Source organism: Tachyglossus aculeatus, chromosome 15 (assembly GCF_015852505.1).
Source record: "Tachyglossus aculeatus isolate mTacAcu1 chromosome 15, mTacAcu1.pri, whole genome shotgun sequence".
NCBI lineage: Eukaryota > Metazoa > Chordata > Mammalia > Monotremata > Tachyglossidae > Tachyglossus > Tachyglossus aculeatus.
In genome coordinates, this window is record NC_052080.1 from 26,422,296 (window position 1) to 26,563,537 (window position 141,242).

The following is a 141,242-nucleotide window of genomic DNA, read 5'->3' on the forward strand; positions in this document are numbered from 1 at the left end:
AGCTGAGGGCCTGCCGGACTTCGGAAGGGAAGGGGGAGAATCGGCCCCGGGCCCTCTCCCCGTGGGTGGGGGTGCTCCCGATTTCCGAAAGTTGGGTGCCCGGGTGTTTTCGTACCGGTCTCTAACCAACCCGCGATGTTGGGGGTTTTCTTCTCGTCGGCGAAGGTGCTGGCCGACGGATTCCTCATGATCGGGATCGACGGCTCGGAAGCGGCGGACGGGTCGGACTGGTTTTGTTACCACGCCACCTCCCCATCCATTTTCCCCGTTGGTTTCTGTGAAATTAACATGATCGAGCTAACGCCACCCAGAGGTAACACCGCCTTGGCCCGAGGCTTTCCGTTTTGTCGTCGCGTCTTTCCGTGTGTAATTAATGCCAGACCGCTCGGGATGGTATCCTTTAGACGTTTAAAGGGGCCGCTGTAATGATACAAAAATGCTGTTACGGACGAGTGTCTGTGGAAAAGCTGTACGGTAACCAACCATTTTTACGACTGAGTGAGGAATGCTAGCAGCCGTAGAGAGGGCGCGTTCGTGTGCCGGTGTGCGTGCCCCGAAAAGAGAGCATTTCCTCACCGTCGCCGCTTCCGAGGAAGCCTCTGCTTTCGTATGGCTTTTAAGGAGCCCGGCGCCAACTCTGTCACTGTGCAGCCTGTCCGTTTTTCCCCCGAACACGTGTCAGGTGAAAGCCAGGGGAACTCTGGGCGAAGATTTCCTGGCTGGCCGACTTTCCAAGGAGGAATGAAAGCGAGAGTTGATGAGCTAGGCCTGGGGTCTTGGAAGCAGAGTTCGGGCGGGCCTGGGGCGGTGAAGCGGCACTAGGGGGGACTCCCAGCCCCTGGGCGGACCCACGTAGAGCGGCGGAGGCCGGTTGGTCCTCGAGGCCTCCGGTTCCAGGACCCCGAGTAACAGGAGAGGGTCCCCCGTGGGTGCCGGGCCTCATCTAGAACCAGGGCTTAGATCGGGCTCTCCCCCGGGCCTCTGGTCAGCAGAGTAAGGGCCAGCGACGAGACATCCCCGGGACGGCTTGGGTGGCGGGAAAAGCTCTCACACCCGGGATCAAGATTGGGGGACGTGGTTTGTGGCCACCGCTCGCTTCACTCCGCCCCGAGGAGCTTTGGATCTGCAGCCCGGCCCGATGTCTCTCTTGCAGGTTATACGAAACTCCCTTTCAAATGGTTTGACTATCTCAGGGAAACCGGCTCCATTGCAGCACCAGTAAAGCTGTTCAACAAGGTAAAGGCAACAAACGGAGGAGGGGGTGAAGCGCTCGTGCAGCAGTAAACCCCCAGCAAGCGCAGACCCCTCTAGGCTGTAAACTCGTTGTGGGCTGGGAACGTGCCCGTATTCTCCCAAACGTGAATAAATCAGATTAATTGGTCCGTCGTTAGGGGAGGTCTCGTGCCCGACGTGTTTTGCGCTCAGATCGGTGATCCTTTTAGACTGGGAGCCCACTGTTGGGTAGGGACTGTCTCTATATGTTGCCAATTTGTATTTCCCAAGCGCTTAGTACAGTGCTCTGCACACAGTAAGCGCTCAATAAATACGATTGATGATGATGATAAGATCTTGTCACCCAGTTCTCTGAGTAGCGTATATGCGATGCATATAATTGAAAGATGGCAGGTTGGCAGGTTCCCTCTCCACAATCCAGCCGGAAAGCTTGTCTCGCTCTGTTATCCAAAAATTCAGCTCTGTTCCCCAAATACTTGCGAACCGTTTCTTAGATGTCACGCCCTCCCTTTCCGGGGGTTTAAACCGGGCGCCCGGGTCGGCCGAATTCCCACTCCCTGGGTTTCCCGCGGGGCGCCCCGGACCGTCCCTTCTTTCCCTTCCCCTCTCCTCCCACTTCAATCGCCGCAGCCCCTCACCCCCGCGGCCGGGTTTTCTCTCCTCCGGCCAGGACGTTCCGAACCACGGATTCCGCGTGGGAATGAAACTGGAGGCCGTGGACCTCATGGAGCCCCGCCTGGTGTGCGTGGCCACGGTGACACGCATCATCCACCGCCTGTTGAGGATCCATTTCGACGGCTGGGAAGACGAGTACGACCAGTGGGTGGACTGCGAGTCCCCCGACCTCTACCCCGTGGGCTGGTGCCAACTGACTGGCTACCAACTGCAGCCCCCGGCACCCCAGAGTAAGTGACTTTCCTCCGTCCGGCCTGCTGGCCGTCGATGGCCGGACGGTTGGCCGGGTCCTCTCTCACGCCTCTCTCTAATGGCACCTGGAAGGGCCAAGTTATCCGTGCCGGTGGAATTCAAGGCTGTACGCCAGCTGACGTCTTCCCACATTTCCGCTCTCCCCCGTGTTATCCCAACGTGCACCCCCCTTCCACCCGGCCCACCAAATCCGCCGGACGGCGTCTCACCCCCACTTCCCCATATCATCCTCACGACACCTCACCGTGGACAGAGTCCCCATGTGGGATCACTCATTTTGGGGGTTTTGTATTCCCGGTTGTATCTCAGGATTTTGTTTGGGTTTTTTTCCCTCTTATCTACAGTGTATCACTCGTTAAGCTCCTTGAGAGCGGGGATCGTGCCTACTGACGCTCTTGTAATAATAATAATAACGTTGGCATTTGTTGAGCGCTCACTATGTGCCAAGCACTGTTCTAAGCGCTGGGGTAGATACAAGGTCATTAGGTTGTCCCATGTGGGGCTCACAGTCTTCATCCCCACTTTATAGATGAGGGAACTGAGGCCCAGGCAAGTGAAGTGACTTGCCCAAGGTCACACAGCTGACAAGTGGCGGAGCCGGAACTTGAACCCACGACCTCTGACGCCAAAGCCCGGGCTCTTTCCACTGAGCCGCTTAGTACGATGCTGTCTTCATCAGTATTAGTTCTTGAACACTTATTGTGGGTGGAGCCCCGTATTAAGCTTTCAGGGAAGTACAGTAGGATTAGTAGACATGATCCTCTGCCCTCAAGGAGCTTACAGTCAATCAAGGGAGGAAGAGAGAGAGACAGACTAAAATAATTTATAATAATGATGATAATGGCATTTATTAAGCGCTTACTATGTGCAAAGTACTGTTCTAAGCGCTGGGGAGGTTACAAGGTGATCAGGTTGTCCCACGGGGGGCTCACGGTCTTCATCCCCATTTTACAGATGAGGGAACTGAGGCCCAGAGAAGTGAAGTGACTTGCCCAAAGTCACACAGCTGACAATTGTTAGAGTCGGGATATGAGCCCATGACCTCTGACTCCAAAGCCCAGGCTCTTTTCCACTGAGCCGCACTGCTCCTCTAACTGTTTATAACTTAAAACTGTTTTACACACACGTGCAGTGTTTGAGTAACAAGATCATCTGTGTCAGCCAGTCTTCCATTAGACGGAACCCCTCAGAGGCAGGGTTGCCTTGCCTTTAAACATCTATTTCCTTCATTCATCCATTCGATCGTATTTATTGAGCGCTTACTGTGTGCAGAGCACTGTGCTAAGCGCTTGGGAAGTACAAGTTGGGTCCAAGCACCTCTGATGATTACGATAATGATGGTATTGAGCACAGCCCTAAAACCAAAAGCTTATTTTTCTGGATTCCACCGCCTTCTAAGCCTGAGCGATTTGGTGTCCTAGCTACGGTTCATGTCCATCTTGCCGGCCCTCCCTCGTCTGTTGGAACACCCTCCGAGGCAGCTCGCGGTCCCTCGTTAGCGCGGAGGTCACGGACGCCCCGCTCGTCTACCAGCATCCAGCAGCGAGAATGAAGGTGGCGGTTGGTGGTAATGGCTGTGGCGTTAATTAAGCCGCTTTCCCTTTTGCGTTTCAGCCACGAGAGAGAGCCAGTCGGGGTCGTCGAAGCAGAAGAAGAAAGCCAAGTCCCACCAGTACAAAGGACACAAGAAAAGTGGGTCCCCGAACGGTATCTGTGCGCTTTTGTCCCCGGCCTGTGCCCGGTTGAGAGCAGAAAGGAATGTCTCTGGCTGGCATTGACTTCCAGGGCATAGATCATCCTTTGGATGGGCACCGGGGTGGGTACGGTGGGCCACCCTTTCTTTTCCCGCAGAAATGTTGCGGGACAGTCGGGAGCCGGCTCCTTCCTTGGGCAGTGCACAATTCGTGGTAAAGGACAGAGGGGTTGCTTTGATATTGCCAGGAATCTGTGAAACGCCCTGAGGAAATGTCATAGTAACGGGACCCTTCGGAGCTCAGTAGCTTCCTGCCTTTGGACCAAAAAATAATAATAATAATTCCCCTTTTAAAATGATTCTCCTATTATTTTTAAGAAATCAGAAAGCAGATTGATTATTGGTGTGGGAAGAAGGGGAAACCATGGCATAATGGAGAACTGGGATAAATTTCTAGGCAGAATCCTGACGGGCAGGATTTCTATGGTATTGGGGGTTTCCCCCACGATGGTGTGGGTCACCTCTGTGGGTTCTGTCTGCACAGAGCCGGTGGCAGAACGGCGGAGGCAGCCCGTGGCAGACTTTCTCTTTTTCTTTCTCTTTCTTTCCGTCCCTTTTTTTGTTTCCTTCCCCTCCCTTCCCCCAGGCAACCAAACTGGTACCTTCGACGTCCCTAGGTAACCAGACTCAGGTGTCGTGCCCCATTTCTGATCCTTAAACTAAGCCATCTACCAATGACCTTTCCATCCCTTCCGTATCAGCACAGAATGCCCACCCGCAGCTGCCCGGCCACCAACATTTTTCTGTGAGGGTCCAAGCTGGCCCTGGCCGAGCCCCTTGTGGGCCAGGGACCCAGAGGAGCCGGAGACGAGCCTAGTTGTCTCTGCTTAAAAATGCTCCGTGGAGCCCGGCGTGCGGCGGGGGTTAGACCTCTGAAAGCCTGTCTGACTCACCCATTCCCCAGGGTCGGGTGGTGCCAATAGGACCAGATGCCACGAGGAAAATGGCCCTTCATCTTCCCATGCTGAGGGAATCTGAATTTCCCCGATTCTGGGCCTGGCGATTTGCCAAGGGGGCTAGGGCCGAACCGGAGGGGAAGAACCTCATAACCGCCTTTCCGCACCCCAGTTGCCCCCATTGGGATCGGGGCAGGGACTGAGAGAGCGAAAAGTTGGGCTCCGGCCTCACTGCCGCCTAGTCGGGTCCCCGGCGCCGCTCTGCACGGCCCCTGTACATCCCGGACTTGGGGCCTGTCTCCGGTACGTGGGGGCGAATAGATCGGGTTAAGCGCGAAGAGAGGCCGCCGCGGGCTGTGTGTGTGAGGGGCTGCTGCGGTCTAAGTCGGTGTGAGAAGCCGCCACCGCCTCCGTTTACGAGAGAGGCCCCCGCGGAAGTGGAGAGCCGGCTGTCTGGCCGTTTAAGTGATGTCGGAGACCGGTTCCCATCTTAAAATCGACACGTTCCGCGCGTGCACAAGGGAGCCCAGGCAGAATTGCGTTCCTGTTGTCATCTTGCTCTCGCCCAGCGCGAGGTATTGCCAACCTAATAATGACGACGGTCGTTGTGTTCGCTAAGCACTTGCCGTGTGCCAAGCACCGTACTAAGCGCTGGGGTAGAGACAGTACTCAGGTCACACACGGCCCCTGTCTCACACTGGGGCTCACGGCCTGAGAGAGAAAACAGGTCTTTTATCCCCATTTTTCAGATGAGGAGGCTGAGGCCCAGAAAAGTGAAGCGATTTTCCCTGGGTCACACAGCAGGCAAACGGCAGAGCTGTGATGAAAACCCAAGTTCTCCGACCGCCAGGCCCAAGCTCTATCTGTGCTGCGTCCCTAGCCATTACCCTGATATTAGTGATAACGTTTATTAAGCGCTTACTGTGTGCAAAGCACTGTTGTAAGCACTGGGGAGGTTACAAGGTGATCAGGTTGTCCCACATGGGGCTCACAGTCTTAATCCCCATTTTACAGTTGAGGTAACTGAGGCACAGAGAAGCAAAGTGACTTGCCCAGAGTCGCCGAGCTGGGATTCGAACCCAGGACCTCTGACTCCAAAGCCCATGCTGTTTCCACTGAGCCACGCTGCTTCTCTGATATTTTGACGGGACTGTTTTTCTTCTTCCGCCGATGAGGTCCAAGCTAAAGTGGGCTTGCTGGGAACACCGTAGCGTACGCGCGTTCTCCTGCAAGTGGCCTTTCGAAGCAGGATCAGGGGTGGGTCGGCGCGATGGGGTCGATCATTCCCCGAGCAGCAAAGGATGCTTTCATCATCATCATCATCATCATCAATCGTATTTATTGAGCGCTGACTATGTGCAGAGCACTGTACTAAGCGCTTGGGAAGTACAAATTGGCAACATATAGAGACAGTCCCTACCCAACAGTGGGCTCACAGTCTAAAAGGGGGAGACAGAGAACAAAACCAAACATACTAACAAAATAAAATAAATGGAATAGATATGTACAAGTAAAATAAATAGAGTAATAAATATGTACAAACATATTTTGTACATATTTCCGTTTCGCCCAATACGGTTCCAGATTAGGAGAGTGAGCGTTGACTCTGCATTTGCTCCACGAACTTTGTCCGTGCTTCTGGAACTGCAGGTTCGGAAGTGAGCACTGCGGCAGGAGTTTGGGAGCGCGTTTCTTCTCGTGAGGATGGCCTTCATGGGGAAGAGGCAGGAGGGATGAGAGGAGCGTGGTTTTTGTATGACGGTTAAGAAACCAGTGTGGTCTTCCTGGTCCGCTGTTTGGTCCCCGAGTCATTTTCAACCAGATAACAGTGGGCAGTAGTCGCCTTACAGGCAGCCTGTGAGTGTCTGTGAGGGAGAGAGAGATGCCAGGCAGAACCAGGGTCTTGTGGCCTGGATTTTTGGGGTCCCAGATGACAAGCATTGGGTCATTCAGTCAATCGTATTTATTGAGCGCTTACTGTGTGCAGAGCACTGTACTAAGCTCTTGGCCACATAGAGACGGTCCCTACCCAACAGTGGGCTCACAGTCTAGAAGGGGGAGACAGAGAACAAAACCAAACATATTAACAAAATAAAATAAATAGAACAGATATGTAAGAGCGTTCGAGGAGAGCCGTGTGAGGAGGGGCGGCTGCTTGGTGCCTCACTGCCCTCCCTCGGAGTCCCCAGAGCTGTCGGGGGAGGGATGGGGGCCGAGGGGAGGAAAGGCCTGAGGTGAGCCAGCCGGCTGCTACGTGCTCTTCTGAAGCGCTTAGGACAGTGCTCTGCACACAGTAAGCGCTCAGTAAATACGATTGATGATGAAGCTCTGCCCCAGGCAGAGAAGGACGGGTTGGCTTGTGGCTGGAGCCCGGAACGTCCTCCGTCCTCTTGAAAGTTCAGTCTTGCGGTGGGCCGTCCGGTACAGAAATCCCCTCCCCGGGGGGTGTCGGCTTGCCCGGCTGGGGGACAAAGCCAGAGGAGCAGGTGGGCGTCAAGCCAGTTGAATCCCAGGCCCGGACGGGCCTCCCGAGCAGAGCAGCTCCCTGCGGATACGTGGCACCCTGCTCCGAGAGGTGGGAATTGTGCCAGCGTCGGAGGTCATGGCGACGCTGTCTGCCGAGCGCCCCCCGGGGTGGGTGGCGCTGGTCTAAGCGGTTGGACGAGCCCACCGATGCCGAACCCGTTACCGGCCCCCGAGGTCTTCCCACCTCCCGGCGCTAGCCAAGAGTTCAGTCCCGGCCTCGAAACGGGTAACTCGGGCCCCGTCGGCCCAGCCCTTCCTAAAGGGCTCCTTCCGGACCCTCCCCTGGGGGAGCCCATCCCAAAGCCGTGCTGCGGCCGGCCGGGCCGGACCAAAGCCTTCCGGGAACGCTTTCGCCGCTCCGCTTGCCTCTCCCCGCGCCTGCCTTCAAGTCAGCCGTCGGATCGCGGCCCGTGTTGCAGCTCCGAGGGCGGCCGTCGGGTCATCCTCTTAGGTCCCCTCTCCTCCTCTCTCGTGCTGCCCATCGCCTTGATTCTGCGCCCGACGAGGGGAACGTGTCGGTCCTCCGACCCGCCTACGGGAGTTGCCCGTTGGTCGCTTTTCGGGCCTACCTTTGAAACTTGCCTTTATAGTTGTGGGGGGGGAGGGTTCATCATCATCAATCGTATTTATTGAGCGCTTAATGTGTGCAGAGCACTGTACTAAGCGCTTGGGAAGTACAAGTTGGCATCGCATAGAGACAGTCCCTACCCAACAGTGGGCTCACAGTCTTTAAGACTGTGTTGTTTGGTTGTCTTAAAACTCTTTCTGAATCTGGAAGCTATCTGTGCAGTTTTACAGGCCCCCGCCGCCGCCACCGGGCCTGCTGTGGGTGGGGCCCAGGGGTATCGGCCTCGGCAGTCCCTGGAGGGCAGGCTAGGCCCTGTGCCCATTCCCAGCCTCGCCCCAGCAGGGCTTCCCTGCAGGGACCAAATCTCTGCCGTCGCCCCGTGGGTTTTGTGGTTTAATAAAGAGGTCCCCGGGGGTAGCGGAAAGCAGGCCAAAATCAGTGGAAGACGGCCGCTCTCCCGCCCCGCTGAGATCTTTTCCGGCTTCAGAACGGCAGGCCGGGCGACCCGAGGGTCCGCCGCCCGAGGCTAGGCTCGGAGATGGTCCGGCCTGGCCGCAAAAGGCCGCGGCCTCGAGCCCCGCCGCTCTCTGGTCAGCTCGGGTCCGCCTTGGCTGGGAAGCGGCCGATGCGGTGGGGACACCGTTCCCCGGAGGGTGGCGAGACCTAATGGCTCCGTGTGTCTCTCTCTGTGTCCGTGTGTCCCGTCTCTCCGTGTCTCTCCCGACCAGTGACTCCGCTGCAGCTGAAGGAGGAGCTGCTGGACGGGGAGGAGTACGGCTTCCTCCAGGGAGCATCCGACCAAGAGAGCGGCGGCTCCGCCAGCCACTACATCAAGCAAGAGCCCTGAGGCGCGGCTCACCTCCCGAGCCATTCGGGGCCGACCCATCTCCGAGGCCGCCCCCAGAAGAGATTTCAGTTCAGATTTCCTTCCTTTTGTTTCTTTTTTTTTTAATTTGAGGTGGGTAGGGAAACTATTTTAGCCGGGGTGGGGCTGGGGGGGTGGGGGGCGCGGGCGGGAGGGAACGGCGAAGGGAGGGGGACGTTTTCGATTTCTAAACGATGGACCTTTTTGTGTTGTATTTGAAGCTTTTGGAAGAATTTTGTAATATTTTCCACACTCGGGTTTACCGTGCGTTGTCAAGCGGAACTGAAATTCTAACTTTTTGGTAAGACTAGCATTTTAAGTAGCAGGAGCGCAGGAAACCGTCGAAGGAGGTTGTTCCGAACGGACGGTCGCTCAGAGCGAACCTTTCCGGTACGAGTCGAGGCGGGACGGGAGAGCCGGGGAGCTCTGGCCGGGCGCGTCTCCCGCTTCCCCGGGCGGCGGCGGAGGGCGGGCCGGACGGCCCGGGGGGCGAGGGGTCGCGGCCGGCCGGGGCCGGGCTGCGCTCCTTTTTATTAGGAAATGACGGACGCCCCCCCGAACGCTAAACTGGAGAAGTCGGCCGGGGGTTGAGGCCGAGCGGCTCCGCGGGATGCTCCGCGGGATGCTCCCGGTCGCCTGCCCGCGAAGGAGGCCGCCAGGCCCCGGTCCTCCGCTCGTCCCCATCTCTTCTCCCCCCGCCCCGGTAGCCACTGGCACAGCTGCCCACCCCTTCCGCCCCCCCATAACGCACCCTATCCCCACAGTCGGAGCTTCAGGATCAGGACAGGACCGTATCTTCACACCTGTACCGGCCCAGGCGCCTGCAGGCCCGGCCCTCTTGAACGTCCCGGGGCTCCCCGGCATGCGGGGTTTTCCCCGTCCTCCCGTTGGCCGGGACCGTGAAATCCGAGTATTGTTTTAGGACTCGATCGGCTGGAGAAATCGGTCCACCTGGCGGGCCCGAGCCAAGTAAACTTCAGGGTCCGTGAGTTTGGCTTTAACCGTTTTAGATTCGCTTCCCGCCTTTTAGAGAGAAATCGGTAAAAACCGGGCCCCCCCACCCCAAAAAAAAAGAGAGACGTTGATTTCATTATAGCTGAAAGCAATCTTAATAAAAATGTGAAAGGTCCCGCGGACCGTGGTAACGCTCCCCAGTTTTACGATCGGAATGGTTTGGAGGGGGCGGTGGGGAGAGGCGTGTTCCGTGCGTTTGGCTCGCTTCCCAGTGGAGACCGGAGAGCGGAGGGCTTAAGCTTTGACCAGGATGGTTCATTAACTCAATTCTCAGGAATTAACCGCATTATGTTCTGCAAGCGCTTCTGGGCCCCGGCCCGTCCCCCCCGCAGGGCGACCGCCCCGTGGACGGGACCGGCGGCCGGGCTAACCAGAGGCAGCGGGAGGCATCCGAAGCCACAGCCCGTGGGCCCGCCGGGCTGCGACCTCTCTCCTTCCTTCCTTCCCTCCCTCCCTCCCGTCACCGCCCCCGCCGCGGGCCTCCGACTGCTTGAACCGCAGCGTGCACCGACGGTCCAAAACCAGCAATTTCCTTTCCTGAGAGACCGCGCTCGTCCTGGGGGTCCGCGGCATTGGTAGCGCACACGGGTTTGCCTCATTCTATGCAAGAGGGGACGACGGCGCCCGACTCGCCGCGGCCCACCCGGGCGTCCGGCGCGGGGCACGTGGCCGCCGCGGGCCGGGATGCGTCTCGGAATGGAAACCTTGGGCCTCAAACCCCGAGGGCGGGGTGAGGCGCCCCGAGCCGGGGCCGCGGACGTCCGACCGCCCCGTCCGTGCCCGATCCGTCGATGAGGCCGTCGTCACCGGGACCGACCGAACTGGCCACCGCCGAGCGCGGACGGGCCCGCGGGCGGCCGGCTTGGTGGGGGACACCGGGCCCGCCGAGTTTCTGTCTTGGAGGCGACCCAAATAATACTGATGCGTCCAGACCGCCCCGTCCGCCCTCTTGGTTGGAAATGTCCCGCTGTCCCCTCTCCTCTTCCTCCTCCCGCCCCTCCCCGGCTTTCCTTTTCTCATTTCCTCCCCACCGGAGCGTCGGACAAGACCCCTCCGCCTGCCCCCGTGGCGGCCCCGCTCTCCCTCCCTCGGTCGACGGATACTAACACGGGTTTCGGTGTTCGTTTTTGGTTTTGGAGGGGTTTTTTTAACGATTACTTTCGCGTGATGTGAACCCCCCCCCCCCCCCACCCGGCCCCCATCAATATTTGTATTATGGTGCTATATATTTGGTAACGATCCTTTAGTATCGGGAAGGGATTTGGAAAGAAGAAAAAAAAAACAAACTGTGATTCAACTGGGGTTTCTTCCTTTTGATTTTCAGATTTTAAATAAAGCCACAGTCCTTTATACGAAATAAAAAAAGCTCCTCGTCCCCCCGGGGCGGATCCCCGGGGGCTAGAGGTCAAGGTAATTGCCTAGGGTTTTTACATCATTTCTGTATGTATTTGATAGAGAAATCAATATCTGTATAAATTTAACCTTATTTTCTTGGCAACACGTGTGGTCAGAGGAAGTGTATTTCGACTTTCTCCGGTGTACATAACTGAAGTTTAAAAAAAAAAAAGCTTTTGGAGAAATTACCGTTCCTTTCCTTTTTACCAAAATTGCAGACCTTCAGCATGGATGTGAAAAGCATTAAAAATATAACTTTGTGTACAAGATGAAAATAATTCACTAAATCTACCTTTTTTTACACAAAATAAAATATGGAAATGTTTCACGAATGAGACTTCTTGAATGTCGGAAGAGAGAGGGAAAACGCCCCTGCCTTTCCTAGCTGTCGCTTGCCTGAATGAATGAACAAAACACCATTATTATAATTCTCTGTGCCTCAGTTCCCTGATCTGTAAAATGGGGCAACTTGATTACCTTGTGTCTACGAATGAATGAATGAACGAACGAACACCATTATTATCATTCTCTGGGCCTCAGTTCCCTGATCTGTAAAATGGGGATTAAGACTGTGGGACAACCTGATCACCTTGTAACCTCCCCAGCGCTTAGAACAGCTCTTTGCACCTTCAAGCATTCGTATTTATTGAGCACTTACTGTGTGCAGAGCACTGTACTAAGCGCTTAAGAAGTGCTCAATAAATGCCATTATTATTGTGGCAGAAGCCCGGGGTTCGGTTAGATAGCGGATTTACACGCGCACTTCACCGGGTCTCCGGGCAACGACTGGTTTCTTGGCCGATAGAGAAAAGGGGTAGCCCACGGGGGTTGTGGCATAATAATAATAGTAATAATAATAATAATAATAATGGCATTTATTCATTCATTCAATCATATTTATTCAATCATATTTCCCCCTTTTAGACTGTGAGCCCACTGTTGGGTAGAGACCGTCTCTATATGTTGCCAACTTGTACTTCCCAAGCGCTTAGTCCAGTGCTCTGCACACAGTAAGAGCTCAATAAATACGACTGATGATGATGATGATATTTACTGAGTGCACACAGTAAGCGCTCAATAAATACGACTGATGATGATGATGATATTTATTGAGTGCTTACTGTGTGCAAAGCACTGTACTAAGCGCCGGGGAGGTTACAAGGTGATCAGGTTGTCCCAATGAGGGGGCTCACAGTCTTAATCCCCATTTTGCCGAGGCGGTAACTGAGGCCCAGAGAAGTGAGGTGACTTGCCCAAAGTCACACAGCTAACAGTCGGTGGAGCCGGGATTTGAACCCGTGACCTCTGACTCCAAAGCCCGGGCTCTTTCCGCTGAGCCACGATGTGTCTTTGCCTCCTCCCCGCTCGCGTCAGAAGAGATCTGCCCCTGGAATCTGATTTCTCCCTTCTTAGCTAAAGCTAGATATGTATATATGTTTGTACGTATTTATTACTCTATTTATTGATTTATTTTACTTGTACATATTCTATTAATTTTATTCTGTTATTATGTTTTGTTTTGTTCTCTGTCTCCCCCTTCTAGACTGCGAGCCCGCCGTCGGGTAGGGACCGTCTCTCTATATTGCCAACTTGGACTTCCCAAGCGCTTAGTACAGTGCTCTGCACACAGTAAGCACTCAATCAATACAACTGAATGAAGCTAGAGCCAAGGCACAGCTAGCGCACTTTGGTGTCCGGGTTCTCCATCTACACACACTCCCTCGTAGAACTCATTTGTTCCCCCGGCTCTAATCTCTGTGGATTATATACCTGTCAATCAATCAATCAATCGTATTTATTGAGCGCTTACTGTGTGCAGAGCACTGTATTAAGCGCTTGGGAAGTACAAGCTGGCAACATATAGAGACAGTCCCTACCCAACAGTGGGCTCACAGTCTAGAAGAATTTACCTGTCCGTAAATTATATTAACATCTGTTTCCTCCTCTAGACTCCAAGTCCGTGGTGGGCCGGGAACCGATCCACCGAGCGCTTACCACAGTGCTCTGCACACAGTAAACGCTCAGTAAATACGATTGAATGAAGCTAGACTACACACGCCCCCTCGTAGAACTCATTTGTTCCCCCAGCTCTAATCTCTGTGGATTATATACCTGTCCGTAAATTATATTAACGTCTGTTTCCTCCTCTAGACTCCAAGTCCGTGGTGGGCCGGGAACCGATCCACCAAGCGCTTAGCACAGTGCTCTGCACACAGTAAGCGCTCAATAAATACGATTGAATGAAGCTCGACTACACACGCTCCCTCGTAGAACTCATTCATTCCCCCGGCTCTAACCTCTGTGGATTATATACCTGTCAATCAATCAATCAATCAGTCGTATTTATTGAGCGCCTACTGTGTGCAGAGCACTGTACTAAGCGCTTGGGAAGTACAAGCTGGCAACATATAGAGACAGTCCCTACCCAACAGTGGGCTCACAGTCTAGAAGAATTTGCCTGTCCGTAAATTATATTAACGTCTTTTTCCTCCTCTCGACTCTAAGTCCATTGCGGGCCGGGAACCGATCCACCAAGCGCTTAGCACAGTGCTCTGCACACAGTAAGCGCTCAATAAATACGATTGAATGAAGCTAGACTACACACGCCCCCTCGTAGAACTCATTTGTTCCCCCGGCTCTAATCTCTGTGGATTATATACCTGTCAATCAATCAATCAATCGTATTTATTGAGCGCTTACTGTGTGCAGAGCACTGTACTAAGCGCTTGGGAAGTACAAGCTGGCAACATATAGAGACGGTCCCTACCCAACAGTGGGCTCACAGTCTAGAAGAATTTACCTGTCCGTACATTATATTAACGTCTGTTTCCTCCTCTAGACTCCAAGTCCGTGGTGGGCCGGGAACCGATCCACCGAGCGCTTAGCACAGTGCTCTGCACACAGTAAGCGCTCGATAAATACGATTGAATGAAGCTCGACTACAAACGCCCCCTCGATTTGTTCCCCCGGCTCTAATCTCTGTGGATTATATACCTGTCCGTAAATTATATTAACGTCTGTTTCCTCCTCTAGACTCCAAGTCCGTGGTGGGCCGGGAACCTGTCCACCGAGCGCTTAGCACAGTGCTCTGCACACAGTAAGCGCTCGATAAATACGATTGAATGAAGCTCGACTACACACGCTCCCTCGTAGAACTCATTTGTTCCCCCGGCTCTAATCTCTGTGGATTATATACCTGTCCGTAAATTATATTAAAGTCTGTTTCCTCCTCTGGACTCTAAGTCCGTGGCGGGCCGGGAACCGATCCACCAAGCCCCTTCCTTCCTCTCCCCCTCGTCCCCCTCTCCATCCCCCCCATCTTCCCTCCTTCCCTTCCCCACAGCACCTGTATATATGGATATATGTTTGTACATATTTATTACTCTATTTATTTTCCTTGTACATATCTATTCTATTTATTTTATTTTGTTAGGATGTTTGGTTTTGTTCTCTGTCTCCCCCTTTTAGACTGTGAGCCCACTGTTGGGTAGGGACTGTCTCTATATGTTGCCAATTTGTACTTCCCAAGCGCTTAGTACAGTGCTCTGCACACAGTCAGCGCTCAATAAATACGATTGATGATGATGATGATGATGAAGCGCTTAGCACAGTGCTCGGCACACAGTAAGCGCTCAAATACTATCGATTGGTGATTTCCAAACCTACATTCCCAGCCCTGCTCTTCCTCCTCCACGGTCTCCTATTGCCTCCTGCCTTCAGGGCATCTCTATTCAGAACAGTGCTTTGGACAGAGTAAGCGCTTAATAAATGCCATTATTTTTATTATTATTTGGGTGTCTATCCACCTCTGCGTCCAACAGAAGCTCCTTACCCTGGGCTCTCAAGCCCTCAGCTCTCCCTCCGTTCCTTCATTCATTCATTCAGTGGTATTTATTGAGCGATTACTGGGTGCAGAGCCACTTTAACGTTACTCGTTAATAATAATAATAGCGTTTATTAAGCGCTTACTATGTGCAAAGCACTGTTCTAAGCGCTGAGGTTACAAGGTGATAAAGTTGTCCCACGGGGGGCTCACAGTCTTCATCCCCATTTTCCAGATGGGGTCACTGAGGCCCAGTGGAGTGACTTGCCCAAAGTCACACAGCTGATAAGTGGCGGAGCCGGGATTTGAACCCATGATCTCGACTCCAAAGCCCGGGCTCTTTCCACTGAGCCACGCTCCTTCTCAATCAATCAATCAATCAATCGTATTTATTGAGTGCTTACTGTGTGCAGAGCACTGTACTAAACGCTTGGGAAGTCCAAGTTGGCAACATATAGAGACGGTCCCTACCCAACAGTGGGCTCACAGTCTAGAAGGTGGGCTCTCATTAAGCGCTCACTACGTGCCGGGCGCTGTTCTAAGCGATGGCACGGCTCCAAGGTGATCGGGTTGGACACAGTCCCTGGTCCACGGGGGGCTCACGGTCTTAATCCCCATTTTGCAGATGAGGTAACTGAGGCGCGGAGAAGCCAAGTGACTCGCCTAGGGTCACAGAGCAGACTAAGCGCCGGGACGAGAACCCACGTCCCCCCCGACTCCCGGCCCAGGCTCTATCCACCCTGGCCGCAAGTAACCTCCACTCTTTTTACACTCCCTGAGAGGAATTCATTCATTGAATTGAATGAATGAACGTCACTCCACTCCTACCTTGTATCTACCTCGTGAGCCTGTTGTTGGGCAGGGGTTGTCTCTATATGTTGCCGAATTGTACTTTCCAAGCGCTTAGTACAGTGCTCTGCACATAAGCGCCCAATAAATCTGATTGAATTGAATGAATGCAAGTCACTCCACTCCTACCTTGTATCTACCTCGTGAGCCCGTTGTTGGGTAGGGGTTGTCTCTATCTGTTGCCGAATTGTACTTTCCAAGCGCTTAGTACAGTGCTCTGCACATAAGCGCCCAATAAATCTGATTGAATTGAATGAATGCAAGTCACCCCACTCCTACCTTGTATCTACCTCGTGAGCCCGTTGTTGGGTAGGGGTTGTCTCTATCTGTTGCCGAATTGTACTTTCCAAGCGCTTAGTACAGTGCCCTGCACATAAGCGCCCAATAAATCTGATTGAAAGAATGCAAGTCACTTCACTCCTACCTTGTATCTACCTCGTGAGCCGGTTGTTGGGCAGGGGTTGTCTCTATCTGTTGCCGAATTGTACTTTCCAAGCGCTTAGTACAGTGCCCTGCACATAAGCGCCCAATAAATCTGATTGAATGAATGCAAGTCACTTCACTCCTACCTTGTATCTACCTCGTGAGCCCGTTGTTGGGTAGGGGTTGTCTCTATCTGTTGCCAAATTGTACTTCCCAAGCGCTTAGTACAGTGCCCTGCACATAAGCGCCCAATAAATCTGATTGAATTGAATGAATGCAAGTCACTCCACTCTTACCTTGTATCTACCTCGTGAGCCCGTTGTTGGGTAGGGGTTGTCTCTATCTGTTGCCGAATTGTACTTTCCAAGCGTTTAGTACAGTGCTCTGCACATAAGCGCCCAATAAATCTGATTGAATTGAATGAATGAAAGTCACTCCACTCCTACCTTGTATGTACCTTGTGAGCCCGTTGTTGGGTAGGGGTTGTCTCTATTTGTTGCCGAATTGTACTTTCCAAGCGCTTAGTACAGTGCCCTGCACATAAGCGCCCAGTAAATCTGATTGAATTGAATGAATGCAAGTCACTTCACTCCTACCTTGTATCTACCTCGTGAGCCCGTTGTTGGGTAGGGGTTGTCTCTATTTGTTGCCGAATTGTACTTTCCAAGCGCTAAGTACAGTGCTCTGCACACAGTAAGCGCTCAATAAATACTACTGAACAAACGAACGCAGGCCACGTTTTCCACCCGGCCGCAAATAACCACTCTTTTTACACTCCCTGAGAGGAATTTTTTGAGGGTAAATCCCGCGCAGGCCAAATTTTCCACCCGGCCACAAATAACCACTCTTTTTACACTCCCTGAGAGGAATTCTTTGAGGGTAGAGAACGGGTCTGCTGCTTCGGATGTATTTTCCCGAGTGTTTAGCACGGTGCATGGCCCTCGGTAAATCCCGCGCAGGCCAGGTTTTCCACCCGACCACAAGTAACCACTCTTTTTACACTCCCTGAGAGGAATTCTTCGAGGGTAAATCCCGCGCAGGCCAAGTTTTCCACCCAGCCACAAATAACCACTCTTTTTACACTCCCTGAGAGGAATTCTTTGAGGGTAGAGAACAGGTCTTCTGCTTCCGATGTATTTTACCAAGTGTTTAGCACGGTGCTTTGCCCTCAGTAAATCCTGCGCAAGCCAAGTTTTCCACCCGGCCGCAAGTAACCACTCTTTTTACACTCCCTGAGAGGAATTCTTCGAGGGTGAATCCCGCGCAGGCCAAGTTTTCCACCCGGCCGCAAATAACCACTCTTTTTACACTCCCTGAGAGGAATTCTTTGAGGGTAGAGAACGGGTCTGCTGCTTCGGATGTATTTTACCAAGTGTTTAGCACGGTGCGTGGCCCTCGGTAAATCCCACGCAGGCCAGATTTTCCACCCGACCACAAGTAACCACTCTTTTTACACTCCCTGAGAGGAATTCTTCGAGGGTGAATCCCGCGCAGGCCAAGTTTTCCACCCTGCCGCAAATAACCACTCTTTTTACACTCCCTGAGAGGAATTCTTTGAGGGTAGAGAACGGGTCTGCTGCTTTGGATGTATTTTACCAAGTGTTTAGCACGGTGCGTTGCCCTCAGTAAATCCCATGCAGGCCAAGTTTAACACCCGGCCGCAAGTAACCACTTGCATATTTATTACTCTATTTATTCATTTATTTATTTATTTATTTTACTTGTACATTTCTATCCTATTTATTTTATTTTGTTGGTATGTTTGGTTCTGTTCTCCGTCTCCCCCTTGTAGACTGTGAGCCCACTGTTGGGTAGGGACTGTCTCTGTGTGTTGCCAATTTGTACTTCCCAAGCGCTTAGTACAGTGCTCTGCACATAGTAAGCACTCAATAAATACGATTGATTGATTGATTGATTGATTGATTTTTACACTCCCGAAGAGGAATTCTTTGAGGGTAAATCCCGCGCAGGCCAAGTTTTCCACCCGGCCGCAAGTAACCACTCTTTTTACACTCCCTGAGAGGAATTCTTTGAGGGTAGAGAACGGGTCTGCTGCTTCGGATGTATTTTACCAAGTGTTTAGAACGGCGCGTTGCCCTCAGTAAATCCCGTGCAGGCCAGGTTTTCAATCAGTCAATCAATCAATCAATCGTATTTATTGAGCGCTTACTGTGTGCTGAGCACTGTACTAAGCGCTTGGGAAGTACAAGTTGGCAACATATAGAGACAGTCCTTACCCAACAGTGGGCTCACGGTCTAAAAGGTGAAGCGGGCGGGAGGGGGACGGGGGATGCTCGCTCCTTCGCCTCCAGACGCACCTGCCAACCTGCATGAAGATGTCGCCGCGGATGGTGCCCGGCTTGGAATCGGCGGGGTTCGTCTCCCCCAGCATCACTCTGCCCGTCTTCACCACGTTCAGCCCTTCCCACACCCGCAGGAGGGAGAGAGACGACGACCCGGGTTCAGGTGGTCCGACCCCGCGACCCCACTCACCATGGCCACCACCGGCCCCGAGTTCACGTACTTCACCAGGCCAGGGAAGAAGGGCCGGTCCTCAAGGTGGCCATAGTGTCGCTTCAGGTGCTCCTCGGAGGCCTGCACGGAGGAGGAGGGGGAGGCTCGATCTCGCCGGAGCGGCCCCGACCAAAGTTACCACCTCTTCCCCCGCCGTTTCCCCAAGCAGACGTGGGCGCCGTGGGGGCCCGGGCAGGTCCAGAGGCGGTGAGGGCCACCGAGGTCGAATTAGATGAGTCGACCGCTCGAGAAGCCGCGTGGCTCAGTGGAAAGAGCTCGGGCTTTGGAGTCAGGAGTCACGGGTTCAAATTCCGACGCCGCCCATTGTCAGCTGGGCGACTTCGGGCAAGTCGCTTACCTTCCCCGTGCCTCAGTTCCCTCATCTGTAAACCAGGGATGAAGACTGCGAGCCCCACATGGGACAACCTGATCACCTCCCCGGCGCTTAGAACAGTGCTGGGCACATGGTAAGCGCTTAACAAATGCCATTATTATTATGATTGAGTGTCGGTTTGGGGGCAAAGTCGGGCTGGGCCTGCTCTCGGTGGGCGCAGGCGGCTGGGAGGAGGGTGTAGATGTGGGCACCTTGGGTGTCCGGGCTACCGGGCAAGTCCAGAGGTGGGGAGGGCGACCAGCCGGGGAGGACCGAGGCAGGGGGGTGGAAGCAAAGGGGTCGAGTTAGATGAGGGATTAGTTGATTAGTTAAAGAAGCAGCATGGCTCAGTGGAAAGAGCCCGGGCTTTGGAGTCAGAGGTCATGGGTTCAAATCCCCACTCCGCCCACTGTCAGGCGTGGGATTTGGGGCGAGTCACTTCACTGGGCCTCAGTGACCTCATCTGTAAAATGGGGATGGACTGTGAGCCCCACGTGGGACAACCCGATCACTTCGTATCCCCCCAGCGCCTATAACGGTGCTTTGCACATGGTAAGTGCTTAGCAAATACCATCATCATTATGATTATTAGAACAGTGCTTTGCACATGGTAAGCGCTTAACAAATACCATCATTATTATTATTAGAACAGTGCTTTGCACATGGTAAGCGCTTAACAAATACCATCATTATTATTATTATTAGAACAGTGCTTTGCACATGGTAAGCACTTAACAAATACCATCATTGTTATTATTATTAGAACAGTGCTTTGCACATGGTAAGCACTTAACAAATACCATCATTATTATTATTAGAACAGTGCTTTGCACATGGTAAGCACTTAACAAATACCATCATTATTATTATTATTAGAACAGTGCTTTGCACATGGTAAGTGCTTAACAAATACCATCATTATTATTATTAGAACAGTGCTTTGCACTTAAATACCATCATTATTATTATTATTATTATTATTATTATTATTATTAGAACAGTGCTTTGCACATGGTAAGCACTTAACAAATACCATCATTATTATTATTATTATTATTAGAACAGTGCTTTGCACATGGTAAGTGCTTAATACGATCATTATTATTATTATTATTAGAACAGTGCTTTACACATGGTAAGTGGTAAGTATACATATATACAGGATATATACATACATATATATGTGTGTGTATATACATATGTAACCCTATGTATACATATGTATATGTATACATACATACATGTATATATATGCATGTGTATATATACATATGTATATGCATATGTAACCCTATAACATATGTATGTATACATATGTATATTTATATGTATGTATATATGTATATATCCTGCATATATGTATATATGTATGTTTGTACATATTTATTACTCTATTTTACTTGTACATATCTATTCTATTTATTTTATTTTGTTAGTATGTTTGGTTTTTTTCTCTGTCTCCCCCTTTTAGACTGTGAGCCCACTGTTGGGTAGGGACTGTCTCTATATTTTGCCAACTTGTACTTCCCAAGCGCTTAGTACCGTGCTCTGCACACAGTAAGCGCTCAATAAAGACGACTGAATGAATGAATGCCCACAGTAATCTCTCAATAAATACGATTGTATGTATTTATTTTCCTTTGTTAGTATGTTTTGTTTTGTTGTCTGTCTCTCCCTTCTAGCCTGTGAGCCCGCCGTTGGGTAGGGGCCGTCTCTAGATGTTGCCAACTTGTACTTCCCAAGTGCTTAGTACAGTGCTCTGCACACAGTAAACGCTCAAGAAAGACGATTGAATTTATTTATTTTGTTAATATGTTTTGTTATCTGTCTCCCCCTTCTAGCCCGTGAGCCTGCCATTGGGTAGAGATCGCCTCTATATGTTGCCAACATCGACTTCCCAAGCGCTTAGTACAGTGCTCTGCACACAGTAAGCGTTCAAGAAAGACGATTGAATTTATTTATTTGGTTAATATGTTTTGTTGTGTTGTCTGTCTCCCCCTTCTACACCGTGAGCCCGCTGTTGGGTAGGGACCGTCTCTCTATGTTGCCAACTTGGGCTTCCCAAGCGCTTAGTACAGTGCTCTGCACACAGTAAGCGCTCAATGAAGATGACTGAATGAATGAATAAAGACGATTGAATGAATGAATGCCCTGGAGGAGGGGGCCTGGGATGGGGGGGGCCCTTACCGTGGGTGGGCTCTGGGGTCCAGTGTGAGCGCGGCCAAGGGCTGGGAGTGGTCTGAGCGCCCCCAGGCCCAAAAGGGAGAGGGGTTTCCGCAAGGGGACCCCCTCCTCATTCATTCACTCACTCATTCACTCATTTATTCAATTTACTGAGAGCTTACCGGGTGCACAGCACTGTACTAAGCGCTTGGAAACTCCAGTTTGGGCCACACAGAGAGAGAGAGAGAGTCCCTAGCCAACGATGGAGGAGATGGAGGGACAGTGAGAGGTAATAATAATAATAAGGATGGTATTTGTTAAGCGCTTACTATATGCCAAGCACTGTTCATTCATTCATTCAATCGTATTTATTGAGCGCTTACTGTGTGCACAGGACTGGACTAAGCGCTTGGAAACTCCAGTTTGGGCCACACACAGAGAGAGTCCCTAGCCAACGATGGAGGAGATGGAGGGACAGTGAGGGGTAATAATAATAATAAGGATGGTATTTGTTAAGCGCTTACTATGTGCCAAGCACTGTTCACTCATTCATTCAATCGTATTTATTGAGCGCTTACGGTGTGCACAGGACTGGACTAAGCGCTTGGAAACTCCAGTTGGGCCACACAGAGAGAGACAGTCCCTAGCCAACGATGGAGGGACAGTGAGGGGTAATAATAATAATAATAAGGATGGTATTTGTTAAGCACGGTGCTTTGCACATTGTAAGCGCTTAATCAATGCCATCATTATTATTATTATGTGCCAAGCACTGTTCATTTCATTCAGTCATATTTATTGAGCGCATACTGTGTGCAGAGCACTGGACTAAGCGCTCGGAAACTCCAGTTTGGGCCACACAGAGAGAGACAGTCCATAGCCAACGATGGAGGAGATGGAGGGACAGTGAAGGGTAATAATAATAATAAGGATGGTATTTGTTAAACGCTTAGTATGTGCTAAGCACTGTTCATTCATTCATTCAATTGTATTTATTGAGCACTTACTGTGTGCAGAGCACTGGACTAAGCGCTCGGAAACTCCAGTTGGGCCACACAGAGAGAGACAGTCCCTAGCCAACGACGGAGGAGATGGAGGGACAACGAAGGGTAATAATAGTAATAATAAGGATGGCATTTGTTAAGCGCAGTGCTTTACACATTGTAAGCGCTTAATCAATGCCATCGTTATTATTATTATGTGCCAAGCTCTGTTCATTTCATTCAGTCGTATTTATTGAGCGCTTACTGTGTGCAGAGCACTGGACTAAGCACTTGGAAACTCCAGTTGGGCCACACAGAGAGAGACAGTCCCTAGCCAACGATGGAGGAGATGGAGGGACAGTGAGGGGTAATAATAATAATAAGGATGGTATTTGTTAAGCGCTTACTATGTGCCAAGCACTGTTCATTCATTCATTCAATCGTATTTATTGAGCGCTTACTGTGTGCACAGGACTGGACTAAGTGCTTGGAAACTCCAGTTGGGCCACACAGAGAGAGACAGTCCCTAGCCAACGATGGAGGGACAGTGAGGGGTAATAATAATAATAATAAGGATGGTATTTGTTAAGCACGGTGCTTTGCACATTGTAAGCGCTTAATCAATGCCATCATTATTATTATTATGTGCCAAGCACTGTTCATTTCATTCAGTCATATTTATTGAGTGCTTACTGTATGCCGAGCACTGGACTAAGCGCTTGGAAACTCCAGTTTGGGCCACACAGAGAGAGACAGTCCCTAGCCAACGATGGAGGAGGTGGAGGGACAGTGAGGGGTAATAATAATAATAAGGATGGTATTTGTTAAACGCTTAGTATTTGCTAAGCACTGTTCATTCATTCATTCAATCGTATTTATTGAGCGCTTACTGTGTGCACAGCACTGGACTAAGCGCTTGGAAACTCCTGTTGGGCCACAAAGAGAGAGACAGTCCCTAGCCAACGATGGAGGGACAGTGAGGGGTAATAATAATAATAGGGATGGTATTTGTTAAGCACAGTGCTTTGCACATTGTAAGCACTTAATCAATGCCATCACTATTATTATTTTGTGCCAAGCCCTGTTCATTTCATTCAGTCGTATTTTTTGAGCGCTTACTGTGTGCAGAGCACTGGACTAAGCGCTTGGAAACTCCAGTTTGGGCCACACAGAGAGAGACAGTCCCTAGACAACGGTGGAGGAGATGGAGGGACAGTGAAGGGTGATAATAAGGTTGGTATTTGTTAAGCGCTTACTATGTGCCAAGCACTGTTCATGCATTTCATTGTATTTATTGAGCGCTTACTGTATGCAGAGCACTGGACTAAGCGCTCGGAAACTCCAGTTTGGGCCACACAGAGAGAGACAGTCCCTAGCCAACGATGGAGGAGATGGAGAGACAGTGAAAGGTGATAATGAGGTTGGTATTTGTTAAGTGCAGTGCTTTGCACATTGTAAGCGCTTAATCAATGCCATCATTATTATTATTATGTGCCAAGCACTGTTCATTTCATTCAGTCGTATTTATTGAGCGCTTACTGTGTGCAGAGCACTGGACTAAGCGCTCGGAAACTCCAGTTGGGCCACACAGAGAGAGACAGTCCCTAGCAAACGATGGAAGGACAGTGAGGGGTAATAATAATAAGGATGGTATTTGTTAAGCGCAGTGCTTTGCACATTGTAAGCGCTTAATCAATGCCATCAAGCACTTACTATGTGCCAAGCCCTGTTCTAAGTGCTGGAAGTGCTGGGGTAGATACAAGGTAATAATAATAATGGCATTTATTAAGCGCTTACTATGTGCAAAGCACTTTTCTAAGCTCTGGGGAGGTTACAGAGTGATCAGGTTGTCCCACGGGGGGCTCACAGTCTTAATCCCCATTCTACAGATGAGGGAACTGAGGCTCGGCGAAGTGGCTTGCCCAAGGTCACACAGCAGACATGTGGTGCAGGGATCCAGGACTTAGAACAGTGCTTTGCACATAGTAAGCACTTAATAAATGCCATTATTATTATTATTATTATCATCAGGTTGTCCCACGTGGGGCTCACAGTCTTAATCTCCATTTTCCAGATGAGGGAACTGAGGCTCGGAGAAGTGGCTTGCCCAAGGTCACACAGCAGATGTGGTGGAGCAGGGATCCAGCACTTAGAACAGTGCTTTGCACATAGTAAGCGCTTAATAAATGTCATTATTATTATTATTATCAGGTTGTCCCACGTGGGGCTCATAGTCTTAATCCCCATTTTCCAGATGAGGGAATTGAGGCCCGGAGAAGTGACTTGCCTAAGGTCACACAGCAGACGTGGCGGAGCAGGGACCCAGCGCTTAGAACACTGCTTTGCACATAGTAAGCGCTTAATAAATCGATCAATTGATTAATAAATGCTATTATTATTATTATTATCAGGTTTTCCCACGTGGGGCTCACAGTCTCAATCCCCATTTTCCAGATGAGGGAACTGAGGCTCGGAGAAGTGACTTGCCTAAGGTCACACAGCAGACGTGGTGGAGCAGGGACCCAGTGCTTAGAACAGTGCTTTGTACATGGTAAGGGCTTAATAAATGCCATTGTTATTATTATTATTATTAGAACCCGGGCTCTTCCCGCCGAGCCACGCTGCTTCCCAAGTAGCTTGTACTTCCCAGGCGCTTAATACAGTGCTGTGCACACAGTAAGCGCTCAGTAAAGACGATTGAATGAATGAGAGGAGCCAAGTGTGCGGGCTGGGTTGTACACACAAGCTTCTGTCCCCATGTTATTGTGTTTGTCTGCCCTTCCAGCTCCAATAATAATAATAATAATAATAATAATAATAGTACTAATGACATTTTGTTTTGTTGTCTGTCTCCTTCTAGACTGTGAGCCCGCTGTTGGTTGGGGACCGTCTCTATATGTTGCCAACTTGGACTTCCCAAGCGCTTAGTACAGTGCTCTGCACACAGTAAGCGCTCGATAAATACGATTGATTGATTGATTAAGCGCTTACTACGTGCAAAGCACTGTTCTAAGCGCTGGAGAGGTTACAAGGTGATCACGGGGCGTGGGGGGGGGTGCTCAGTCTTCATCCCCATTTTACAGATGAGGGAACTGAGGCCCAGAGAAGTTGTGACTTGATGATGGTGATGATGATGATGATGGCATTTGTTAAGCGCTTACTATGTGCAAAGCACTGTTCTAAGCGCTGGAGAGGTTACAAGGTGACTACGAGGGGGGCTCAGTCTTCATCCCCATTTTACAGATGAGGGAACTGAGGCCCAGAGAAGTTGTGTCTTGATGATGATGATGGCATTTGTTAAGTGCTTACTATGTGCAAAGCACTGTTCTAAGCGCTGGAGAGGTTACAAGGTGATCACGGGGCCGGGGGGGGGGCTCAGTCTTCATCCCCATTTTACAGATGAGGGAACTGAGGCCCAGAGAAGTTGTGACTTGATGATGGTGATGATGATGATGGCATTTGTTAAGCGCTTACTATGTGCAAAGCACTGTTCTAAGCACTGGAGAGGTTACAAGGTGATCACGGGCGGCTCAGTCTTCATCCCCATTTTACAGATGAGGGAACTGAGGCCCAGAGAAGAATAATAACAATAACAATGATGGTACTTGTTAAGCACTTACTATGTGCAAAGCACTGTTCTAAGCGCTGGGGGGGGGGGGGTATAAGGTGATCAGGTTGTCCCACGTGGGGCTCTCAGTCGATCCCCATTTTCCAGATGAGGTAACTGAGGCTCAGAGAAGTGAAGTGACTTGCCCAAGGTCACACAGCCGACATGTGGCAGAGCCCATGACCTCTGACTCCAAAGCCCGGGCTCTTTCCACTGAGTGAAGTGACTTGCCCGAAGTCCCACAGCTGACAGTTGGCGGAGCCAAGATTTGGAACCCATGACTTCCGACCCCAAAACCCCCTCTCCATCCCCCCCACCTTACCCACAGCACCTGTATATATGGATATATGTTTGTACATATTTATCACTCTATTTATTTTACTTGTACATATCTATTCTATTTATTTTATTTTGTTAATGTTTGGTTTTGTTCTCTGTCTCCCCCTTGTAGACTGTGAGCCCGCTGTTGGGTAGGAACTGTCTCTATGTGTTGCCGACTTGTACTTCCCAAGCGCTTAGTACAGTGCTCTGCACACAGTAAGTGCTCAATAAATATGATTGAATGTATGAATAATAATAATGATGGTATTTGTTAAGCGCTTACTATGTGCAAAGCACTGTTCTAAGCACTGGGGAGGTTATGAGGTGATCAGGTTGCCCCACGGGGTGGGGGGGGGGGCTCAGTCTTCATCCCCATTTTCCAGATGAGGTCACTGAGGCCCAGAGAAGTGAAGTGACCGTGCGCAAAGTCACCCAGCTGGCAATTGGCGGAGTCGGGATTTGAACCCATAATAATAATGATGGTATTTGTTAAGCGCTTACTATGTGCAAAGCACTGTTCTAAGCGCTGAGGAGGATACGAGGTGATCAGGTTGTCCCACGGGGGGCTCACAGTCTTCATCCCCATTTTCCAGATGAGGCCCAGAGAAGTGACTTGCCCTAAGTCACACGCCGAGTGGGGATTTGAACCCCAAAGCCCGGGCTCTTTCCCCTGAGCCACGCTGCTTCTCGAAGGCGCGCGATCCGCAGGAGTGAGTGAGTGAGTGATTTTTAGATTGTGTCTCCCCCACGCCCGCCCGCCCGCTCTGCCCGTTCTCCCCACCCCAGATTCGGTGCCGACTCTTGGCAAATCACCACCGCCACCACCACCGCGCCATCTCGAAGGGTCTTTTATTGGGATGGGCAGTGGGGATGGGGATGGGCAGCCGGGCACCGCCCGCCGCCTCACTCGTAGATCCAGTCGCGGGCACAGCTCTGGTACGACACCAACTCCTCCGGCCCGAACCACAGGCCGATCTCTTTCTCGGCGCTTTCCACCGAGTCGCTGCCGTGGATGATGTTCCTGAGGGGGAAGACGGGGAGCCGTAAGCGGACGAAGCGGCAGAGGAGGGTGGCCGTGCCCAGCCGGGGTTTCTCCTCCGGGGGGAGGACGGAAAGCAGGGGGCACGTCCGCTCTGTGACCTTGGGCAAGTTGCTTCAGTGACCTCATCTGTAAAATGGGGATCAGGTTGTCCCACGGGGGGGGGGGCTCACCGTCTTTACTTCTCTGTGACTCAGTTGTAAAATGGGGATTAAGACTGTGAGCCCCAAGTGGGACAACTTGATCGCCTTGTATCCCCCCCGGTGCTTAGAACAGTGCTCTGCACATAGTAAGCGCTTAACAAATGCCATTATTGTTATTATTCCGGTCCAGGATGCGTCGCTTCTCCTCTCCGGGCTGGGAAGACGGTCTCCCCCATCTCTCCCTCCCTCACAGGGGCCCTGCCAGGGTCGCCCGGGGACCGGCAACGGGCAAGCGCTCGACAAAGCACGGGAGGGCGGAAGCTTCTGAGGCCGAGCATCACCTGGGGCAGGATGCCGGGCCGCCTCCCGCCTTTCCCAAGCCCCCTTTCAAGGGAAGAGCAATTCTCCTCAGGGAGAAGAGGAAAGGCAGCCCAGCGGGCATCGCCGACGGCCCCAACTCCGCCCGGTCCCCCACGCTCCCCCGTGGCCGGCCCGGCCGGCGGACGCACCTGCCAACCTGGATGCAGAAGTCGCCGCGGATGGTGCCCGGCTTGGAGTCGGCCGGGTTCGTCTCCCCCAGCATCACTCTGCCCGTCTTCACCACGTTCAGCCCTTCCCAAACCTGTGCGGCGCGGGGGTCAGGCGGGGGACCGGACCGGCCGAGAAGAGACGGACCCCCCCCTCCCCCCGGCACCGAGGGACGATCCCAAAGCAGCCCCCTGACCCCCAGGGAGAAATCGCCCGAGACCGGAGATGATCCCCCTCTGCCCGGCGCCCACGCTCACCATGGCCACGACGGGTCCAGAATGCATGTAGCGCACCAGCCCCGCGTAGAAAGGCCGGTCCTTCAGGTCGAGGTAGTGCTCTTTCAGCAGATCTTCAGACGCCTGCACGGCCGGACAGACGGACGCCGAAAGACCCCGAAAGGTCAGCCCGAGAGGCAGCAGGGGACGGGGCGTGGGGTGGAGACGATAACAGCAATGACGGTATTCGTTAAGCGCTTGCTACGTGCCAGGCACTGTTCTAAGCTCTGGGGTCGATACGAGGTAATCAAGTCGCCCCACTGTACAGATCGGGGAACTGGGGCCCAGAGAATAATAATAATGGTGCTTATTCATTCACTCATTCATTCGTAGATACAAGGTAATCGAGTTGCCCCAGTTTACAGACCAGGGAACTGAGGCACAGAGAATAATAATAATGGTGTTTGTTCATTCATTCATAGATACAAGGTAATCAAGTTGCCCCATTTTACACATTAGGGAACTGAGGCACAGAGAATAATAATAATGGTGTTCGTTCATTCATTCATTCGTAGATACAAGGTAATCGAGTTGCCCCATTTTACAGATCAGGGAACTGAGGCACAGAGAATAATAATAATGGTGCTTGTTCATTCATTCATTCATTCATTCGTAGATACAAGGTAATCAAGTTGCCCCATTTTACACATCAGGGAACTGAGGCACGGAGATTAATAATAATGGTGTTTGTTCATTCATTCATTGATAGATACAAGGTAATCAAGTTGCCCCATTTTACAGATCAGGGAACTGAGGCACAGAGAATAATAATGGTGCTTGTTCATTCATTCATTTGTAGATACAAGGTAATCAAGTTGCCCCATTTTACAGATCAGGGAACTGAGGCACAGAGACTAATAATAATAATGGTGTTTGTTCATTCATTCATTCATTCGTAGATACAAGGTAATCAAGCTGCCCCATTTTGCAGATCAGGGAACTGAGGCACAGAGAATAATAATAATGGTGTTTGTTCATTCTTTCCTTGATAGATACAAGGTAATCAAGTTGCCCCATTTTGCAGATCAGGGAACTGAGACACAGAGAATAATAATAATGGTATTTGTTCATTCATTCATTCATTCCTAGATACAAGGTAATCGAGTTGCCCCATTTTACAGATCAGGGAACTGAGGCACAGAGAACAATAATAATGGTGCTTGTTCGTTCATTCATTCATTCATAGATACAAGGTAATCAAGTTGTCCCATTTTACACATCAGGGAACTGAGGCACAGAGAATAATAATAATGGTGTTTGTTCATTCTTTCCTTGATAGATACAAGGTAATCAAGTTGCCCCATTTTGCAGATCAGGGAACTGAGACACAGAGAATAATAATAATGGTATTTGTTCATTCATTCATTCATTCCTAGATACAAGGTAATCGAGTTACCCCATTTTACAGATCAGGGAACTGAGGCACAGAGAACAATAATAATGGTGCTTGTTCGTTCATTCATTCATTCATAGATACAAGGTAATCAAGTTGTCCCATTTTACACATCAGGGAACTGAGGCACAGAGAATAATAATAATGGTATTTGTTGATTCATTCATTCATTCGTAGATACAAGGTAATCAAGTTGCCCCATTTTACAGATCGGGGAACTGAGGCACAGAGAATAATAATAATGGTGTTTGTTCATTCATTCATTCATTCGTAGATACAAGGTAATCAAGTCGCCCCATTTTACAGATCGGGGAACTGAGGCACAGAGACTAATAATGATGGTGTTTGTTCCTTCATTCATTCACCCCTCGAGAGAGAGAGAGACGGGTCACTCACGTGCACAAACTTCAGGGCCACGAGGCGGAAGCCCTTCTGCTCGAACCGCTTGATGATCTCCCCGATGAGGCCGCGCTGGACGCCGTCCGGCTTGATGGCGATGAAGGTGCGCTCGCTGGTGGCCATCGTCCTGGGGGCGGGGGGCAACCGCAGGCTCACCCACCACACCCCAGGGAGGCCGCGATCCCCCTCGCCCTCTCGGTTCACACTTGGGAGCGTGAGGCCCGCCGACTCCGCCGGATGCTCCCAATCAATCAATCAATCAATCAATCGTATTTATTGAGCGCTTACTGTGTGCCGAGCACCGTACTAAGCGCTCGGGAACTACAAGTTGGCAACATCTAGAGACGGTCCGCGCAGAGTGGAACCCACTCGAGCCCGGGGATCCTTGCCCACTAACTCCCTCTAGACTGTTCATCATCATCATCAATCGTATTTATTGAGCGCTTACTGTGTGCAGAGCACTGTACTAAGCGCTTGGGAAGTACAAATTGGCAGCATATAGAGGCAGTCCCTACCCAACAGTGGGCTCACGCTTTGATCGCGTCTACCAACTCTATTGTACTGTAATAATACTAATGATGATGGCATTTATTAAGCGCTCACTATGCGCAAAGCACTGTTCTAAGCGCCGGGGAGGTTACAAGGTCATCGGGTTGTCCCCAGTGAGGCTCACAGATGAGGGAACTGAGGCCCAGATAAGTTAAGTGTACTGTCCGCCCAACCACTTTGTAATAATAATAATGATGGCATTTATTAAGCGCTTACTATGTGCAAAGCATTGTTCTAAGCACTGGGGAGGTTACAAGGTCATCAGGTTGTCCCCACTGAGGCTCACAGATGAGGGAACTGAGGCCCAGATAAGTTAAGTGTACTGTCTGCCCAACCACTTTGTAATAATAATAATGATGGCATTTATTAAGCGCTTACTATGTGCAAAGCATTGTTCTAAGCACTGGGGAGGTTACAAGGTCATCAGGTTGTCCCAAGTGAGGCTCACAGTCTTAATCCCCATTTGACAGATGAGGGAACCGAGGCCCAGAGAAGTGTACTGTCCAAACCACCCTGTAATAATAATCATAACGGCATTTCTTAAGCGCTTACTATGTGCAAAGCACTGTTCTAAGCGCTGGGGAGGTTACAAGGTCATCAGGTTGTCCCACGTGGGGCTCACACTCTTAATCCCCATTTGACAGATGAGGGAACCGAGGCCCAGAGCAGTGAAGCGTACTGTCCGAACCACTCCGTAACAATAATGACCGCATTTCTTAAGCGCTTACTATGTGCAAAGCACTGTTCTAAGCGCTGGGGAGGTTACAAGGTGACGAGGTTGTCCCACTTGGGGCTCACAGTCTTAATCCCCATTGTACAGATGAGGGAACTGAGGCCCGGAGAAGTGAAGTGACTTGCCGCAAGTCACACAGCTGACAGGCGGCAGAGCAGGGATTTGAACCCGTGACCTCTGACTCCCAAGCCCGGGCTCTTTCCACCAAGCCACAGTGCTTCTCTGTGGGTACCCTGCCCGCAGTAGGCGCTCAGTAAGTGTCACTGAGGGGTTCCTGTCGTGGCTTGGATGGAGGAAGGTGAGGGTTCCTCAGGCCGGTGGTGGTTTGGCCCCGCAACCAGGGTGAACTCCGGGTCCGTCTCCCTGGCCGGGCTTTCAGCTGGGACATGGACAGAGGATCCACTCATTCAATGGTATTTATTGAGCGCTTCCTGTGTGCACAGCACTGGACTAAGCGCTTGGGAAGTCCAAGTTGATGGATGGGAAGTGTGGGGGCGGTGAGGACCCACCAGGGACGGGCCTGGAGCGGCGGGCGAGGGGTCCCTTGGGCCCATGGCGATGGGGGAAGGTAACGGGGTGGGGATGGGGGGGACCCCTCCACACACTTCCCCCCAACACACACACACACACACACACACACACACACACTTAGGTCCTCATCTGCCCTCCCGTAGCCACAGTGGGGATCCCTCCCACCTGGATCCCCCCATCCCCACCCTTGCCTCCCACGGGGACCACCCCCACCCCCCCGAACCCCCACAGGAATTCATTCATTCAATCGTATACACTGAGTGCTTACCGTGTGCAGAGTACTGTACTAAGCGCTTGGGAAGGTCAAGTTGGCAACATCTTGAGACGGTCCCCCCCACCCCTTTCCATGGCCCCCACCAGGACTCCCCCCCCCAACTCCCAAAATTCCCACTGGGGATCCCTCCCACAGCCCCCACAAGGATTCCCCCCCCCCCCACTCCCATAATTCCCAGTGGGGATCCCTCCCACACCCTCCCACAGCCCCCTCCAGGATTCCCCTCCAACTCCCAAAATTCCCACTGGGGATCCCCCCACCCCCTTTTATGGCCCCCACCAGGATTCCCCACCCAACTCCCATAATTCCCACTGGGGATCCCCCCACCCCCTTCCATGGCCCCCACCAGGATTCCCCACCCAACTCCCATAATTCCTACTGGGGATCCCTCCCACCCCCCTCCATGGCCCCCACCAGGACTCCCCACCCAACTCCCAAAATTCCCACTGGGGATCCCTCCCACAGCCGCCTCCAGGATTCCCCTCCAACTCCCAAAATTCCCACTGGTTATCCCTCCCACCCCCTTCCATAGCCCCCACCAGGATCCCCCCCAACTCCCCAAATTCCCACTGGTTATCCCTCCCACCCCCTTCCATAGCCCCCACCAGGATCCCCCCCAACTCCCAAAATTCCCACTGGTTATCCCTCCCACCCCCTTCCATAGCCCCCACCAGGATCCCCCCCAACTCCCAAAATTCCCACTGGGGATCCCTCCCACCCCCTCCCACGGCCCCCACCAGGATTCCCCCCCCAACTCCCATAATTCCCAGTGGGGATCCCTCCCACCCCCTTCCACAGCCCCCTACCAGGATTCCCCTCCAACTCCCCAAATTCCCACTGGGGATCCCCCCACCCCCTTCCATGGCCCCCACCAGGATCCCCCACCCAACTCCCCAAATTCCCACTGGGGATCCCTCCCACAGCCCCCTCCAGGATTCCCCCCAACTCCCCAAATTCCCACTGGGGATCCCTCCCACAGCCCCCTCCAGGCTTCCCAACTCCCCAAACTCCCACTGGGGGTCCCTCCCACCCCCTCCCACAGCCCCCTCCAGGATTCCCCTCCAACTCCCCAAATTCCCACTGGGGATCTCTCCCACCCCCTCCCATAACCCCCTCCAGCATTCCCCCCCAAACTCCCCAAAGGGATCCCCCCCACCCCCTCCCACAGCCCCCTCCAGGATTCCCCCCCCAACTCCCCAAATTCCCACTGGGGATCCCTCCCACAGCCCCTCCCCCAATTCCCAGTGGGGATCCCTTCCACGGCCCCCCCCAGGATTCCCGCCCAAATCCCCCAATTCCCAGTGGGGATCCCCCCCCCATCCCCAGCCTCCCACTCTGTACCCAGAAGCTTCACCGCGTGGGCCCCGGAGTCTGCGTCTGCGCCTGCGCAGCGACACGTGGCCGCCCCCCCCGCCCGGCCCCACGTGACCCCCGGAACGTTTCTCCGCGGGCCCCGCACTCCGGGGAACACTTTCCCGCTCCCCCCACCCCCGTCCCCTCGCCCGACCGGAAGTCGCGTGACGTCACGACCTAACTTCCGGTCGCTGGGGCCTACCCGAAGGGCTGGCCCTCTTTTCAATACCACTAATCATAATGGTGGCATTTGTTAAGCGTTTACTATGTGCAGAACACTGTTCTAATTGCTGGGGGAGGGACACAAGCTGATCAAGTTGTCATTCAGTCGTATTTATTGAGCAATTACGGTGTGCAGGGCACTGTACTAAGCGCTTGGGAAGTACAAGTTGGCAACATGTAGAGACGGTCCCTACCCAACAGTGGGCTCACAGTCTAGAAGGGGGAGACAGACAACAAAGCAAAACATATTAACAGAATAAAATAAATAGAATAGTAAATATGTACAAGTAAAATAGAGTAAGTAAAACAAATAGAGTAGCACTGTACTAAGCACTGGGGGACACACAAGCTGATCAAGTTATCATTCATGCATTCAATCGTATTTATTGAGCGCTTACTGTGTGCAGAACACTGTACTAAGCGCTTTGGCTCAGTGGAAAGAGCCCGGGCTTTGGAGTCAGAGGTCAGGGGTTCAAATCCCGGCTCCACCAGTTGTCAGCTGGGTGACTTTGGGCAAGTCACTTCACTTCTCTGGGCCTCAGTTCCCTCACCTGGAAAATGGGGATTAAGACTGAGCCCCCCGTGGGACAAACTGATCACTTTGTAACCTCCAGTATACAGCACCTGTATAATAGTAAATAAGTACAAGTAAAATAGAGTAATAAATCTGTACAAACATATATACAGGAGCTGCGGGCGGGGGGAAGGAGGTTGGGTGGGGGGATGGGGGGAGGAAAAAGGGGGCTCAGTTTGGGAAGGCCTCCTGGAGGAGGTGAGCTCTCAGTAGGGCTTTGAAGGGAGGAAGAGAGCTAGCTTGTCTCCGCCAATTAATTATAATAATAATGGCATTTATTAAGCACTTATTACGTGGAAATCACTGTTCTAAGCACTGGGGAGGATACAAGGTGATCAGGTTGTCCCAAGGGGGGCTCACAGTCTTAATCCCCATCTTACAGCTGAGGCAACTGAGGCCCAGAGAAGTGAACTGACTTGCCCAAAGTCACACAGCTAAGTGGCGGAGTCAGGATTTGAACCCATGACCTCTGACTCCAAAGTCTGTGCTCTTTCCACTGACTTTGGGCAAGTCACTTAACTTCTCTGGGCCTCAGTTCCCTCATCTGGAAAATGGGGATGAAGACTGTGAGCCCCCCGTGGGACAACATGATTCATTCCTTCATTGTCGTCTTTATTGAGCGCTTACTGTGGGCAGAGCACAGTACTAAGCGCTTGGGAAGTACAAGTCGGCAACAGATAGAGACGGTCCCTACCCAACAACGGGCTCACAGTCTAGAACAACAAAAGGAAACATGTGGACAGGAGTCAGGTCTAGTCAAGTCTCTAGGGAGCATCTTGGCTCAGTAGAAAGAGCCCGGGCTTTGGAGTCAGAGGTCATAGGTTCAAATCCCAGCTCCGCCACTTGTTCCGGCTCCGCCACTTATAAATCTGTATATGTTTGTACAGATTTATTACTCTATTTTACTTGTACTTATTTACTATTCTACTCATTTTGTCAACGATGTGTCAGAGGTCATGGGTTCAAACTCTGGCTCCGCCACTTGTCAGCTGTGTGACTTTGGGCAAGTCACTTAACTTCTCTGGGCCTCAGTGACCTCATCTGTAAAATGGGGATTAAGACCGTGAGCCCCACGAGGGACAACCTGATCACCTTGTAATAATAATAATAAGAATAAGAATAATAATGGCATTTATTAAGTATTTACTATGTGCAAAGCACTGTTCTAAGCGCTGGGGTGGTTACAAGGTGACCCCCCCCCCCAGCGCTTAGAACACTGCTTTGCCCATAGTAAGATGGGGGATTAAGACTGTGAGCCTCCCGTGGGACAACCTGATCACCTTGTAACCTCCCCAGTGCTTAGAACAGTGCTTTGCACATAGTAAGTGCTTAATAAATGCCATTATTATTATTATTGTTTTGATGTGTGTATATATTATCTATCATTCTCTTTATTGATAGTGATGCTTTTGATGCCTGTTTACTGTTTTGGACCGTCTCTATATGTTGCCAACTTGTACTCCCCAAGCGCTTAGTACAGTGCTCTATACACAGTAAGCGCTCAATAAATATGATTGAATGAATAAATATTATTACTTGTTTTGATGTGTGTATATATTATCTATCATTCTTTTTATTGATAGTGATGCTTTTGACGCCTGTTTACTGTTTTGGACCGTCTGTATATGTTGCCAACTTGTACTTCCCAAGCGCTTAGTACAGTGCTCTGCACACAGTAAGCGCTCAATAAATACGACTGAATGAATGAATATTATTACTTGTTTTGATGCGTGTATATATTATCTATCATTCTTTTTACTGATAGTGATGCTTTTGATGCCTGTTCACTGTTTTGGACCGTCTCTATATGTTGCCAACTTGTACATCCCAAGCGCTTAGTACAGTGCTCTGCACACAGTAACCGCTCAATAAAGACGACTGAATGAATGAATATGTTGCCAACTTGTACTTCCCAAGCGCTCAGCACAGTGCTCTGCACACAGTAAGCGCTCAATAAATATCTATTCTATTTATTTTATTTTGTTAATATGTTTGGTTTGTTCTCTGTCTCCCCCTTCTAGACTGTGAGCCCGCTGTTGGGTAGGGACTGTGTCTAGATGTTGCCACCTTGTACTTCCCAAGCGCTTAGTACAGTGCTCTGCGCACAGTAAGCGCTCAATAAATACGATTGATTGATTGATTGAATGACTGAATGAAAGCCCGCGCTCTTTCCACTGAGCCACGCTGCGTCGCCTCCGAACTCCCGCCGCGCGGCGGCGCTCCAGAGCCCCGACTTGCTCCCAGGAGGCCTCTCTAGCCTCGGTGTGCCTCTCTATGCTCCCCGGAGCGTCTTCCTATTGGCTCGGCCGGGCGGTGACGTAATGGGCGGCCTGCCGGCGGAGCGTGCCGTGAGGGGGGGCCGGCGCTAGGGGGCGCAGCCCTGCGGCCTAATGGTGGCTTCCCGTGAGCCTTTCTGCTCCCACAGGAAGGTCAGGTCTTCTGTTGGCATGTCTAATAATAATAATGATTATTATTATTATTATAGCATTTATTAAGCGCTTACTGTGTGCAAAGCACTGTTCTAAGCGCTGGGGAGCTTACAAGGCGATCAGGTTGTCCCACGTTTTGCTCACAGTCTTCATCCCCACTTGACAGATGAGGGAACTGAGGCCCAGAGAAGTGAAGTGACTTGCCCCAAGTCACACAGCTGACAATTGGCAGAGCACCTGTATATATGTATATATGTTTGTACGTATTTATTTTACTTGTACATTTTAATTCTACTTATTTTATTTTGTTAGTATGTTTGGTTTTGTTCTCCGTCTCCCCCTTCTAGACTGCGAGCCCACTGTTGGGTAGGGACCGTGTCTATCTGTTGCCAACTTGTCCTTCCCAAGGGCTTAGTACAGTGCTCTGCATACAGTAAGCGCTCAATAAGTACGGTTGAATGAATACAAAATAGGTTGGACCCAATCTATGTCCCAAATGGGGCTCACAGTCAATCCCCATTTTACTGTTAAAGTAACTGAGGCCCAGAGAAGTGAAGTGATCAGCCCAAGGTCACACAGCGGACAAGGGGCTGAGCTGGGATTAGAACGCAGATCCTTTTGACCCCCGGGCCCAGGCTCTGACCGCTAGGCCATTATGATCACTTGATTGAGACACTTGGGAGAGCCAGACTCTTTCTCCCCCGTTATTATTATTATTATTGTTTTGATGTGTGTGTATATTATCTATCATTCTATTTATTGATAGTGATGCTTTTGATGCCTGTTTACTGTTTTGGACCGTCTGTATATGTTGCCAACTTGTACTTCCCAAGCGCTTAGTACAGTGCTCTGCACATAGTAAGCGCTCAATAAATACGATTGAATGAATGAATGAATGAATACTGAAGAAACATCTCCTCCGAGAGGCCTTTCCAGACTAAGCCCCCCTTTCCTCAGATCCCTCTCCCTTCCGCATCACCTCGATTCTTTCCCTTTGCTCTTCCCCCTCTCCTCTCCTTTCAGCACTTACATATAATAATAATGATGATGATGGCATTTATTAAGCGCTTACTATGTGCAAAGCACTGTTCTAAGCGCTGGGGAGGTTACAAGGTGATCCCACGGGGGGCTCACAGTCTTAATCCCCATTTGACAGAAGAAGGAACTGAGGCCCGGAGAAGTGAAGCGACTTGCCCAAAGTCCCACAGCTGACGAGTGGCGGAGCCGGGATTTGAACCCATGACCTCCGACTCCAAAGCCCGGGCTCTTTCCACTGAGCCACGCTGCTTCCCCCTTCTAGACTGTGAGCCCGTTGTTGGGTTGGGACCGTCTCTATCTGTTGCCGACTTGGACTTCCCAAGCGCTTAGTACAGTGCTCTGCACACAGTAAGCGCTCAATAAATACAATTGAATGAGTGAATGAACATATATATAATTCTGTTTATTTTGATGTCTGTCTTACCCCCTCTAGACTGTAAGCCTGGGTTCGTCCCTATTGCTGTATTGTACTTTCCAAGCGCTTAGTACAGTGCTCTGCACACAGTAAGGGCTCAGTAGATACGATTGAATGAATGTTTCGTCCCTTCGAGAAGCCTATCCTTGAGTGGAAAACAGTAAATGAATCATAATGATGTATATGTATATATATGTATATATGTTTGTACATATTTATTACTCTATTTTACTTGTACATATTTATTCTATTTATTTTGTTAATACGTTTTGTTTTGTTCTCTTTCTCCCCCTTCTAGACTGTGAGCCCGCTGTTGGGTAGGGACCGTCTCTATATGTTGCCAACTTGGACTTCCCAAGCGCTTAGTACAGTGCTCTGCACACAGTAAGCGCTCAATAAATACGATTGAATGAATAACGATAACTACAGGCGAAAACGCCCCTCCCAGCACTGGGCAGGCCTGTTCTCGGTGGGTCGGGTGACTGTAGTAATTACCCCCTGCTTTTGGTCACCACCCCCATCCGCCGTCCCTCCCGGGCCAGAGGAGACCCTTGGTGCCGTGGGGGCCGCCGTCCCGACCACAGCGGACCTGGGGTGGTCACGTCCGTGTGGCAGGTTAATTAATAATAATAGTATTTGTGGTATTTGTTAATTGCTTAATAATAACAATAATAGTGATGGTATCTGTTAAGCGCTTACTATGTGCAAAGCGCCGGGGAGGCTACAAGGTGATCAGGTTGTCCCACGGGGGGCTCACGGTTTTAATCCCCGTGACATCACTGAGGCCCAGAGAAGTTAAACGACTCGCCCAAAGTCACGCAGTTGGCGGAGCCGGGATTTGAACCCACGACCTCGGACTCCAAAGCCCGGGCTCTTTCCGCCGAAGCCGCGCTGACTGTGTGCTGGGGCGGGTACGTGCCAATCGGGTTGGACACGGTCCCTGTCCCCCGTGGGGCTCGCGGCCTCCAGTCCCATTTTACAGATGGGGTAATAGAGGCCCAGAGAAGTGAAGCGACTCGCCCCAGGTCCCACAGCAGACGAGTGGCGGGGCGGGGATTAGAACCCAGGACCTTCTGACGCCCAGGCTCGCGCTCTATCCACTAAGGCCTGTAAAGCCTGTACCTTTAGGAGAAGGAGAAAGAGAGAAAATGTGTGTGTGTGTGTGTCTGTGTGTGATAATAATAATAATAATAATAATGGCATTTATTAAGCGCTCACTATGTGCAAAGCACTGTCTAAGCGCTGGGGAGGTTACAGGGTGATCAGGTTGTCCCATGGGGGGCTCACAGTCTCCATCCCCATTTTACAGATGAGGTAACTGAGGCCCAGAGAAGCGAAGTGACTTGCCCAGAGTCACCCAGCTGACAATTGGCGGAGCCGGGATTTGAACCCATGACCTCTGACTCCAAAGCCCGGGCTCTTTCCACTGAGCCACGCTGCTTCTCTGATGTCCCTTTGAATGTATATTTTTGTGGTGTTTTTTGGTGTTTTAATGGTATTGGTTAAGCATTTACTGTTCCAAACACTGGGGTAGGGACAAGCTAATCCATCTGGACACAGTCCATGCCACTCAGTCGTATTTATTGAGCGCTCACTGTGTGCCTACTGTTGCCGATTTATACTTTCCCAAGCGCTTAGCACAATGCTCTGCACACAGCGCTCAATAAAGATGATTGAATGAATGACTGCAAAACACTGCACTTGGAAGAGTACGGTGTAACAATAAAGAGGCGCCTTCCGACGGGGCTCCCGGTCTTAATCCCCATTTTCCAGATGAGGTCACTGAGGCACAGAGAAGTCAAGCGACTTGCCCAAGGTCACACAGCGAGCAAGTGGCAGAACCCAGCCCAGGCTCTATCCACTAAGCCACGCTGCTTCTCACGCCGGTTGTGTATCTTTTTTTTTTTTAATGGCAATTTATTAAGCGCTTACTATGTGCAAAGCACTGTTCTAAGCGCTGGGGAGGTTACAAGGTGATCAGGTTGGCCCACGGTGGGGGCTCACAGTCTTCAACCCCATTTTCCAGATGAGGGAACTGAGGCACAGAGAAGTGAAGTGACTTGCCCAAAGTCACACAGCCGACACTTGGCAGAGCCGGGATTTGAACCCGTGACCTCTGACTCCAAAGCCCGGCCTCGGTGTTTCTGGAAATGTGACTTGTATCTGTGGGCGTGAGGCTGTGGGAATGGGTGGCTTTGTATTTGAGTGTGAGGCCGTGTGTCCGTGAGCGTGCAGTTGTGAGACTGAGCAATCAATCAATCAATCAATCGTACTTATTGAGCGCTTACTGTGTGCAGAGCACTGTACTAAGCGCTTGGGAAGTCCAAGTTGGCAACCTATAGAGACGGTTCCTACCCAACAGCGGGCTCACAGGCTAGAAGGGGGAGACAGAGAACATAACCAAACATACTAACAAAATAAAATAAATAGAATAGATATGTACAAGTAAAATAAATAGAGTAATAAATATGCACAAACATATATACATATATACAGGTGCTGTGGGGAAGGGAAGGAGGTAATGATTATGGTATTCGTTAAGTGCTTCCTATGTGCCAGGCACTAATAATAATAATAATGATAATAATAATAATAATGGCATTTGTTAAGCGCTTACTATGTGCAAAGCACTGTTCTAAGCACTGGGGAGGTTACAAGGTGATCGGGTTGTCCCACTTTGGGCTCACAGTCTTCACCCCCATTTTACAGATGAGGTAACTGAGGCCCAGAGAAGTGAAGTGACTCGCCCAAAGTCACCCAGCTGACAAGTGGCGGAGCCGGGATTTGAACCCATGACCTCTGACTCCAAAGCCCGGGCTCCTTCCAGTGAGCCACGCTGCTTCTCTAATGATGGCATTTGCTAAGCGCTTACTATGTGCAAAGCACTGTTCTAAGCGCTGGGGGGGATACAAGGTGATCAGGTTGTGATCAGGTTCCCCCCCGCCTTACCTCCTTCCCCTCCCCGCAGCACCTGTATATATGTTTGTACTTATTTATTACTCTATTTATTTTATTTGTACATATTTATTCTATTTCTTTTATTTTGTTCATATGTTTTGTTTTGTTGTCCGTCTCCCCCTTCTAGCCCGTGAGCCCGCTGTTGGGTAGGGACCGTCTCTAGACGTTGCCAACTTGGACTTCTCCAGCGCTTAGTACAGTGCTCTGCACACGGTAAGCGCTCAGTAAATACGATCGAACGAATGAATGAAATTCTTGGCCTCAGTTCCCTCGTCTGGAAAATGGGGATGAAGACTGTGAGCCCTACGGGGGACAACCTTAATTACCTTGTAATCCCCTCCAGCGCTTAGAACGGTGCTTGGCACACAATAAGCGCTTAACAAATACCATGATTATGATGATGATTATTATTGGGAAGCAGCATGGCTCAGTGGAAAGAGCCCGGGCTTTGGAGCCAGAGGTCATGGGTTCAAATCCCAGCTCCGCCATTTGTCCGCTGGGTGACTTTAGGCAAGTCACTTCACTTCTCTGGGCCTCAGTTCCCTCATCTGTAAAATGGGGATGAAGACTGTGAGCCCCCCCATGGGACAAACTGATCACCTTGTAACCTCCCCAGCGCTTAGAACAGTGCTCTGCACACAGTAAGCGCTTAATAAATGCCATTATTATTATTATTATTCTCTGTGCCTCAGTTGCCTCATCTGTAAAATGGGGATGAAGACTGTGAGCCCCCCGTGGGACAACCTGATCACCTTGTAACCTCCCCAGAGCTTAGAAAAGTGCTCTGCACAAAGTAAGCACTTAATAAATGCCATTATTATTATTATTCTCTGTGCCTCAGTTACCTCAACTGTAAAATGGGGATGAAGACTGTGAGCCCCCCATGGGACAAACTGATCACCTTGTAACCTCCCCAGCGCTTAGAACAGTGCTCTGCACATAGTAAGCGCTTAATAAATGCCATTATTATTATTATTCTCTGTGCCTCAGTTACCTCAACTGTAAAATGGGGATGAAGACTGTGAGCCCCCCATGGGACAAACTGATCACCTTGTAACCTCCCCAGCGCTTAGAACAGTGCTCTGCACATAGTAAGCGCTTAATAAATGCCATTATTATTATTGTTCTCTGTGCCTCAGTTCCCTCATCTGTAAAATGGGGATGAAGACTGTGAGCCCCCCGTGGGACAACCTGATCACCTCGTAACTTCCCTAGTGCTTAGAACAGTGCTTTGCACATAGTAAGCACGTAATAAATGCCATTATTATTATTATTATTATTATTATTCTCTGTGCCTCAGTTCCCTCATCTGTAAAATGGGGATGAAGACTGTGAGCCCCCCGTGGGACAACCTGATCACCTTGTAACCTCCCCAGCGCTTAGAACAGTGCTCTGCACATAGTAAGGGCTTAATAAATGCCATCATTATTATTATCTGTGCCTCAGTTCCCTCACCTGTAAAATGGGGATGAAGAGTGTGAGCCCCCCGTGGAACAACCTGATCACTTTGTAGCCTCCCAACGCTTAGAACAGTGCTTTGCACATAGTAAGCGCTTAATAAATGCTATTATTATTATTATTATTATTGTTGTTATTATTAGGATTATTCCCGCAGGGCAGTGAGGCCCAGAGCGCGACGCTCCTCCCCTCCCCCCGCTGGTGACGTCACCCCCCGGACACGCCCTCTGCGGGGGGTGACGTGCGCAGCGCGCGAGGCCAGTTTGCGGGGCCACGCCCCCTACGGTGACGTCACCCTCCCCGGACACGCCCTCCGCGCGGGGTGACGTGCGCAGCGCGCGCGCGCGCGGCCAGCTGGTGGGGCCACTCCCCCGACTGTGACGTAGGCCCCCACCTCCCTCAGGGATTCGGGCGCGCGGCGGTGACGTCACACCGTCACGCCCTCCGGGAGTGACGTAGGCAGCTCGCGCGGCCCGTTTGTGGCCCCTCCCCCCGCGAGCCCCGCCTTCTCCAGCCACCGGCCTCGCGGCGCGCGGGGGTGACGTCACCCTCCCCCTCCCGCGGGGGGCCGCCCTCCAGGTGGCCGGCCCCGCCTTTCGCGTGACTACGCAGCGCGCGTGCGCGCTGCCACGTTGTGGGGCCACCGCCCCCGAGGGTGGCGCGCGCCCCCGCGGGCCCCGCCTTCGCCTCGAGGCCCCGGCCCGCCCCTCCCGCCAGGGGTCGCCCTCCCTCCGCCTGCCCGGCCCCGCCCCCCCGCGGCGTGACGTGTGCGGGCTGTGGGGCAGCCACGCCACCCCTGAGGGTGACCTGTAGATATGTTTGTACATATGTATTACTCTATTCATTTTACTTGTACATATCTATTCTATTTGTTTTATTTTGTTAGTATGTTTGGTTTTGTTCTCTGTCTCCCCCTTTTAGACTGAGAGCCCACTGTTGGGTAGGGACCGTCTCTGTTGCCAACTTGGACTTCCCTAGCGCTTAGTACGGTGCTCTGCACACAGTAAGGGCTCAATAAATACGATTGATTGATTCTCTTAGACTGTGAGCCCACTGTTGGGTAGGGACCGTCTCTATATGTTGCCAACTTGTACTTCCCAAGCGCTTAGTCCAGTGCTCTGCACACAGTAAGCGCTCAATAAATACGATTGATTACTGTGAGCCCAATGCTGGGTAGGGACTGTCTCTATATGTTGCCAATTTGTACTTCCCAAGCACTTAGTACAGTGCTCTGCATATAGTAAGCGCTCAATAAAGACGATTGATGATGATGATGATGATGATTGATTCCCGTCGAGGCCCCGGCCTCCCGTCACGCGGGGGTGACGTCACCTTCCCCCCCCCAGGGGGTACCCTCCGAGTCTCCGGCCCCGCCCTCCGGCGTGACGTGTGCAGCGCGCGCACTGCCAGTTTGCTGCGCCACCGCCCCCCGTCGCGTGGGGATGACGTCACCCTCCCTCCGGGGGAACCCTCCGAGTCTCCGGCCCCGCCCTCCTGCGTGACGTGTGCAGCAATGCCAGTTTGCGGCGCAACCGCCCCCCGTCGCGCGGGGATAACGTCATCCACGGGACACTCTCCTTGTCTCCGGCCCCGCCCCCTGGCGTGACGTGTGCAGCGCTGCCAGTTTGTGGTGCAACCCCCGTCGCGCGGGGATGACGTCACCCTCTCCCCTGGGGCACGCTCTGCGTCTCCGGCCCCGCCCTCCGCCATGACGTGTGCAGCGCGCGCGCACGCGCGTTGGGGTGCCGCTGCCTCCGCCTCCCCCCCTCGAGGCCTCGGGCCTCTTTCCACTGAACGACGCTGCTTCTCTGATGTCCCTTTGAATGTATATTTTTGTGGTGTTTTTTGGTTTTTTAATGGTATTTGTTAAGCATTTACAGTTCCAAACACTGGGGTAGGGACAAGCTAATCCATTTGGACACAGTCCATGCCACTCAGTCGTATTTATTGCGCGCTCACTGTGTGCCTACTGTTGCTGATTTATACTTTCCCAAGCGCTTAGCACAATGCTGTGCACACAGCGCTCAATAAATACGATTGAACGAATGACTGCAAAACACTGCACTTGGAAGAGTACGGTGTAACAATAAAGAGACGCCTTCCGACGGGGCTCCCGGTCTTAATCCCCATTTTCCAGATGAGGTTACTGAGGCACAGAGAAGTCAAGTGACTTGCCCAAGGTCACACAGCGAGCAAGTGGCAGAACCCAGGCCAGGCTCTATCCACTAAGCCACGCTGCTTCTCACGCCAGTTGTGTATCTTTTTTTAAATAAAAATTGGCAATTTACTAAGTGCTTACTATGTGCAAGGCACTGTGCTAAGCACCGGGGAGGTTACAAGGTAATCAGGTTGTCCCACGGGGGGCTCACAGTCTTCATCCCCATTTTCCAGATGAGGTAACTGAGCCCAGAGAATAATAATAATAATGACATTTGTTAAGTGCTTATTATGTGCAAAGCACTGTTCTAGGCACTGGGGAGGTTACAAGGTTATCAGGTTGTCCCGGGGGCGGGGGGGGGGGGGGGGGGCTCACAGTCTTCTTCCCCATTTTCCAGATGAGTAACTGAGGCACAGAGAAGTGAAGTGACTTGCCCAAAGTCACACAGCTGACAATCAATCAATCATATTTATTGAGCGCTTACTGTGTGCAGAGCACTGTACTAAGCGCTTGGGAAGTCCAAGTTGGCAACATATAGAGACAGTCCTTACCCAACAGTGGGCTCACAGTCTAAAAGGGGGAGACGGAGAGCAAAACCAAACATACTAACAAAATAAAATAAATAGAATAGATATGTACAAGTAAAATAGAGTAATAAATATGTACAAACATATATCCATATATACAGGTGCTGTGGGGAAGGGAAGGAGGTAAGATGTGGGGGATGGAGAGGAAGGAAGGGGCTCAGTCTGGGAAGGCCTCCTGACACTTGGCAGAGCCGGAATTTGAACCCACGACCTCTGACTCCAAAGCCCGGCCTCTGTCTCCCCCTTCTAGACGGTGAGCCCACTGTTGGGTAGGGACCGTCTTTACATGTTGCCAAACTGTACTTCCCCAAGCGCTTAGTCCAGTAGCGCTCAATAACTACGACTGAATGAATGAATGGAAATGTGACTTTGAGCTAGCCATGAAAACCTGAAGCTTCCTGTAATAACTTCCAGCAGCCACGGACCTAAAGATCACTGGATCCTACTGCCACTCTCTGTGAAGAGTGATACCGTGACCCAGCTGTGCATTGCCACTGCAGTAGCCACCGTCAAGCGAAGAATATATTTTACTGAAATCTCCAACAGCACAAAGTTTGAGAAACAGAACCTGCGACCCTCCGTAGCAGCACTATAAAACTTCCTGGTAATTTTCCCTAGCCAATAGCAAAGCCGAATTTGGGAATATCATAAAACGTTAAGCATAAGCTTGACGCTAATTAAAATATAACTTTATGCGCAGCAAACGCAGTAGAGATGTGACTTGTATCTGTATCCCTTCCCCACAGCACCTGTATATATGTATATATGGCTGTACATATTTATTACTCTATTTATTTCACTTGTACATTTCTATCCTACTTATTTTATTTTGTCGGTATGTTTGGTTCTGTTCTCTGTCTCCCCCTTTTAGACTGTGAGCCCACTGCTGGGTAGGGACTGTCTCTGTGTGTTGCCAATTTGTACTTCCCAAGCGCTTAGTACAGTGCTCTGCACATCTATCCTATTTATTCTGTTGGTATGTTTGGTTCTGTTCTCTGTCTCCCCCTTTTAGACTGTGAGCCCACTGTTGGGTAGGGACCGTCTCTGTGTGTTGCCAATTTGTACTTCCCAAGCGCTTAGTACAGTGCTCTGCACATCTATCCTATTTCTTTTATTTTGTTGGTATGTTTGGTTCTGTTCTCTGTCTCCCCCTTTTAGACTGGGAGCCCACTGTTGGGGAGGGACCGTCTCTATGTGCTGCCAATTTGTGCTTCCCAAGCGCTTAGTACAGTGCTCTGCCCATAGGAAGCGCTCAATAAATACGATTGATTGATTGAATATCATAAAACGTTAAGCATAAGCTTGATGCCAATTAAAATAATTACACATTAACTTTATGCATAGCAAACGCAGTAGACACGCGACTTGTATTTGTGGGCGGGAGACTGTGGGAACGGGTGGTTTTGTACGTGTGGGTCGGTGAGCGTGACGTGTGCAGTGAGCGTGACGTGTGCAGCGCGCGTGCGCCTTCCCCTCGAGGCGCCGCCCTCCCGTCGCGCGGGGTGACGTCACCCGCCCATGCGCGCGCCGGCCCCGCCCCCTTCCCCCCCTCGCGCGGCGTGACGTGTGCAGCGCGGCGTGACGTGTGCAGCGCGCGCGCGCGCGCGCCCGCTGGGCCCGGCGCCTCCCCTCAGGCCGCCTCAGGCTCGGTCCCGTCAGAGCCCGGCGTGAGGAGGGGAGCCCGCCCGAGGGGAGCCCGCCTGAGGGGCGGCCATGGAGCTGTCGGACGGCGCGGTGTACCAGGAGGAGCCCGGGGGCCCCGGGGCCGTCATGTCGGAGCGGGTGTCGGGCCTGGCGGGCTCCATCTACCGCGAGTTCGAGCGGCTGATCGGGCGCTACGACGAGGAGGTGGTGAAGGAGCTGATGCCGCTGGTGGTGGCCGTGCTGGAGAACCTGGACTCCGTGTTCGCCCAGGACCAGGAGCACCAGGTGGAGCTGGAGCTGCTCCGGGACGACAACGAGCAGCTCATCACGCAGTACGAGCGGGAGAAGGCGCTCCGCAAGCAGGCCGAGGAGGTACGGAACGCACCCCCCCCCACACACACACCCCCCCCCTTGGACTGCCCGACCGCCTACTACAGTGCTCTGCACGTAGTAAGCGCCCAGCATCATCGTCGGGGCGAGCTGGGGAATCATCGTCATAATAACGGCTTTTATGAAGCGCTTACTACGTGCAGAGCACTGCCCCAACCGCTGGGCAGGCAGGTCGTCCCCCGGGGGGCTCACAGTCTTTAGCCCCGTTTGACAGATGGGGTCATTGAGGCCTAGAGATTAATAATAACGGCGTTTATTAAGCGCTTACTACATGCAGAGCACTGCCCCAACCGCCGGGCAGGCAGGTCGTCCCCCGGGGGGCTCGCGGTCTTCATCCCCGTTTGACAGATGAGGTCACTGAGGCCCAAAGAACAATAATAATAATAATAATGGCGTTTATGAAGCGCTTACTATGCGTAAAGCACTGCCCTAACCACTGGGCAGGCAGGTTGTCCCCCGGAGGGCTCGCGGTCTTCATCCTTGTTTGATAGATGAGGTCACTGAGGCCTAGAGATTAATAATAACAGCATTTATTAAGCGCTTACTACGTGCAGAGCACTGCCCCAACCGCTGGGCAGGCAGGTTGTCCCCCGGGGGGCTCGCAGTCTTCAGCCCCGTTTGACAGATGAGGTCCCTGAGGCCCAGAGACTAGTAATACTAATAATAATAATGACGGTATTTATTAAGCTTTTACTATGTCCAGAGCACTGTTTTAAGCCCTGAGAAGGTTACAAGGTGGTCAGGTTGTCCCCTGGGGGGCTCGCGGTCTTCATCCCCGTTTGACAGATGAGGTCACTGAGGCCTAGAGATTAATAATAACGGCTTTTATTAAGCGCTTACTACATGCAGAGCACTGCCCCGACCGCTGGGCAGGCAGGTCGTCCCCCTGGGGGCTCGCGGTCTTCATCCCCGTTTGACAGATGAGGTCGCTGAGGCCTAGAGATTAATAATAATGGCATTTATTAAGCGCTTACTCCGTGCAGAGCACTGCCCCGACCGCTGGGCAGGCAGGTTGTCCCCCGGGGGGCTCACAGTCTTTAGCCCCGTTTGACAGATGGGGTCATTGAGGCCTAGAGATTAATAATAACGGCGTTTATTAAGCGCTTACTACATGCAGAGCACTGCCCCAACCGCTGGGCAGGCAGGTCGTCCCCCGGGGGGCTCGCGGTCTTCATCCCCGTTTGACAGATGAGGTCACTGAGGCCTAGAGATTAATAATAACGGCGTTTATTAAGCGCTTACCACGTGCAGAACACTGAACTAACCGCCGGGCAGGCAGGTTGTCCCCCGGAGGGCTCGCGGTCTTCATCCTTGTTTGATAGATGAGGTCACTGAGGCCTAGAGACTAATAATAACGGCATTTATTAAGCCCTTACCACGTGCAGAGCACTGCCCTAACTGCTGGGCAGGCAGGTTGTCCCCCGGGGGGCTCGCAGTCTTCATCCCCGTTTGACAGATGAGGTCACTGAGGCCCAGAGACTAGTAATAATAATAATGATAATAACGGCATTTATTAAGCACTTACTATGTCCAGAGCACTGTTCTAAGCGCTGAGCAGGTTACATGGTGGTCAGGTTGTCCCCCGGGGGGTTCGCAGTCTTCATCCCCGTTTGACAGATGAGGTCACTGAGGCCCAAAGAATAATAATAATAATAATGGCGTTTATTAAGTGCTTACTATGTGCAAAGCACTGCCCTAACCACTGGCAGGTTACAAGGTGATCAGGCGGCTCATCACCCAGTACGAGCGGGAGAAGGCGCTCCGCAAGCAGACCGAGGAGGTCAGGGGGCACCGGGTGGGCACCCGAGGCCCGGGGGCGCAGGAGGAATCCCACCCTTGGGTAGGGACCGTCTCTATGTGTTGCCAACTTGGACTTCCCAAGCGCTTAGTACAGTGTTCTGCACACAATAAGCGCTCAAGAAAGACGACGGAATCAATGAAGAACACCCATCATCATTATCAGGGCATACTATGGGCCAAGCACCCCTTGGGGCCGTGGGGGGATGCAAGGTGATCATCATCATAATAACGGCAGTTATTAAGCGCTTACTACGTGCAGAGCACTGCCCTAACCGCTGGGCAGGCAGGTTGTCCCCCTGGGGGCTCGCAGTCTTCATCCCCATTTGACAGATGAGGTCATTGAGGCCCAGACATTAATAATAATGGCACTTATTAAGCGCTTACCAGGGGCAAAGCACTGCCCCGACTGCTGGGCAGGCAGGTTGTCCCCTGGGGGGCTCACAGTCTTCATCCCCGTTTGACACATGAGGTCACTGAGGCCCAGAGAATAATAATAATGGCATTTATGAAGCACTTACTATGTGCAAAGCACTACCCTAAGCGCCGAGCAGGTTACAGGGTGGTCAAGTTGTCCCCCGGGGGGTTCGCAGTCTTCATCCCCGTTTGACAGATGAGGTCACTGAGGCCCAAAGAATAATAATAATAATAATGGTGTTTATTAAGTGCTTACTATGTGCAAAGCACTGCCCTAACCACTGGGCAGGTTACAAGGTGGTGAGGGCACCAGGCAAACCACCCCGGGCACCGGGTCGGGGGGCGCGGGAAGAATCGAAGGACACTCATCATCATTATCAGGGCATACTATGGGCCAAACACCCCTTGGGGGGGCATAAGGGGGGGATACAAGGTGATCATCATCATAATAATGGCATTTATTAAGCGCTTACTACGTGCAAAGCACTGCACTAACCGCTGGGCAGGTTACAAGGTGATCAGGTTGTCCCCCGGGGGGCTTGCATTCTTCATCCCCGTTTGACAGATGAGGTTACTGAGGCCCAGAGAATAATAATAATAATAATGGCATTTATTAAGCGCTTACTATGTGCAAAGCACTGCTCTAACCGCTGGGCAGGTTACAAGGTGATCAGGTTGTCCCCTGGGGGGCTCGCAGTCTTCATCCCCATTTGACAGATGAGGTCACTGATGCCCAGAGAAGCGAGGTGACTCGCCCAAAGTCACCCAGCTGACAAGTGGTGGAGCCGGAATTTGAACCCGTGACCTCTGACTCCAAAGCCCGGGCTCTTTCCACTGAGCCGTGCTGCTTCATAATCATCATGAGGGCATTTGTTAGGTGCTTATTACAGGCCAAGCACTGCTTGGTGGTGGGGAGGATACAAGGTGATCAGGTTGTCCCCCGTGGAGTTCTCAGTCTTCATCCCCATTTGGCAGATGAGGGAACTGAGGCCCAGAGAATAATAATAATAATGGCATTTATTAAGCACTTACTATGTGCCAAGCACTCTTCTAAGCACTGGGGGGATACAAGGTGATCAGGCTGTCCCCCGTGGGGCTCCCAGTCTTCATCCCCATTTGACAGATGAGGTCACTGAGGTCCAGAGAAGTTCAGCGTCGGCCCGGGGTCACACAGCTGAACGTTGTCGGGTAGGGTCCGTCTCTATCTGTTGCCGACTTGTCCTTCCCAAAGCGCTTAATCCAGTGCTCTGCACGCAGTCAGGAGCGCTCAATAAAGACTATCGAGTGAATGAAGGAAGTCTGCGGGTCCGAAGGCCGGCCTGGCCGCGGGATGGGGCAGGGCATGGAGAGCCAGTCGTTCAGGATGGGGTGGGCGAGGGCACGGAGGCGGGCACGGGTCGAGAGCCACGGGTCGAGAGCTGGGCTGGAGGTGTGATGGAGGGCCCCGGGGCCCAGGCCGGAGGTGTGACCCGGGGGAGAGGGCACGGAGGGCCATCCTGGGGGCTGGGGTCCGGGCCGGACCTGGGACGGGGGTGGGCAAGGGTCCAGAGCCCAGGAGGGCACCGAGGGCGGGCCAGGATCTAGAGAACAGGCCGGAGGTGTCATCGAGGCAGGGCACGGACAGGGAGCCCGTGTTCCGGGGCCCAAGCTGGAGGCGTGATAGGGGAGCGCAGTGGGCAGGGGTCTAGAGTCCATCCCGGAGGTGTTGCGTAGAGGACACGGAGGGAGAGCCGAAGGTCCAGAGTCCGGGCTGCGAATGGAGGGGAAGAGGAGGCGTGGGCCGGGACCCAGTCCTGGCCAGGGGAGCGGCCCAACTGGACAAGGAAGCCGGACCCGGCCGGAGGGGAGGGGAGGGAGCCCCTCCTCCTCACTCCCGGTGGGCCTGCCCAGAGGAGGGGGGCTCGGGACCCACCCCTCCTCATCCCGTGCAAGGTGCAACTCTGACAGCCACGCAGTCGGGCTTTTACGACTGTGGGACTCATTTCTACATCTAGGAGGCCAAGACGGGGGTGGGTGAAGAGCAGTTTTTATTAGGGTCCTGGCCCTTTCCCCAGGGCACATCCCTCTCCGCCCAGGTGTCGGGCGGTATCCTCGGACAGGTCCCTGGCTCCCCCTCCGCCCCATTTGTCTCAGGGCCCTGGCGGAGAAGTTACCCCCAGTTTTCTTCTTAGCCCGGGAACCCACCCCAAAGACTTTCTCTGGCCCATCTGCCCGGTTCCAAATCCAGGAGCTTTTCAGCCCGACGACGCGGTTCCTCATAGTTTGTAATATCGGGAGGAAACAAGTCGCGTCTCTGGCCGGATGAGTCACACGTGAGCCCCGGGCCCGGTTGAGCTGCTCCGTCTGACCTTTCCTTGACAGGTCTCACTAGAGGGCCCGAGGACGGTAGTCCATTAAGTAAAAAAAAGTTTAGAACTGTTTGTTGGTGAAGCGGTTTTCCGGAGAAGAAATTATAGCGTTTCGGAAAGTTGTTTAGTTTAGCATTTTACAGCAAACCAAGAGCGAAAGCGGGTCCTCTTCGCCTCTGTGCTTGGTTTCTTTTGACGTGTCACGTGCTGATCCCGAGTGAGACGTTATAGGGAATTAGCTGGAGGAGAAGAAGAGCGAAAGAGGAAGCAACAGGTGACTACGGATCGCCTGGGGTTAAGAGAGTCTGTCCGAGTGGCACTGCGAAATCGGCAGCTTTAGGGGATGAGATTGGAAAAACAAACATGTAAATTGTCCCCATCACAGAAAACTCGAGGCCTGTGGCCACGGTCTAATAACAGCGCGCATTGATAGGACACGTCAGCTGAGCCGATTCCCAGGCCGCAGCCGTAACGCTGCTTTCCCCTCCTCACCGGTTCCGTCAAAATCACAAGGCAGTCTCGCCGCCATTCCCACACTGAGGTTCCTTTGGAGCCAGGACGGGGTATTCATCGTGTATCCGGAAGGCTTTCGTGGGAGCGGTCGGTGGTGGCCCTCCGTGTCCAGCTGAAGGCGTGACCCTTCTCGTAGAGCCCCCCGGGTCCGCTTCGGGAAAGGTTTCCGCCGGCAGCCCGTCACACGGCGGTCGCCTGAAAGGGTAGACCGAGTATCCGAACACCTCGAGGGCGGCGGGCCTAGCCTCGTGGGCAGGAGTCATGCGCCCCAATTCTGTCGTTTTGTACTTGCCCAAGCGCTTAGCACCGTGCCCCGCACGCAGGAAGGGCTCACGAAACACCCGCGATCGATCGATCGGTGGGGTGCCCGGCCGCCCTCGCCCCCCAGAGCCCCTCGGCCGTCCGGGCGGCCTGCCCATCTTCCTTGGGACGATGGTGGCTTGGCCGGACGGCCCAACCCAGGTGCCCCGTGCTCTCCCGGTTGTGCAGCTCTTCCGATGCCAAGGGGTGGCTCGATCCGGCCCTTCCTCCCTTCCGAAGGCCCCGAAGGAAAGCGGCTTCCGACGATTCTCGGGCCTGTCTTTGTTGGCCGGTGCTCGTCGACCAGAAACCCGCTGTTAGGATAACAAGTGGATGGCTCCTAAAGAATTTCTCCCGTAGAAAAGCTTGGGACCCGTTGGGGGAATTGGTTTAAAAAATGGTATGGAACATCTGACTTCCAGCGGTTGGCCGGCGGAGCAATTTTTTTCAACTCCCACACCTGTCAAAGGGATCGCTTCCTGTTTCAGTGCTTTCGGTTCTTCCTTTTTGAAAAATTTAGTACACTTTTCCGAGTGTGGAAATGTGGTAAGGAGAGATTCGGTAGCTCTCCTCTAAGACTCTCTCCAAGCTGGTGCACCTGCCTTTTTACAGTAATAATGAAGATGGTGGTGAGCCCAATGTTGGGTAGGGACTGTCTCTATATGTTGCCAATTTGTACTTCCCAAGCGCTTAGTACAGTGCTCTGCACATAGTAAGCGCTCAATAAATACGATTGATGATGATGATGGTGATGGCATTTATGAAGGGCCTTCCTATGTGCTAAGCATAGCGGGGAGACAACAGATAATGAGTTTGGATCCAGTTCCTCCATTGGATTCACTGCCCAGAAGGGAGGGAGAGTAGCTTTTTTTTTTTTAGTGGTATTTGTTAAGCGCTTACTGTGTGCCAGGTGCTGTACTAAGCGCTGGGGTAGATACCAGCTAATCGGGTAGAACACAGTCCCTGTCCCACGTGAGGCTCATAGCTTAATCCCCGTTTTACGGATGAGGAAACTGAGGCACAGTGAAGTGACTTGCCCAAGTTCACACAGCAGACAGGTGGCGGAGCTGGGATTAGAACCCAGGTCCTTGTGATTCCCAGGCTTTATCCACTAGGCCACGCTGCTATCCCGTCTCCATTTTACGGAGGAGGAAACTGAAGCCCGCAGAGGAAAAGTGATTTGCCCAGTGTCACAGAGCTGGGTTTAAAACCCAGGTGTCCTGTCTCCCGGTCCCATGTTTCTTCCACTAGGCCCCGCTGCAAAACTACTCAGAGACTTCACAAAGTTTCTCTGGAGAAGGATGGGGACCGAAGAAACGAGTCAGGTGGGTAACAGAGTTGAAATAGTGCTTCATTTCAGGACTTTTGGATGTTGCCCAAGGGAGCTCCTTTTTTTTGTATTTTTTTGGAGTGATGCTGATTCCCTTGACGACACACGGGGAAGAGAACCCTAAAGATAAAGGTGCCGTCTGGGACAGCGAGTCCACTTAGGAGCCAGTCTAAGTGTCACGGTGGCTCGTTATGAGAAAACGTGTCAGGGTTTAGTGAGGCATCCATGTTTAGGACTTGTTTGGGGAAGATGTGTTTGCCACCTTCCTAGTTTTTTCGATCTTGATTTTCTGGTCTGCTTCAAATTCAGCTGCTTTTTCCTAGTCGTGTGGCTCGGTGGAAAGAACGTGGGATTGGGAATCCAGAACGAGCCGGGCCTCGGTCTCCCCATCTGCAAAGTGGGATTAAGATTCTCGCTCTCCTTCCCTCTCCCTCTAACGTGGAGCCCTGTTTGGGACAGGGACCCCGTCCGATCTGATTATGCTCATCACCCCCAGTGCCGAGCGCGCCGCTTTTGACGTGTTGTGGAGGCTTAATCGATATCATTTAACATTTGACCTGGCTGTCCAGTCTCATATTTGGCTTTTCAGCTATTCCCAACTCGACTTGATCTTATTGATTTCTGCCCTCGTTTCTCCTTCGGATTTAGCGGTTAAGTGAGTTTAGGGTTATGGAGCTCCGTCTCTTCACCAACTGCCCTCCGGGACTCGATCGTCAACGTCAGTCAGCAAATAAGATTGACCGCACGAGGAGCGGGAAATTGGGCACATCTGGTGGGGAGGGCAAAGTGTTCATTGGAGAAAGCGGGGATTCTTGTGGATTTCTGGAGTTTAACAGGGAACCCAAGGCTAACAGAGGGCGGAATCCAAAGGTGAGGTTTCGGATGCCCCCAGGTGAAGGGAGAACCGGTGCCCCTGCACTTAGCAGGCAGGCGGGCGCTCGGGAAATGTTCTTCCTGCTGCCCTGGCTCTGGGTCACCCCTGGGCAGACCGAGCCAGAGCCCGGTTACCGTGCCGCACCAGGGCGGCAACTGAGCCAGCGGGTGCTGCCCTCCAGGATGTCCCGATCTCCATTTTTTTTTTTTGATGGCATTTATTAAGCGCTTACTATGTGCAAAGCACTGTTCTAAGCGCTGGGGAGGTTACAAGGCGATCAGGGTGTCCCACGGGGGGCTCACAGTCTCAATCCCCATTTTACAGACGAGGGAACTGAGGCACAGAGAAGTGAAGCGACTTGCCCAAAGTCACACAGCTGACGAGTGGCGGAGCCGGGATTTGAACCCATGACCTCTGACTCCAAAGCCCGGGCTCTTTCCACTGAGCCACGCTGCTTCCCATTCCCACACAAGCTGAGGCGCGTCCTCTTCTCCGGGGAAGAGCCCTCGGCCTGTCCTTCTGGTCCCTGCAGGAGTTCTTGGGGAAGGCAATGCGAGCGATGCCTGGAGCTGGGACCTTATTAACAACAACGATAATAATGATTTTGGTATTTGTTTAACACTCACTATGTGCCAGGCGCTGTACTAAGCGCTGGGGTGAAGAGAAGCAAATCGGGTTGGACACAGCCCCTGCCCAACAGGCTCACAGTCTCAACTTATAGATGAGGTGAACGAGGCCCAGAGAAGCGAAGGAACTTGCCCAGGGTCACACAGCAGAGAAGTGGCAGAGATGGGATCAGAACCAGGTCCTTCTTCCCCCCAGCGCGTGACCGCCTCGGCCCCGCGTGTCGCCGCGACGGGAGAGCCGATGGCGGCCCCGGCCGGGACTGAGGCGGGAGTTGTCCTGAACTCGGGGTCCCGTGAGAAGGCAAGCCCGGCTCAGACGGGACCCTGACTGTTGGCGAGAAATGGGCCTTCAGCTGACTCTTTCCGTTGTGACTCGCTGGGCCCATTGCGGCGCCTTGACTCACTGGTTTCATTTCCTCGATGCCTCCAGGCAGCGCGTCCAAGCCCCGACCTGCCCGGATCACGCCTCCCAGCTGCCCCGTCACCCAGGGGCTCGGGCGCCCCTCCCCAAAACACCCACCCCCGCGCGTCCCCCCGGCAGGGCCGCACGCCGACTCTCGGCCTGCCGAATTCTCCCACTCTGGGGTGGAACTTTCCGTTGCTTGTTTTGGCTCGCGACGGCCGGGGAAATTAGGAGCGGCGTGTGCGGGGCTGCCGTGTGTCAAGGAACCCTTTCCCAGCTTCTGTCCGTGATCAGACATTCACGTGCCCTGTCCCGATTCCCGATGGGCTCCAAGAGAAAGTAGGCCGGGCCCAGGGGCACGATGTGGGCGGCCGATGAAATTTAAGCGCCGGGTGTTCGTGTTCTCCAGCCGACGGCCTCCAAGGGCGTCCTCTCTGTCCCTTTAAATGATTTCCTCTCCCTGGGTATTTTTAAATATGACTCGCTGCCCCTGGGTTAGGGCCCCTCCCCACCTTCACTGGGCTTGCTTTGCCACCCTGCTCTCCCTGCTCCAGAGTTCCCTCGAGTAACTTGAGCCGGGTGGCCCAGCACGGGGGTCTCTGGGGAGCCGCTCCGCAACTGTTGCTTCTCATCTCCTCTGGCTTGGCTCGGTGTGACGTTTTTACCCGAGGCGAGGACCTTAGCCCAGCCTTTCCCGGCCCCCGAGTCCTGGGCCCGTAGCCTCTGGGCCCCGTCCAGAGCCGGTCGGGAGCACATCCAGGCCTATTTTGGGGGACTGTTCCTGTCCTGGCTTCTGGGGCCTCCTTGGGGTTGGTCTAGGCGCCTTGGAGTTGTGCCCCGCAGGGATTCACGGCCACCACTGCCCGCGGGTGGGGGTTTTTCCCGCCAGCCACCTTGGCGGGTTTTGTGGGGGGCTCCGTTCCAGATCACCATCCGGCGTTGCCGACCCGAAAGTCCGCCCGAAGTGGTGGGGCCCTGTCCCTTCCCTTCGGAGGGTGACGTGGACCCAGATGCAGGTGCGAAGGTCTCCGCCCCCCGGGGCTCTGCTTAGGGCTCAGCGGTGCTTCGCAAGGTCCCTCGAAGATGACCCTCGGGGAAGTAGGGGCCGGCCCTCTGGGTGCTTGGCTTGGGTTTTCCCCGGGTGGCCTTCTTTACGGCTGCTTGGCACCCTGGCCCGGGCTGTCCTCCACCCCGAAAGGTAGGGCCTGGATGGAGTTATCAGATCGGGCCCGAGCTGGCTTAGCGGGCACCGCGGGAACTCCCGGGCCCCCCTACCCCCGGCCACCTTGGGGGACAGATGTCCAGCTCAGTGACCCAATGCCTCATCCACGGCCATCACCCTGCTGGACATCCTTTGGTGGACCCATGGTCCTCCCGGTTGGTGCGTGGCCAAGACCGGTAACTGTAAAGGACTCGGGGGACGAGAAATCCTCAGTCATTCCTGGGGGTGGTAGCGAAGCGCGCTGATCCAGAGAGGCCAAACCAGCGACCCTAGGGGAAAAACCCTGTGCCCTCTCTCGAGAGTCGGGGCAGCCCGTCCACCCTTCCTGTGGTAGTGGCCCACTTCAGGTGCAGTTATTTCTTTGGATGGAGACTAGAGGAAGAAAGATGATTTTCAGTGATTCACTTAAGAATCTTTCAGATAAACTACCCTCTTGTATCTAGAAAGGAGATTCCCCCCCGCCCAGCCCCTCCCCGCCCCGCCAGAGAAAGAGAAACGTATCTCTCTGGACCGAGTTTTTCTTCTGCTCGCGTGGTTCACTTGTCGCTGCTCCAAATGAGATCCACCCAGACAGCTCTGCCAGGCCAGCCGCCTTTACAAGGTTTTTGTTTCAGGGCAAGGCTTGTCCCCTCGAGACCCTGACAGCAGGCGTCCGCCGGGACACTGTCCCCTTGTCCTTTTGGATGCTCCGGTTACCCACTGGAGATCCCTGGGGCTTCTGAAAGAGGTGCGGGTTTAGGGTTGCCAGCCCGTCAAGTGCCCTACCAATTTCTGACCAGTCAGAGGGGAAATTAGTCACACGCGGTCTTGCTCAGCTGGGAAGTTTTCTGGAGACGATTGGCCAGGTGTCCAAGCCACTTGGGATGCTTTAGAAGGTGTGTGGATGGGAAAACCGTCGAAAGACTCGCTCTCCTCACTGCTGTTTTCCGGCTGTCATCAATCTTCTCGCAGATAATGAGATATCACCTACTTGTCCAGAGTTGGGTAGTACACCGGAGCCTCAATCCCCTCGCTTCTGTATCTGGGTTTCTCTGCTCACTTGTTCCCCCTCCCGCTCATTCTCCCTGCCTCCCTCCCTCCTTCCTTCCATCTTTCCCTCCTCCCCACATTGGAACCCTGGAAAGCTTTAGGTAACGTCATCTTTGGGGATGATAACGTCCCCGTGTTGGCTTGTACTCCACAAAGTCCTGTGGAGAACCAAGTATTCCTGCCAGAGCCAGTCTTGGGTGAGGGGTGGTTTCTCTTCTTGTGACCCTGCCTTAATCCTCATCCTTTCAGGAATCTGGGCCCAGCCCCGGCCTCCCCTGGAATTGAAAATGGAAAAACTGCGGCGTCCTGATTGGACTTTTGTCTTGCCCTTGGAGCCCTGAAGGGGCCTGCTTCCTTTTTTCCAACGTGTGACGATGAAAACTTAGTCACCGCCCAGCCCATAGTGGACTGAATCTCTTCTGCCAAAGAATGAGTTTCCTGGGCGGGTCTCCTCTGTTATCGGTGACAAATAGCCCTCCACAGATGCCTGCAGCCACGGGGCTGAATTTTCACTTGGCGCCTGGGGGATCAGGCTGAGCAGGGGCATCTGGGGGTCTCAGTCAGCCAGTCGTATTTATTGAGCGCCTACTGTGTGCAGAGTGCTTGGGAGAGTACATAATAGCAATAAACAAACACATTCCCTGCCCACAACGAGCTTACCGTCCAGAGGATCCACCCCGGCCAGGGCTCGAAAAACACCAGGCTCAGTGTTTGGTTTGAAGCAGGGGGGAGCAGGTGGGGTCCCCTGCTCACCCCCAGGCCAAGGTAACACATCACCCCCCCACCCCTCCCCACCTTGGCTCTGAAATCAGGAAATATTCTGTAGTGCAAAGCCTAGAGATAAGCATTGGTTTGCGAACCGAACCTCGATGAGGCCTAAATTACCAGAAGTCATTCAGTCAGTTGTATTTATGAAGCACTTACTGTGTGCAAAGCACTCAGCGTACCAAGTACGGTATAACAGAGTTGGTAGATGGGTTCCCTGCCCTCAAAGAGCGAACAGACCAGGGGAGGAGTCAGACGTTGATATAAATGAATCAGCTGCGTGGTTTAGTGGATAGAGCACCAGTCTGGGAATCAGAAGGACCTAGGATCCAATCCCGGCTCTGCCGCTTGTCTGCTGTGTGACCTTGGGCAAGTCACTTCACTTCTCTGGGCCTCAGTTCCCTCATCTGGAAAATGGGGAATAAGACTGCGAGCCACATGTGGGACAGGGATGGTGTCCAACCTGATGAGCTTATATCTAACCCAGCGCTTAGTTCAGTGTCTGGTACCAAGTAGGTGCCAGTAATAATAATGATGGCATTTATTAAGCGCTTACTATGTGCCAAGCCCTTTCTAAGCGCCGGGGAGGTTCCAAGGCGATCAGGTCGTCCGACGGGGGGCTCACGGTCTTAATCCCCATTTTACAGCTAACTGAGGCCCAGAGAAGTGAAGTGACTGGTCCAGAGTCACACAGTTGACAACTGGCGGAGCCGGAATTTGAACCCATGACCTCTGACTCCAAAACCCGTGTTCTTTCCACTGAGCCCCGCTGCCAGACTGGACTGTGAGCTCATTGTGGGCAGGGACTGTCTGTCTCTGTTGCTGTATTATACTTTCCCAAGCGCTTAGTACAGTGCTGTGCACACAGGAAGCACCACACAGTAAGCACGATTGAGTGAATGAATGAATGAATGGATATAAGTGTCACGGGGCTGAGGGATTATTCTATTTATTTTATTTTGTGAATATGTTTTGTTGTCTAGAAGGGGAGCCCTTCTAGATTGTGAGCCCGCTGCTGGGTAGGGACCGTCTCTATATGTTGCCAACCTGTACTTCCCAAGCACTTAGTACAGTGCTCCGCACACAGTAAGCGCTCAGTAAATACGAGTGAATGGGTGAGTAAAGGGTGCAAATCCCGGTACCAGGGCGGGGCCGAAAGGAGTGGGAGAAGAGGAAATGACCTAGTCGGAGGAGATGAGGCTTTGAAGGTGGGGAGAGGCATCCTCTGTTGAATATGAAGAGGGAGGGTATTCCAGGCCAGAGGCGGAAAGACCCAAATGTCTTTTGTTCTAGGCCAGCCTAAAAGGGAAAAGCAGTGGGGCTAAGCCCCCGGGGGACGGGTGGGCATGTAACCCTCATCCAGCTCTTGAGGAAGGGCCTCAGGCTGTAGACTGTCAGGATTTTCCTCCCTCACCCCGGGCCCCCAATTGTCTGTACTGGATGAAATTTATAACAAAGTCAGAATAATATAAATATATATATATATATACACACACACACACACACACACACACACACACACACACACACACACACACATAACACACACTCACACACAAGATGCTGAGCAACTATTCTGACTGTTAATATGGATAAATATATCATTAATATTTATATAGTTCATTCATTCAGTTGTATTTATTGAGCGCTTACTGTGTGCAGAGCACTGTACTAAGTGCTTGGGAAGTACAAGTTGGCAACATGATGATGGTGATGGCATTTAGCAAAGCACTGTTCTAAGCACTGGAGAGTTTACAAGGTGATCAGGTTGTCCCACCGGGGGCTCACAGTCTTAATCCCCATTTTACAGATGAGGGAACTGAGGCCCAGAGAAGTGAAGTGACTTGCCCAAAGTCACACAGCTGACAGTTGGCGGAGCCAGGATTTGAACCCATGAACTCTGACTCCAAAGCCCGTGCTCTTTCCAGTGAGCCATGCTGCGTCTCCAGCATATTTAATAATAATTAGCATTAACATAGTTAATAATAATGATGATGATGATGGTATTTGTTAAGCACTTACTATGTGCAAATAATAATAATAATAATATTAATAATGGCATTTATTAAGCGCTTACTATGTGCAAGGCACTGTTCTAAGCGCTGGGGGTATACAAGGTGATCAGGTTGTCCCACAGGGGGCTCACAGTCTTCATCCCCATTTTACGGATGAGGTAACTGAGGCCCAGAGAAGTGGAGTGACTTGCCCAAAGTCACACAGCTGACAAGTGGCAGAGCCAGGATTCGAACCCATGACCTCTGGCTCCAAAATCCGTGCTCTTTCCACTGAGCCACGCTGCTTCTCAGTGCAAAGCACTGTTGTAAGCCCTGGGGGGATACAAGGTGATCAGGTCGTCCCACGGGGTGGGGGCTCACAGTCTTCATCTCCATTTTACAGCTGAGGGAACTGAGGCCCAGAGAAGTGAAGTGACTGGCCCAAAGTCACACAGCTGACAGGTGGCGGAGTCGGGATTTGAACCCGTGACCTCTGACTCCAAAGCCCGGGCTCTTTCCACTGAGCCACGGACCTGTTAAGCACTTACTAGGTGCCAGGCACTGCTCTAAACGTTGGGGTAGATAGAAGTTAATCAGTTTGGACACAGTCTCTGTTCCACATGGTGCTCACACCGCTACTCCCAAGTTTACAGATGAGGGACCTGGAGCCCAGAGAAGTTAAGTGGCGCTCCCAAGGTCACCCAGCGGGCATGTGGCAGAATGGGGATTAGAAACCATGTCCTTCTGACTTTCAGGCCTGTACTCAATCCACCAAGCCACCCTGCTTCTCCCGATCTGCCAGTGATAGGCCAGGCTCCGGCTGGGCGGCAGCAATTCATTCATTCAATCATATTTATTGAGCGCTTACTGTGTGCAGAGCACTGTACTAAGCGTTTGGGAAGTACAAGTCGGCGCCACGGGGTCGCTTCCCAACAACGGGCTCACGGTCTAGAAGGGGGAGACAGACAACAGAACAAAACATCTGCCGCCGTAAAGCCCTCCGGAAAGGCTGTGACTCTTTTTGCGGGACGTTTTCTAGAGTTCCGACTCTGCCCGGTTCTTATTTATGCTTGCCTTTGATAACTGTCAATGGGCAACTATCCCTGGGTGCATTTGAAGGGAAAAAAGTGCTTTATTGAGATCTCAGTCTGAACCCTAATTTCCACATGGTGCTTAGCTCATAGAAGGAAACCTTTAGCACATTTGAAAATTGTACATTTTTTGTCTTTCAGCCAGACCCTCCCCTTTATCTCTATTTTTCTGGCACTGAAGCCTCTCATCCAACTTTTGTAGGTCTCTCCCGAGATGGCTGGATGTGATGCTTGGATTACTTCCGTCGTCCAGAGGGGAGGCCAGGGACCCTGACCACTTTGCTCTTTGTCTCTCCCCAGATAAAACCGATAGATAGAAAGATAGAGCGATCGATCGTAAACTTAGGGCCCGTGGCTTTGGAGAGCAGAATTCACAGTCACAGAATTCCTCACAGAATTTCCCCTGTGCATCTGGTGGGTTAGCACCCTCCCCATTCCAAGATGGGGATGCTCCCTGGATCAGGACTGCCTTGCCCGGGGAGGAAAAACTCCACGGGTAAAAGGAGTACGGATGTAGGGGGCCAAGAGACTGGCTGGCAACCAAAACCGCGCTAGCCAGATGAAATCTCATGGTAGCTCTGCTTCCTTTGAATGTGGAGAACCCTGGACGTTCTCCCTCCCTCTCTCTCTATCCCCTATTTAATTAGCATTTCTCAGCCAGCTTTCCTCACCTCTCCTTTGCCTGACACCACACCCTGCATATTTCTGGGCTCCCATCACTCTATTTTAAGATACTGTGTCAAGCTCCATAACGATCCAGCTGGGGTGGTGGTGTTCTTATCAAAGCGAACGGATTATGCCATTTAAAGGGGACCTTGACCTGGCGTGTAAAGCGTGTGTGGACAGTGAAGTTCTTCCCCGGGCTTGGAATTAAGATCTCTTCTGTAAGCGCCAAGCCTCGAGCGTCGGTCTGCCAGCTGAACCACAATGAGGCATAGGTTATCAGAAAGACCGAAAGGTCTGTCGTTCCGGGCAAACCCAAAACCGTTCTTCAGTGGGATTCGTTCAGAAAAATCACGGCGGGGATGGGGTCAATGGCCAAAGAGCGAGGTGCCTTGTAGGTTGAGTTCTTTTTCCTTCCTCTTTATTGCTGATCCTCCTCTAAATTGAAAGCAGGGAGTCTCCGCTGCCCAGGAGGAAGGGATGGGTGATTGGAGGGCTGCGGGCAGGTGGCTGGCAGTGATTTCTCAGAGGAAGGGGACTCGGACAAGACGGTTCCGATGACGGCGACGTGGCAGCGGCCTCGTCAGGGAACCCATCGGCCCTCTTCCCCCTTGGAGCCAGTGGTGGGAAGATTTCACAGTTTCCTTTCCTTAGCCGATAGGGCCTGGCATCCGGGCCTCCCCTCGCCGCCGTGGCCGCGGTCCGGAATTTGGAAAGCCAACTCCCAATCGGCCCGGGCTTCGTGGAGGCCGGATCCTGGGTGTGGAGTCCCTGCTTCGGTCCCCTGCTCCCGCGACACGCGGGGGGGTTTGGGGCGGGATGGAAAAGGCCAAGTGAATGTTCCGTGTCTATAATGAAAATATCTGTCTTTCTTTATTAGAAATTCATTGAATTTGAAGATTCCCAAGAACAGGAAAAAAAGGACTTACAGATCCGAGTGGAATCCTTAGAGTCCCAAACCCGCCAGCTTGAACTCAAAGCAAAAAACTATGCTGACCAGAGTAAGTGGAACTTCATCTGCTCCTAAGTTTGCTGCCCAAGAGAGCTCCTCCCAGCTCGGTGTCTCGTCGCGGCCTCCGACGGGGCCCGGGGATGCGCTTGGGGTCGCCGCTGCTGGGTCATCCCGAGTTCCCCCACCTTTCCCCCGTCGCTCCCCCAACCGCGTGAGTTGCCTCGGTTCTGCTTCGTACCTCGGTCTCCCTGTGCATCCAGACAGCGCTACCCGTGCAGCCTCTGCTCCTCTGTGTCCTCCCATTGGCGTCTCAGGGCCCGGCCCCTCCCTGGAAGCCACCGGAAAACCTGGGGTTCCCTGGGGGTTGGGGTGGGGATCCCCAAGTGGCCGGCAACTCCTTAATGTGCCCCTGGGTTTGCTAGATTTGGGCGAGGACCATGGGTGCAAACGTAGAGCCCTGCGTGGACGTGGACATTGCGTTCACCCCCCCTGATAACCGGCCAGCGGAGACCCCCACCCCTTGCGCCCTGACTGCTGCAGAGGCCGCTCGGACTTGGGCCTGCGGATTCTGGCTCACACTAGGCCTCCCTCTGCCGTGCTTAAAACCAGAAAACCTGATCTTTCCCTTTGCCTTGCTGGGATTCCCAGCCCAAGGGCCGCGTAACCTGTTGATTTTGGGAGAGCCCAGCCTGGACCTGGCTCATTCATTCAATCGTATCTATTGAGCGCTTACTGTGTGCGGAGCACTATACTAAGCTCTTGGTTGACCAGTCGCCCCTGCCTTGACCTAATTGTTCTCGTGAGTCAGGGCCAGCTTGAGCCCACACCGAACTCCAGCCTCTGGAGGGCCGCCTCATTCCACAATCGGGCCGAAGGCAGGGGCAATAATAATAATAATAATGATATCTGTTAAGTTCTTGCTATGCGTCAAGCCCTGTACTAAGTGTGGGTCAAGATAATCGGGCTGAATAATAATAATAATAATGGCATTTATTAAGCGCTTACTATGTGCAAAGCACTGTTCTAAGCGCTGGGGAGGTTACAAAGTGATCAGGTTGTCCCACGGGGGGCTCATAGTCTTAATCCCCATTTTACAGATGAGTGAACTGAGGCCCAGAGAAGTTAAGTGATTTGCCCAAAGTCACACAGCTGACAAGTGGCAGAGCCAAGATTTGAACCCACAACCTCTGACTCCAAAACTCGTGCTCTTTCCACTGAGCCACGCTGAAAGTAGTCCCTGTCCCGCGTGGGGCTTGCGGTATATGCAGGAGGGAGAACAGGTATTGAATCCCCATTTTATAGGTGAGGAAACTGAGGAACCCAAAAGCGGAGTCACTTGCCCAAGGTCACACAGCTGGCACGTGGCAGAACCAGTTTTCGAACCCAGGTCCCCCGATTCCCAGGTCCGTGCTCTTTCCGCAAAGCCACCCTGCTTCTCCGAATCTCTTTTCGGATTTCCCCAAGTTTAATAGCACAAATAATAATACTAGTAGTACTTGTTAAGCACTTCTCTCGTGCCAAGCATTGTTCAAAGCGCCGGGGTAGATACACGTTAATGTGGTTGGGCGCGGTCCCTGTCCCACACGGGGCTCACGCTCTTAATCCCAATTTACAGATGCTCAGAGAAGTTAAGTGATTTGCCCAGGGTCACACAGCAGACGTGCGACAGAGCCAGGATCGGAACCCAGATCCTTCGGACTCCCAAGCCTGTGCCGTATCCACTAAGCCACGCTCCTTCTCCTGTTGCCTAGGACTGATCCTTCTATCAGACCATTCCAAGTCCCTGGACTAGTTAGTGCCCACGCTGTCCTTTCTGGGCAGGCGTCAGCCTCTTCAGCCCCCGCTCCCTCCCCCCTGAAGCAAGAAGAGAGTCCCGCTGGGATCCTTCCAGCTTTCTCTTCTTCCCCTGAGACTGGGAAGTTCAACTTCTCAGGGCCCTCCGGTTTCCTACCGCCCAAAGCCCTTCAGTTGTCACATGACGATAAACCGTACAGTTGCAAGTCACGTTTCTTATCAAGAAGTGATGGTCAGAACAGATTCTGTGGGTTCCCCCTGACTATGGGAGGTTCACATTTTTGATTGTTCCGGGACTATGGGGGAGCACGGAGGGAATGCCTGAGCCTCACGTGGGGTTCAAGAGGCCTTCCGAACCTCGCTGTGAGTTAGAAACAGGACTCGGGTCCTCTGCCTCTCGGGGGTCTGGAAAATTGGCTTCTCCCAAGTGGGTTTCACCACCCAAGATGAGAGAGAGAATCTGCTGCACATTGAGACTGACTTTTGGCTCCTAGACAAGTTTTGTGTTTTGTTTTTTTTTTAATGGCATTTATTAAGCGCTTATATGTGCAAACCACTGTTCTAAGCCCCGGGGGGATTACAAGGTGATCAGGTTGTCCCACGAGGGGCTCACAGTCTTAATCCCCATTTTGCAGATGAGGTAACTGAGGCACAGAGAAGTTAAGTGACTTGCCCAAAGTCACACAGCTGACAATTCTAGATTGTGAGCCCGCTGTTGGGTATGGACCATCTCTATATGTTGCCAACTTGTACTTCCCAAGCTCTGCACACAGTAAGCGCTCAACAGATACGATTGAATGAATGAATGAATGACAGTTGGCAGAGCCGGGATTTGAACCCGTGACCTCTGACTCCAAAGCCCGGGCTCTTTCCACTGAGCCGCGCTGCTTCTCAAGTTCAAGTTCCGAGGAGACAGACCCTGCTTTGAGCCACGAATCCTGCCCTCACGTTGTCCTGTTCGGGAAGTTTTGCGGAGAACCCGTGACTACCCTGTAGATACTCTGAGAGCCCTAGGGAGGCCAGCAACAGAACCAGGCTACCTCAAGTCAAATCAATCAATCAATCGTATTTATTGAGCGCTTACTGTGTGCAGAGCACTGTACTAAGCACTTGGGAAGTACAAATCGGCAACATACAGAGCCAACAATGGGCTCACAGTCTAGAAGGGGGAGACAGGCAAAAAAAAAAAATCAATCAGGCACTGATATTTATTGAACATTAGTGTGTGCAAAGCCCTATTCTATATGCTTGAGAGAGTATAATAGAGTGGATAGATGTGATCACTTGTTTGTTAAGCATTTGTTAAGCGCTCACTATGTGCAAAGCACTGTTCTAAGCGCCGGGGAGGATGCAAGGTGATTAGATTGTCCCACGTGGGGCTCACAGTCTTCATCCCCATTTTCCAGATGAGGTAACTGAGGCACAGAGAAGTTAAGTGACTTGCCCAAAGTCACACAGCTGACAATTGGCGGAGCCGGGATTTGAACCCATGACCTCTGGCTGCCAAGCCCTTCCTCTTTCCATAGAGCCATGCTGCTTCTCTTGTCTACAGGGGGCTTTCAAACTTTTGGTGCTACCGAGGTGCTGTAGAATGGGTGCCCTTGGGTGCCAGGGCAGACTGGGGGTGAGGGGGGCATTGAGAGATACGGCACGTACGGGAGAAGCCGAGTGACCCAATGGATTAGTACAGTGCTTTGCACATAGTAAGCGCTTAATAAATGCCATCGTATTATATTATTATTATAAGAGTGTGAGAGATCGGGAGTCAGAAGGGCCTGAGTTCATCTGCTCTTTGATCTTGGACGAGTCGCTTCATTTTTCTGTGCCTCAGTTACCTCGTCTGTAAAATGGGATTTGAGACTGTGTCCCGTTACCCGCCCCCGGATGTGGGACTTGGATTGTGTCCAACCTGATTACCTTTTATCTTACCCAGCGCTTAGTACAGTGCCTGGCACCTAATCAGCGTTAAAAAAAATACCACAGGAGGCGGGGGGGTTTCCAAGGGTGGCAGCCCCTCCTCTGGCGTCAGTTGCGGAGAAAGGGCCCCAGTGGCTTCCAGCCTCGGAGCCCGATGCAGGCCCGAGCAGTGGAGCCACCATCTCGGCAAGTCCATTTACAGCCCACCCTATTGGACTCCAAAAGGAAGGGGCAGGTGGGCGAGCTGACCAAAAGATGAGGGGCAAAGCCTTTGGGGAGGGGAAGCTGGGGGGACGAAGCCAATGGCTTCAAGTTAGCGCAAGGAAATGAAAAGTGGATCCCAAGAGCCAAAATGGGTTAGAAGAGCCATTTCTCCTGCCGTCAAGCCTGTCCCCACCTCTCTCAGGACCTCTCGGGTCTCTGAGCTACGTCATCTACATTTTCACGTATGACTGAACTGAAGGTGGATCTCCAACAATCCGTACCTAAAGTCTGGCGTGTCAAGGGACGTTGTTGGTAGGAGGAGAGGTTTTATGGAAACACTGAATTTTGATTCAAGGGTGCCTTAAAGCAGGAAAACCTGGGGAATCTTGGGCCTGGAGAAACGAAATCTCTAGCTGGCCACGCAAACCGAGGCTGGGTACAGGTTGGAACGTGGTGTTTTAACGCAGAGAAGAGAGGTGCGTTCACACGATCACTGAGACCTTCCCTCTTCAGAGCTGATGCTTTCTTGTTGTGTTGTTGTTGTTGTTGTTCTTGTTGAAGAATGGTTTCATCCCCAAAGATGGAGGCGCTTTGTCTCTCGGGTTAGGCAGAGCGAAGGACCGCTTGTCATGGGGGCGGTCGCGGAGATTCTTCCGGATTTTAATGGTGAACTTTGTCAGAGCTGGGGAAGGCTTGAGGCCTGAAAATCAGAAGCCCTGATGGAAATGGTGAAATACAGCTGTAGAACTTGAATGCATCTCTGATAGCTATTGCCTCTCTCTCCACTTCCTCACTCCATTCCTTATTCATTCATTCAGTCAGTCGTATTTATTATTATTAACAATAATAATGATAATGGCATTTATTAAGCACTTACTATGTGCAGAGCACTGTTCTAAGTGCTGGGGAGGTGACAAGGTTGTCCCAAAGGGGGCTCACAATCTTAATCCCCATTTTACAGACGAGGTAACTGAGGCCCAGAGAAGTAAAGCGACTGGCCCAAAGTCACACAGCTGACAGTTGGCGGAGCCAGGATTTGAACCCATGACCTGTGACTCCAAAGCCCGGGCTCTTTCCACCGAGAGCTTACTGTGTGCAGAGCACTGTACTAAGCACTTGGGAAGTACAGGTCGGCAACATATAGAGACGGTCCCTCCCCAGCAGCGGGCTCACAGTCTAGAAGGGGGAGATAGACAACAAAACAAAACATGTAGACAGGTGTTCTTAATTTGGAGATTATACAGTGTGTTGAGTTTACTGCTTATGTTCCACACTGGAATGAACCTCGATGCTTTCTCGAGTCGTTCAGTTGTATTTATTGAGCGCTTACTGAGTGCGGAGCACTGTACTAAGTGCTTGGGGAGTACTAGTCGGCAACATGTAGAGACGGTCCCTACCCGACAACGGGCTCACAGTCTAGAAGAATCCAGACGAATCCTGCCGATGGCTGGAATTTTCTTCTTTCTGAGCATGGGGGGCTGTCGGCCAAAAAGAGGAGCACGCCGCCCAGGGCCCACTCCTATCCAGAGCCACGTAGGCATTTGTGTCCCTTGTTCCATCCTGAGGATCACTGCTAATGGAATTTGCTTCTAGGACCCCAAAGCCATTGTTCTTGGAATTGAGTTTCCGGAGAATAGCATGTGCTTGAATGTGGACTGGGCTGTAGTAAAGTATTTAGGAAGCCACCTCGCCGCGTATGTAGGGTCGCGCACGGCAGTTCAGTACCGTCCTAGGTGTAAAATATGGAAATGCTGGACCCGACACTCTCAGTCACGTGAAAGAACAAATTCTCTTTAGGAGAGACACTTGTAGAGCTCATTTTTTGACTGGTGGGAGTTCTTTGGAACTAGGAGGGTCGGAGGAATTTCAAAGCCAGCATTGATGGAGGGATAAAACGTCAAAAAAGTTGCCCCTTATTCCCAGAAATTATTTTTGTTGCCTTCGTATAAGCTGACAAGAAATCTCACTGTGGTAGCAAAGCGTGTAAGTTCAGATTTCGCTCGTTTTGAGGAAATGCCCCAGGACGGTGCATCCTCGCTCAGGGGGCTACCCGGGCAATGATCGCTCATTTACTGGTTTTCATTTTTAAAAAACCAAACTTTGGGGTCTTCCCTCCGGAAGCTGTTTTCTCCGGGACTGACATTATGCCCATGGTGGTTCTGGGGCCCAGGCACACGCCCCTGATGTCCTCCAGCCCAGCAGGGAAGCGGGGAAGAGTTTGATGGTGGGAAGACCAAATAATAAAAGTAAGAAAGGACTGGGGAGCAAAAGCCAGCAGATTGGTCCCTCTTGCAAAGCAAGCTGGATATTAGTTTGTCTTTTCGAGGGATCAGAAAATAGAAGAACCACTGGGAAAAGTGATTTAGAACAGTGCTTTGCACATAGTAAGCGCTTAATAAATGCCACTGTTATTATTATTATTATTATTATTATAAAATCGTGGAAAATGTCATACCCAGGGTCACGCTGCGGGGCTGGGGCCTGGCTTCTCTGCCATCGGTGCCCCGGATGGCCGCCAGGGGGCAGTGCGGCCTGTGGCCTGCTTCTAATCCCTGCTCTGCCATTGGCCAACTCCCTGTGACCTAGTAATAATAATAATAGTAATAATAATAATAATAATAATTATTATTATTACTATTATTATTATTATAATGGCATTTATTAAGCAATTACTATGTACAAAGCACTGTTCTCAGTGCTGGGGAGGCTACACGGCGATCAGGTTGTCCCACAGGGGGCTCTCAGTCTTCACCCCCATTTTCCAGATGAGGTAACTGAGGCCCAGAGAATCAATCAATCAGTCAATCAATCGTATTTATTGAGCGCTTACTGTGTGCAGAGCACTGGACTAAGCGCTTGGGAAGCCCAAGTTGGCAACATAGGGAGACAGTCCCTCCCCAACAGTGGGCTCACAGTCTAAAAGGGGGAGACAGAGAACAAAACCAAACATACTAACAAAAATAAAATAAATAGAATAGATATGTAGAAGTAAAATAAATAAATAAATAAATGGAAGTGAAGTGACTTGCCCAGAGTCACACAGCTGACCATTGGCAGAGCTGGGATTTGAACCCATGACCTCTGGCTCTCGCCATCGAGCCACGCTGCTTCTCATCCTATGCTGCTTCTCAAATTGGTCCCCATTTTACAGAGGAGGAAACTGAGGCCCCGATACTTTGATCCTTAGTCTTCCTCCTTAGGCTGAACTTATGTTGCCAACTTGTACTTCCCAAGCGCTTAGCCCAGTGCCCTGCACACAGTAAGCGCTCAATAAATACGATTGAATGAATGAATGAATGAACCCCTTGTGGGACAGGACTGGTTCCAGTCTGATTGCCTTTTTATCTGCCCCACCGCTTAACACAGTGTTCGTTGTGGGCAGGGAACACATCTACCGACTCTGATGTATTGTAGTCTCCCAAGCGCTTAGTACAGTGCTCTACACCTAGCGCTCAGTAAATACGATTGAATGAATAATAATAAGAGTAATAATAAATGATTGCTTGCTTAGTACTAGTGTTGGGTGAAATACAAATAACGCACTTAAAACAAGTTCCAGAAGAGGGCGCTATAGTCGTGAGAGGAATAATAATAATAATAATGGTATTTGTTAAATGCTTACTATGTGCAAAGCACTGTTCTAAGCGCTGGACATTTTTTAAGCGCTTACTAGGTGCAAAGCACTGTTCTAAGCGCTGGGGGGATACAAGGTGATCAGGTTGTCCCACGTGGGGCTCACAGGCTTCATCCCCATTTTACAGCTGAGGTAACCGAGGCCCAGAGAAGTTAAGTGACTTGCCCGAAGTCACCCAGCTGACAAGTGGCGGATCTGGGATTCGAACCCATGACCCCTGACTCCAAAGCCCGGGCTCTTTTCCACTGAGCCATGTGAGCCTCCCAGTAATAATCCTGAAATCCTGAAATAATCCTGAAAAGCTTTATTTTTGGGGATGGGGAGAAGAGCTACTCCGAAATAGTACTATGATTAAAATAATAATAAGCACATTACCCTGTCATCTAGCGGGCTGTGTATATTGGGGAAAGATTTCTTAGGTCTGTAATCCAGTGTTTGGATTCCTGTGTTTGCATGTGGATTTGCTTCCCTTATTCACCCCTCTCGGCCCCATAACACTTATGTAATAATAATGATGGCATTTATTAAGCGCTTACTATGTGCAAAGCACTGTTCTAAGCTCTGGGGAGGTCACAAGGTGCTTAATTTAGCTTTAATTCCATTTGTTCTGATGACTTAATAATAGTGGCATTTATTAAGCGCTTACTATGTGCAAAGTACTGTTCTAAGCTCTGGGGAGGTCACAAGGTGCTTAATTTAGCTTTAATTCCATTTGTTCTGATGACTTAATAATAATGATGACATTTATTAAGCACTTACTAGGTGCAAAGCACTGTTCTAAGCACTGGGGAAGTCACAAGGTACTTAATTTAGCTTTAATTCCATTTGTTCTGACGACAATAATAATGATGGCATTTATTAAGTGCTTACTATGTGCAAAGCACTGTTCTAAGCGCTGGGGAGGTCACAAGGTGCTTAATTTAGCTTTAATTCCATTTGTTCTGACGACTTAATAATAACGATGGCATTTATTAAGCGCTTACTATGTGCAAAGCACTGTTCTAAGCGCTGAGGAGGTCACAAGGTGCTTAATTTAGCTTTAATTCCATTTGTTCTGACGACTTAATGATGATGGCATTTATTAAGCACTTACTATGTGCAAAGCACTCTTCTAAGCGCTGGGGAGGTTGCAGGGTGATCAGGTTGTCCCTCGGGGGGCTCACAGTCTTCATCCCCATTTTACAGATGAGATAACTGAGGCTCAGAGAATAATAATAATAATAATGGCATTTATTAAGCACTTACTATGTGCAAAGCACTGTTCTAAGTGCTGGGGAGGTTGCAAGGTGATCAGGCTGTCCCTGGGGGGGCTCACAGTCTTCATCCCCATTTTACAGATGAGATAGCTGAGGCCCAGAGAATAATAATAATGGCATTTATTAAGCGCTTACTATGTGCAAAGCACTGTTCTAAGCGCTGGGGAGGTTGCAAGGTGATCAGACTGTCCCTGGGGGGGCTCACAGTCTTCATCCCCGTTATCCAGTTGAGATAACTGAGGCCCAGAGAAGTGAAGTGACTTGCCCAAAGTCACACAGCTGACAGTCGGCGCAGCCGGGGTTTGAACCCATGACCTCTGACTCCAAAGCCCGGGCTCTTTCCACTGAGCCACGCTGCTTCTCACATGTAAGCAACGCGGCCCAAATGATGGAGCCCAGGCCTGGGAGTGAGAAGGACCTGGGTTCTGATTCCGGCTCTGCCACTTGCCTCCTCTGGGACCCTGGCAGTTCATTTAACTTCTCCGTGCCTCGGTTACCTCATCTATAAAATGGGCATTAAGACTGTGAGTCCCATGTGGGACAAGGACTCCGTCCAAACCGATTTGCTTGCATCCACCCCAGCGCTTAGTATAGCCCCCGGCACGTCGAAAGCACTTAGCAAATGCCACAATTATTGTTATTGTTTCTGTAATTTGTATGTATTATTTATCTCTCCCTCTAGAGTGGGAGAAGGGAACGTTTTTACCGACTTGGTTACATTGTGCTCTACCAAGCGCTTAAAATGGTGCAGAGCATAAGTGTTCAGTAAATATGATTGATTAAATCAGATGGGGAGTTCTCCAGAGCCAATTAGCAATATTGTATGTTTTTGAAAGATACCATTTTTTTCCGCTTCATAGTACAATAGAAGGAAATCCCTTGAGCGTCTTAAGGATGAAGGAGGAATGAAATGTTATTGCCTCTCTTCTGTCTCTCAGCCGGTATGCCTCGACCCAGAGCTGATTTGGAATTGTGAAAATCTGGTTTCAGTGCAGAATTTTCTCCCCCCCAGATTCCCTTAGTTAGCAAAATTGGGCTCGTAATCCCATTTTTTGTATCCATTTTATTTCAGTTGGCCGGTTAGAGGAGCGAGAGGCTGAACTGAAAAAGGAATACAATGCACTACATCAGAGACACACAGAGGTAAGCCTCGGGGTTCTCCTTATAATGTGCATGTTGGAGTGAATAAATTTGCCCTGCAAACATTTGGGGCGCAGTAAAATTCCCTGGAAACGTAGTCACCGTAATTTGGGGTTTTGTCTTTGTTTTTTGTGGTACTGTGTGCCTTGGTTGTACTACGCGCTGGGGTGGACCCAGGTGGGAAGTGGGATCTAGGGGACATTTGTGTCTTAGTGGAAAGAGCCCGAGCCTGGGAATCGGAGGACCTGGGTTCTAAGCCTGGCTCTGCAAGTTGTCTGCTGTGTGAGCTGGGACAAGTCACTTTACTTCTCTGTGCCTCCGTTCCTCATCTGTAAAATGGGGATTCAATACCCTTTCTCCTTCTCTCCTTTATGCTTCAACCGTGAGCCTATTGTGGGACAGGGACCGTGTCCTCCTGATTAACTTGTGTCTACCCCAGAGCTTAACAGATGCAATAATCATAATAATCAGCCGGCTCTCATCTGAATGAGAATAATTCTGCACACCCAGTGTTTCTGTGCCTCACTGACTAGACTGATCGGAGAAGCAGCGTGGCTCAGTGGAAAGAGCCCGGGCTTTGGAGTCAGAGGTCAGGGGTTCAAATCCCAGCTCCACCGATCGTCAGCTGTGTGGCTTTGGGCAAGTCACTTAAATTCTCTGTGCCTTTACCTTATGGGGATGAGGACTGTGAGCCGAAAGTGGAACAACCTGATCACCATGTAACCTCCCCAGCGCTTAGAACAGTGCTTTGCACATAGTAAGCGCTTAATAAATGCCATCATTATTATTAAAGGAGCCTGGGAAATAGACAAACCTCCCGGGCTGAGTGAGCATTCCAGTGGGCAGCATCGAGGCCTGTCCGCGGGGCCGGGCGTCCTGCTCAATCTCTACCACATTCAAATCAGATCCTAAACTTTTTTTCGGTGACCATGCAGGTCAAAAGGGCCTCCTCGAAGGAGGAAGTTGGCCACCGGCCAGGAAACCCAGATCCCGTGGAGAAAGCATGGAGGTGTTTGGGCTGTTAAGGTGGACCGCCTCGTTGGTTTTGCCTGTGGACGAGGAGACGGCTTCCTCTCCATCCTTCCCATTGCCACCCTGATGGAAGTTGTTGTCCCATCCCTGCTGGATTGGCACCCCAGCCTCCTCACCGGCCTCTCCCTGCCTCCAGCACCTGTCCCCATCCAGTCTGTTGGCCCCACAGTTCGAATCTCTAAGCACCCTAAGCGGCCGACGGGAATGCCCCTAAAGTATTCCCCGACCACTTCCCCGCCTTCCTAAAAGTGGCACTCGTTTGTGATCCGTCTATTTGCATCGATGGCCTACTGGGGTACGGTATCATTCGTGCCTTTCCTGTCACGCTTCCACCTGCTATACCGATGGTAATCTGCATCTTCCGGTCTGTCTCCTTAGATGGTAAGCTTCTCGAGGGGAGAGCCCGAGTTTGCCACGTAGATTGGCGGAGCGCTCGGAAGGACCTCGGGAAATGCTGTCGGTGATGAGGAATCGGAGCTCATTCCACTGATGAGCCCCCACCGAGGAGTCCGAAGGCGAGGCCTAGAGCAAGGGTGGTCGTCTCCCGGGACCCCAGAGCCGCAGCCCAGATTGTAGTGGGGGGGTCAGAGCCCGGAGAGAGAAGCCCCAGGAAGCCGGGGATTTTGGGCCTCGTTTCTGGGGGCTGTTCCCGGGACCTCAGTACTGTACCTCACACTCAGTGGGTACTCAGTCAATCCCACTGGTGATGGTGGCGACATCCTTTGATCTGTCCCAGAAAAGTCCATTCTTAAACCACCTTCCCCGGAGTCCCCGTGTAGTGGTCCACCTGAATCTTGAGTCTTGAAATCTATAGGCTCCTTTGACGTGGATGATCCACTTTGCTGATCTCATCTGCCCCGTCTTTGCTCCCACCGCCTCCCTCCCTGTTGGGTCCATTCTACCCTCGGGCGTTCTTTAAGCCTCTCCCCTTTCGCCTCTCGGTGGTTCGGTTCTTTCTCTCCGGCTCGCCGGTCCGAATATAGCCTCCCTTCCCACGTCCCATCTGCCTTCCCCTGGCTCTCCCCGGCAAGCACCAGCAAGGGTCTGCAGGCCACGTCCCAACTCGAGTCATTTGCCCTCCTCCGAGGACCAGAAATTGCCCCAAGGTGAGGCGGGGCCTGGCCCGTCCACCCTCCGACGGCCCGGAGCGACTCAAAGGCCCGCTCCCCAATCCCTCGAGGCTCATTTCTGAGGAGCCCCAGGGCCCGCGGCCCCGGCCGGTGGCTAGCTGACGGGGAGAAGGCCGAGCTCCTTCCCGAGATTCAGAGGCCTGCGGCTCTGCCCTTGTCCGTATGTGGGTTGCCTTGCTCTTGGCCTGGGCTACGGAACATGGGGGACTTTTGCCGTTCGCCCGCTCCCCTCCCTCCCCCAATGGCCTGATTAATCCAGCTTCCATCCCCCAACCTGTGGGACCCCTCCCCGATTCGGCGGCGGGGTGACCGGGGAAGGAGCCATCCCCGGAGTTGAGTGGCTCGGGGTCACCCTCTCTCCCTTCCAGCACCCTGCATGAGTGGATTCTCCCCCTCTAGACTGTAAACTCACTGTGGGCAAGCAATGTGTCTGTTATTATATTGTACTGTCCCGAGTGCTTAGTACAGTGCCCTGCCCACAGTAGACACTCAATAAATAGGACCGGCCGGCCGGCTGGCCAGTTGATTCGGCAGTGCAGCTACCCTGTGTCCTGAGGCAAGGGGGCCCTTCCACTTAGGCCTAGCGTTGGGGCTCTTCCTTTAAAAAAGAGAGCATATTATCAGCCAAGTCCACGGTGGCCCCCATGCCACATGCCACCAAGGGCTGCAGCGGTGGTCCAGGCCCCGAGCCCTTTCCTTCCCGTCTTCCGCTTGCACGGCAAAGCTGGGGCCGCCTCTCGAGGTGACCCCCTTCTATGGACCGTGACCCCTCCGTCCCTCCAGCCCCGTGAAGAAATCCTCAGCCGGGCTCAACGCCACTTGTGTCCGGCGGCACCTCTCCCCTGTCCCCCTCCCCGCCGATCGCCCCTCACTGACCCTTCTGTGATCCCGTGGCCAGGCGGCCCCCGCTCTGTGCCTGGGATCTGCCCGACCTCTGTCAGAAGGGGAGAAACACAGCTAATTCTGTCTTTTTCACCCTCCCTCGACGGGTGAATGGTCTCCACTCATTCGTTCATTCATTCAACCGTATTTATTGAGCGCTTACTGAGTGCAGAGCGCTGTACTAAGCGCTTGGGAAGTACAAGTTGGCAACATATAGAGACGGTCCCTACCCAACAGCGGGCTGACAGTCTAGATCATGCTGCTTGAAGGGCAGGGAACGGATGTCTTGATTCTGCCGAACTCTCCCAAGCGTTTAGTGCAGTGCTCTGCACTCAGTAGGCACTCAGTACGTGGTGTTAAGTGTTTTTCTTTAATCAATCAATCAATCGTATTTATTGAGTGCTTACTGTGTGCAGAGCACTGTACTAAGCGCTTGGGAAGTACAAGTTGGCAACACATAGAGACAGTCCCTACCCTACAGCGGGCTCACAGTCTGGAATCCTCTTTATTTGACGTATTACCGACCACCTACTTGAACAGGGGACTTTCTGAGGAATGCATCCCCCTTGACGACCTCCCGCCCCCAATCTTGCCCCTTCTCTCCCCCCACCACCACTGAGGTGCAAAGCGGCAAGCGGAAGTGAAGTCAAGAGGGTTTGGTCTCTCTTTTTTTTTTTTTAATGGTATTTGTTAAGCGCTTACTTTGGGCCCGGCACCATTCTAAGCCCTGGGATAGATACAAGCTAATCAGGTTGGACACAGTCCATGTCCCTCATGGGGTTCTGCACACAGTAAGCGCTCAATAAATACGATTGAATGAATGAATTTTACAGATGAGGTCACTGAGGCCCCGAGAAGTGAAGCGGCTTGCCCAAGGTCACACAGCAGATAAGTGGCCGAGGTGGGATTAGAACCCATGACCTTCTAATAATAATAATAATTGTGGTACTTGTTAAGCGCTTACTCCAGGCCCGGGCTCTGTCTACTAGAGAAGCAGCGTGGCTCAGTGGAAAGAGCCCGGGCTTGGGAGCCAGAGGTCACGGGTTCTAATCCCAGCCCCGCCACTTGTCAGCTGTGTGACTTTGGGCAAGTCACTTCACTTCTCTGGGCCTCGGTTCCCTCATCTGTAAAATGGGGATTAAGACTGTGAGCCCCCCGTGGGACAACCTGATCACCTTGTAACCTCCCCAGCACTTAGAACAGTGCTTTCCACATAGTAAGCGCTTAATAAATGCCATCATTATTATTATTATTATTATTAGAACAGTGCTTCGCACATAGTAAGTACTTAACAAATGCCATCATCATTATTATTATTACCAGGCCACACTGCTTCCCCAACAAAGGTTCTGACGACAGCCGCCTCCATGACGAAGGTTTCCAAATTGGACTGTAGCAGCGTCCCTTCCCTCCCAGGCTGGCTCACCCCAGAACCTGCCCGTGCCCGTGCGGGCCCCTGCAATGTAATTAGCTATTCTTTTCTAAATTTCTGAGCCACATGCCTTTGTTTTCCTTGGTTCTGTGGGAAAGGGTTTTGCGTCACTGCTGGCTAAAAATCTGGTGATTGACTTCTGGGTTGCGACTAGCACGTTTTGAGGGTCAGAAGCAAGCCTGAAAAAAGGAGCATGCTTGGAAACTGGGATGAGGGGTCGAGATTTCTTTTTTCTTGTGGACCGTGTTACTCTGAACACATGGCGTTGGCATTAGAAATCATTTTGCCCCTTCATTCGTTAATTCATTCATTGAGTGAACTGGAACATTCAAGGCTTCACTGGTTTTTGAAGAATCCCAGACTAAGCGTACCCTGATTAATTCCCAGAAATAAACCTCCCCCCCCCTCCGCCAGCCCAAGTCAGGCAATTCTCATTTCTAGTGCTAGGAGGCCAGCCTTTCTGGGGCATTACATTGCCATCGAGAGAGAAACTTCCATAAAAGTCATAAGATCCGTGGTGTCAAACTGAACTTTATGGCTTGCTGAAGTGTTGCGAGTATCTACTTTAAACAAGCCCAAAAGAAGTGGACGAGCTTATTAAGATTAAATCTCCTTCACCCATTTTTTCTCTCAGGGGAAGGAAAAATCACCAAGGGATAAGTCTTTCTGCCCAGGAGAGTGCTCCTGTTCTCAGTTTACTTTCTGGGTTTCGAAAAAGGGCATTCCTGTTCAGAACCAATCTCCTCCCTTTCGGGGAAGACCTCGTGGGGATTTATCATAAACTAAAGCTGTCAGCTTCTGTATACCATTTTCAACCCTGGGGATAAATTTGGGGGCTGGTTGTAAAGAGGTTTGAGGTAAGTTATCGGGTGACTTAAACGATACCGTAATTTCCAAACGAAAGTTTTTGCATTTTGATCTATCCGTTATTTTTTCATCTTTTTTTTTTTCTATTTCTTCTCCCCTCGTCCCCGCAATTCAATTGTTTGGTAGTGGCTACAGCTCAAGGACATTAAGAGAAATAAGCCACATAAGCCATGACCGAGTTGCGGAGAGCTTTCTTTCTAATTTGCACATCTTCTTCTTGTCTAAATAGATGATACATAATTACATGGAGCACTTAGAAAGAACCAAACTTCATCAGCTAACTGGGACTGATCAGCTGGAATCCACAGCTCACAATAGAATTAGGTAAGCTTTATCCTCTAGTACTCCCCAAAACAGGCGGAAAAAATTCCAGCCATTTGTTCGTTTAGTCCGTCCTTTCATCTTGGAACAACGGTTAGAGAGCTCTGTTGTTTGCCTGGAATGCAGTAGGAGAGGGCAGAGCAGAAGAAACCCAACCAGCCTTTTTCCGCGGATGGGGAAAACCGGGGCCATTTCTGCAGAGCCGGGTCTCGGATTTCATTCATTCATTCATTCGATCGTACTTACTGAGCGCTTACCGTGTGCAGAGCACTGGACTAAGCGCTTGGGAAGTACGGCCGGCCGGAGCTCCGTGTTCCCGGAGACGGGCGTTTGAGTCTCTTCCGCGGGGTTTGCGGCCCTGCCTAAACTTTGGTTTTCCCGTGGAGATTGCCCGGCTGGCCGGACCGCTTTCGTTGCCGAGCAGCGGGGCTGAAAGGGCCAGCAGGGCGCCCGTTTGATGTGGCAGCCTTTTGCGAATCAATCACCCTGATGTCCAGCCCCGCAGCCAATGAGCGGAGCCGGCGCCGAGGGGAGGAAGGGGAAGAGTTAACCGGGCGGGCGGGCGGGCGGGCGGGCGGCCGTCTCCCGGGGCTGCTGCAGAGATGCTGAAGAAAGCGACGGCGGCGGCGGCGGCAGAGGCAGCTCCGGGTTGTGAGGTGGGGAGAGCGGGATGATGTCATCACCCCGGAGCTGCTGCAGCGCCCAGCCGAGAGCAGAGCGCTTGCCGCCAACGGCATTGTTTTTGTGGTAGCGGCGGCTGAGTGACAGGCTTCCCCTCCGAAGGACCCCCCCCCGCCCCCGCACCTCGGCCCCCGGGTAGCCTTCTCGGTGGCGGCCTTTCACCATGCCAGCACAGCGCCATGAATCCGGGCTGCATGCTGCTGTTTGTGTTTGGCTTCGTTGGCGGGGCGGTGGTTATTAATTCCGCCGTGCTGGTGTCGCTGTCCGTCCTGCTGCTGGTGCACTTTTCCATTTCGACCGGCGTGCCGGCTCTGACGCAGAACCTGCCGCGGATCCTCAGGTACCCTGACCTCCCCGCCGGCCGGCCGACCCACCCGTCCGTCGTCCTCCCTCTCTTTCTCCCTTCCGACCCGCCTCCCTCCCTCCCTCTTCCTTTCCTCCCTCCCTCCATCCCTCCCTCCAACCTCCGCTTGGTCAGGACAGCCATTCCGGGTTTTTGCTCTCTAATCCGCTCCTGAGCCTTTTTCTATTCACGGGCTGGAACAATGGGAGCAGGCCGAAGCGGGAGTCTCCCGTGCCCTGCCAGGCGGGAGGTCAGCCGGAACCCGGGGCCGAGACTGTGCGGGTGAAAGCCAGTGCCCGGGGATTCCCTGGCCTGGATCCGAGGTCGAGGTGGTCCGCTTTCAAGGTCGGGTGGCTCCGTACGGAGGGCCGGACACCGAGTTGGTGTCGTCTCTGACCCCGGGACCCCAGCCAGGGCTGGTCCAGATGTGATTTCTTGGGAAAGCATCAGGGTTCGAGGCTTTGATTTTTCCCCTTCTGTGGCCTTTTGCCCAGGGGTGGGAGCCTGAAACACCTGGGCGAGTCTGCTCTTTCACTTAGAGGTTTATTAAGGTAAATTTAAGAACCTGCAAGTTTGTTCTTTTTTTCACCCTATAAATGCTGTCAACTTTGAGCGTATACGTCCCTCGGGGCAGTCAGACGGTTTCTCTTTATTTGGGCCCCAAAGCTGTGAGAGCTTATTCACCGTTGTCCCATCAGATGCTTGTCTTTCTCTTTTCTTTGTAGACTTCAGTGGCAAATGGCCATGGATGTTGGGGTTATGTATGTGTGCGTGTGTGTTTTTCTTTTTCTTTAATCCATGTAGTTCTCCCCTTCATTGTACTTGCCCAGAGCAAGAGCAGCCCGTTTTGTACATTTTAGCGTTTCAGTTGGAAAGAACAAAGAAAGTCTTGATCCCTCAGAGGTTTCCTTCAGGCGGTGCTAAGTGCAGGTCAAATTTTGTCATCCTTTTTTGCCCGAGTTTTGAAGCGGAGCCCCAGAAGGCCTCGAAAACAGGTCCCTGCAGATCAGCAGCCCCATCCATCCAAGCTGAGGAGTCCGGAGGCTTAGGCAGAAACCCACAGCCACGGGAAGCTCAGGGAAGGGAGAGAGAGACTCTTGTAGAGGAAGTCTATTCCCATTGCTGCTTCCGGGTAATCATTATTTTCAGTCCGGTCCATCAGATTCCCCACCAGCTCGGTGTGGTAACTCGTGGAGATTGGCCTAGAGCCTCGGCCTTGTGAGTGTTTGTGGGTAGAGCGTTTTACTTGTGTTAAAAAGGGCATTCTTTTAGCTCCAGAGTGAAACACAGTACGGTATTTTAGAGATCTATGGGAGGCTCGACTGTAAACCCCTTGAGGGCAGGGATCAGAAACTACTAACTCTAAATTACTCTCCCAAGCACTCAGCTTAGCGCCCTGCGCACCATAGGCACTCAATAAATATCATCGCCTGTAGGGACAAAGAGGAAATTGAATCTTGCCATTTTTGCCTAGGTATTTGGAGAAGTGATTTTCCCTTTTTCGAGAACACGAGCATTTGCAAAGATTGCAAGATTCTCATTTTTCCCACTCAGCCGAGCAGAGCAGTGGGCAACCGGGCTAGGCCGTTGACAAACCTTCCCCCTTGCTCAGCTGCCGAAGCGAGCCGCGTCTCGCCCCAGTGAAGTCAGGGGTCCTCGACTCGTACGGACCTCGGCCTGGGAGGGCAGCCCCTCGGGGAAGGGACCAGATCGCTCCTGTAAAATAATAATAATAATTTTGGTATTTGTTAAACGCTTACTATGTGCAAAGCACTGTTCTAAGCACTAGGGAGGTTACAAGGTGATCCCATGGGGGGGCTCACAGTCTTCATCCCCATTTTACAGATGAGGTAACTGAGGCCCAGAGAAGTGAAGCGACTTGCCCAAAGTCTCACAGCTGACAAGTGGTGGAGCCGGGATTTGAACTCACGACCTCTGACTCCAAAGCCCGGGCTCTTTGCTCCATCCTTTCACGCCGGCAGGCCTCTCTGCCACTCTAGGGCTCATCTCGGTTTGAACGTCCGCGATCACGGTTCACACGACGCCAACGCAGGCCCCATCAAGTCCCTCAGAAAGGGCGTGATTGGGAGCCCGGCCTTTTCCGCTTCCTCCCCGAAGGCTTCCATCTTTGAGCCTAAGTCTCCTAAGTCCAAGCCGTCAGTGGGAAAAACGTTTATGCGAAGAGGCCAGGACCGCAGCTTATCCAAAAATAGTAACGATTAGCCCCGAAGGGTCAGTCCATTGACTGATCCCAAAGATGACAGGGAAAGCACAGCGTGAACCGTTTATGAAACGGGCCGCTCTTGCTCTGGACAAGTAAAATGAACAGCAGAACTAGATGGATTAAAGAAGAAGAGAAACACACATGCACGCGCACATAGCCCCAACATCCATGGCCACTGAAGTCTGCAAAGAAAAGAAAGACAAGACAGGTTTCAGAGGGTAAAAGGTGCCGATTTGGTGCTCAGAATGGAGGTGGCCCTTGGGCCCGGGCCGGCCGGGAGCTCTGCAGCCTTGCTCTCCCCGCCCACGGCCCTCCTCCGTCGCGGGGCAGTCGAAGACTGGGTCATCATCATCATCATCAATCGTATTTGTTGAGCGCTTACTATGTGCAGAGCACTGTACTAAGCACTTGGGAAGTACAAATTGGCAGCATATAGAGACAGTCCCTACCCAACAGTGGGCTCACAGTCTAAAAGGGGGAGACAGAGAACAAAACCAAACATACTAACAAAAGAAAATAAATAGAATAGATATGCACAAGCAAAATAAATAAATAAATAAATAGAGTAATAAATGTGTACAAACATATATACGTATATATGTATATATGTGTACATATACATATATATGTATATATATACATATGTATATATATGTATATATACATATGTATATATATGTGTATATATATATATATATATATATACATATGCATATATATGTATACAGATGTCGTGCCCGGCATCTGCTGCCTTCCATGGGCCACCTGGGCGAGGCCTCGCCTGGGTTCCCGGGGGTCCCGGACCACTCGATGCCCGCTCGCTCTTAGTTTGGGACGAGGCAGCGCCCATTTTGAATTAAAAGGGAGCCCCGATGTAGGTGCAGGTTGTTTCCTTGATGGAACAGATTGTAGTCCTCAAATTCGTCGGGGTTTTTGTCTTCCCCAGGGACCAGTCACCCCCCACCATCCTGTAGGATGCACTTTTCTTCCTCGTGCGGCGGCCCCTTTATTGATACAGATAGTATTTTTGGTCAGGGGCCGCAGCTCCCCTGCTCGCCCCTAAAACAGTGTGGATTGGAAACGCCTCCCTGAATAATAATAATAATGATCGCATTTATTAAGCGCTTACTATGTGCAGAGCGCTGTTCTAAGCGCTGGGGAGGTTACAAGGTGGTGAGGTTGTCCCACGGGGGGCTTGCAGTCTTAATCCCCATTTTACAGATGAGGGAACTGAGGCCCAGAGAAATTAAGTGACTTGCTGCCCAAAGTCACACAGCTGACAAGTGGCGGAGCCGGGATTTGAACCCATGCCCTCTGACTCCAAAGTCCATGCTCTTTCCACTGAGCCACGCTGCTTCTCTGGCACACCACTGTCATTCACCCTTGATTCCTTGATTAGAGAAGCAGCTTGGCTCAGTGGAAGGAACACAGGCTTTGGAGTTAGAGGTCATGGGTTCAAATCCTCGCTCCACCAGTTGTCAGTTGTGTGACTTTGGGCAAGTCACTTAACCTCTCTGTGCCTCAGTTCCCTCATCTGTAAAATGGGGATTAAGACTGTGAGCCCCCTGTGGGACAACCTAATCACCTTGTAACCTTCCCAGTGCTTAGAACAGTGCTTTGCACATAGTAAGTGCTTAATAAATGCCATTATTATTATTATTATTCCTCCATTCTCTCCCTGACCATCTTAGTTCCTTTCCATGAGCGAGCCTTAAAAGTGGAAATCTTTCTGTTGTTTTTTGGTTACCTCCAGCGTTTTCTTGGCCGGGCTCTTTAGAAATCCCTTTGACCCCTTGTGGAATCTCCCTTTTCCAGCTCACCTTTAGGATGGGGACTTGGCCATCACCCCATTGCATATTTTTTCGAATTACAAATGTTTTAAGATAACTGCCCCCCTATTTTCTTCAAATCTGTGGTGAGGTATCTGTGAAGCAGTGATTGGATCCTGGTAGTGTGATGATGGTGCTTTTTTGTAATCCAGCACTTTTGGTGGGTTTGATAACAGGGCCGCTGCAACTCCATTCAAGAGTCCCCCTAAAAGCAAAGCTCTAATGTAAGTGCTGTATCAGTAAGATATATTTTGAAGCGCTACTGCTTGGTAAGCCTCTCAGCGGAAAACCGAACGGTAGTTCATTACCAAGCGAACAGTGTCTAAAGAAGGAGCCAAACAGGGTTACTTAGAATTACTTACTGTGCTAAATAGATCTGCCCTTATCTGGGCTAAATTGCATCGGGCCCGGAGGCCAGAAACACTCAATTCCAGCCTGTCGAAGTGCTTCAGAGGTCTAGGAGGTGAGGGAGGTTTTTAAGCCAAAGGAAACTTTGCCGTGGAAATTCATTCGCCCTATCTGGGTGGCCACAAAAAGAAGAGCCTTAGAAGCGGGGAGTGCTGAATTTTGTTTATGACTAAACAAACTCAAATGCAACCTTTATGGGAGAAACAGAGACCCATTGTTGGCACCATTTTCTGCGCAGCCTGTAAATGCCATGGGTGTTCCCTGCAGGATCGAAGTTGAAAGCTTCCTTTTTTTTCCCTTCTCCCCACAGGAAGGAGCGTCCGATCTCTCTGGGGCTCTTCCCGTTGCCCGCAGGAGATGCGCTGCTGACCCCGGACCCCCAGAAGGGAGCAGAGACCCCCGGATCGGAACATTGGAAATTCCATGAGCTCAGCCAGCCCCGCTCTCACACCAGCCTGAAGGTGAGTTTGTCGGGCGTGCCGGAGTCGTCCGCGTGCTTCGGCCACCCCCGGAGCCAACTTGGTCAGTGCTAGTTGGCAGCAAAGTTACAAAAAAAAAACCCACACAAACGTTTATCATAGGAAAAATCGGAAAGGTTCCCTGCCAGCACATGCGTTTGAGCCTTTTCTTTGCAACTGAACTTCGATCCTAAGGTGGTAAATGATCTTCAGAAACCTTTTTGTCGTCCATTTATGTTATGTTTATAAAATCTCATTTTATTTATTCATAAGCTATCTGACTTATTAAAAATGGCACCGGGCGGCAAGCATTGATACAATGCGGCACCTTCCGTGCGTCTGTTTTGTGTATAGCGGACTCCGAAAGGGTATTCTAAAACAGAGCGGTGAAAAAGTAAACCACCACCCTGTAAGTTATAAAGCCTTTGCCCCTCAAGACGTGTAATTCATTCAGTCGTATTGATTGAGCGCTTGCGGGGTGTAGAGCGGGGCTCGGACGACAGAGCACGGGCTTGGGAGTCAGAGGTCCTGGGTTCTAATCGTGGCTCTGCCAGCTGTGTGACTCTGGGCACGTCACTTCACTTCTCTGTGCCTCAGTTCCCTCATCTGGAAAATGGGGATTAAGACTGTGAGCCCCATGTGGGACAACCTGGTTACCTTGTATCCCCCCAGTGCTTAGAACAGTGCCTGGCACATAGTAAGCGCTTAATAAATGCCATCATTATTATTATATTATTATTATTATTATTATTATTATTTTGGCCAACTTTGGGCAGCTGTAGCAAGAGACTCATAGACTGGCGATGGGATGGTGCCCTCTTCATCTCCCCTTCTTGCGGGACTTATCCTCCCCGCCCCGATTTCTTCTCTCCTTCACCCCTCCTCACCTCTTGTACGCTCTCTTCCAGTCGGGAGATGCTCTAGATCCGCCTCCCTCGTGATGGGAGCTCCAGGCCCTCACCGTTCCTGCCCGCCAAGGCGTCTGGCCAAGAAACGTGGCGCGGGCCAAGAAATAAAAGAAATGCCACGTCTGAGGTTCTCTTCCCTCAGCAGGGAATTTCAGGGTCCCGTTTGAGATTCTGAAGCCACTGGCAGTCGTATTTCTTGAGTGCTAAACGCTTGGGAGAGTACAGTAAAACAGAGTTGAAAGACACATTCCCTGCCCACAGGAGCTTGCAGTTTAGAAGGGGAGCCAGACAGCAATATAAATAAATCAATTATAGCTAGGCACATAAGCGCTGCGGGGCTGAGTGTGGGGTGAATAGAGGGTGCAGGTATGAGGGTGACACAGAAGAGAAGCAGCGTGGCTCAGTGGAAAGAGCACGGGCTTTGGAGTCAGAGGTCATGGGTTCAAATCCGGGCTCCGCCACCTGTCAGCTGTGTGACTGAGGGCAAGTCACTTATCTTCTCCGTGCCTCAGTTACCTCATCTGTCAAATGGGGATTAAGACTGTGAGCCCCCCGTGGGATCACCTTGTAACCTCCCCAGCGCTTAGAACAGTGCTTTGCACATAGTAAGCGCTTAATAAATGCCATCATTATTGTTATTATTATCATCACTCAGACGGTCCTAGGAGCGAACCGCCACTGGGGTCTTTACCTCCGTTTCCCCGGGCGCTGATGATGGGTGACCTGCGCCTGCCGGGAAGGCTTTGGTGGCAGCCGGCCTGGAGCTAAACACTTCGGCAACCAACTTTTCTGAGGCATCGGGACTTCATTCAGTCGTATTTATTGAGCGCCCACTGTGCCTGAGCTCTCGGGAGAGTGCAATACTACAATAAACAGACACATTCCCTGCCCACGTCGAGCTCACTAGACTTGCTGGATTCAGACATCTACATTCCCTAGGTGGATGTCAGGGTGAGACTCCTGGGAACATAGGCTCTCCAAAGTGCTTGGGGGCAGGCAGGGAGGAGAGCCGAATCGATCAGTGGTATTTAGTGAGCGCTTACCGTGTGCGGAGCACTCTACAAAGCTCTTGGGAGAGGACCCTACAGCTCGGTTGACACGTTCCTGGCTCCCGGGGACCTTCCGGGCTAGAAGGGCGCTGTGTTTTCTGAGGAGATGGCAATGAACTAGCCCAGACTGACCCTGAGGTCCGCTGCCGCAAAAGAGGCACAGCTTGGCAGCTTCAACCCGAAAAATATTCCTCCCCAAGACGCTTTCGCTGGTGGAAATCTCAGCTCTTCGAAGGGTCTCACTTGGGTGGGTTCCCTGCAAGGCGGCAATGCAGTATTTGAAACGTTTTCCCCTCCCTTGACATTCCGAGGCAGCCGGCGGAATAGGCGTTGCTCCTCACCCTCGCCTGGAATATGTGACTTAGGCTTTTTGGTAAACGTCTGAAGGATTTCCGAGCTCCTGGTGCCTTCTGACACCTCGTGTGTTTGCTGTTGTTTTTAGTGGCTGTTGGCTTAATTGGATGCTTTGTCCAGTGCCCCGGGAATTCTGTGAATGTTGCTGTGTAAATACGCCGTCGTGGTGATGGTCTTCGGATGGTGCTCATTTCCATTCAAGCAGTGGTGTTTATGGAGCACTTACTTTATGCACAGCACTGTACTGGGCACCTGGGAGAGTACAGTACAACAGAGCTGGTAGACACATTCCCTGCCCACAACGGCGTTTTTCTGTTGCTTTTTAAAGTTTGGTCTTGAACGGCCAGAAACTGGTCTCTCTCGGTTCTCCAGCGGGTCGAGTTCCCCCGAGCCGTGGGTGAAGGGACCTCCAGCACCCTGAAGGTCGGCTCTGCCCTTTCCCGGTTACAAACGGGCACAGACCAATGGGTCTGCCATTGTGCTGCCTTTTTTTTCCTTTGAATTGAGTCTTTTCCCAAGAGGAAATCGCTCCGTTTTCCAAAAGGGCCATTGTGGGGAATAGCAAGTGCCTGACTGGGAACGAATCAGATCGCCCACGTGGGTGTCTTTGTTGGAAAACCGACCGTGTTTTCTCACTGAGAATACAGTGCCCTTTTCACCCACCGTTTCTCTCATTTTCCCCACGGGTGATGTGGGGTAAATGCTGCGCGGCCCACTGTGAGTTTTCACTCTGAGATTTCTTGAAGCATTTCCTACGTGCCAGAGCACTGGGGTAGATTCAAGAAGCAGCATGGAGTCAAAGGACAGGGGTTGTAATCCCGGCTTCACCATTGGTCTGCTGTGTGATCTTGGGCAAGTTGCTTCATCTCTCTGCGCCACAGTTTCCTCACCTGTAAAATGGGTATCAGATAATTGCTCTGGCATTCCTTAAAACTACCCAAATACCTCTGAGTTGGAATGACCTCTAGACTCACCGTACTGTCTTATATCATCTACTTTCATGCCCCAAATAATTTCCTATGGTTTCAGATAAATAGTCACTCGGTGTCCCATTGTCATTAGAATTGCTTTCAGCGGTGAGCTTCCCAGCACTGTGGTCCTAAGAGACCATCCCGTGGGCACCTACACTTAATAATAATGATGGCATTTGTTAAGCGCTTACTATGTGCAAAGCACTGTTCTGTACACTTCTATGTGTAAATCGCTTTGTCCCCACACCTTTCCAATTTTCTTCCCTCTGCTCCCTCATTTAAAGCAGACCGCTTGCCATTTTCCAGCCTATCGCATATTAAAAGGAAATGGCGAATTTTGCCAAAAAGAGAAGTCCTAATTACTTTTACAACGTTAAGTCCTGGAATACTCTCCCACCAAGACTCCAGTGTTCTAATTCTCAGTAGATATTTATTCCCAAAAGTAATCCTGAAATGCCTTCCAAGGCATTAGCCCATGGTAGAGAAAATATCGGTAGGTCTGAGTTAATATCTTGTGGCAGATGTTCAGTTTTAAAACTGCATTCAGAGCTCCGATTTCCCCAAAAGAAAAAGAAAAGTCTTGGGCTCAGAATTGGGGTTCATTTTTGCCTTCCTTTGGCCCAGGTTAGTTTTTGTGTCTTTAATTATGATTCTTCTCCTTATTACTTCTACTGGCAATAATAATGATTACTGTCATCTAACTGAAAAATATTTCAAATTTGCAGCCCAGTTTTGGTTTTTTTTTGGTATTTGTTAAGCACTTACTATATGCCAGGCACTTTACTAAGTGCTGGGGTGGATACCAATTAATCAGGTTGGACCCAGCCCAGGTCCCCCATGGGAATCGCAGTCATAATCACCATTTTGAGGGAACTGAGGAACAGAGAAGGGAAGTGACTTGCCTAAGGTCACAGAGCAGGCAAGCGGTAGAGCTGGGAGCCCATTCTGGAGAAACGGTAGCACGGGTTACCAGACTTACCATTGGCAGTAATACCAAACTGCAGGGTGAAAATTCTCCCAGCACTTGAATCCACACTGGGACCCTTTTTCTCATTTGAGAATTAGTGGGTTTCTTCTCAGTGCCGTACATTCCTTTACTGTGGTTAAACTTGTTTTAGAAAGGAAATGTTCAATCATCTCTCTGATTTGATTGGGGTTTCACAGCTCGACTAGAAACCTGAGGGCCATAACCGCGGCCCTTACTGTTTTTCTCCGGGCGTCCTCCTCTCTCCCCTCACTGTCTAACCCTCCCGCTCTCCCCCTTCCAGGCCTCTGGGTCACTGTCTCTCCCAAATCCTCAGGGCTGCTTTTTTTTTTATGGTTCTTGTTAATCACTTACTATGTGCCAGGGACTGTACTAAGAGCAGGGGTAGCTATAAGCTAGTCAGGGTGGACGGAGTCCCTGTCCCAAGTGGAGCTTCCAGTCTTCATCCCCATTTTACAGGTGAGGTAACTGAGACACAGAGAAGCTAAGTGACTTTGCCCAAGGTCACACAGCAGAGAAGTGGTGGAACCGGGATTAGAAGCCGGGTCCTTCAGGCTCCCCTTCCCCATCCCCCCCCATCTTACCTCCTTCCCTTCCCCACAGCACCTGTATATATGTATATGTGTTTGTACATATTTGTTACTCTATTTATTTACTTATTTTACTTGTACATATCTATTCTATTTATTTTATTTTGTTAGTATGTTTGGTTTTCTTCTCTGTCTCCCCCTTTTAGACTGTGAGCCCACTGTTGGGTAGGGACTGTCTGTCTATGTTGCCAAGTTGTACTTCCCAAGCGCTTAGTACAGTGCTCTGCACACAGTAAGCGCTCAATAAATACGATTGATGATGATGATGATCAATCTGCTGAACCACACTGCTTTGGCCTACTTGGGGTAGCAGGGCTCCCCTCCCGGGCTGGGGACTTACTTTTCCCACGCGTACCCCCCTTTTTTAGGATGAACTCTCCGATGCCAGCCAGGGAGGTTCAAAGTCTACCACTCCGGCGTCCACCGCTCCTTCCGACGGGGCCCCGCTCCCCGTCGACACCCCCCTGAGGGAGGAAAATGAAAGCTTTGCCAAGACCCCAGATCCGCCGGGCCAGCCCGAGGCCAGCAAGCACGTCGACGTGCAGGCAGCCCAGGAAACAAGGACCGTGGCCACCGGTAAGTAGTCCTGGGCTGCCGAGGAGCCCGGGAGGCCTGGGGGAATCCCCAGGAACGTCAAAGGGAAAATTAAACTTGGCAGGGGGCCCTGGTAGCCGCCCTGGTTAGGGGCACACCGATTAAGGCCACAAGGACTGACGTACGGCAGACAGAAAGCTAGCAACTCGAAAACCTCGGTTCCCCCAGGAAGTTGTGGTCAGTGGGGAAGTGTTGGGATCAAGGACCCGACTCGAGCTTTCCGGGGCTTCGCTCTGCCCCTTCCTGGGGTTCAAGCGCCTTGGGGCTCTTTGGCTCCCAAGGCCGGAGGCCACCACCGGGAGAGGGCCGGAGTTTGGTCTCTGGGCCACGGGAGAGGCAGAGAAGCCTGGAGGTCACCACCTCCACGGTGCCCCTCGGACGCTTGTCGTCTGTGCGTTGTTTCTGCCGCGGGGCCTTTGCCCTCATCCCCCCCGGGACCCACGGCAGCCGAGATTCAGGTCGCAAGGGAAGGGGCTGCAAAACCAAGAGGCCCCGCGGCACTGCCGCTTCCCCGGGCTTTTGGTCCCTCTCTGCCCAGGATCATCATCATCATCATCAATCGTATTTATTGAGCGCTTACTATGTGCGGAGCACTGTACTAAGCGCTTGGGAAGTACAAATTGGCAACATCTAGAGACAGTCCCTACCCAACAGTGGGCTCACAGTCTAAAAGGGGGAGACAGAGAACAAAACCAAACATACTAACAAAATAAAATAAATAGATATGTACAAGCAAAATAAATAAATAGAGTAATAAATATGTACAAACATATATACCTGTTGGGGGGGGCCTCCACCCAGACAGTGTCCCCAACCTCGAGAAAGGAGTCCGGTGTAGCACCGACACCTCTCCCGGCCCCCTCTGTGAAGTAGAACCCCTTTCGTTCTCGCCGTTTGCCGAGAGCTGGAGCAGGGCAGCCCACGCGGCAAACCTGCAAGCAGCGACATTTCCATGCCCGGAGTGGCAGGCCATCGGGTCTAGACCCGTTTCAGGCCCTTGACAGAGGTAACGGCATTCGCGGTTTGTTCTCCCCCAAGGCGCCAGCGAAGATGAGAAGTCCGAAGTTCAAGCAATCATCGAGTCCACCCCCGAGCTGGATATGGATAAAGACCTCAGTGGCTATAAAGGCTCCAGGTACTTCTGGCGGTACTCCTGGGAATCCCTGCCGGCCCTCATCGTCCGCCGGATTGGGATGGAGATTTCCCTCTGCCAAGGACTGTGGGAAAGACTGGGGAGAGGGAATGAGAGGAGTACAGATCCCGAGCAGGGAGGGATGCGTTCTTCCTCTCTGAGAGAAAATTGTCACCCATTTGTTGTCAGGGTTGGCCAATCTGGACAGAACCATTTGCGATCACCACTCCTTGTTGTAACCACCAACTGGGGTTGTCCCCGGTTCCTTTCATTGAGGTCATGGGTTCAAATGCCGGCTCCACTGCTTGTCAGCTGTGTGACTTTGGGCAAGTCAGTTCACTTCTCTGTGCCTCGGTTACCTCATCTGCAAAATGGGGATTAAGACTGTGAGCCCCACGTGGGACAACCTGATCCCCTCGTACCCTCCCCGTTGCTTAGAACAGTGATTTGCACACATTAAGCGCTTAACAAATGCCAGCATTATTATTCTTATTATTGAGAGCAAGGTACTAGATACCTTGGGAATTACAGAGGGAGAATTGAGAAGCAGCGTGGCCTAATGGATAGAGCACGGGCCTTGGGGTTAGAAAAGCCTGGGTTCTAATCCCGGCTCCGCCACTTGTCTGCTGTCTGGGGCAAATTACTTCATTTCTCTGTGCCTCGGTTACCTCATCTGCAAAATGGGGGTTAAGACTGGGAGCCCCACAAGGGACGCGGACTCCGTCCAACTTGATTAGCAGGTATGTACCCCAGCGCTTAGTACAGGGCAGGGGTAAGCACTTAGCAAATACCATAAAAAAAAAAGAACAAAGACTGGTTCCTGCCTTTGAGAAGCTTATAATCTAATTACCGAGGCAGGACAAACACTATGTGACTCACAATCAGACTGAAAGTCCAGCTGCCAAGGGCACAGGACAGAGTAGAAAGGAGAGAAATAAGTGCCTACCAGCAGAATTGCCTCTGTTTCCCCTCGACAAGCAAGGCAGAGCAGTGGGGGTGATTGTGCCCAAGGGGAAGACGGGTCCTGGAAGCAAAATCCTAGAGTTGCATTTTCTACCAAAATTGTAATTTCTTACGGTATTTGTTTAGCGCTTAATCTGTGTCAGGCCCTGTTCTAAGTACTGCGGTAGACGTAGGTTAATTAGGCTAGATCCAGTCCCTCTCTCTCCAAACAGGAGGAAGAATAGCTGTTGAATCCCCATTGTGCAGTTGAGGAAACTGAGGCACAGAGAAGCGAGGTGACCCCGGCGCACGCACCCACAGACACATACCCTGAGCAAACACCCTGCTGAGAAGCAGCGTGGCTCAGTGGAAAGAGCCTGGGCTTTGGAGTCAGAGTTCAGGGGTTCAAATCCCGGCTCTGCCACTTGTCAGCTGTGTGACTTTGGGCCAGTCACTTCACTTCCCCTGTGCCTCAGTTACCTCATCTGTAAAATGGGGGTTAAGACTGTGAGCCCCCCGTGGGACAACCTGATCACCTTGTAACCTCCCCAGAGTTTAGAACAGTGCTTTGCACATAGTAAGCGCTTAATAAATGCCATTATTATTATTATTATTATTATTTATACCCACTCCCCCGCCCGATCTCGTGGTCCAGGTAGTCATTTTTCACGTTTGTAAGAGAATCTCCTTTCCTTCCTCGTCCGTTCCTAGCACACCCACCAAAGGAATAGAGAACAAAGCCTTCGACCGAAACACAGAATCCCTCTTTGAAGAGCTGTCTTCGGCGGGCTCGGGCCTGATCGGCGACGTGGACGAAGGAGCCGACCTGCTGGGTACAGTGGCTTGTCTTCTTTTACAGACGCCATCCCTTTCGCGTGTTGACCATCACTGCTCTCCCTCCCGTTCCCCGAGCCGGTTCAGTTTTTTGAAACAGCGGGGTCACGGACGGAGGTGACGGCCAACGGCAATGGCGTCTCCGGGGGCCACCACGGTTTGGCCCGGACCCGAGAAAGAGCTCCGTCTCTCTCAGAGTGCCCTGTTCCCAATGATCCCTTGCCCTGCCGTGCCTGGCGGCTGCAGCTATAACCGCTCCTCTCCCACCCCACCCCAAGGACAGAGGACATTGAGGATGGATTGGTCTTTGCCACCCCTGAAACATTCCTCGGGGCAGGTTGAAAACCCGGATTTGGGGCTCCATCCATCCATCCTCCATCCATGCCTCCACCCCTCCATCCCGTGGGGACGGTCAGCGTAAGCCTCCCCGGTCGCTCTAAGCGCCGTCCCAGACCCCCGGCCCTCCTATAACACGGGGACCGTGTGCTCACCGAAGCCCGCGTGGAGGGAGAGGCGTGTCGAGGTATTTGCGCTACACGGCGACGCAGTGTTGGCGGGCATTCCCCGATTGGGCAGCAGCGACACTGGGGCGGGGGTGGACAGAGGGGAGAGAATATGGGTCGGACCCTATAGACTCTAGTCCTCTACAGTCCCCTAGACTGCAAGCTCGTTGTGGGCAGGGGATATTGTCCTTTCCCAAGCACGTAGTACAGTGCTCTGCACACAGTAAGCGCTCAGTAAATACCATTGGCCGGTTGATTCGCCGGCGGCGTTCCAGCCTCATTCCAGCAGAACCGGGCGGAAGCAGATATTCGAACACTTACGGGTCTTGAGGGAGGAAACTGCCGGGGCCCTACAAGATAGAAGGTGACATATCATCATTTATTGAGCGCTTACTGTGTGCAGGGCACTGTACTAAGCGCTTGACATATCCGGTTTTGCCCGTGGGGTACAGTGCGGGAAATCCCCTGCACCTGTGAAAACCGACTGCCTCGTTCACCGGGACAAACGTCTCTCGAGCGTAGCTGTCCCAGGGAGCCGTTTCCCTGTGAGCCATTCGGTGTTCGGCCGGCACTCACGGGGAGAGAAGCGAGGAATCTGTTTCTGGAAGGGCGCGGCGGTAGGGGTTCAGTCATCGGGGCTGGAGGATTTAGAGAACCTTCCCGTTGCCCGAACCCGGGCCCTAGGTGGAAATGGTGGTCTCCAGGTGGGAGACCGTAGGGGCCGTGGCGTGGGAGAACGACCCCATCAGTTTGGGACGCCGGGCTGGGGGGTTGGAGGCTCATCCTCGGGGCCCATCTTGGCGTGCCGCGCCGCTCCGGCTCTATAATGATAATACTTGTGGTATCAGTTCAGTTCTTACTGTGTGGCAAGCACTGCGCGCCGGGTTAGATACAAAATAGTCAGGTTCCCACATGGGACTCACAGTAGGAACAGGAGGGAGAACAGGTACCGATTCCCCATTTTGCAGCTGAGGGAACTGCGGCACCGAGAAGTGAAGTGACGTGTTAATAAATGCCATCGTCGTCATCAAAGTAACTCAGCAGACAAGCGGTGGAGCCGGGATTCGACCCCAGAGCAGCCATGTGGCTTCAGTGGATAGAGCCTGGGCTCGGTAGCCGGAAGGACATGAGTTCTAATCCCAGCCGCGCCACGCGTCTGCTCTGTGACCTCCGGCAAGTCACTTCACTTCTCTGAGCCTCAGTTCCCTCATCCTTAAAATGGGGATTAAGACTGGGAGCCCCATGTGGGACACGGACTGTGTCCAACCTGGGGACTGTCTCTATATGTTGCCAATTTGTACTTCCCAAGCGCTTAGTACAGTGCTCTGCACATAGTAAGCACTCAATAAATACGATTGATGATGATGATGATGATCCCCCCCCACAGCGCTTAGAGCAGCGAGAAGCAGCGTAGCCTATTGGATAGAGCACGGGCCTGGGCGTCAGTAGGACTGATGTTCTCGCCCCAGCGCTGCCACTTGTGTGCTGTGTGACCTTGGGCCAGTCACTTAACTTCTCTGGGCTTCGGTTACCTCATCTGTAAAACGGGGATTAAAGCTGCGAGCCCCATGTGAGACGTGGACCGTGTCCAACCTGATTAACTTATTTCTACCCCAGCGCGCAATAATAAGGGCTTCACAAATACCACCATTAAAAAATAAAAAGAAGAAGGTCCTCTGACTCCGAGGCCTGTGCTGTTTTCTGCCTGGCCACCCTGCTTCTCTAGACCTGGCCTATCTTGGGGAAAGTGGAGGCGAGGGCCCAGGTGAAATGGAGTTACACATCCCCTGTTGGGGGATTTTTCCCTACAAGTCAGCAAGGGGCATTGGTTTTTTTCCCCGAAAGAACGAAAATCGGTAGCACTCAGATGTGAAAAATTCAGCAAGCCATTGTGTCTTTTTCCCCAAGGTCAGTCTAGGTTGAAAATGTTGTGGGTTTGCTCGATGGGTTTGTAGTTTCATTGTAGTCCATGAATGCGTGTGTCTTCCCTCGTAGTGTGTGTTACCGTAAATTTCTCCCCCCACCCCCGGCCTAGGCGTGATCTTTCTGGTTGGATTAACGGCCTTCCTTTCATTCCAAATTAACGTAAGGTTAGTTGGTGGTTTCCTCCAGCGTGCTAATTGGACTTCTCCGATTTTTTTTCTCTTGGGCTGCTCACCCAGGGGAATATTCTGGTGTGTATGTCTTCGGAATCCACCCGGGCTGCCGCGCCCCCAGCTACGCATCTCTGGCTGCTGTTCTCATCCAGTGCGCTCGCCGCGTCTGTCCGCTTAGCGACACCCTCCGTACCCATTCAGCCTCCCAGCTGTCCCCAGCGCTGTGAAAATTGGCAAGGAGACCGACTGCTGACCATAACCGTAGATTCCGGCCCTTTTTTTTTTTATAGTATTTGTTGAGCGCTTCCTGTGTGCCAGGCACTGTTCTAAGCACTGGGGGGGTGGAGACAGGCTATTCAGGTTGGACGTAGTCCGTGTCCCCCGTGGTGAGTACAGCGTTAATCCCCATTTTGCAGATGAGGGAACTGAGGCACCGAGAAGTGAAGTGACTCACCCAAGGTCACGCGTCAAACAGGTAGTGGAGCCGGGATTAGAACCCGGGTCCTCCTTGTGGGTAGCTGGATTGGAAAATAAAGCCTAATAGGCTAAGTCGCTCTTTCTACCACTACAGACTTTCGGAGGCTGAATTTGGGAGCTTTTTTGGAGATTCCTGCAGAGTTTGGGCAAGTCAAAGATGGCGGGATCGTGGAGGGATTTTTAGTGAGCAGTTGTGGCTCCAGCCCAATCTGCTACTCCGATTTTTACATTTGCCAGTTCAGACCAAGAGTTTGGGGGCTGTCTGCAGGGTGACTTAGCGAGATCCCCAAGTCTGAACCGGTGGCCGATTTGGATAAGGGCAGCAACCAGAGCCCGTGCGAAGACCCAATCCCAAACCCACCGGCTCCGGAACGCCACAGGCGGAGGCAGCCTCCCGTCAGAAGGGCGGTCTGCTGCCTGTCCCCTCTGTGGGAAGTCTCTGGGCTTCCAAAGAAAACCTGACCCGCATGGGATTTGGCCCGGGGATGCAATGCATGTGCTGCACCCTGACTGGACATTTAGGCCAGAGCGGCAGCCCGCTGAGGGGCTGGCCGGAACAGCCAGAAATGACACCTGTCAGTCAGGCAGATTTACTCCATCGGGGTTCCCAGAATGGACTCAGGACTCCAGAATGGACTCCATTCTCTCCTATGTTTCGGGGGGGAGTCCCTCCTTCCCTAGCCTTTGAGCCGAGGGATACACCTTCAGCTCCCAGAAATACCCAGACCATTCCTAGAAGCTGTTGGGAATGGTTTGGGGTGGGGTTTTTCTCATTTTTCACTGCGAGAGCCTAGACTCTCCGGCCTAGAATTTATTTCCGTCGCGGGAGATCCCGCTCTGCCGGTGGTGTGCTTACCAGTCTCGGTTCAGGAAAATATGAGGGAGTTCTTTAAAGTCTGGGGCCAATGCTTTCTTGGTAGGAAAAGGCCCTATGGGTTGGACTATCGGGAGAATTTTAGCACCAGTGGGCTAAATTTGGTTATGCAGTAGAGAAACCTTTTTTTGGTTGGGGTAGCCTTAGTGGAAAAGTTTTATAACTAGGAAGTTGTCTTGAGTGACACAGAAGCAGCAAATGTTCTCAGTTTAGTTGGCCTGCCTCCTCCTGCTCCTCCTCCTCTTTCACCATTTCTCTCTTGCCTGACCGTTTACATTGTGCAGTGACCTTTGATTGGAAGCCTTCCATGTTCGCTTTCCTTTTCACACCGCTGGTAATCGTGACAGACTTTTCAGCTCACTCATCCCGCTTTTTGCCTGAAATGTTTCTCATCCTTCATTTTTGCTCTTCATGGAACGCACGGGCTCTAAGACCGTAATTCCTTTGGTAAGGTTCCATCTGCCTCGAGGCTTTCGCAGCCTTTCCTTTCCCATCTTGTCCCCCCGGTTTCCGGAAGCTCTGCTTCACGGAGCAGTTCGGCGCTTAACTCTGCCCTTGAAGAGGGCAACGTCAGACCTTTTCCATCACGATCGATTGGTGTCCTTGGTGTCGGGTAGCCCCAGCCTCTCCCAAATTCCCACCGTGCTCCGTGTTTCAGAATCGCTGCAGGCACCTCACCCTGGTGCTTGTTCATTGGGATGAGCGGCAATCCGTGGATAAATCAAGAAGGTGGGGGGTCTTTTGACAGGTCCAAATCCTCCACTCGGTGAGGCCTGGTCCAGAAGAAGAGAAAAACCCGACAGTTGTAACCGACGCAGTTCTGAGTGACCCCCGGGTTTGAAGTGGCGGGCCTCGTTTCTCAGTTCCCAAGGGAGGGTGTTAATTTGAAACTGGAGGTAGATTTCAGTAAAGTCATGAAATAGGACTGAGTGTTTGACTCATTACCCCCTGAAAAAGTATAGTTTATTGTCTTGTAATCCCATCCTTTTTTTTCTCTCTCTCTCCCCCCTACCCCCGGAAAAGGAATGGGCCGAGAGGTTGAAAATCTTATTCTGGAAAACACTCAGCTGTTGGAAACCAAGTAAGTGTTTCACTTTCTGGCAAACAGAAAGTTTGGGGACGCTCCCCCACCATCCCTCCTCCAAGCTGGGACATCTCTCCCAAGCCCTTCTCCACGTTCCCCTAAAAAGAGTCCTTAAAAAAGGTCCTGTCGCTGAAATTTGGTGCAATCCCGACCGATTTTGACTTGGAGGCATTGTTTCCGTAGTGATGGACTATAATTTGGGCCGTCCGGGACCCATCGTGTATTCTGAGCGCACCACTCCTGAGCGTTGCTTTGAACGATGCAGTTTTGCAGTTGTTCACGGAATCTGGTGTGATACAGTCCTGACCAGGCAATCAGAAAATTGGTCACATACTCCCCTTCCCCTTTCCCAGGTGGTTTGCCATCCTCTCTGTCGTTCCAACCGTCCCTCCTCCGTGCCCTGCACCCCCTCCCGGGTTCCTGCCCCCTCGCCAGCCCGCTCCGGGGCCCGGTTAGTTTGTCTCAGTACTTATTCAGCCTTTCCCGGGTGGCCGGCACCATGCTAAGCACTGGGGTGAATTGAAGCTAAATGGTCCAGCACGGCCCCCGGTCCTCACGAGGGGCAAAATCTAGGTTGGGGAGGACAGGTCTACACCTAAAGGCCTCGATTACCGCCAGCGGGACACCGAGTTCGAGGGCAAAGGAGAAAGGGGTGAGCCCCGCCAGGCGGGAGCCGTGCCGATGTTCCTTGCTCTTGGCTCCTGGCTTCCATGGTGCGCCGGCCGGGGTGTTGCGCCCTGGGCGCCACGCTTCACTCCTTAGACCCTGTCCTGCTGGCGGTCCCGGAGAGAGAAGCCGCAGGCTGCTTAAAGCGGCGTCTCCCGTCCATCTGGGGATCGTTGACCAACGTGGCCGGGGGAGCCCGCCAGGACCCACCCCGGACGTTTGCTGCAGCCTGTCGGTGCTCCCTGCCGGTAGTGAGGACTCTCTCTTCCCTTGTCCCGTTGCCCAGAAACGCCCTGAACGTGGTGAAGAATGATTTGATAGCGAAAGTGGACGAGCTGACCTGTGAGAAAGATGTGCTGCTGGGGGAACTGGAGGCCGTAAAGCAGGCCAAGCTGAAATTGGAGGAGAAGAACAGGGAATTGGAAGAAGAGCTTCGCAAGTGAGTGTCTCACCGCATTGTCCTCTTCATTTGGCTTAGGGAGTTGGAGGCCCTTCCGTTCCATCCGCCCTCTCTCTTTCCTCCTCTCTCTTTCCCCGCCGCCAGCCTTGCCCCGCCAAAAATCACCCGACCCGGCCTCCTCTTGCCTTGTAACTTAGCGTTAGCTGTAGCAGCTGTGCTCTCACGTGTGGCCGAGAAGCTTATCGAAAAGCATGAACGAGAACGAGCGTCGCCTGTGCGGTCCACCCTCACGCATACGTTTTAGGCGGAAAACTTGGTCTGGCAACTTTGTGCTCAAGGAAAGTTCCATTAACTAGATTTCTGAACGATGTCCTCTTTTAGAGCTCGAGCGGAAGCTGAAGAAGCAAGGCAAAAAGCCAAAGATGATGACGACGTAGGTACAATTTTTTTAGCCTCCGGGAGGGCACGCTTGATTTCCAAGGTCTCTTGCGCAGTTGTCCTCACCCAGGGAAGATAAAGCGGAGGATAATCCCATGCTAGCCGCATAGCTCCGAGGAGCCCAAGCGGGCCCGCTCCCGCTGCCCGAGTCCCTCAGAGCAAGGTCCTCCCGGTCCAGCGAGCGGAGAGCAGCTCAGCGGCAGATATCCCCGTCCCTTTCCCCAAACGCCCCCTTCCTTGCCCCTCACCCACCCCATTCGCCACCCCTTCCTCTCCTTCCCTGAGTTTCGGCAGCTTCACCCCATTAACCTGGAGTTCGCCCCATCTCCTGTGCCCAAACCCCCGGAGGAAGGGTGCCCTTTATTGTTAGAAGCAGTCTGCGACTCAGCAGAGTGGTCTAGGGGGGACTGCCTCGTTCTGTGCACCAGGCTGCCCACACCCTTGGAGCAGTATATTCATTTCAGTTAGAGGATGCCTAGGGATCATCTGAGGGCAACCCCCAAGGTGTGCTACCCCTGGGCCCAGAGCGGGGACACCCAGGGATCATTAGAGGGTCAAGCAGGGACAGGGAGCGCTTTTTTTTCACATTTTGATAGTCCAGAGTTCCCTAGGGGATCCTTTGGAAGCCCTACCGGGCGTGTCCCGGGACCGTAGGCTTGCTGCGTGTATTCCATCACGCTGTCCGGGGGCGGGACAGAGCCGGGGGTTGGGGGACGCGTTTCGGAGCCCTGCACCTCGATCCTCCTTTACCATCGGTGAGGTCATTTTCCGTCGTCCGCAAACAATTGCCGCCTGGCTTGTCGGGGCGGCCCCGGGGCCGCAAGGCGGCCAGATGCACAAGCACGTCGGGAGCCTCCGTGCCTTGCCCGGACGGCCACGGGCCCGCCGGGCGTTGACGGCTCCTCCGCCTCCTCCCTCCTCAGAGCGACATCCCCACCGCCCAGAGGAAGCGCTTTACCCGCGTCGAGATGGCGCGGGTCCTCATGGAGAGGAACCAGTACAAAGAGAGGCTGATGGAGCTCCAGGAGGCCGTGCGGTGGACTGAGATGATCAGGTCAGGACGGGGACCTGGCCCCTTCTCGGGTTGGGCCAAGCCCCCTGACCGGCGGGGACCCGGCGGCCCTGGACCCGAGCCGTCCGGTCCCGGGAATCGGGTGTTCGGCGGGTTCGGGCTCCCGCCGCCCCTGGGTAGGATCTTCTGCCCACCCGGGTGGGTCAGCCGCATCCCCTGAGGCTGCTGCTGACTGCTGTTCCTGTCCAATTCCTCCCTCCTTTAGAGCATCGAGAGAAAACCCAGCCATGCAGGAAAAAAAAAGATCCAGCATCTGGCAGTTGTAAGTACCGGGAACCGGCATCGGGAGCCCGAACCGGGCGGGGAGGGAAAGCCGGGGGCCGGGGGGAGCGAGGACGATTTCCGAGCAAGGAACTCTGACTCTGGATTCAAAGCTGTTTGGTGCGCACAGTGCAAGTTCTCTGCACTGTTGGTCGTCATCGTGTCTTCATTCTGGTCAGTTTTTCTTCTACTGTGGGGTAAAGATCACTAAATCGAGTCTTTCTTTTTTAAACACTTAGCATGCCAACTGGGTAAGGCTGCTCTTGAAGACCAAAAAAAAAAAAAAAAAAAGATATCGTAAGCCGCATCCCGTAACGTTGTTTATGCACTTATTGGAGTTGAATGCCAGAGTCCTATCACGCCTTGGGACGTCATTGCCCTTGGAGCCGAAGAGGACCTGGGCCACGTAGTATTAGGTTCCCCGGTTGACTTATCTACGGATAAAGAGCTTTCTAAAACTAAATCTTGGAAATTGCGTTGGTGTGTGGGCTTGCCTGTGATTGTGCCGTGATTACCGTGTGGTCCAGCGCTTGCAAATTGCCTCTCTGCTATGGGTCGTCCCTTCCCGCTCGGCGGTTAATTGATTCGAGGCCACGCCGATTCTTTTCGTTTGAATCTAAGGGGGACTCTGCGGACCTCCCAGGCCGCGGTTTCGCCATCTTTGGGGGCTGCTTTGAGCGTAGCTCCGGGACCTGCGAGTGCCGTTCCCCCACCGCGACCGACGGCTTTTCTTTACTTGTACTCACCTTGTAACCTCCCCAGCGCTTAGAACAGTGCTTTGCACGTAGTAAGCGCTTAATAAATGCCATCATTATTATTATTTACCGTATCCCGGTGGATCTCAACAGGAGGCTCGCGTTGGCAGATTTAGGGGAGCTGAGAAATCCCAGGGGGCCGACCGTCCCGAGACTGGCTGCGGGGGGCTGCAGTCGATGGTCCCGGCTTCTGACCCGGTGCTCTGGAAAGCCGTCTGGGGGTGATCTGCCACGCGGGAAGATCGGGCGGAGCGCCCCGGCCCGGCTTTCCAGGCGGACACGGTGTCTCTGTCGTTTCAGCTTCAGTCGGCTCTTCAGCTCTTCGAGCAACACGTCGAAGAAGCCGGCCGAGCCGCCGGTCAAACTGAAGTACAACGCCCCCACCTCCCACGTGACTCCGTCGGTCAAGAAGAGGAGCAGCACCTTGTCCCAACTCCCGGGAGACAAGTCCAAAGCCTTTGACTTCCTCAGTGAAGAGTGAGTGGTTTGGGAGCTGGGCCGTGGCGGGACTGCGAGTTGGCACTGTTCGGAAGCCAGCGCGGGAAACTGGCGTCAGCTGGGCTGTCCCCGAGAGAGATCAAGCCAGCGAGGTCCTCCCTGGGTTCCCTGTATATTTGCCGCGGCTTCGGTTAAATAATAAGTCACGATGGTATCTAAGCACTGTTCTGAGCGCTGGGGTAGACACAAGGAAATCAGGTTGTCCCACGTGGGACTCACAGTCTTCATTCCCGTTTTCCAGATGAGGCAACTGAGGAACAGAGCAGTTAAGTGACGTGCCCAAAGTCGCACAGCTGACAAGTGGATTTTATACCGCGTCCTGGGACGTGGGAGGAGGGAGAGAAGGAGAGACCCAGGGAGACTTGAGAACGGGTCCCGTTAACGCGGCCATGTGGTGAACTCTGGCTGAAACCCCCGGATCCAGCAGGGGAATCTCCAAGGGAACTCCGGGAAAGCCGGGGATGGGCTCCCTTGATCTGTGAAAGTTACTTGCCTCGAAGTGAGTTGGCCAGGCCCCAGAAAAAGTTAGAACCAACTCCCCTTTCAGGAGGGCTCTGAACGAACGGGCGGGCTCCGACCCCAGACGACGCAGCAGGAACCCACTCCGGGGCTTGCCGTCGCTCAGCCACCGGGTGACCGTCGCCCTGCCGAAACTCTCTCCGTTCCCTAGAACCGAAGCCAGTTTAGCCTCCCGCAGAGAGCAGAAGAGAGAACAGTACCGCCAAGTGAGAGCGCACGTCCAGAAGGAGGATGGGAGAGTGCAGGCTTTCGGCTGGAGCTTGCCACAGAAGTACAAGCAGGTAACGTTGGCCGTCCGGGGTTAGCCACCGCCCGGGTGTAGGGGAAAGCGAGGGCGTCGGGCGAGCTCCCCCTCTCAGGCTGCGTAAATGGGCTCCAATTTTGCTCCGCGGAGGTGCTCTTCCTGGAATCGGGGAGGAGGCATCGAGCGTTTGCGGAAGCACGCTAGAGGTTGCATTCCAAAAGGAAAAGCAAGCTTTCCCCAGCACCCTTCGTGGGCTGAGCGACGAACAGTGCTGTTTCTCTCTGAACCAGCGGCTCAGAAAGGGGGTGCCCGCCAGCCTCCGCGCCTGTCTGGGTTGTGCTTCGGGAGTCTAGTGATGCTAGGGAGATCTGTTCCGGTCCCACCCCATCCCAGCACTTTTTGGGGGTCGGGGGAGGTGGAAGGTGCACCTTCCCCCTAGATAGGCCTCTCCCTTTCAGGGAAGGATGGCGCAGACCCAGTGCTCCTTGCCCATGAAAACCACGCTGATGGACGGGGGAAATGAGTGGCATTAGAGCCACCCGTGGCGGGCAGCTGCGAGGGGAAAGAGAAAATGAGCACTACCCTGGGTTTATTTGTCAAAAGCAGGCCCGGTGACCCGTCTGGAAACGGCTGGTTGGAGCTAGAGCACTCCCCCTGACACCTGGGACAGATCTGGGCGTGGGTTGGGCAGCCTTGTCGGTGAGACGAGTCGAGGGGGGCTCATCCAACTTCCCTCACGACTTTTCTTCCCAGGCCGCAAACGGGGGCCAGGGTGGTGACAAGATGAAGAATTTGCCTGTGCCGGTCTACCTCAGACCCTTAGATGAAAAAGATGCGTCCATGAAGGTAGTCTGATCGTCGGCCGTCGAGCGAGCCGTTCCCCGGACACCGGGAGAATTGAGTCGGTCGAAGTCGGGCGGGCCCGACGGAGGATAAAAGCCTAGGCCGAGTCCGTTCCGAGGGGCACCTCTCCGAGGAACGGAACCGAGCGTTTTGGGGGATACGGCAGACTCGTGGGCGGAACAGGGCGAGGCTGGGCTCGGTGGTTTCTTATCTGCTCTCCCCCGTCCCCTCCCAAGCTGTGGTGTGCAGTCGGGGTCAACTTGTCAGGAGGGAAGACCAGAGACGGAGGCTCGGTGGTCGGAGCCAGCGTCTTCTACAGCGACGTGGCCGCTCCGGACGCAGAAGGCCCCAAGCGCCGCAGCGCATCGCAGAGCAGCCTGGACCGACTGGACCAAGAGCTCAAGGTAGGCACGTGCTTGCCGAGAAACCCTGCCCTTCCTTTCTGTGGGCAACATCTGTCCAGCCTTCCCCTTTCCCCCCGTGCCCATCAGAGCCTCCGCCCTGAGCCAGCTGTCTCAAGGGCACGCTTCGGGCCTCATCCCTGCACAAACGAACCCAAAGACGAGGCCGCTTCCCATTTTTCACTTTCCCAAATGTCTCTCGCGGCCCTTGCGCGCGCCGTCTTGGAAGGGCTGATTTCGAGCTTCCCCTCCCTCCTCCTCAGCTGGGACCAAAGGGTCCTGGAACTTCACCGCACTCGAGCCGGAGCAGGTAGAAAGTTCCGGGCGTGAGGGGGAGCGTGTTGGGAGAAAACCTTTAACGCCCTTGGCTCCGGCCTGGCAGGAGCAGCAGCAGGAGTTGAGGCATCAGGAAGAGCTGTCCAGCCTCGTCTGGATATGTACGAGCACGCACGCGGCCACCAAAGTGATCGTCGTGGATGCGAACCAGCCAGGAAACATCCTGGACAGCTTCACTGTGTGCAACTCTCACGTTCTGTGTATCGCGAGCGTTCCAGGTGAGCCGCCCGAGGGCTTTCCGGTTCCCCACGTCCCCCCCATTTGAACCATCACGCTCTATGGCGAAGCCGCTTTTGGTTCGGCCAGCAAAACCGGGGGTCACCCAGAGAAGCGGTTCCAAGTTAGAACAGCCACGCGGCTCTGCGGAAGCAGACAAGGAAGAAGAGGTTTCTACTCTGCCTTGGGGAGCTCCAGAGTTCAGTGTGATTCCCGTTTCTCCTGAAATCCGTTAGCTCAGTCCCGAGTTGCCATAAGATGTCGTCGTAAAAACCGTCGACATGGGCAAAAATGGAGAATTTAGTCCACTCCAAGGGCCAGCTCCTCCCTTGGGGCCGGGAGGTGGGAAGGGGCTGCACCCTGAGGTCTCTGAGCTCGGGGGAGCCGGGCCGTGGTGCTTCTGGCCTCCCCGCCGGCCTGCCTCCCGACCCCATATGGATTCTGGAGATCCTGCCGAAGGCGCTGACGCGCGGCCTGTCTTTCAGGAGCCCGGGAGACGGACTACCCGGCTGGCGAAGAGGCGGCGGAGGCCGGCCAGGTGGACAGAGCCTCGCTGTGCGGCAGCGTAGCGAGCAGCAGCTCAGCGGAAGGAGACAGCTTGCTGGGAGGCATCACCGTGGTGGGCTGCGCTGCAGGGGCGGGGCCGGGGCCCGGGTCGGCCCCCTCGCCCTCGTCCCACACCAGGGAAGCCTCCCCGGTGACGGAAAAGCCTCCAGGTTGGTGGGGGCTCTTCCGGCTCCCCTCCCTCTGTGGCTGTGAGCCCCGAGCAAGGCCGGGACTCCCCTCTATCGGGCCGAGCGCAAGCAGGGCCAGCCACAGTGGTGTGGCCACTGGCCGCAGCAGGAGCTAGCCATCGCGCACAGGGCTCACTCACCCGTCTTCACTCTTGTTCTCACTCTCTTCCTCTCTCTCTCATAGAAGCAGAACCAGAGCAAGAGACAGTAGATGAGACCGTCCCCACAGCCGAAGAAGCCACCGAAGCTACAGAAGCCACGGAAGGCAATCCAGGGACCGGAGAAGAGGTTGTAGATCTGAACCAGGCCGGTGTCTACACCGAGCACGTCTTCACGGATCCCCTGGGGGTGCAGAACACGGAAGAGGGACCCCCGATATACCAAACAAGGTACCCAGGCCAGCGTTCAGCTGCCGCCCGACCCCCAAGCATCCTGAACCCTGAAGCTCATGCTGGATAGAGGGAAAAATCTCAGCCTCTGGATTTGGCCAAAGGCTGAAATCTCTGTCGCCATGTCTTCTGTGCATTGGTTTGCTTGTGGTTTCTGGCTATTTGGAGGGGTAGCTTCCTTCCAGGGCCCTCCCACAGCCCCTGAGTATTTAGGTTTCTGGTTTTTTCTTGCTTCTCTTCTATCTTTCGGCGCCCAGAGAAAGGATATTTGTCTGCTGGGACTGGCCGTCTTCCTGTTATCCTGGAAGGCCCTCGTGACCTGGAATCGGGCCTCTCTGCCGTATTGTCCCAAGCATCTAGTACGGGGTCTCAATTCCGGAAAGATCAGGAAAGACCCGCAGTTCGCAGCCTTTACCGGCTCTTATGTTGGGGAGCAGCACAATACGCTCCTCCGAGCAGGATGCCTCTGTGAACGGAGAACTGAGATTTCCTGAGGTCCCGGGTGGCTGTGGTTTAACTTCTGCTTTCAGCCCGAGAAGTGGCTGCCCCCCTTCTCTTTCTCCATGCTCAGCCCAGTGCGATCACCCCATATCTGCCCTCTGCACCGAGGTCTCGGTGGAGAGAACAAGCTGGCACCATTGTATCCGTCAGCTCTTCTGGATGGATTTGGCCAAGCTGTGACCCCATGTCCTCTTGCTGCTTCTAAGTCCTCCCTTCATAGCTTGGTGGATGGGGCCGGGTACAATTCCTCTCCAGGAAGGGCCACCCTGAATACATGCAGTCTCGGATGATCCCAGATTACTTTCACATCCTCATACCATCTCATGTGATTATCGCAGTCCCCAAGTAAGCTTGTAGTGGGCAGGGAACGTGTCCGTTTATTGGTGTATCGTACTCTCCCAATCACTTAATACAGTCTTCTGTACACAGTAAGCGCTCAGTAAATATGATTGAATGAATGAGGTGAGAAACTGAGGTCCCACGACATATAAGGTGACTCACCCCAGGTCACACAGCAGTTCGGGGGCAGAACTAGGATTGAAGCCCGGATCTCCAAACCTTTACCCTTTCCACCAAATCAAATCAGGTCGAGACAGGAATTCCACTCTTCAAGAATCACGGTTCTGCTCCCGCTCCCCGTGTTTCCCCAGTTCCGGACGGTTCACGTTTTGTCCCACGAGCCAAGCCGGGAAGACACGCGATCCTTAAAAGCGGCAAAACCGATCAGGTGGCTCGGGTGTTTCCCGGGCCTCTTTCCTTTGGCAGTGACGAGGCGGACGGTTGCAAAGACCCCAGATCGGCCTTGCCGGATGAGCACGACCTGGTGAGGGAGGAAGCCCAGAAGATGAGCAGCCTTTTGCCCACCATGTGGCTCGGAGCTCAGAACGGGTGGTGAGTCGCCGAGGCGTACCGGGGAACGCGTGCCCGGCGGTCCCAGAGGATACCACGTGGCCCCTTTCTCTGGGCACCGGACATTTAGGAACGGGGTCGGCTGAGTCTTAGAGTGGGTGTCTGCTTCTATAACTGGGAGCCACCGGTTAAGTTAATTATTAAAATAATAATAACGATAATATTTGTTAAGTGCTACCCGAGGCAGGCGGTGGGGCGCGGAAGCCCCTGCTTCCGGCTGCGACGGGCTTACCTCTCCCGACTTTGTTCTCGCAGCTTGTACGTCCATTCGTCCGTGGCCCAGTGGAGGAAGTGTCTCCATGCCATCAAGCTGAAGGATTCCATCCTCAGTATCGTGTAAGTCCCACCCTCCCTCCCTCCAAGCGGGCATTTCCGGGTGACAGCGGAGCGCGCTGCTGGATCCGGCAGCCGTTCGGCCTCGTGGGGGCTGGCTGAGGAAACGGGTCCTCTTGGCTGGAAGGGGGGACCGTGAAGGGCAAGCGAAGGGCACGGCGGAGCAGCGAGGCTCACTGCAGCCGGGCGCGGGCGGCCGTTCTGGGAGGAAGAGTGATGCCGGCTTGTGGACTTTTCCTCTGAGCGTGCTCTTTGCTTCTCCCACCCTTATCCGGCCCGTCCAGGCCCGGGGACCGCCCGCACCAACCCACAGACCCGTCGATGCCGCCTTGTTCTCGGTCCTCAATAGCCCGCCGAGCTGCCCGGGCGCCAGCCGGCCACCACTGACGCGCACCTTTTTCCCTCCGCAGACACGTGAAAGGAATCGTGTTAGTCGCGCTAGCCGATGGGACATTGGCCATTTTCCACAGGGGAGTGGGTAGGTATCCTGTGCCAGACCCGGGAGAGCCCCTCGAAGCAGCTGGCACTCTTGGGTTGCGGTTGTGCAGGGTTTCCCGGGCGCGACCCCGTTCTGAGAGCGTTGCCTACCTGTAAGTGGTAAACTGAGGGACGGAGCGGTCTCCCCGGGGAGATGCTACGCCTCCGAGGCAGGGCCTCTGGGAAGGGCTCTCCGGATCTCGAGGAGGCCCAGAGGGGCGTCTTTCCCGCCTTGTCCCGTGCGCACTCCAGGTCACTATGACAACACCCTGAGCTCCCCCAAATTCCAAGAAGCCACAGCCCCTCCCAGAGGACCTGTCTTCCCTCTGGGGACCCTGGAGAATCGGGCTCAGTCTCGAGGAAAAGTAAAAACGGTGGTATGTACTGAACGCCTCTTGAGTGCGGTGTCACTTCTCTGTGCCTCAGTTACCTCATCTGTAAAATGGGGATTAAGACTGTGAGCCCCCCCACATGGGACATCCTGATAACCTTGTAACCTCTCCAGTGCTTAGAACAGTGCTTTGCACATAGTAAGCGCTTAATAAATGCCATTATTATTATAGTGGGGAGCCGTGGCTCAGTGGAAAGAGCGCGGGCTTGGGAGCCAGAGGTCATGGGTTCGAATCCCTCCTCCCCCACATGTCTGCTGTGTGACCTTGGGCAAGTCACTTCACTTCTCTGTGCCTCAGTTCCCTCATCTGTAAAATGGGGATTGAGACTGTGAGCCCAACATGGGACAACCTCATCTCCTTGTGTTCCCCCCAGCGCTTAGAACAGTGCTTTGCACATAGTAAGCGCTTAACAAATACCAACATTATTATTATTATTATTACTGTACTGAGCAACTAGGGAAGGTGGACAGAAGCACTAGCCACAGTTCCTGCCCTCAAGTAGCTCGCAATCTGCTGGCCTGTAAAATACGTGCAGAGGGGTCTCTGGTAATAATAATAATAATGGCATTTATTAAGCGCTTACTATGTGCGAAGCACTGTTCTAAGCACTGGGGAGGATACAAAGTAATCAGGTTGTCCCGCAGGGGGCTCACAGTCTTAACCCCCATTTTCCAGTTGAGAGAACCGAGGCCCAGAGAAGTGAAGTGACTGGCCCAAAGTCACACAGCTGACAAGTGGCAGAGCCGGAATTTGAACCCGTGATCTCTGACTCCAAAGCCCGGGCTCTTTAGTCATAGTATTTATTAACCACTCACTATGTAAAGAACACTTGGGAAAGAAGAGACGGTTGGGAATTCAACAGTCCGTGATCCTCCGGGGGCTCAGAATCTAAGAATTAAAGTAAACTAAAGCAGTGTCCTACCAAGCATTTGAATCCTTTCGGCGTGCCCGACCCTGTGAGGCACGCCGCAACCAAACCAAGGGGACGCGTGCGCTTCCCTGTCGGGACCCCTCGCCCAGTTTCACCTGCAACGGGGAGATTGGGTGGGATCCATGAGTCAGTCAGTAGTATTTATTGAGCGCTTACTATGTGCAGAGCACTGTATTAAGCACTTGGGAGAGGACAGTACTACCGAATTAGCACTCAGGGTCCCTGCCCATAACGAGCTGACAGGCTAGACGGGGAGACAGACATTAATATGAATAAATTAGTAATTTGTGATATGTAATTTCAAGATGTGTGCATCCTGTACCCCACAAGTGCTGTGGGGTTAGGAGTGGGACTGTGGGGTGACTTTTTCCCTCTTGCTGTCTCTGTTCCTGTGTAGAAAATTCTTCTGCCGTCCTGTCAGAGTTACTCTTAAGACCTTTAAAAAGAAACCGCAGTTGCTTCTGCCTCAGGGGGCCGAGGGGTTGGGGAGGTAGAGGCTGAGGTTAGATGGCATTTCCATCAGGTCCCATTTCAAAACCCGGAGTCCTCGCCGTAATCCCCTCCCTGTGACGGCCGGCTTCCGGGGCCAGGCCTCGGGCCCTGCGCGCTCCAGCCGGCCGGGGGGGCCTAACTGAGCGTGAGGCAGGCTCGTCGCCAGTCTCCCCCCATCCCTGTCCCCTGCCTTGGCCCCAGTCCTCTGTCTGGCTGCCGCCTCGGGCCCAAAAGTTCCGGGTCCCAGTTGACGGCCATTCCCGATCCCCTGCATCCGCCCCGCCGACGTCGAGTCCTCCTGCTCCATCTCCCGCGTGCAGTTCTGAGAAACCGCGGGTGTACCAGAGCCAGGGATTACCCTCCCCATCCTGTCCCCTCCGTCTGCTGTCACCGTTTCGGTGCTCTGAAGCCCCTTTTCCCCTCACCCTCTGAGTCGTGCCAACAGAGCCGCCAGCGCCGGGGCACTGGACCGCGCCCGTCGTCCCCCCGCTCCACAGCTGACCGTCCCTATCCATCCTTAAAGGGGTCAGGCGGGCGGGCCCGGGTCCTACCCGTGCGGACGTGGGCTCGGAGCCGTTGTGATGGTGCCCGGCCTGTGACAACAGGCGTGAGTCTGCCGAGACTAACGGCCACCGAGGCAGCAAGTGGGCGCCTCAGGCCATCTGGGGTCATCCCGTGAGCGTGGCCGAAAGCACACTGAAACCGGCCACCCGCAGCCCTTCGGCGGGTGTGCCCGGTAACAGTTTGTGGCTGTCAACTATGTGCTCCTTGAAGTCAGGGGGCCTCGCCTTCTGCTTTTGGGGGGTGTTCCCGGGTCCACCCAGCCCCCCGTTGATGCAGGGCTGGGGTCCCTGATGAACGCTGTTCTTTGGCCAACTCAAGCGACAGTAGTGATGCCGCCCTGAGTGGCGTTTGCGCCCAGCAGGCGTCCAGCTCCCGAATAATAATAATAATAATGGCATTTATTAAGCGCTTACTATGTGCAAAGCACTTTCTAAGCGCTGGAGAAAATAAATCAGCCACGACGAGGGGGGGATCCGAGGCGGTCCTCCAGCCCACCTGCGCCAGGCCGGCCGGGGTGGAGCCACCTTCATTCGTTCAGTCGTGTTTATTGAGCGCTTACGGTGTGCAGAGCACTGTCCTAAGCGCTTGGGAAGTCCGAACATATAAAGACGGTCCCTACCCCACAGTGGGCTCATCTTGTGCGCCTTCAGTCTGGGCCGCGTTGTCTTCCAGACGGCCAGTGGGACTTGTCAAACTATCACCTGTTGGACCTGGGGCGGCCCCACCACTCCATCCGCTGCATGACCGTGGTTCACGACAAAGTCTGGTGTGGTTATCGGAACAAGATCTACGTGGTGCAGCCCAAAGCCATGAAGATAGAGGCAAGTCCTACTCATCTTATGGTTGTACATATTTATTACTCTGTTTATTTATTTATTTATTTATTTTACTTGTACATTTCTATCCTACTTATTTTATTTTGTTGGTATGTTTGGTTCTGTTCTCTGTCTCCCCCTTTTAGACTGTGAGCCCACTATCGGGTAGGGACTGTCTCTATGTGATGCCAATTTGTACTTCCCAAGCGCTTAGTACAGTGCTCTGCACATAGTAAGCGCTCAATAAATACGATTGATTGATTGATTGATTGATTGATTGATCTTTCTGCAACCGGGTCTCTGGGAGCTGTCTCCCGGGCTCATTCGTTATTATGCGGGCCCTCCCTCTGCCTATCCGCCAAGCTAGCTCTCTTCCTCCCTTCAAGGCCCTGCTGAGAGCTCACCTCCTCCAGGAGGCCTTCCCAGACTGAGCCCCTTCCTTCCTCTCCCCCTCGCCCCCCTCTCCATCCCCCCCATCTTACCTCCTTCCCTTCCCCACAGCACCTGTATATATGTATATATGTTTGTACATATTTATTACTCTATTTTATTTGTACATATTTATTCTATTTATTTTATTTTGTTAATATGTTTGGTTTTGTTCTCTGACTCCCCCTTTTAGACTGTGAGCCCACTGTTGGGTAGGGACTGTCTCTATATGTTGCCAATTTGTACTTCCCAAGCGCTTAGTACAGTGCTCTGCACATAGTAAGCGCTCAACAAATACGATTGATGATGATGATGATGATGCGGGCTTGCCCACCAACCCATCTGGTTGCGGATGTTTTGCTGGGAGAAGCAGCGTAGCCTCGTGGAGAGAACCCAGGCCTAAGAGGCAGGAGGACTTGGGTTCAAATCCCGGCTCCTCCACTTTCATTCATTCATTCATTCAATCGTATGTATTGAGCGCTTACTGTGTGCAGAGCACTGTACTAAGCGCTTGGGAAGTGCAATTCGGCTGCTTATTGAGACGGTCCCTACCCAACAGCGAGCTCACAGTCTAGATGGGGGACAAAGACAACACAACGAAACGTGGACAGGTCAAGTCATCAGAATAAATAGAAGTAAAGCTAGATGCACAAGTCACTTGGATAAGTCACTTCATTCAGTCGTATTTATTGAGCACTTACTGTGTGCAGAGCGCAGTACTGAGCGCTTGAGCACTGTACTAAGTGCGTAACTTCTCTGCCTCAGTAACCTCATCTGTAAAATGGGGATTAAGACTGTGAGCCCCACATAGGACAACCTGAATACCTTGTGTCCGTCCCAGCGCTTAGAGAAGTGCTTGGCACAAAGTAAGTGCTTAACAAATACCATAGTTGTTGTTGTTATGAAGGACAAAGACTCCATCCCACCCAATTTGCTTGTATACACCCCAGTGCTTAGAACAGCACTTGACACCGCAATAAGCGCTTAACAGGTACCATCATTTTTTTTTTTAACTGACTCCAGGCTCTGCCGGTTATGATTTTTGGCCCAACTTCTTGGCCAGGTGCCATTCTAAGCACTTAGTACAGTCCTCTGCTCATACTGAGCAGTCACTAAATACCGCTGGTTGATGGATTCAGTTAGTTACCTGGCCTCTTTGGTGCCAGCTCTGGCCCAGGTGTGTGTGGGCTGAGCCATGGGTAACCCTTCATTCAGTAGTAGTAGTAGAGTAATAATAATAATGGCATTTATTAAGCGCTTACTATATGCAGAGCACTGTTGTAAGGGCTGGGGAGGTTACAGGGTGATCAGGTTTTCCCATGGGGGGCTCCCAGTCTTAATCCCCATTTTACAGATGTGGGAACTGAGGCCCAGTGAAGTGAAGCGACTTGCTCAAAGTCACACAGCTGACAGTTGGCAGAACAGGGATTTGAACCCATGACCTCTGACTCCAAAGCCCGGGCTCTTTCCACTGAGCCAAGCTGCTTCTCAGTAGTGCTTGGACTGACACCATGGCCCAGTGGAAAGAGCTCCGGCCTAGGAGTCAAAGGACGTGGGATTTAATCCTGGCTCCGCCACTTACCTGCTGTGTGACTTGGGCGAGTCACTTCACTTTTCTTGGCCTCACTTCCTTCATCTGCAGAATGGGGATTCAATCCCCGTTCTCCCTTCTACTTAAACTGTGAGCCCCATGTAGAACCCGATTATCTTGTGTGTCCCCCAGTGCTTAGTACAGTGCTTGGCCCATGGTGAGAACTCAACAAATAACACAGTTATTAATGGTAGTGGAGCTCAAGGGACCGATTGGCATGCTGTTCCCAAAGTTCCCGGCACCTTTCTGGGCGATTCATGGTGACCCCAGCCGGGACCCCTGGGCTTAGTCGCCTCTTCACGGCGGGCGCGGGTGGGGGCGAGTCCCCTGCCGAGAGCCAGCCTCAGCCCAAACCGTGAGACTAACGGCCACCCGTGCTTCTGTCCCGTAGAAATCGTTCGATGCCCACCCGAGGAAAGAGAGCCAAGTGAGGCAGCTGGCCTGGGTGGGAGATGGGGTGTGGGTCTCCATCCGCCTCGACTCCACGCTGCGCCTCTACCACGCCCACACCTATCAGCACTTACAGGATGTGGACATCGAGCCTTATGTCAGCAAGATGTTAGGTAAGCCTCCGGATCCCTGCCCCAGGGAGCCGCTCTTCTTGTACTGAAGAGAAAGGACAGGTCCCCACGCAAGCGAACTGCCATGGCGGCCGGCGGGTCTTGCCGGGGCGACAAGGCCATCGCAGTGTTTGCGTCTGATGTAAGTCCTTTCACTCTCAGTCATTCCCCCCGGGGTCCCAACGCCCCGGGTTAGGCTCTGACCCCAGGAGGGCATCAGGGTCCCCAGTAGGTCCGTCTATTCTGGGCTGGTTTCACCAACTCTCTTATAGTACAGTGCTCTGCACATAGTAAGCGCTCAATAAATACGACTGATGATATTGTACTCTCCCACATGCTTACTATAGTGCTCTGCACGCAGTAAGTGCTTAATTCGTACGATCGATCGGCTGACTTTGCCAGAAGCTGGAGCCAGAGACAACTCGAGGCCCCAGGGCGACGACTCGGCCCCGCTTTCCGTCACCCCTGCCGGGGCCCGTTCCCAGGCATAGGCTGGGTGGCGGATCAGAAGGTTGGGCGGCTTCTCTGACCGAAACAGATTCTCAAGGGATCTTCCCCACAGGGTGTCAGGGCCTGAGCATTATATTTAGAAACCGAGTCCCATGTCCCGAGTCCCCTCATCCTCCCTCGTCCCTCAAGAGTGTCCCCAGGTAGGGTTGGCCCCAGGGCAGTGCCCTCTCTCCTGAAGACGGGTGAGTTAGTGACACCGCATCAGCCCGACCTGCTTCGGGAAGCCCGGGTGCCATTGGGAATGCAACAGTGTTCCGGACTCCTGGGCGGCATTGGGAAGACCACACCCTCACACCAGGGAGCAGATCCTTTCTGAGCTGCCTGCTCCTCGATTTGGTGGGATGCCGGGCACCCAGAATCCTCACCCCTCTGACCTTGGAATCGCTCTTCCTCATTTCAGGTACCGGCAAACTCGGATTCTCCTTTGTGAGAATCACAGCGCTGATGGTGTCTTGCAATCGCCTGTGGGTGGGGACCGGCAACGGCGTCATCATCTCCATCCCATTAACAGAAAGTAAGCGGGGGTCTCGGGCCCGGCCCGGCCGAGGGGTGGGACGCCGGAGCAGAAACGGAGCCGGCCGTCGGGCTGGCGTCCCCCGCTTCGGGTGGCGGGAGAGAGGAAACTGTCTCGCGGCACTGTGGGAATTCCCCCATTCAACTCCCAGCGCAAAAGTCACCTTCTTTCACCCGGAGTCTCCGGGCAAGTTGGAGTTTTACTTGGCCCAAACTGGACTTTACAGAGCAGGCAGTTTGGCTCCCACGGACCCTGCCTGTCCCCATTTGAGGGCCAAGTGGGGTAGTCCCATCAGCTTCTTGGCCACTTTATCCCACCTGACGTTAGAGAACTCAAATGTGCAAACAGACGTCCAGCTCTCATCTCCACCAAGGTTCCTCGGGACTGAGATCCCGACTATCCTCTCTCAGCCAGCTGGCCCCGGGCTAACGACCCCCGGGAAAGGGGATTCCGGAGAATGGGGCTGGGGGCCGGGACTGGGCAGCTGAAGGAAAAGCATGCCTGCCGCCACCCAAGTTCCGTCGGAGGGACGGGGCGTGCCGTGCGTGTGTATGTGTGTGACAAATGGCTTTTGTGAACTGCATGTGCGATGTGTGTGTGCGCATGCGAGACCCTCTGTTCCATTGCATCGTTCACCCATCAAGTCGGTGCCGGTTTCCGGACTCAAGCTCCGGTAGTGCCCAGTCGCGGAGATGGCCAACGGGGAGATCTAGGGAGATGGTGACTGTGGCTCGGTGTGGTTTCCTCTGGCTTCTCCCCTCTCACACGCGTTCTGCCTTAACTCCTGGCTCTAGGTCCCTGCGAGGGGCCCATCCCTATCCCCTACACTGCGGTTAAGCCCCCCGGCATTGAGGCGGCAGTGCCATCCCCCTCCCGCCCCGCGGTCTCTCTGTGGCAAGCGGAGGACCGAATTGCTCACATTCTTCGCACTCCTCATTCTCCCTCTCCTCGGGACTCATCAGCTGGGTGGCACCGCGACACCAAACGCTCCGTCGGTCTAGCGACAGTATTTATTGCGCGCTTACTCAAAAGAGATGGTAGATGCGATCCCTGTCCTGAAGGAGCGGACAGTCTAGCCGGGGAGACAGACGCTAGAATAAATTTCAGGTAGGGAAGGCACCCGAGTTTAAAGCTGTGTACCTGACTGCCACTGGGGAAGAAAGTGGAGAGGGCACTTTAGTGCTTGGGGGTGGGTGTCAGTGTACAGGTGAATCAGCAGGGAGGGAAAAAGTTGTAGATGAGAGATTAGTCTGGGAAGATTTTCGGTAGATGTGATTTTCAGAAGGGCTTTGAAGGTGGCGGTCCGCAGGGTGTGAAGGGGGGTTAAGAGGTTGATGGAGAGAGAGCCCAGAGGGAGGCACAGAGTGTAGGTGGGCATTAGAGAAGCCAAGTGTGCAGTGGGAGGGGAGCGGGGGTAACTAATGAGGGAAGAGAGCCAGGTGTTGAGAGCACAGTGCACCGCACCCCTCAGGCGCTCAGCAAAGTACCCCCGGAGACGGGCGATGGACCGTCCGGCAGCTGGGAACCCGTTTCCCCCCTGAGAGAGAGAGAGAGGGAGCGCTCCGGAGTCTGGGACGGTTCTCCCCAAGGGGCACCACCCTGGGCACGGAAGCCTTTCCCGTAAGAAGCCGTTCCCCTTGAGCTTTCTCCGCTCTCTCCCGGGACCGCCGGGAGATTTTCAGTCGGTTGGGGGCTGCCAGGCTCCGAATCTCATCGGAGCCCCTCGCCCGAGCGGTGACCGCCCCCCCCCCCACCCCCCACCCCGTCCTCCTCGACTGTCGCATACCTATCCGTTTCCCCTTTCCTCCTCTCTCACGTAGCCGTAATCCTCCACCAGGGACGCTTGCTGGGGCTGAGGGGTAAGTGCAGATCCCAGACCGAGCCCCCTCCCAGGCTTCCCCCGGCCCCGCCGAGGCTGGCCGTCTCCCACCTCCGTAGACGACCCCCGCCTGTTCGTTTCTGCCGTCTGCTCCCCAGCCTGCCCAGCAGCCCGGTCTGTGTCCCCTTCCGTCGCAGCTCGGCTCCCGTCCGGACTTCTTCTCCCTTCCAGTAAAAACACGCCGGGCCTCCCTCACTGCCATTAATCCTCATTGTTCACTCTCACCCCCGCCACGTTTCTCTGTCCGTTGCCCAGCCCTGGGGGGAGGTGGCTTGCGTGTCTAGCGAGTCTAAAGCCGGACGGCCCGCAGGGTGAGGGTTGCCCCGTGCCTCCCCCTCAGCGGCGGGGGGGAGAGCAGGGAACCCACCGGCGGGAGCTAAATTCCACCCTCCACTCTCCGAACCCGCTGCGCCCTTGAGATGCCAAGTTGGGCCTCCTCAATTGGAAGAAAGGATTTCAGACTTGACGTGCGGGTCACGTTGTTTTTCCTAAGGAAATCTGATTTCCGAGGATTGGCTTGGAAGTTACGTGGTGATTGCTAGACTAGCAACCGTCCCGCTCCCCATTCCTGATGATCCTGGCAGTAACTAGCATGCTGGCTCTCTCTCTAGCTGTGCCTGGGACCAGCCCTGGCTGCCGCCCTGCCTTTCTCTCGGCCTTTCCCTCCTCTCTCCCTCTCTCTTTCTCCATCTCTCTCCCTCTTTCTCACACACACACACACTTTCTGTCTTTGTCTCTCTCCCTCCCCCGTTGGCTGTAGCTTTTAGATGGCTCCTTAAGGATTAACCAATAACCTCCTGGGCCCGCCTCCGCCCTCCTGCCCCACAAAAACAGCCCTGTTTGGCTTTCTGTTCCAGCCAACAAAACCTCAGGGGCCCCGGGCAATCGGCCGGGCAGCGTCATCCGCGTGTACGGCGATGAAAACAGCGACAAAGTGACCGCAGGAACCTTCATCCCCTACTGCTCCATGGCCCACGCCCAGCTCTGCTTCCACGGCCACCGTGACGCCGTCAAGTTCTTCGTGGCCGTCCCGGGTGAGTCTGTACCCAGCGCAGACCCCCCCCGCCCCCAGCCCCTTTAGGGTTGTCAAGGAAAGCAGCGTGGCTCAATGGAAAGAGCCCGGGCTTTGGAGTCAGAGGTCATGGGTTCGAATCCCGGCTCCGCCAACTGTCAGCTGGGTGGCTTTGGGCAAGTCACTTCACTTCTCTGGGCCTCAGTTCCCTCAGCTGGAAAATGGGGATTAAGATTGTGGCAACCTGATCATCTTGTAACCTCCCCAGCGCTTAGAACAGTGCTTTGCACATAGTAAGCTCTTAATAAATGCCATTATTATTATTATTAGAGAGCACGGGCTTGGGAGTCAGAAGGTCATGGGTTCTAATCCCGGCTCCGCCACTTGTCTGCTGTGTGACCTTGGCCAAATCACCCAACTTCTCTGGGCCCCAGTTACCTCATCTGGAAAATGGGGATTGAGGCTGTGAGCCCCACGTGGAACAGGGACCGTGTCCAACCCGATTTACTTGTGTCCACCCCGGCTCTTAGTACAGTGCCTGGCACATAGTAAACACATAACAAATACCACAACTATCATTATTGTTATAATTATTATTATTATCTGGAGGGGACTTTGAGGGGGGGGGCCCCCGCCAGAAAAATGTCCTTTCTACCCCTTCCAACCGGCCCCTTCTCCCAGTTTCCCAAGGGGCCAGAGGCCAGCCCCTCGCAACCGGTCATCATCACACCCCAACCTCTGGCCTTCTGTCGGTCCGCCCTTCCCCTCACTGCACTGGCCGTCTGGAGGGCGGAGGAGCTCAGACTCTGCTCCCCTCAGTCTTTCCCATCATGTGCCTCCTCTCCCACCCCACCAAGCCCAGTTACTCCAGAAGGCCCCCGGAGGCTTTGATTTGGTGGGGTGACCTTGGGCTCCTGTTGCCTTCACACACCCCTGCCCAACCCATGGGACCCCCTCCCCACCGCCCTTCCTTCAGCCAGCCCTACCCAGAGCTGCCTGAATCGAACAGTTCAGCTGGATCAGTCAGTCGGTCGTATTTATTGAGCTCTCTTACTGTGTGCGGAGCACTGTGCTAAGAGCTTGGAAGAGTACAATACAACAGACACATTCCCCGCCCACGCCGAGCTTACAGTCTAGGGGGGTGTGAGGGAGCCACGCAGCCAGTGTGGCCTTTTCTTTCGGGTGCGAGGAGATCCGTGGCAAGCGCTAAATACCATTAAAACAAAAACAAAAAAAATCGCCGCTCCTCCCCAGCAAAGCGACCCAGGAACTGGACACCCGGTTCCACGGAATAATGATAGCATTGATTACTAAGCGCTTACTATGTGCAAAGCACTGTTCCAAGCACTGGGGAGGTTACAAGGGGATCAGGTTGTCCCACCAGGGGCTCACAGTCTTAATCCCCATTTTCCAGACGAGGGAACTGAGGCCTAGAGAAGTGAAGGGACTTGCCCCAAGTCGCACAGCTGACAATTGGCAGAGCCGGGATTTGAACCCGTGGCTTCTGATTCCAAATCCCGGGCTCTTTCCACTGGGCCACGGAATGCTGTGGGAGCAGGGCTGCTCTGTGCCGTCGGTTAGATGGGGAGGGTCATCTCACCATCCATCAGGGTGACCGGGAGACTACACGTATGCCATGTTCTTCGCCGACTCAGCCGGCCTCTGCGCCGTTCCTCCCCTCCCTCGTCAGAGCCGAGCAGCAGAGTCCGGTCGGTGAGCCGACCCAGCCGTCCGTGTCCCGAACGCGGACACCGGTCCCTCCGGTCGGTTACCGCCGAATAACGCCCCGTTGCGTGTGTTTATGCGACAGGTCAGGTGGCCAGCCCTCCGAGCGGTGGCAGCGGCGGCGGCGGCGGTCCCGAACCGGGAAGCGACAAGCCGGGAACGGCCCAGGAGCCCTCTGGCCAGAGCCCTGCCAAGTCCATGCTGGTGATGAGCGGAGGAGAGGGGTACATCGACTTCAGAATGGGTGAGCAGCCACGTTCTTGCCCACGCGGGCCTGACCGGGTCTCGGCCGCGACCGGGCCCGGCTTCTCCGGCCCGATCTCCTCACGTCCCGTAGTCGCTGACCCCACCCGGCCCCCTCCCTCCAGAGGGACCCGGTATCACCTGGTCCCCGTTTATTTCTTTCACGGTTGGGTTAGCCCACAAAATGCAAAGCAAAACCCTGGTCTCCCACGCTCCACACGACCCCCTTCGCTCGGCACTTTGCGTGCCAGCGGCTCCCGTGTTCCGGAGGAACTCCGGGAATCGATTCCGAAGGGGCCGTGCTGGAAAGAGCAGACACGGCCCCTCCCTCCTGCCTCTTCTAGCTGCCCTTCAGTCACTCTGGAGCCAAGGTGGAGAGTCTGGCCCTTGTCCCCTCCCTCGGACTCACCCTCCCCTCACCCTCGATGTCGCCCACCAGGTGACGAAGGCGGAGAATCCGAACTCCCGGGCGAGGGTCTCCCGCTCGAACCGTCCGTGGCCAAAGCCGAGAGGAGTCACCTGATCGTGTGGCAGGTGACGTGCGGCAGCGATTGAACTCGGGAGCGAGCGGCCGGAGAGGAGGCCGGGGGCTCTTCTGCATGGTTTTCTACCCCCCCCCCCCACCTTTTAATTTAATATTCTTTTTGTGGAATCCGTTTCACCACATAGCTTTGGAGCGTTTCTTCCCATTAACCCCCTGGGGCAAAAATCTGTCCTCCCAGAAGAGTCCGGCCGGGGCCGGCAGTCCCAACGCACCGAGGTCACGGGTCATTTTGGGGCGTGGTGGTTGACGGAGCCAAGAACGTCGACTTTGTTCCCACCGGTTGAGCCCGTGGCGGCGGTAGGAACCCAAAAAACCCGCCGCTTCCCAATCGAATGGAATTCCCTCAGGCCGGGTCTTAGAGATCACTAATAATGGCGTCCAGAGGAAAAACACTTGAAAAGTTGTCTGTATCACGTAGTAAAATAGCTAAGCTTCTCCCAGTGTATTATAAAATTGACACCCACTAATATCAGGTGGATTACCAGGATCTGTACCGGTGTCCCGAGAACAAACTGTAAATTATATTAACCTCCACTCTCCAACCTGGTCAATCCTGTTTATATAGTATATAAAAACTCTGTGGTTTTCATTCACCACGGGCTGGGGGGCGGGATGGGTTTTGTATTCAAGAAATTAAGACTAAACTATTTAAATAAAAGTCTCCTGTTTCTGACCACCGAGAGCCGAGAGTTTATGAGAGACCTGCTGCCCCGTAGCGGAGCCGCTTGCAGAGCCCCCTGTCTCCCCCCCTGACCCCCCGTCCACCTTGCTGCCAGGACTGACCGGTTGGTTTGCTTCCAAAATCCTGGCAGGGGGTGAGGATTTTCCTACCGTGCCACCCCAATCCCAGGCATCCTGACGTTACTTGTCGCCCGAGAGCGGTGTGCTGTCCAACTGCAGTGAGTTGGGGGGGGTTCCCCTGGAAAAGCACGCTTAGGGGGAGGTCACCGAAGGGCGGGAAAAGTCCGGGTAACGGACGGTCCGCCTTGACGAAACGCTGCAGGATGGTGGGCGAAGGACCCCAGGGGCTTTGGGTGTAGCCAGCACCCCCCACCCGCTCCTCCCCTGGTCTTCAAGTGCCACCAAGGCTTGACAGGTGAGCCGGCCCTCACCCCAGACACCCCGGGGTTAGAATGACACCCCCTCAGCGGTCCCCGCTGCCCGTAATCGGTCGATCACTGGTATTTATTGAGTACTCCCTGCGTGTCCATCAGTGGTATTTATTGAGTACTCCCTGCGTGTAGAGCGTTCTGCTGCATACCTGTAAGCGTACAGTGCCAAAGGGTACGTAGAGACCATCCCTGCCCACAAGGAGCCTACAGAATAGAGGAGGAGCTCGGTTGTAATGTCATTTGCTTCCGAGGAGAGAGCCGGACTTCGCTCTGGCTTTCTCTCTCTGCCAGTTTTAAGGTGGCGTGACCGGAAAGCGGTCCTGGGAAGAGCACGCCCCGTTCATTGATCTCCTTCTGGGCTTTTGTGAGAATCGGCGACTACCAGTGTGTGGGTTGGGTTTTTTTGGCGGCAGGCCACGGCACACGGACCCTGAGTGATTCCACCGCTCCAGAGGTGGGAAGGCAGTGAACTGTTCATCACAGTGGCTTTCTCTCCTGTCTTTAAAAGTTACCCAACTCTACCCTAATTTGTTGTTTTCTGTCCAAACGGGTGGCAGATTAGGTTTGTTCCCCCCTGCCCCCCAAGAAGCCATTAGAGCCCCTGAGAACCCGGTTGGTGAAACGCACCCTTGGAAACACGTTCTGACCCTTGGGGAGCAGAGCGGGGTGCTTGGGGGGCGGTGGGGTGTGTAGCTGTTTTAGCCAGATGTTCCCCAAGTCCTGAGTCAGCCACCCTGTTCCCTCCAAGTGACCCTCCTGGTCGACTGGGCTTCCTTTCTCAGCCCGAATCACTTGGGGAGGGGCGGGGTGGGGGCCTGATATCGAAAGCGTGATTCCAGGTGGCCACGAGTGGACCCAGAAAGTTCTGGAATTTGATGATGGGAAGGGGCCGTCCCCACCCTCCACACCACAGCACTGAACAGCGCTTAGTACAGTGCTCTGCACACAATAAGCGCTCAATAAATATGATTGATTGATTGACTGTAACTAGGGGTTGCCCCCTGCCCATTTTGGCTGTAACCAGAACCTGGCCTGGACTCATTAACGAGGCCCCCGGCGTCCCCGCAGCCACCTCGGGAGGGAGACGGGCAGGCAGGTGGGCAGAAAGCCAAGGAGGGGTGTGAGGGTCCTCCCCGGGCACGACCACGGTGGGGCAGAGAAGGGGTTAATCGATCCGCTCGCTCATCCGAGGAGGGCTGCCTGAGAGCCGTCAAGCCGTGCTCATCCCCGTGGTCACCTCGGCGGCCTCCCCGGGCATCCGGAAGGGTGAGGATGGCTAGAGGGTCGGGGTTGCGGCCAGCAGATCGGTGCCAGTACCGAGGACGGGTCTCTCCGGAGCCGCGGCGTGTTGGTTACGTGGCCGAGCTTCAGCCACGGGGCACGCAGCCTGGGGCCCGGCAGGGTAGGTGTGTTGGAAAGGGGAGAGCGGAGGCCCAGGCTGCCAACACCGGTTCATTTCTGCTCTGCTTTTCTCAAGTTGAGACAGCTGGGGAGAGCAGAGCAGACGCCCCAGCGCAGACGGGCTTACCCTCCGAGTGGGGAAACCCACCATCTTCTAGAAAGCCCCTCCTTCCCCGGGCAGGAAAGGAGCCAGGAAAGGTCTGGAAGTATTGCTCAAGTTGCCAAAAGGTTAAGGAAGAGGGAGGTCTCCTCTTCCTCACAGACCTAAGGGGGCCCTTGTCCCCGCTCCATCCCACCCCCAGCCCCCTTACAGGAGGAAGAGGAAGAAGAGTCCGGAAGAGCTCGAGGGACCCCCCAAATTTCCCAAACAGGGTGGCCACACCGGCTGGACCCCCGAGCGCTTTTCTCCACCAAAGCATCTCCCCCTTTCCCTCAGACACCGATTCCGCCCCTTTCCCCGCTTTGCGGATGCACACTCCTCTTATCGTTTGAGCTTTCTATGGTCTGTCGTTTTCTGAGTTTTTCTTTTAACATCTTACGCCGAGTTTACCCTGCCTCTGTAACCCGAGACGGACGCTGTAGCTGCCTGTTGAAAGTTTGAGGCTTCGTATTTGAGCAGAGCGTTCCCAAATTGTAGTTCTTTCCGTATTTATTTCTATTATCGAATCCTTGAGGGTTCCGAATGTAACTTTGTACATGGAATATATATATAAATATGTATATGAACCTAGCCCGAGAGTGGTGGTTTTCTTTTAGCCTTCCTCTGAGAGTGGAGTCATTCGGTTCTGAGTCTATCATCATCATCAATTGTATTTATTGAGCGCTTACTGTGTGCAGAGCACTGTACTAAGCGCTTGGGAAGTACAAGTTGGCAACATATAGAGACGGTCCCTACCCAACAGCAGGCTCACTGTCAACAAGCAGGATGCCCCGCAACTGGGGGATCCCCACGGTTTTCCATCATCATCAATCGTATTTATTGAGCGCTTACTGTGTGCAGAGCACTGTACTAAGCGCTTGTAGGATGGCCACACGTTGAAGAGCTTGGCTGGGCCCCAGAGCACATTTCTCCACTACGGTGCCTCTTTTTGAGTGCCTGCTGAGGACCGTCTCTCATTATTGCTGTATTGTACTTTCCCAAGCGCTTAGTACAGTGCTCTGCACACAGTAAGTGTTCGATAACTATGACTGAGTGAATGCAGTGGGGCTGGCCGGCGTGACCTCACTACAGAGGTGATAAATCTATCATGGGCAGAGCATTGGACTGAGCACTTGGGAGGGTACAGCAGTAGAAAATAATTACAATAATAATAATAGTGGTATTTGTTAGGCACTTACTATGTGCCAGGCATTGTACTAAACCCTGGGATTGATACAATCCCTTCTCTTCCTCCCTTCAAGGCCCTACTGAGAGCTCACCTCCTCCAGGAGGCCTTCCCAGACTGAGCCCCCTCATCCCCCTCTCCATCCCCCCCGCCTTACCTCCTTCCCCTCCCCACAGCACCTGTATATATGTATAGATGTTTGCACGTAGTTATTACTCTATTTTATTTGTACATATTTATTCTATTTATTCTATTTTGTTAATATGTTTTGTTTTATTCTCTGTCTCCCCCTTCTAGACTGGGAGCCCACTGTTGGGTAGGGACCATCTCTATATGTTGCCAACTTGGACTTCCCAAGTGCTCTGCACACTGTAAGCGCTCAATAAATACGATTGAATGAATGACTGAATGAATACAAGGAAATCAGGTGAGACGGAGTCCCTGTCCCACGTGGGGCTCACGGTCTAATCCCCGTTTTACAGATGAGGTCCCTAAGGCACGGAGAAGTGAAGTGACTTGCCCAAGGTCACACAGCAGAAAGTGGAAGAACCCAGATCCTTCCGACTCCAGGCTCGTGCTCTAGGGCACAAGGTGACCGTTTAGCTGGGGCCACAGATTAATTTATGACTACATGGGATAGAAAAATGGCCTGGGAGAATCCATCTTCTACCATATTTATTAGAAGGCCACCCTTCCGACCCAGCCGGTTTTGACTCCAGGTGTCCTTTCTCCGAGATCCGTCCCCACCCCTGATCTTCTCTTAAATTGGGGGGCACAGCCCCTTCCCCAGCTCTCCTTTCACCCTGCTTCTGGCTCAAGAACCCATCATCCGGGCCCTGGGGTGCCCAGGTAATAATAATAATAATAATAATAATAATGGCGTTTGTTAAGCGCTTACTATGTGCAGAGCACTGTTCTAAGCGCTGGCGGGGGATACAAGGTGATCAAGTTGTCCCACGTGGGGCTCACAGTCTTAATCCCCATTTTACAGATGAGATAACTGAGGCTCAGAGAAGTGAAGTGACTTGCCCAAGGTCACACAGCAGACATGTGGCGGAGCCGGCATTCGAACCCACGACCTCTAACTCCAAAGCCCGGACTCTTTCCACTGAGCCATGCTGCTTCTCTACTGGATCCCAAATCTCCCTCGGCCTGGGCCGCCCCGGCCCCCCACAATCGCTGCCCCCGACAAATGGAAAGCATCATTCATTCATTCAGTCAATCGTATTTATTGAGCGCTTACTGTGTGCAGAGCACTGTACTAAGCGCTTGGGAAGTCCAAGTTGGCAACATATAGAGACGGTCCCTACCCAACAGTGGGCTCACAGTCTAGAAGGAGGGGAGACATGGCCCAGAGGATAGAGCACAGGCCTGGGAGAAGGTCATGGGTTCATAATCCCGCCACTTGTCTGCTGTGTGGCCTTGGCCAAGTCACTTCTCTGTGTCTCAGTCCCCTCATCTATAAAATGGGGATGAAGACTGCGCCCCATGTGGGACAGGGACTGTGTCCGACTCAATTTGCTCGTATCCACCCCGGCACTTAGTACAGTGCTTGGCACATAGTAAGTGCTAACAAATACCATTAGCAGCGTGGCTCAGTGGCAAGAGCACGGGCTTTGGAGCCAGAGGTCATGGGTTCGAATCCCGACTCCGCCACAGGTCTGCTGTGTGACCTTGGGCAAGTCACTTAAATTCTCAGAGCCTCAGTTCCCCTATCTGTAAAATGGGGATGAAGACCGTAAGCCCCACGTGGGACACCTTGATCACCTTGTATCCCCCCCAGCGCTTAGAACAGTGCTTTGCACATAGTAAGCGCTTAACAAATACCATCATCATCATCACCATTATTACTATTATTAAGAAATACCGCAATTATTATTAACCCCTTCACCGACCAATCCCGGCCCCGGCGGAGGTGTTGGGGAGAGGAGATGACGTTTCCACTCGGGGTCGCGTTTAGCAGGCCGGGCCTGAGGAAGCAGAGAGGCCAGGAGGCCCGGATCTCCCTTGGAGCCGTGGACCACGCTGGTGGCGGAGCAAAGAGAGACGCATTCCCGGGAGCAACAGGATAAGCAGGTGGGATTGCGGCGCTGCTAACATAGCCACCTTAATTCATGCATTTAGTTTGGAAACGAAAAGGGCCTCGTGGGCTTCGCCTCTTGGCCTCCAACCCGGGGAGAGGCTGGGCCTGGGCCAGCGGGCGAGTGACGTCTAGACTGTGAGCCCACTGTGGGGTAGGGACCGTCTCTATATGTTGCCAACTTGTACTTCCCAAGCGCTTAGTACAGTGCTCTGCACACAGTAAGCGCTCAATAAATACGATTGAATGAATGAAGGCGTCCGGGCAAGTAAGAAACATCGAGGTGCAGCGGCCCCAGCTTTGCCCGTGACCTTTGTTCCTGTTGAATAATAATAATAATGATGGCATTTATTAAGTGCTTACTATGTGCGAAGCACTGTTCTAAGCGTTGGGGAGGTTACAATGATGATGATGATGACACTTATTAAGCGCTTACTATGTGCAAAGCACTGTTCTAAGCGCTGGGGAGGTTACAAGGTGATCAGGTTGTCCCACGGGGGGCTTACAGTCTTAATCCTCATTTTACAGATGAGGGAACTGAGGCCCAGAGAAGTGAAGTGACTTGCCCAGAGTCACACAGCTGACAATTGGCGGAGCTGGGATTTGAACCCATGACCTCTGACTCCAAAGCCCGGGCTCTTTCCACTGAGCCACGCTGCTTCTCCGTGTTGAATGTGGGCAGCGTGGGTCTGCCCCTCACCCCTCTTGGAGGGACCCACCCCCGGGCCAGCGACACTGTCATATTACTCTATTTATTTATTTTACTTGTACATATCTATTCTATTTATTTTATTTTGTTAATATGTTTTGTTTTGTTCTCCGTCTCCCCCTTCTAGACTGTGAGCCCACTGTTGGGTAGGGACCGTCTCTATATGTTGCCAACTTGGACTTCCCAAGCGCTTAGTACAGTGCTCTGCACACAGTAAGTGCTCAATAAATACGATTGATTGATTGATTAAGGGGAAAGAGCACAGGCCTGGAAGTCTAGACACCTGGGTTTCAATCCCGGCAACACCACTTGCCTGCTGTGACCTTGGACTAGTCGCTTAACTTCCCTAGACTTTAAACTCGTTATGGGCAGGGAAGTAACTTCTCTGGACTTTGAACTCGTTATGGGCATGGTAGGGATCTGCTCATTCCCTTGCACTCGCTCAAGCGTTTGGTACAGCGTCCTGCACATAGAGCTCAAAGAATGCGCTTGATTGATTTTCTGTGCCTCAGTTTCCGCATCTGCAAAATGGGTGTTCAGTAGCCGGTCTCCCTTCCCTTTAGATTGGGAGCCCAGTGTGTGACAGGGACAGTGTCCGATCTGACTACCGTATACTCATTCATTCATTCAGTTGTTTATTGAGCGCCTACTGTGTGCAGAGCACTGTACTAAGCGCTTGGGAGAGTACAATACAACAATAAACAGTGGCATTCCCTGCCGTCTATCATGGGAAGCAGCATGGCCTAGGGATAGAGCATGGAGTCAGAAGGTCATGGGTTCTAATCCTGGTTCCTCCACTTGTCTGCTGTGTGGCCTTGGGTAAGTCATTTCACCTCCGTGCCTCAGTTACCTCATCTGTAAAATGGGGATTAAGACCGTGAGCCCTATGTGGGGCAGGGACTGCATCCCTGTATCCACTCCAGTGCTTAGTACAGTGCTGTGCACATAATAAGCGCTTAACAAATACCATCATTATTATTATTATTATTAGCTACCCCAGCTCTTAGCCCAGTGCCTGACACATAGTAAGCGCCTACCAAATGCTACTATTGTTACAATAATAATAATAATAATGATCGTATTTGTTAAGCGCTTACTGTGTTCAAAGCACTATTCTAAGCACTAGGGGGGCTACAAGGGGATTAGAGAAGCAGCGTGGCTCAGTGGAAAGAGCATGGGCTTTGGAGTCAAAGGTCATGGGTTCAAATCCTAGCTCCGCCACATAATAATAATAATAATAATAATAATAATGGCATTTGTTAAGTGCTTACTATGTGCAAAGCACTGTTCTAAGCGGTGGGGGGGGGGGGATACAATGTGACAAAGTTGTCCCACGTGGGGCTCACAGTCTTAATCCCCATTTTTACAGATGAGGGAACTGAGGCTCAGAGAAGTTAAGTGACTTGCCCAAGGTCACACAGCAGGCTTGTGGTGGAGCCGGGATTCGAACCCACGACCTCTAACTCCAAAGCCCGTGCTCTTTCCACTGAGCCACGCTGCTGTCTGCTGTGTGACCTTGGGCAAGTCACTTCACTTCTCTGAGCCTCAGTTACCTCAACTGCAAAATGAGGATTAAGACTGTGAGCCCCCCCGTGGGACAACCTGATCTCCTTGTAACCTCCCCAGTGCTTAGAACAGTGCTTTGCACATAGTAAGCGCTTAATAAATGCCATCATCATTATTATTATTATTACTAGGTGCTCGGGAGAGTCCAATAAAGCACAGCCAACAGTTAACCTGCCCACGGCGTGCACCTTGGGGTTGGCTGGTGTAAAATGGGGATTAAAAGTGTGAGCCCCACTGAGGCAGGGGCTGTCCAACCTGGTTACTTTTAATCGACCCCACCGCGCGGAACGGTGCTTGGCAGCTAGTAAGTGCTTAACAAATACCATTTTTTTTTGGTAAAAAAGGCTCTCCTCGGGGTCGTCCGGTTGATGAGAATCCAGGCCCCTTTGGGACTGGAATGTGGGCTTTACCTCTTGGGGTCAGACCGCCCTTCCCTGGACTCTTGGGCTAATTTCGGAGCAGGAGTCGGAGCTGCTTGTCCAGACTTGCCCACCCTCCCCGAGCAGGAGGGAGGAAAGCAAAGTCCACACCGCCTGCCCAGCTTCTCTGACACTACTGGGAGGGAGGGAGGGAGGAGTCCAAACAGTGTGGCCCAGGGGAAGGATCCCAGGCTTGGGAGTCAGAGGAAGTGGGTTCTAATCTCCGCTCCGTCTCTTGTCTGCTGTGTGACCTTGAGCAACCATTTAATCAATCAATCAATCGTATTTATTAATAATAATAATAATAATAATGGCATTTATTAAGCACTCACTATGTGCAAAGCACTGTTCTAAGCGCTGGGGAGCTTACAAGATGATCAGGTTGTCCCAAGGGGGCTCACAGTCTTAATCCCCATTTTACAGATGAGGTGACTGAGGCGCAGAGAAGTGAAGTGACTTGCCCAAAGTCCCACAGCTGACAAGTGGCAGAGCCGGGATTTGAACCCATGACCTCTGACTCCAAAGTCCGTGCTCTTTCCATTGAGCCACACTGCTTCTCATTTATTGAGCGCTTACTGTGTGCAGAGCACTGGACTAAGCGCTTGGGAAGTACAAGTCGGCAACAGATAGAGACGGTCCCTACCCAACAGCGGGCTCACAGTCTAGAAGAGCGGGCTCACTGTCTAATTGCTCTGTGCCTCAGTTACCTCATCTGTAAAATAGGGATTAAGACTGTGAGCCCCATGTGGGACAACCTAAGTGCCTCAGAACAGTGAACAGTGCTCGGCACATAGTAAGCACTTAACAAATATTATTTATTATTATTATTATTCCTCTTGTGCCCCGTCCCCGGCCTTTACTAATTAAGTTGCCCTGTTGTCCAGAGAGGTCAAGAAATAGGTCCGAGACACCCGCACAGTGCACGTCACGCGCAGGGAGCCTGTTTGCTACGTTTTATTGGACTCTCCCGAGCGCCCAGTACAGTGCTCTGCACACAGTGCGCCATCAATAAATACGAATGATTGATTGATTGATTGATTGGAGGCGGGGGACGGGAGCGGACTGCCCCTAGGCCCAGGGCTTGCCTTGGGAGCAAGTCTGGGGGCTGCGGGGGGCAGTTGGCAAGCGTGGCTGGGCCCAGGCAAACGTCCGGGCTGGAAGCAATCAATCAATCAATCAATCAATCGTATTTATTGAGTGCTTACTGTGCGCAGAGCACTGTACTAAGCGCTTGGGAAGGACAAGTCGGGCGGGAGAGAGGGGGCAGAGGCCCAGGGGGGAAAGGATGGTGGGGGGAGCGGCCGAGGGCCATCCTGAGCCCCATCCCAGCGGGGCCTGGTGCCAACCAGATTGGATGCCAGCTGGGTCTGTCCGGGCCCTGGGCGCTGGGGCTGGTGCCTGTGGTGCCACCCCTGATGGCTGAGCACGCCCGGGGTGGGATGCAGCCACGGGTACAGTGCCCCTCTCCCCGGGGGTCAGGCTGGGGGAGCCCCCCTAAATCCAGTGCTCTGCACACAGTAAGCGCTCAATAAATACGATTGATTGATTGATTGATTGCCAGGGGACAGAGAGGGGTCAGTCCACCTTCTCCCCCAGTCCTCTCCTGGGCTCCTCATCCAACAGGCCCTGTCAACTGCCAGGCGTCCATTCCCGGCCCGCCTCTTGCCAGGGAAGGATTGGCACAGCGACCCCCCGCCCCACCTTGGCCCGCGGGCGGCCTGCTGGCAGGGCTGGGGCTGGGGGTGGGCCGGAGGGAGCCGGACCCCAGGGGACAGCAAGGAGAGCCGGAAATAATAATAATAATAATATTGATGTTAAGTGCTTACTATGTGCAAAGCACTGTTCTAAGCACTGGGGAGGATACAAGGTGATCAGGTTGTCCCATGTGGGGCTCACAGTCTTAATCCCCATTTTACAGATGAGGGAACTGAGGCCCAGAGAAGTTGTGACTTGCCCAAAGTCACACAGCTGACAAGTAATAATAATAATAATAATAATAATGGCATTTATTAAGCACTTACTATGTGCAGAGCACTGTTCTAAACACTGGAGAGGTTACAAGGTGATCAGGTTGTCCCACAGGGGGCTCACGGTCTTCATCCCCATTTTACAGAGGAGGTAACTGGGGCACAGAGAAGTGAAGTGACTTGTCCAAAGTCACACAGCTAAGTAATAATAATAATAATAATAATGGCATTTATTAAGTGCTTACTATGTGCAGAGCACTGTTCTAAGCGCTGGGGAGGTTACAAGGCGATCAGGTTGTCCCACAGGGGGCTCACAGTCTTAATCCCCATTTTACAGATGAGGGAACCGGGGCCCAGAGAAGTGAAGTGACTTGCCCAAAGTCACACAGCTGACAAGTAATAATAATAATAATGACATTTATTAAGCGCTTACTATGTGCAGAGCACTGTTCTAAGCACTGGGGAGGTGTCCCACAGGGGGCTCACGGTCTTAATCCCCATTTTACAGATGAGGGAACCGGGGCCCAGAGAAGTGAAGTGACTTGCCCGAAGTCACACAGCTGACAAGTGGCAGAGCTGGGATTTGAACCCATGACCTCTGACTCCAAAGCCCGCGCGCTTTCCGCGGAAGCTGTGTACGCTGCCCAGGCATCTCGGCTCCCCGCCCCTGCAGCCCCACCGGGGGTCCGAGGGAAGGGGTGGCATGGGTTTCCCACCACTGGCCTTTCCTTAGACATTTGGGGGACCCCCCCGGGGAAGTGGGGAACCCCAAGGACAAGGAGTCCCTGCCCCTCCCCGCTTCCGACCAGCCGCCACCGGCCACCCCATCTCCCGTCCGGCCAGGGCCTGGTCTGCCGGGTTTCATTCTGCCGGGGTCTAGCGCTTAGAACAGTGCTTTGCACATAGTGAGCGCTTAATAAATGCCATTATTATTATTATTATTATTATTCCCCTCCGACCAAGTGCGGGAGCAGGTGCGGGGCCGCCAGCTAATTTGCACCTGGCAGCTAAGGCGGGGGTGAGGATGGGGGGGTAAGGGGGGCTGTGAACAGTTGGCCCCTAGAGAAGCCGCGTGGCTCAGTGGAAAGAGCCCGGGCTTTGGAGTCAGAGGTCACGGGTTCAAACCCCGGCTCCGCCAACTGTCAGCCGGGTGACTTTGGGCAAGTCACTTCACTCCTCTGGGCCTGTGACCTCATCTGTAAAATAGGGATGAAGACTGTGAGCCCCCCCGGGGGACAAACTGATCACCTTGTAACCTCTCCTCTCCCCCTTCTAAATAAATAAATAGCAAAATAAATTTTGGTATTTGTTAAGTGCTTACTATGTGCAAAACACTGTTCTAAGCGCTGGGGAGGATACAAGGAGGAGGAGGGGAGGATTCTAGACTGTGAGCCCACTGTTGGGTAGGGACCGTCTCTATATGTTGCCAACTTGGACTAACCAAGCACTTAGTACAGTGCTCTGCACACAGTAAGTGCTCAATAAATACGATTGATGATGATGATGACCGTCTCTATATGTTGCCAACTTGGACCTCCCAAGCGCTTAATACAGTGCTCTGTAAGCGCTCAATAAATATGAATGAATGAACAGTGCTTTGCACACAGTAAGCGCTTAATAAATGCCATCATTATTATTATTATTAGAGAGAGAGAGAAGCATCGTGGCCTAGTGGATAGAGTCCGGGCCTGGGAGTCCAAAGGACCTGGGTTCTAATCCCGGCTCTGCCACATATCTGCTGTGTGACCTTGGGCAAGTCGCTTCACTTCTCTGGGCCCCAGTTCCCTCTTCTGTAAAATGGGGATTGAGACTGTGAGCCCTACGTGAGACGGGGACTGTGTCCACCCTGATCAACTTGTTTGTACCCCAGCACTCAGTATAGAGCCTGGCACATAGTAAGCACTTAACCAGTACCACAGTCATCATCATCATCAATCGTATTTATTGAGCGCTTACCGTGTGCAGAGCACTGTACTAAGCGCTTGGGAAGTACAAGTTGGCAACATATAGAGACAGTCCGTACCCAACAGTGGGCTCACAGTCTAAAAGGGGGAGACAGAGAACAAAACCAAGCATACTAACAAAATAAAATAAATAGAATAGATATGTACAAGTAAAATAAATAGAGTAACAAATATGTACAAACATATATACATATATACAGGTGCTGTGGGGAAGGGAAGGAGGTAAGATGGGGGGGCACAGTGTCCCCAGGGACAAGGAAAGGGAAAACAGGCCCAGCACAGCTGAAAACAGCAGAAATCAACGAGCAGCGTCTAGGTGAAATGGCTCTCCCCAGGGTTAAAGGGAGCGGACGGGATAATAATAATAATAATTTTGGTATTTGTTAAGCGCTTACTATGTGCAAAGCGCCGTTCTAAGCGCTGGGGAGGATACAAGGTGATCAGGTTGTCCCATGTGGGGCTCACACTCCAGATGAGGTAACTGAGGTAACAGATGATAAGCCAATTGCTCCCTTGTCCACCCCGCCTCATCCCGACCCCCCTGTTTACACCCTCCCTGCCAGGAACTGCTGTGGACACCAGACCCCTACATGGTCACAGCGATTTAACCCCATCTCCTCTTCCACCCGGCCCCTCTGTCTGACCCCAAGCTGGGAGGCCCCCCTGGAGCCCCGGTGTGAGTTTCTCAGACACAGGCACGGACATGGACACGCATGCAAACCCCACATACCCACTCCTTCTCTCTCTTTCTTTCTCCCGCACCTCCCCCTTCCAGCTCCAGATTTTTTTCCTCTTTTCAAACCAGAGCCCGAGCGGTGAATCGTGGCCAGGCCTCCACGTGGCACAAGGACGGAGGGAGCCCAAGTGTCAACATCTCTCGCTGCTGCTTCCTTCCCCAGGCACCTCACTGGGCCCTGCCCTGGAGGGGGACCCCGGGGCCACCCGGCTCGGTGGACGAGAGGGTGGGTGAGGGCAGGAGGGTCACCGAGCGGTGGTTGGGGCCCGTTGGCGGACGGGCAGGCCGGGAGCTGAAGGTCAGGAGGAAATCTGATCCCGGGCTATTTATACCTGGGTCCTGGCTGCTGAGAGCAGCAACATTTGATCAGCACCTCTTTCGTGACTGCAGGCCGGCTGGCCCCGGGGAGAAGAAGCTGGATTGATTTCGGCTCCCTCCCCCCTTCCTTTCCCGCTCCATTCCCAACCCTGTTCTGTTGTGGGAGAGAGGACCCTGGGACTACCCTGGACAGCTGTCCGGGGCACACTGGACTCACTCCTCCCTGCCCACCCTTAGCAGTAGGTACTGAGCACCCCCCTCGGGTGCTAAGTACTTGGTTAGTTCAAAGCAAGCCTGTCCACATGGAGCTGCTACTCTGAAAAGTATTTGCAAACAGAGGAATCAAGCGCTCATAACCCAGAGGAAACAAACAGCTCGGTGCTGCAGACGCCCATCGTCCCCCGAGAACCCCCGTACCCCGACTCCCGGCAGGCCCGTTGCTACTGCTGCCGCCACCACACTGTCCCAGATCTCCGGGCTGCCGCTGCTGCCGAGCTGCAAACTTGGGTTATCAATCGATGGGATTTACTGAGCGCTCACTGTGTGCAGAGCACTGTACTAAGCGCTTGGTAAAGATTCTCGGGGCTCTGCGCGGCCTGCTTCTCCAGGATTGAGGACCCGAAGTCCTGGAGTTCGATTAGGGCGTTCAGAGGGATCCGAAGAGCCTTTCTGCCAGGTCTCCTGACGGGCGATGCGGACGCTGGCGGATGCGGGAGGCGGAGCGGGCCGAAGCCGGGGGGTCCCGCTCCACCTTCCCAGTCCCCCGAGATCCCACCTCCCACCCCCTTCCCTGACGTTGGTCTCTGGGGGGGTTCGGTGTGCCCACGATGGTGCCTAGGCTGAGGACCCCCCACCCCAAGCCAGGTTGGAGATGGCCAGCAGCCGGGCACGATGCCCGCCGTTTCCGCCGGGAGAGAAACACTGTTCCAATCTCACCTCAGGGTGAGGAAGGAGAAGGAGGACAAATGGGAGGAGAGGGGACAAATGGCATTCCAGGAACCACCGCACCCACCGAGCCCTGCTTTCAGAGCAAGTTTCTGGCCGGCGCGAGCAGGAAGGATCCGTCTACCTCACTCCACTCTCCTCCCACACCCGCGCAGAGCCGTAGCCGGAACACCTGGCTGTCCTCGAACACTGTTGGCAGCAGCGGGCGGGCAGTCCGTGAGCGCTGTTTATGCGAGACATAGGGCGGCGTTTGTTCAATCGTACTTATTAAGCGCTCACTGTGTGTAGAGCACCGTGCTAAGCTCTTGGGAAAGAACGATACAACAGGGGATGTAGGGAATTAGGGTTAGAGTAATAATAATAATAATAATAGTATTTATTAAGCGCTTACTATGTGCAAAGCACTGTCTAAGCGCTGGAAAGCGTAACAGCAGCAAAGCACTCATGTTTTCCGCCCTCCGGTTCCTTTCCACTGTTCTCCTTGGCGTTCTCTGGCGTGGCTGTGGTGGCTGTTGGCCATCTCTTCTGAGTGCAGGACTTTGCTCTTTCAGAGGCCTCGGAGACGAAGGACACAGACAGGTTCTCCTGGTTTTCACTTCCCCAGCCCCCTTGAGAGCAGAGATGTTGCCTACTAACCCCATTATAGTCCCCCAGGGCTCAGCAATCAATCAGTTGTCGTTATTGAGTGCTTACGGTGTGCAGAGAGCTGTACTAAGAGCTTAGGAGAGCACGAAATACCAGAGTTGACAGACATGTTTCCTGCCCACAGTGAGCTTACAGTCTGGATGGGGAAACAGACGTTAATATAAGTAAATAAATTGCAGATCTGTACGTAAATGCTGTGGGGTTAAGGGAGGGGTGAATAAAGGGCGGCAATTCAAGTGCAAGGGCAAAGTAGAAAGAAGCAGGAGAAGAGAAGCAGTGTGGCTCAGTGGAAGGAGCCCCGGGCTCGGGAGCCAGAGGTCATGGGTTCTAATCCCGGCTCCGCCACTTGTCAGCTGTGTGGCTTTGGGCAAGTTACTCTCTGGGGGGGACTTAATTACAGTGCTGGAGGCAGGGGGATGGACCCGATGACCTCCATTCCGGAATCCAATGACTAGGCTGTGTGTTTACGGTTACCATCAGGGGTGGTGTGGCAGGGGGGACAGGAGGGTCCCTGAGGGCCCTGCAGATTTTTTTCTGTCCCGTTTTAGTCCCACAGTCTGTTCGAGAGGATCTTCCCAGAAATCTCTGGAGGGGTTGAACTTCCAACTCCACTGAGCTTCCCACCCTTCCCTACGTCTCCCCGCATGGGCTGCTCTGCCCCTGGAAACAATGGCAATTGTGCCTCAGGGCCCCTGCAGCCAGCCCTCCGGCCACCCGCCCTCCTTCCGCCTCCTTCCCTCCCTCCTCTCTCCCTTCCCTCTTCCCTCCGCGTTCAGCCCCAGGAGGAGCCCAGTGCCCGGTTCCTAGCAGGCCGAGCAGCCCCAGCCCCCGAGGACCCTTTCCGTCCTGAAGCTTTCCAGGATGTTGGCTCTGCCCGCTCCCCTGGCCTGGTTCCCAGGCAGGACAGAAGCCCCAGGGAAGGACCTGCAGAACACAGCAGGTCTCCAGCCACCCAGGGAACCAGAGAAGGCCCCACCCCCTGACCCCATCCCATCCTCCCACCCACCCTCACCACCCCCACCACCTTCCTGCCCTGCCTGCCTGGAAGGTGGCAGGCACAGGGAAGGACTTGCCAGCTTCCAGCGTCGGGGCAGAGGGGACCCAAAGTGGGGAGGGGGAACCCGGGAGTCGCCCCCCTTCATCCCTGCCTGGGGCGGCGAAGGAGCCGTCATCCCAATCTCTGAGTTTACTCAGAGAAAACTTTCCGAAGGGCGTCCAAACGCTCCACGTGGCCTCCTGCCTGGCCAGGCACCCGGAAGCTCAGTTTGGGAAAGAGCTCAGAGTCTCAAGCCTAGGGTCCGGGGAAATCGGGTGGCGGGCCTAAGAGAAACCAGGCAGGGAGCCCAATGGAAATCAGGTGGCAGGTCTGAGAGAAGATTTAAAGTGCTCTCTCTCTCTCTCTCTCATTAGCTTTTCCCGGGAATCTGGGATCGGGTGTCCATGTGTGTGCGCCTGTCTCTACTTGCGTGTGTGTGTATATCTCCGTCTTCCTTTATGTACGTGTCTGAGTCTCCTTACGTGACTACCTGTATGTATGGACAGGACTCTTCTGCTTCCCTTACTGCTCGTGCCCAAGGGGTCGTTGGTAGGGACCATCTCTATATAATAATAATAATAATAATGATGGCATTTATTAAGGGTTTTTTTTCTCCTTTGAGCCCACTGTTGGGTAGGGACCGTCTCTATATAATAATAATAATAATAATAATGATGGCATTTATTAAGGGGTTTTTTTCTCCTGTGAGCCCACTGTTGGGTAGGGACCGTCTCTTTATGTTGCCAACTTGTACTTCCCAAGCGCTTAGTACAGTGCTCTGCACACGGTAAGCGCTCAATAAATACAATTGAATGAATGAATGAATAACCCAGGGGCTCGCCCAGCCCACCGAGGCGGTACCCGCCCCATTTCACAGAGGAGGAGACTGAGGCCCAGAGAAGTTCTCTAACCTAGCCAGGGTCACAAAACAAGCCCGTAGCAGAGCTGAGACCAGGACACGGTTCTCCGGGCTCTCAGGCCCACCCAGTGAACCCCTGGACTCCTCTGCTCCCTCTGCCCTGTGAAGGGAGAGGCCAGATTGCCCTCCCAGTGATGGTGACCCTGCCGGGCAGCTGGTCTATATTGTTGTATTGTACTTTCCCAAGCGCTCAGTACAGTGCTCTGCACACAGTAAGCGCTCGATAAATGCAACTGACTGGCTGACTGAGAGCGAAGCGGCCCCGGTTTCAGCATTAACCAGGCTAACGGGAGCAGTCCACGTCCCCGGTCGAAAAGCCCATGGGCCCCACGGTGTCTGGCGACCAGACCTCAGCACTGCCCGGACTCCCACCGCCCTCCCTGCTGCTGCTTCTGGGGTGGAGCCGGGTTCGAGGTGAGCGGGCCACATCCGGGCAGCCGGGGGTGGCCGAGTCCCCGAGAACGGCGACCGTGACGATTGGCACCTGCTGTTTGCCAGGACCCACGCCGGCTCTCCGGGGAGGTGGGCGGACGATGATGGAAGGAATCTCGCCAGGCAACCCCAGGGCCCCCCTCAGAGCCCGCACCCGGGGCCGGAGTGGCCATTCCAGGTGGCCACATTCCTGGAGAGGACTCATTGCCCCATGACAGGGATTGGAGGGTGACTTCCAGCCGCACCCTAACCTGCTCAGACTCTCCCACGGCCCAAAGGAATTGGGTCAAGAGTTAAAGCTCCAAGGGACCACTGAGTCCGGGAGCCCGCGGGGCTGGTCTGGGCGGGGGCGGCCTGGGCCACCCTGGGGACGGAGACCTGACGAGGCCCACCCCCGGCCTCCTTGTCGGGAGGCATGCCCGGAGTCACCTGTCAGCTGTGTGACTTTGGGCAAGTCACTTAACTCCTCTGTGCCTCAGTTACCTCATCTGTCAAATGGGGACTAAGACTGTGAGCCCACGTGGGGCAACCTGATCACCTTATAACCTCCCCAGCGCTTAGAACAGTGCTTTGCACATAGTAAGCGCTTAATAAATGCCATTATTATTATTATTATTATTACCTGTCAAATGGGGATTAAGACTGTGAGCCCACATGGGGCAACCTGATCACCTTGTAACCTCCCCAGTGCTTAGAACAGTGCTTTGCATATAGTAAGTGCTTAATAAATGCCATTATTATTATTATTATTATCATCTGTCAAATGGGGATTAAGACTGTGAGCCCACATGGGGCAACCTGATCACCTTGTAACCTCCCCAGTGCTTAGAACAGTGCTTTGCACATAGTAAGCGCTTAATAAATGCCATTATTATTATTATTATTATCTGTCAAATGGGGATTAAGACTGTGAGCCCACGTGGGGCAGCCTGATCACCTTGTAACCTCCCCAGCGCTTAGAACAGTGCTTTGCATATAGTAAGTGCTTAATAAATGCCATTATTATTATTATTATTATTATCAGACACAATACCAAGCACTGGGGTAAATACAAGATAATCGCGTTGGACGCAGTCCTTGCCCCACATGGGGCTCACAGCAGGGCGGCCTAGGGGATAGAGCACGGGGCCTGGAGTCAGAAAGACCCGAGTTCTCATCCCGGCTCGGCCGCTTGTCTGCCCTGCGACGTTGGGCCAGTCGCTTCACTTCTCTGGACCTCAGTTACCTCATCTGTAAAATGGGGATGAAGACTGAGCGCCCGATGTGAGACAGGGCCTGTGTCGTACTCGATTACTTTGTACTTAGGAGAAGCAGTGTGGCTCAGTGGAAAGAGCACGGGCTTGGGAGTCAGAGGTCATGGGTTCGTATCCCGGCTCCGCCACTTGTCAGCTGTGTGACCTTGGGCAAGTCACTTCACTTCTCTGGGCCTCAGTGCCCCTGTGCCTCAGTGACCTCATCTGTCAAATGGGGATGAAGACTGTGAGCCCCATGTGGGACAACCTGATCACCTTATAATCTCCCCATCATCAATCGTATTTATTGAGCGCTTACTATGTGCAGAGCACTGTACTAAGTGCTTGGGAAGTACAAGTGTTCTTGTACAAGTACAAGAACAGTGCTTCGCACATAGTAAGCGCTTAACAAATACCATCATTCTTATTACTACTACTCCAGTGCTTAGTACAGTGCCTGGCACATAGTAAGCACGTGATAAGTGCCGGACATTTGTAGTAGTAGTAGTATCACTAATCCCCATTTTACAGGTGAGATAACTGAGTCACAAAGAAATGAAGTGACTCGCCGACGACTGCACAACAGACAAGTGGAGGAGGCAGGATTAGAACCCCGGTCTTCTGACACTCAGGCCTGTGCTCTTTCCACTAGGCCACACTGCCTTGCAGCCCCCCCACCACCCCAAACCTCCCTCACGGACCCAAGTCGGGAGCGGTGGAATCTAAGCTCCTGCTGCTCCCACTGAATGTTCCCAAGTGCTCTTTCCGTGCCCCGTGACATTGAAGGTGTCCAGGACAGCTCTCAGGACCCGATAGGCACCAGTCCAGTGCCCTGAAAATAATAATAGGCACTCAGTAATCACTGTGGATTCATTTTAATCATGCCCTTTAATTGACTTTGCCCCGTTTCCTTTTTAAAGAACCCGCTGCCCACGACGGATCTATGCCGGTCACATTGTCATCTGCGTCTTATTCACTCCACGTTCGTATAATTGTATCCCTCTGTGTCGAGCACGGGGAGGACCAGGGCCACCCAACCCACTGTCCCATTCTTTCCGGCCTGTTTTTGCTCCGCAGATTCCGGACTCCCGGGGCTGGAAAGGACCCCAACAGGTTTCCTACCCATTCCCCCGTCTCCAGGCGACATTTTATCTAACTCATCCCAAGGAGGCGGAGGCTAGAGAAGGGATCCTGACAGGAAAGCCACTGCCAGAAAAGGGAAAAGCTACAGGGCTGGGAGTTAGGAGACCTGGGTTCCAGTCCTAGCTCAGCCACTGGCCTGCCATGGGACCTTGGGCAAGTCACTTCTCAAGTCACTTGAGAAGCAGCGTGGCCTGGTGGAAAAGAGCTGGGTTCTGATCCCAGCTCCGCCACTTGTCTACAGTGTGACCTTGGGCAAGTCACTTAACTTGTCTATGCCTCATTTTCCTCATCTATCACATGGAGAGTAAGACTGTGAGCCCCCGGGGGCGGGGGGGCAGAGTCCCTGTCCAACCCAATATCTTGTATCTGCCCTGGCACTTAGTACAGCGCTTGGTCCATAATAAGTACTTAATACTCTGTGCCTCATTTGCCTCATCTGTAAAATAGGGATTAAGACTGTGAGCCCCCCGTGGGGCAACCTGATCACCTTGTAACCTCCCCAGAGCTT

At 52.9% G+C, this 141,242-nt stretch overlaps 3 protein-coding genes across 13 annotated transcripts in view; 2 read left to right on the forward strand and 1 right to left on the reverse strand.

The window, feature by feature from the left end:
• MBTD1 (mbt domain containing 1) overlaps positions 1 to 8,879 on the forward strand; it is a 40,804-nt gene extending 31,925 nt beyond the window's left edge. For all 3 annotated transcript variants that reach the window (XM_038757171.1, XM_038757173.1, XM_038757172.1), the window contains exons 13-17: positions 166 to 313; positions 1,154 to 1,236; positions 1,904 to 2,138; positions 3,775 to 3,852; positions 8,632 to 8,879. In XM_038757171.1, the coding sequence (XP_038613099.1) occupies positions 166 to 313; positions 1,154 to 1,236; positions 1,904 to 2,138; positions 3,775 to 3,852; positions 8,632 to 8,750 (663 nt within the window). In that variant the 3' untranslated portion in view covers positions 8,751 to 8,879. The remainder of the gene's footprint in view (positions 1 to 165; positions 314 to 1,153; positions 1,237 to 1,903; positions 2,139 to 3,774; positions 3,853 to 8,631) is intronic.
• An 18,185-nt stretch (positions 8,880 to 27,064) lies between these two features.
• NME1 (NME/NM23 nucleoside diphosphate kinase 1) lies at positions 27,065 to 33,503 on the reverse strand. 2 transcript variants are annotated; one of them, XM_038757220.1, is made up of 6 exons: positions 33,439 to 33,503; positions 32,092 to 32,116; positions 30,008 to 30,137; positions 28,201 to 28,302; positions 27,925 to 28,037; positions 27,065 to 27,254 (listed from the first exon to the last, which is right to left on the reverse strand). In XM_038757220.1, exons 3-6 carry the CDS (start codon positions 30,131 to 30,133, stop codon positions 27,137 to 27,139), a joined length of 459 nt encoding a protein of 152 aa, XP_038613148.1. In that variant the 5' UTR covers positions 30,134 to 30,137; positions 32,092 to 32,116; positions 33,439 to 33,503; the 3' UTR covers positions 27,065 to 27,136. The 2 variants fall into 2 exon arrangements, with proteins under 2 accessions (XP_038613148.1, XP_038613149.1); XM_038757221.1 differs by lacking the exon at positions 32,092 to 32,116 and having other exon boundaries at positions 33,439 to 33,471.
• Positions 33,504 to 46,923: 13,420 nt separating this feature from the next.
• Positions 46,924 to 121,458, forward strand: SPAG9 (sperm associated antigen 9). 8 transcript variants are annotated; one of them, XM_038757353.1, is made up of 31 exons: positions 46,924 to 47,305; positions 63,576 to 63,696; positions 73,525 to 73,595; positions 79,165 to 79,259; positions 85,052 to 85,202; positions 90,425 to 90,632; positions 91,689 to 91,785; positions 93,436 to 93,557; positions 96,224 to 96,235; positions 98,532 to 98,589; positions 99,545 to 99,697; positions 100,040 to 100,091; positions 101,020 to 101,150; positions 101,374 to 101,430; positions 102,485 to 102,661; positions 103,353 to 103,482; positions 104,199 to 104,291; positions 104,525 to 104,692; positions 105,072 to 105,243; positions 105,727 to 105,957; positions 106,160 to 106,364; positions 107,631 to 107,756; positions 108,030 to 108,110; positions 108,518 to 108,585; positions 111,636 to 111,784; positions 114,190 to 114,361; positions 115,269 to 115,382; positions 117,203 to 117,241; positions 118,119 to 118,295; positions 120,084 to 120,242; positions 120,681 to 121,458. In XM_038757353.1, exons 1-31 carry the CDS (start codon positions 47,003 to 47,005, stop codon positions 120,794 to 120,796), a joined length of 4,008 nt encoding a protein of 1,335 aa, XP_038613281.1. In that variant the 5' UTR covers positions 46,924 to 47,002; the 3' UTR covers positions 120,797 to 121,458. The 8 variants fall into 8 exon arrangements, with proteins under 8 accessions (XP_038613281.1, XP_038613283.1, XP_038613282.1 ...); XM_038757355.1 differs by lacking the exon at positions 117,203 to 117,241; XM_038757354.1 differs by lacking the exon at positions 96,224 to 96,235.
• Positions 121,459 to 141,242: the final 19,784 nt, after the last annotated feature.

Excerpts from the sequence above, each read along its gene's own strand:
- SPAG9 (XM_038757353.1), top strand. The coding sequence starts at position 47,003 with ATGGAGCTGTCGGACGGCGCGGTGTACCAGGAGGAGCCCGGGGGCCCC. Across the intron at positions 98,590-99,544 it reads ACTCAGCTGTTGGAAACCAA|AAACGCCCTGAACGTGGTGA; the intron begins GTAAGTGTTTCA and ends CCCGTTGCCCAG. Across the intron at positions 108,586-111,635 it reads CATTTTCCACAGGGGAGTGG|ACGGCCAGTGGGACTTGTCA; the intron begins GTAGGTATCCTG and ends GTTGTCTTCCAG.
- NME1 (XM_038757220.1), bottom strand. The coding sequence starts at position 30,133 with ATGGCCACCAGCGAGCGCACCTTCATCGCCATCAAGCCGGACGGCGTC. Across the intron at positions 28,303-30,007 it reads TGGCCCTGAAGTTTGTGCAC|GCGTCTGAAGATCTGCTGAA; the intron begins GTGAGTGACCCG and ends CCGGCCGTGCAG. Across the intron at positions 27,255-27,924 it reads TTCTGCATCCAGGTTGGCAG|GAACATCATCCACGGCAGCG; the intron begins GTGCGTCCGCCG and ends CTTCCCCCTCAG.